Source organism: Hypanus sabinus, chromosome 12 (genome assembly GCF_030144855.1).
Source record: "Hypanus sabinus isolate sHypSab1 chromosome 12, sHypSab1.hap1, whole genome shotgun sequence".
Taxonomy (NCBI): Eukaryota; Metazoa; Chordata; class Chondrichthyes; order Myliobatiformes; family Dasyatidae; genus Hypanus; species Hypanus sabinus.
In genome coordinates, this window is record NC_082717.1 from 32,524,221 (window position 1) to 32,668,399 (window position 144,179).

General features: G+C 40.8%; 1 long non-coding RNA gene across 2 annotated transcripts; it reads right to left on the reverse strand.

The window, feature by feature from the left end:
* Nucleotides 1-27,897: 27,897 nt before the first annotated feature.
* LOC132402469 (uncharacterized) lies at nucleotides 27,898-71,819 on the reverse strand. 2 transcript variants are annotated; one of them, XR_009514911.1, is made up of 6 exons: nucleotides 71,508-71,819; nucleotides 56,727-56,807; nucleotides 53,545-53,622; nucleotides 32,580-32,645; nucleotides 29,041-29,204; nucleotides 27,898-28,437 (listed from the first exon to the last, which is right to left on the reverse strand). It is a non-coding gene; the product is annotated as an uncharacterized LOC132402469 (long non-coding RNA). The 2 variants fall into 2 exon arrangements; XR_009514912.1 differs by lacking the exon at nucleotides 56,727-56,807.
* Between the last annotated feature and the right edge of the window lie 72,360 nt (nucleotides 71,820-144,179).

Below are 144,179 nucleotides of genomic sequence, written 5' to 3' on the forward strand. Positions count from 1 at the left end.
GGATGGCCTTGCTGATGAAAATTACAACAGCAGCCAGGTCAGTGGCACCTTGATGGCTTTGTTGCACAGTAGGGTAGGTTAAGGACCAGGCCAGCAATTCCATTGGAGACACTTCAGACAGGGGGCACAGAAAGGTGTGTTTGGTGCCATGAGTTGGACACCAGAATGGCGTATTGTCTCTCTGGTGCCAAGATCAAGTATTTTTCTGGACAAGCACAGGACATTCTGAAAAGGCAAGGTGAGCTGCTACAGTCCATAGTAATACTCATAGCGAAGGCTGGGTGTCCTGCAAAGAGGATTCAGAGAGTTGGCAGTAAATTAGAAAGCAGGTCCTCTAGGTTGTAATTCCTGTGCCACCCATTAGTGAGACAAGAAACAGCAAAATACTACAATTAAAACTATGTTCTTGTGCCCTATAACCTTAGGTTGTATTTAAACTAGTGGCACCAACATCCTGCAGGGATGACCAGAGCTCTACAGCAACAAAGTTGCACTCATATCTCGGTGAACTCAATTAGCCCGAAAAGATTTACGATTTTTCCGAAGTGTATGGATAACTCTATTAAATTGAGCAGTGAATTAATCTAAGGGGAAACTGAAATTGCCAAGCGGTATTCTTCCTTTCCTTAGCACCAAACAATCTGAGGAAAGGAATTGTCTATGTTTCAGGTTGAAACAGCAGTCCAGTGGCAGAGTTTTGACCAAACATTGACAATGCATTTCCTCCCCAAGTGCTGCTTGATTCAATAAGTTCTTCCAACAAATTGTTAATGGCTCTAAATTCCAGCACCTTCAACCTTTGGTGTCTCCATTTTTCCTTTCCTTATCACTCAGCGTGCTGTTGAAAGGTTCAGGTTGAAATGTGCATTTAAAAAGTTGAACAGAAGTTTTGAATTATGCTTGCATCAACTTCATTTCAGTTTGACATCACTGTTAAACTGAGTGAATGCATCAATGAATCAATGAATATACAGTATCTGGGACACTATTTCTTATCTTCCTCTGGAGGCCAACAGCAATTGGAGTGCTCTATCAATCAGTGCTGTGGATTCAGTTACTACAATCTGTATTAATGGCTTAGATGAAAGGAACAAATGGAACACATCCAAGTATGCTGATGATACAAAGCTACATGGGAATGAAAACTGTGAGGAGCCTGCAGAGTGTCTGTAAAGATAAATAGACAGGTTAAGTGAAGGCAGCACTACAAAGTGAGAAAAGTTAAATTTATTCACTTTGTTAGAATAGGAAACAGATTATTTTTAATAACAGTGAAATGTTCAAATATAGTGGATCATAGGGATCTGGATGTCTTTGAAATGGAATGCGAGAACGTAATGTGCAGGTACAAGTGACTGCAAAGTAAAGATTACATTGATCTTCATTGGGAGGGATGGGGATAGTGGATGTAGTTTATTACAGGACACTGGTGAACCTATTGAATGGCACTGCTCTGACTTCTAATCCTCATTTTATTTCAGTCTGCAGTGGTGTAAATCACGTTGCAAACATTCCGGTCTTTCTCCAAAACTCTGCAGAATGGTTGAAAAGTAGTTGATATTCTCTTGGATCATTTCCTATTCCTTCAGACAATTGAGCTAAAATTAAGTGCATAATTTAGACCATATGATATAGGAGCAGAATTAAGCCATTTGGACTATCAAGTCTGCTCCGCCCCTCAATCATGGCTGATCATTTTCTATTTCCCTCTTCATCCCTGCTCACTGACCTTTTCTCAGTAACCTTTGATGCCATGGCCAATCAAGAACCTATCAATCCGCACCTTAACTACACCCAGCAACCTGGCCTCCACAGCTGCCTGTGGTAACAAATGCCACAAGTTCATCACCTTCTGGTTAAAGAAATTTCTCCACATCTCTGTTTTAACTGAATGGCCCACTATCCAGAGGCTGTGCCCTCTTGTCCTAGATTCTCCCACCATGAGAAACATCCTTTCCATATTTACTCTGTCTAGGCCTTTCAAAAGGTTTCAATAAGTTTCCCTCTCATCCATCTAAATTCCAGCAAGTACGGACCCTGAGTCATCAAATGTTCCTCATATGATAACCTTTCATTCCTAGAATCATCCTTGTGAACCTCCTCTGAACCCTCTCCAATGCCAGCACATCTTTTCTTAGATAAGGAGCCCAGAACTGATCACAATACTCAAGGTGAGGCCTCAGCAGTGCTTTATAAACCTTCAGTAACACATCCCCACTCTTATATTCTATTCCTCACCACCGCCTCAACCTGCAAATTAACATTTCAGGTGTTCTGCACAAAGCTTCCCAATTTTCTTTGCACCTTAGATTTTTGGATTTTTTTCCTATTTAGAAAATAGATTGTACATTTATTTCCACCAAAGTGCAAGACTATGCATTTTCCAACATTGTATTTCATTGGCCGCTTTCTTGCCCATTCTTCTAATCTGTCTAAGTCCTTCTGCAGCCTTTCTGTTTCCTCAGCGCTACCTGCCCCTCCACCAATCTTTGTAACATCTGCAAACATGGCCAAAAAAGCCACCTATTCTATCATCCAAATCATTTATATACAGCATAATAAAAGGTGCCAACACCAACCCCTAAGGAACACCACTAGTCACTGGCAGCCAACTAGAAAAGGATCTGTTTATTCCCACTCGCTGCGTCCTACCAACCAGCCAATGCTCTACTCATGCCAATAACTTTCCTGTAAAACCATGGGCTCTTAACTTGGTAAGCAGCCTCATGTGTGGTACCTCGTCAAAGGCCTTCTGAACTTCCAAATATACAACATCAACTGCATCCCCCTTTATCTATCCTACTTGTAATTTCCTCAAAAAATTCCAACAGGTTCATCAGGCTAGGATTTCCCTTAAGGAAACCAAGCTGACTTTGTCCTATCTTGCCCTGGGTCATAAACTACTCCATAGCCTCAACCTTAAAAATTGACTTCAACTTCTTCCCAATCATTGACGTCAGGCTAACTGGTCTATAATTTCCTTTCTGCTGCTTTCCTCCTTTCTTAAAGAGTGGGTGTGACATTTGCAATTTTACAGTCCTCCAGAACCATGTTCAATGATTCTTGAAAGATCATTACTAATGCCTCCAAAATATCTACTGCTGTCTCTTTCAGAACCCTAGGGTGCAATTCATCTGGTCCTGGTGACTTATGTACCTTAGGTCTTTCAGCTTTTTGAGCACCTTCTCCCTTGTAATAGTAACTGCACTCACTTCTCTTCCCTCACACCCTTCAATATCTGGCACACTGCTAGTGTCATCCACAGTGAAGACTGATGCAAAATACGCATTTAGTTCATCTGCCATCTCCTTGACCTCCATTATGATTTCTCCAGCCTCATTTTATAATGGTCCTATATCCACTCTCATCTCTCTTTTATTTTATAATGTACATGGAAAAAGTTTTCTGTCCATCTTGTTATTGTTTGCTAGCTTGCTTCTATATTTCATCTTTTCCGTTCAAATGATTCTTTTAGTAGTTTTCCATAGGGGTTCAGAAACTTCCAATTTACGTTCCAACTGTTCTGTCATACCACTGAAAGTTCCTTTACTCCAGTGAAATACCGCTATATTCAACGTTACTTTCTCCCTATCACATTTTAATTTGAACTCAGTCATATTGTGATCACTGTTTCCTAAAGATTCATTTTCCTTAAGCTTCTTAATCACTTCCACTTCATTACATAACACCCAATCCAGTATAGCTGATCCCCTAGCAGGCTCGATGACCAACAGCTCTAAAAAGCCATCTCAATGGCATTCAACAAACTCACTCTCTTGAGATCCATTACCAACCTGATTTTCCCAATCTACCTGCATGATAAAATCTCCCATGACTATGGGAACGTTGCCTATTTGACTTGCCTTTTCTATTTGCTGTTGTAATCTGTAGTCCACATCCCAGATATTGTTTGCAGGTCTGAATATAACTGCCATCATGGTCCTTTTACCTTTGCAGTTTCTTAACTCAACCCACAAGGATTCAACGTCTTTCAATCCTATGTCACATCTTTTTAATGATTTGATGCAATTCTTTACCAGAAGAAGAACATGACCTCCTCTGGCTACCTTCCTATCCCACTAATATAATGTGGGATTGGACATTCAGCTCTCAACTACAACCATCCTTTAGCCACGATTTAGTGAAGGCCGCAACATTATACCTGAGAATCCGTAAACGTGCAACAAGATCATCCACCTTATTTTTTATACTTCCTGCATTGAGATATAACACTTAGTGTACTCTATTTGTAACCCTTTTTGATTCTGCATTCCTAATGCACTGATACTCACCCTGCTGGCTGAAATTTTGTCCTATCATCTACCTGCCCTTCCTGAAAGTCTGACTGCATACTCCCTTTGCCTTTTTTAAACCATCCATCCTGTCCTGTGTTCCCTCCCTCCAGTTCTCACTCCTCTGCCAAATTAGTTTGAACCCTCTCAACAATTCTAACGAACCTGTCCACAGGTTTGCCCCCCTACCATTCAGGTGCAACCTGTCCCTTTTGTACAGGTCATATCTCCCCTAGAAGAAATCCCTATGATATAAGAACTTTTAACCCGGCCTCCTGCATCAGCTTCTCAGCCATGCATATAATACCACCTCCTGAGTTGTCAAAAATGGTACGCTTAATGAATGGTATTTGTAATCAGTAGGACAATACAGCTTTCAAATTCCATGAGCAAACACGAGGAATTCTGCAGATGCTGGAAATTCAAACAACACACACAAAATGCTGGTGGAACACAGCAGGCAAGGCAGCATCCATAGGGAGAAGCACTTCCAAATTCCATATTAAGATTTACTTTGTGTATCAGATATCCTGAATCATATGGAATAACTTCCTGTTGCTTTACATTGATTTTGATTTGGTGTATAAAACAGCTTTCCATTGATGGAATTACACTTAGTTTAAGAATAACATATTTTTAAATGGAATATATTTTTCAAATTGAATTGAATTGTGATCTAGCAATTTGCATCTTTTTTTTGTCTCAAATGTTCTCTGAGAATATGTAACAGTAGATAATTGTTATTCAAAAATACATACTTTTCAGTACAGTGTCAAATTAGAAATCACCTAGCACAAATATCAAACATGTCATTTTCAGAAGAGAAAACTATTGACATTGATTGGAACTTGAGTCTTTCTGTTGCTACAGGCCTGAGAAACAATATCTGTCAGAACCAATAATAGACAGCAAATAAAATTTTGGATTATCTGAAAATCTTGGTAGATGTACATTTCCAGATCACATTATTCACTCCAGCTTTGGTAAATGTTAATGGGATCCACAAAGCCTCAAAATTTGATTCTGCATCAAGGATTTGAGCAGAGATTCAGATATTCTTGGGCACTGGTTCAGTCAATTTAAGCATAAGTAATTTTCAGTGATGGTATAAATAATGGAGAAAAATATTTCTGCATGCAAATGAATGGAGACTTTATGGGAATACATATAACACATTGTTATGGAATGTAATGAAGAATAACTATAAATTTAGTCTTGTTAATAACTTTTGCACTCATCCTGTCTTCCTTCCACGCTTCAGCATCAACTCAAGCTTTGGACTATTCTGGATTTGAGATTGAGTATTTTGGGTTCTGTATTTCTTTTGTTTGTGTATAGTGCTTCACCTCCTGAAATCTGCATTGTATCCAACCTTGATACATGGTAATGGTTGAGAACTTCAACAACTGGACTTGATTCATCTACAGCAGAAGTTATTTGATCTGCATGAATACCATTTCTGCCACCAAATTCAACTAATTGTCTCTTGGTTCTTCAAATATCTACTCTAATTGCTATCTCTCAGTTCTTTGATCTAAACTTGACTGGAGAACTAAAAGAAGGGGCCTGCTTAATTTTCTTTGAACAGTCTTCTTTCTGATAATTGTCAAAGTGAAGTTATTGACAGTTACTTCTTTTCAAGTCAAGAACCCAATTTGTTTGAATAATGCACCAGCATGTTCTTAATCTTCGGTAATTATGTGGATGTATACTTCATGTTTTAGGAGGAGGCAAGAAATTGGCTGAGCAATATTTCATGCTTAGATTTTAATAAATCTGTAATATTTGCTCTTTGAAGGATTTCTTAAATATTCCAACTGATACCTTGGTTGCCCTATTTCAAACTGGATGGCCTGAGGGAATAGAAATTTTAAAATAAACAGTAGATGCTGAATATCTGAAAGAAAGCAAAAAGCTAGAAGCATTTAGTAGGTCAGGATGAGAAACAAAAACAGAGTTAATGTTTCAACCTGAAACATTAAATGTGTTTTTCTTTTGTTCGACGCTGCCTGACGTATTGAGTACTCCCAGCATATTTCTGTTTCTATTCATGAAGGAACATGTGTATGTTTGATAGTATTCCCTTTCATAAAGCTTGTGAACAAAGCAGATTGAAAATGAAGGCCATGATCAGAAACAACTCATGTTGATCTCAACTCTTCAATTGTATGTTCATCAATTGCACATGAACACATGTACCTTAATTCAGTTCAACTGAATGAGTTATAATCAGTCCTCAATGAGTTATGACAATATGCTCCACATCTATCTCACATTTTTTCTGGAGAAATGGTATAACGGTCTGTGCACAGTCACAAGATCTGGAAGGACTTCCATATATGCTACACATTTCTTTTTGACAATGTCCATCTTCAAATCATTGTACTCTATTTCATGTTGCAAAAATGTGCATTTGCTTTACTCTAGCTAACCCTATGTATAAATGGAGATGAAGAATACTTATTGATAATGCATTGCTTTGGACTTCTAGATTCTCTCTCATGCTCTTTGCTTTTGGACAGTCTTTCTCAAATCTCTCAACTCATGGGGCATCTCCCTGGCTGCCAGTCTGTTGTTGAGGTCTCATTTGTGACACTATTTTTGTCACCATGCCACCCCTCACTTTCCATTTTATTCCTCTTGAGGCATTACTTTCTTGCTGTGCCTGGAAATTTAATTGTGTAACTTTGCTTTGTTTTCAGTGTTATGCAATTGAAAATCTATGTAATGTGGAATGGAGGCACAAAAGTCTGAAATCTGGAGCAAAAGCTAACTGTTGTCAGAATTCAATGGTTGAAGCAACATTTATTTTTAGTTGATAACCTGCTGTAGAGTGAAATTTGATTGCAATCATATTTAGCTATTTTATGGTATTCCAGAAATTCATCTGGACTGGCTCATGGATTAGTTATCAGCAGCTCAGCATGGAATGATACCATTCCTTTCTGGAGCATTGCAGGGAAACCATGATCATCTTGACTTCACCTCCCAATCCAGTCCATACCCTCTTCTCATTAGTACCATCAGGGAGGAGGTTCAGGAGCCTGAAGAGTCACGCTCAGTATTTTAAGAATGGCTTCTTCCCCTCCACTATCAGATTTCTGGACCCATTGTTCTCATTTTGCACTGCTTCATTTTTCATTCATTTATAATTTGTAGTCATTTATTTCACATCTTACAAAATAACAAATTTCATAACATATGTTTACGATAATAAACCTAATTCTGATTCTTATTCTGATTCTGCTAGGCTTGCTGTGGACAATCTGATCTGCTTGAAGCTGCATTCTTTCAGGAACATCAGCTTATACGGGAGAGTGAGGAGATAATTGGTCAGAGTTACAGGGAAGTAGACACCCGGAAGTTGCAGGAGGCAAGTAGCTGTGTGATTGTCAAGAGAAATGGAAACATGCAAAGGCAGTTAGTGCAGAGCACTGCTGTGACCATTCACCTCAAAAGTAAGTATACTGTTTAGATACTTCTGTGGGAAATGACCTCCAGGGAATGCTACAGAGAGCAAGTTACTGCACTAAGCATGGGTCCATGGTGCAGAAGGTAAAGAGGGAGAAGAGGGGAGTGGTAGTTATCATGGACTCAATTGTCAGAGGAACAGACAGGAGAATCTGTGGACGTGAACAGGATGGCTTGTTACCTCCCAGGTGACAGGGTCAGGGAAATCTCAGATCATGTCCACAGCATTTTAGAGAGGGAGGGAGAGCAGCCTGATGTCTTGATACATATTGCTACTGATGACATAGGAAGGAAAAGTGATGAGAGAATTTAGAGAGCTAGGCAGAAAGCTGAGAAGCAGAACCTCCAGGATAGTAATTTCTGGATTGCTACTTGTACCACATGCCAGTGAGGGTAGAAACAGGATGATTTGGCCAACTAACGTGTGGCTGAGAAGCTGGTGCAGGGGGCAGGGCTTCATTTTTCTTGGATCGTTGGGATCTCTTCTAGGGGAGGTATGACCAATACAAAAGTGATGGGTTGCACCTGAACCCGAGGGGAACCAATATTCTTGCAAGCAGGTTTGTTAGAGCTGTAGGGAGGGTTGAAACAAATTTGGCAGAAAGTGGGAACCGGAATGAAGGGACTCAGGATAGGATGGATGGTAAAAAAAACAAAGATAATGTGCAGTCAGACTGTCAGGAAGGCAAGCAGATGATAGGACAAAATTGCAGCCAGCAGGGCGAGTATCAATGCATTAGGGATGCAAAAACAAAACGTGTAGCAAAAACAGCACTCAAAGTGTTCTACCTCAATGCATAAGGAATAAGGTGGATGATCTTGTACATTTACTAATTGTCGGGCACGATATTGTGAGCATCACTGAATTATGGCTAAAGGAATGTTGTAGCTGGGAGTTGAATGTCCAAAGTTACATGTTTTATTGGAGGGATAGGAAGGTAGGCAGAGGGGATGATGTGTTCCTGCTGGTAAAGAATGGCATCAAATCAGAAGAAGGATGTGACATAGGATTGGAAGATGTTAAGTCCTTGTGGGTTGAGTTAATAAAGCGTAAGGGTAAAAGGACCCTGTCAGTAGTTATATACAGGCCACCCAACAGTAGCTGGGATGAGGACCATAGTCTACAACAGGAAATAGAAAAGCAAGTCAAAAGGAAATGTTATGATAGTCATGTGAGATTTTAACATACATAACGATTGGGAGAACTAGGTTAGTAATGGATCTCAAGAGAGTGAGTCTGGTGAATGTCAATGAGATGGTTTTTTAGAGCAGTTTCTCATTGAGCCTACTAGGAATCAGCTATACTGGATTGGGTGTTATGTAATGAACTGAAGGTGATTAGGGGGCTTAAGGTAAAAGAACCTTTAGGAAATGGTGATCACAACATGATTGAGTTCAGCTTGGAATTTGATAGGGAGAAAGTACAGTCAGACAGAGTGGTCAGCAGCGTTTGGGCTCCACAGGGAACTGTCCTGTCTCCCTTTCTCTTCACCATCTACAGCTCGGACTTCAACTACAACACAGAGTCTTGCCATCTTCAGAAGTTTTCTGATGACTCTGCCATAGTTGGATGCATCAGCAAGGGAGATGAGGCTGAGTACAGGGCGACGGTGGGAAACTTTGTCACATGGTGAGAGCAGAATCATCTGCAGCTTAATGTGAAAAAGACTAAGGAGCTGGTGGTGGACCTGAGGAGGGCTAAGGCACCGGTGACCCCTGTTTCCATCCAAGGGGTCAGTGTGGACATAGTGGAGGATTACAAATACCTGGGGATACAAATGGACAATAAACTGGACTGGTCAAAGAACACTGAGGGTCAGAGCCGCCTCTATTTCCTGAGGAGACTGAGGTCCTTTAACATCTGCCAGATGATGCTGAGGACGTTCTATGAGGCTGTGGTAGTCGGTGCTATCATGTTTGCTGTTGTGTGCTGGGGCAGTAGGCTGAGGGTAGCAGACACCAACAGAATCAACAAACTCATTCATAAGGCCAGTGATGTTGTGGTGGTGGAATTGGACTCTCTGATGGTGGTGTCTGAAAAGAGGATGCTGTCCAAGTTGCATGCCATCTTGGACAATGTCTCCCATCCACTCCATAATGTACTGGTTAGGCACAGGAGTACATTCAGCCAGAGACTCATTCCACCGAGATGTAACACTGAGCATCATAGGAAGTCATTCCTACCTGTGGCCGTCAAACTTTACAACTCCTCCCTCGGAGTGTCAGTCACCCTGAGCCAATAGGATGGTCCTGGTCTTATTTCCACTTGGCATGATTAACTTATTATTATTTAATTATTTATGGTTTTATATTGCTATGTTTCTTTACTATTCTTGGTTGGTGCGGCTGGAACGAATCCCAATTTCCCTCGAGATCAATAAAGTATGTATGTCTGTCTGTCTGACTGTAAAGTCTGATGTAGCGGTATTTTAGTGGAATAAAAGAAATTACTGTGATATGAGAGAGGAGTTGGTCAAACTAAATTGGAAGGAGTTGATGGCATGGATGAGCAGCAATGGTATGAGTTTCTGGGAAAAAATGAGGAAGGTGCGGGATAGATGTATTCCATAAACAAAGAAATACTCAAATGGCAAAACAGTACAAGGGATATCAAAGCTTATGAAAAAACAAAAGAGGGGACATACAACAACGCAAAAAAGTTTAAAAACCTACAGAGCAACTAAAAGAATCATTAGAGGAAAAAGATGAAATATGAAAGCAAGCTAGCAAACAATATCAAAGTGGACAGTGAAAGCTTTTTCAAGTACATAAAAAAGAAAAGAGAGATGAGAGTCGATATAAGACTGCTAGAAAATGAGGCTGAAGAAATAATAACAAAGGAAAAGAAGATAGCAGAGGCGCAGTACCAATGGTCAAGCATGACCGACGGAGGCCACACACACTGATAAAGGGGATGCAGTGGATGTTATATATTTGGCCTTTCAGAAGGCCTTTGACAAGATACCACACATGAGGCTGCTTACCAAGTTAAGAGCCAATGATATTGCAGGTAAGTTACTAGCATGGCCAAAACATGGGCTGAATGGCAGGAGGCAGCAAGTGGGAATAAAAGGGTCCTTTTCTGGTTGGCTGGCAGTGATTAGTGGTGTTGTGCATGGGTTGGTGTTGGGACAACTTTTTTATGCTGTATATCAATGATTTGGATGATAAAATAGACGGCTTTGTTGCAGATGATACAAAGATTGGTGGAGGGGCAGATAGTGCTGAGGAAACAGCTTAGACAGATTAGTTGGAATGACAAGAAAGTGGCCAATGAAACACAATGTTGGAAAATTCACAGTTACGCACTTCAGTAGTAGAAGTAAATGTGCAGACTATTTTCTAACTGAGCAGAAAATCCAAAACTGTAAGATGCAAAGGGACTTGGGAGTCCTTGTGCAGAACACCTGAAAGGTTAACTTGCAGGTTGAGTCAGTGGTGAGGAAGGCAAATGCAATCTTAACATACAGTTTAAGAGGTCTTGAATACAAGAGCAGGGATGTGATGCTGAGGTCTTATAAGGTACTGGCAAAGCCGCACCTTGAGCATTGTGAATAGCTTTGGGTTTTTCATCTAAGAAAAGATGTTCTGGCATTGGAGAGAGTACAGCGGCGGTTCACAAGGATGATTCTAGGAATGAAAGGGTGGTCATACGAGGAATGTTTGATGGCACTGGGTCTGTATTCACAGGAATTTAGAAGGATGAGGGGGATCTCATTGAAACCTTTCGAATGTTGAAAGGCCTAGACAGAGTAGATGTGGAAATGATTTTGCCCATGGTGGGGCAGACTAGGACCAAAGGGCACAACCTCAGGATAGACGGGCATCCATTTAAAACAGAGATGCAGAGAAATTTATTTAGCCAGAGGGTGGTGAATTTGTGAAATTTGTTAACACAGGCAACTGTTGAGGCCAGGTCTTTGGGTGTACTTAAGGCAGAGATTGGTAGGTTCTTGACTGGACTCAGCATCAAAAGATATGAGGAGAGAACCATGGAATGGGGTCAAGGAGGGGGAAAAATCAGCCATGATTGAATTGTGGAGAAGACTTGATGGGCCAAATGGCCTAATTCTGTCCTATGGTCTTATAAGCCTATAACTTAACTTTTTTTCTTCAGCATTCTCTCCTCCACACCATTCTAGGTAGCATTATCTCTATGGCACTTCAAGCCTAAATGTCCAACCCTATGATATACTACCGAGCAACCTTTTGCATCCAATCCCAGCCTTCCAACCCCTCAATTATCCCTCACTCCCAGTATCACCTATTTCCACCAACAAGCAACTCATCTTATATCCAATACCAATTTCCTTGTGGGCAGTTTTGCTAGAACTGTTGGTGAGTGTTTAACCTCAGTTGACAGGGTGATGGGAACTGAGTGATAGGGCTGAGGATAGGGCAGTTGGTATACAAGTTGATGCAGTGTGTAGTGAGACTGTGAGGAAGGACAGACAGATAATAGGGCAAAATTGCTGTCAATGGGCTGAGCTGAATTGTAACATGGTGGGAAAATCAAAAACAATGTGATGAATGCAGAACTGAAAATATTATATTTGAATGCACATAGGATACAATTATGGTAGATGATCTTGTACCACCATTTGTAGCAGAGATTGGGAGGTAAGGCATCAGTGATCTGTGGCTAAAAGAACATCATAGTTGAGAGCTTAGCATCCAAGGGTACACGTCATATCAAAAGTACAGGACAAGGTGGAGGGTGTGGGGTGGCTCTGTTGGTAAAAATCAAATCAAATCCTTAGAAAGAGATGACATAGGATCTTTGGTGTTGAATCCATGTAGGTGAAAAACGCAAGGGTACAAAGACACTGATGTGAGTTATGTACAGGCTTCCAGGATGTCGAATATAAATTTCAATGGAAACAAAAGGCATGTAAAAAGGGAAATGTTTTGGTAGTCCTGGAGGATTTCAATATGCAGCTAGATTGGGAAAACTTCTTGTTAAGATGGCACCAGCGTACAATGGTTCCTCATGCGACATCTTCCAGATAGTCAATCATTTCAATTTTTCTCTGTTTTCTGCTTACTCTTTTTACCTGGATTTTGGTTTTGAAACTTTTGGAGCCTGTGACTGTTGTTCGATTGAGTGAGCTAGCGCTCTGCTGTCCCCAAGAAAACTCCGGGAGAGAAATGCAAGCACGAGCTACCATGAGGAGAAGCTCAGAGACAAGACGAGGAGCCATGATTGACTACATTTCTCGCCGATTAAAGCGTCATGGAAGTTTGAAGCATCAAGGCAAATGTGGAAGTGAGTGAACAATTCTTGGAGATTCCCGCTCAAGCCACCTCTCTTGGAGGAACCGCTGGTTCATGTCACCGCCCTCAGAGAGGCCACTGGTTCAAGTCACTTCCCTTGGAGAGGCCATTGGGTCCTGATGCTCTCAGAGACATTATTGAAATTCTGAGATTTATGGATTGGACGGTAGTTCATATTGTCCTCTCATTGTTCTATTTATTTTTAATATTCTCGCCCATTCTTTCTTGTTGCCGATGGTATGCTATGGCACTTGGGGGATTGATATTCTGATCTGTTAGTTTTTGTGCAAGGGAGGGGTTGGAGGGTTTTGGGGCTTGTGAGTATGTGTTTCTTTTTCTTTTAACATGGGGGAGAACTACAACTAGAGAGCAAGGCATCTACTACTATGGTTTTCTGTGTTTTATGGCTTTCTGGAGAAGACAAATCTCAGAGTTGTATTCTTCATACATTCTTTGATAATAGAGTGAACCTTGAAAATCAGGTTGGTGCTGGATCCCAATAGAGGAAATTTGTAGAATGCCTATGAGCTGGCTTTTTGGATCCACTCATGGTTGTGCCCGCTAGGGGAATGACAATTCTGCATTGAGTGTTCTGTAATGAATGAGACTGCATTAGCGTTTTATGGTTACAGAACCCTTAGGAGGTAGTGATCTTAATATAATAGAATTCACCCTGCAGTTTGGGAGAGAGAAGATACAATGAGATGTGTCAGTATTATAGTGAAGAAAAGTGAATTACAGAGCCATAAGAGAGGAGCTGGCCAAATTTAATTGGAAGCGGACACTAGCAAGGATGATGGCAGAACAGCACAGCAGGAGATTCTGGGGTCAATTTGGAAGGGAACAGGTTGGTACATCACAAACATGAAGAATAGGAGGCAACTGTCACTGACGAGGGAAGTCAAAGGCAGCATAAAAGCAATAGAGAGGGCATATAAAATAGCAAAAAACAGAGGGAAAGAGGACTGGAAAGCTTTTAAAAACAAATGGAGGGTAATAAAAAAAAGGAGAGAAAAGTTGAAATATGAAAGTAAGCTAGTCAATAATATCAAAAAGGACACCAAAATTATTTTCAGATATATACAAATCAGAGAGGGGAGAGTGGATTTGAGCCACTGAAAAATGATGTTAGAGAGGTAATAATGAGGGACAAAGATATTGCAGATAAACTTATTAAATATTTTGTTTCAGTCTTTACTATGGAAGACAGCAGCAATATGCCAGAAATTTGAAAGTATCAGGGGGCAGAAGTGAGCGTAATTGCTATTACTAATGAGAATGTGAAAGGGAAGTTGAAAGGTAGATAAATCATCTATATCAGATGGACTACATCCTAGGGTTTTGAAAGGGATAACTGAAGGGATTGTGAGGCATTAGTAATAATCTTTCAAGAATCACTAGATTATGAAAAGATTCCAGAGGACTGTAAAATTGAAAATGTCACTCGACTCTTTAAGAAGGGAAGGAAGCAGAAAAGGAAATTAGAGGCTAGTTAGCCTGACTTCCGTGGTTGGGGAAGATGTTGCAGACCAATATTAGCAATGAGGTTTTGGGGTGCTTGGAGGTGAAATATAAAGTAAGCCAGTGTTAGCATTCTATAGATTTCTTAAGGAGAAATCTTGCTTGACAAATCTGTTGGAATTCTTTGAGGAAGTAACAGGTAGGAAAGACAAAGAAGAGTCAGTAATGCTGTTACTTGGATTTTCTGAAGGCCTTTGGCAAACTGCTGCACATGAGACTACTTCACAAGATGAGAGCCTATGGCATTACAGAAAAGATACTCGCTTGAATAGAAGATTGGCTCACTGGCGGGAGACAATGTGTCAGAATAAACGAGGCCTATTCTGGTTGACTAGTGGAGTTCCGCAGGGGTCGGTATGGGACTGCTTCATTTCACATTATATATCAACAATTTGGATAAAGGAATTGATGGGTTGTGCCCAGGTTTGAAGATGATACAAAGACAGGTTGAGGGGCAAGTGGTGTTGAGGAAGCAGGGAGTCTGCCCATGGACTTCGACAGATTAGGAGAATGGGCAAGGAAGAGACAGGTGGAATATAGTGTAGTGAAGTGTATAGTCATGTACTTTGGTAGAAGGAATAAAGGTGAAGACCATTTCCTAAATGAGGAGAAAATTCAAAACTCATTGCTGCAAAGGAAGAACTTGTGTAGGATTTCCTAAAAGTTTACCTGCAGCTTGAGTCAGTGGTAAGAAAGGCAGATGCAATGTTAGCATCAATTCTGGGAGGACTGGAATATAAAAACAAAGATGTAATACTAAGGCTTTATACAGCATCGGTCAGACCGCATGAAGTATTGAGACTACTTCTGGGCCCATTATCTAAGAAAAGATCTGTTGGCATAAGAGAGAATCCAGAGGTCGTGGCACACATTGGTACCAATGACATAGGTAAGAAAAGGGAAGAGGTCCTGAAAAAAGACTACAGGGAGTTAGGAAGGAAGTTGAGAAGCAGGACTGCAAAGGTTGTAATCTCGGGATTACTACCTTTGACGTCCTGGAGAATAGGAATAGTATGAGGTGGAAAACAGGAATAGTATGAGATAGAGGATAAATGTGTGGCTGAGGGATTGGGGCATGGGGCAGGGATACAGATTTCTGGATCATTGGGACCTCTTTTGGGGCAGGTGTGACCTGTACAAAAAAAGGATGGGTTGCACTTGAATCCCAATATCCTGGTGGGGAGGTTTGCTAAGGCTACTGGGGAGAGTTTAAACTAGAGTTGTTGGGGGGTGGGAACTGAACTGACGAGACTGGGGAAGAGGAGGTTGTCTCACAAATAGAGAAAGCTTGTAGACAGTGCGAGAGGGAGGATAAGCGGGTGATAGAGAAGGGGCGCGCTCAGACTGAAGGCCTGAGATGCGTCTATTTTAATGCAAGGAGTGTTGTGAACAAAGCGGATGAGCTTAGTGGCCATTACGGAGACTTGGATGGCTCAGGGACAAGACAGGTTACTTCAAGTGCCGGGTTTTAGATGTTTTAGAAAGGACAGGGAGGGAGGCAAAAGAGATGGGGGCGTGGCACTGTTGATCAGAGGTAATGTTATGACTGCAGAAAAGATGGATGCCATTGGGGGATTGTCTACGGAGTTTCTGTGGGTGGAGGTTAGGAACAGGAAGCTGTCAATAACTTTAGAACCATAGAACATTACAGCACAGAAACAGGCCTTTTGGCCCTTCTTGGCTGTGCTGAACCCCTTTTCTGCCTAGTCCCACTGACCTGCACCTGGCCCATATCCCCCCATACACCTCTCATCCATGTACCTGTCCAAGTTTTTCTTAAATGTTAAAAGTGAGCCTGCATTTACCACTTCATCTGGCAGCTCATTCCACACTCCCACCACTCTCTGTGTGAAGAAGCCCCTCCCCAATGTTCCCTTTAAACTTTTCCCCCTTCACACTAAACTCATGTCCTCTGGTTTTTTTCTCCCCTAGCCTCAGTGGAAAAAGCCTGCTTGCATTCACTCTATCTATACCCATCATAATTTTATATACCTCTATTAAATCCCCCCTCATTCTTCTACACTCCAGGGAATAAAGTCCTAACCTATTCAACCTTTCTCTGTAACTCAGTTTCTCATGTCCCGGCAACATCCTTGTAAACCTTCTCTGCACTCTTTCAACCTTATTAATATCCTCCCTGGGTGTTTTTAATAGGCCACCCAATAGTAACAGGACATCGAGGAGCAGATAGGGAAACAGATCCTGGAAAGGTGTAATAATAACAGTTGTCGTGATGGAAGATTTTAATTTCCCAAATAACGATTGGCATCTCCTTAGAGCAAGGGGTTTAGATGCGGTGGAGTTTGTTAGGAGTGTTCAAGAAGGTTTCTTGACACAACATGTAGATAAGCCTACAAGAAGAGAGGCTCCACTTCATTTGGTATTGGGAAATGAACCTGATCAGGTGTCAGATCTCTCAGTGGGAGAGCATTTTGGAGATAGTGGTCATAATTCTATCTCCTTTACAATAGCATTGGCGAGGGATAGGAACAGAAAAATTAGAAAAGTGTTTAATTGGAGTAAGGGGAATTATGAGGTTATCAGGCAGGAAATTGGAGGCTTAAATTGGAAACAACATATTCTCAGAGAAAAGTCGGATGAATTGTGGCAAATATCCAGGGAATATTTGTGCAGAGTTCTGGATAGGTACGTTCCAATGAGACAGGGATGTTATGGTAGGGTACAGGAACCATGGTGCACAAAGGCTGTAATAAATCTAGTCAAGAAGAAAAGAATAACTTACAAAAAGTTCAGAGATCTAGATAATGCTAGAGATCTTGAAGATTATAAGGGTACCAGGAAGGAGCTTAAAAAGGAAATTAGGAGAGACAGAAGGGGCTATGAGAAGGCCTTGATGGGCAGAATTAAGGAAAACCCCAAGGCATTCTACAAGTATGTGAAGAGTGTTACATCCGTAGACCCCTCCTTTGTGAGAATCGCCAGATCACTGTTGGGTTGAGTCAAAAGGGGGGCCCAAGACATGAGGGGGAGACTTGCAGGATGTCACGTTTCTCCCCCCCCCCCCCCCCCCCCACATAGCGATGTAAAGCTACGGGACATGGCCATTGTCTCTTGGAGACAGATTTGTGGATTGAGATGCTCTGCTACGTGAATGCCCTCGGGCAAAGTGGGCTGGTTGAGGGAGAGATTGTATCACCCCCAACCTGATTGACATCTATGACCCTGCGAGTTAGAATAAAAGAGGGGCTGTAGGAACAACCCCTCAGACGCACCAGAAGTAACGTTAAGCCACCATGTAACAGCAGACGGTCATCAGAAACCAAGCCACGTGCGTTCAATTCCGTGGCTGGAATTGGTGGCTGAAACCACGGAAAACGGCTTTTTAGCTAACAATGGGGAAACCCGCTCCCCTGACTGAACGGATTGGCATCATAAAAGACTTGGGCAAGTTTAAACTCCTCCCTCTCTTAAACCCAAACCGCTGCAGCCTGTACGAGCTAATGACTTTTATATTTCCATCGGACAATACATTATCCCCTAGACAACGATAGAGTTACATTTTATGGGTTATGATCATACCTGTGCTTTAGATTCGGTATTGACGATGTACATTATCTGTATGTTTGCATTAATCTTATTTTTGTGCCCCTTTATCAATAAATACTTTTAAAAATAGTACCATCAGACTTCAACGGACCTCTCTATCTTTGCTGGTAAGTGATCCAGTTACTGGAATTTCATAACAAGAGCAAGAGGATAAGACATAAGAGAATAGGACCTATCAAGTGTGACAGTGGGAAACTGTGTATGGCACCGGAGGAAATAGCAGAGGTACTTAATGAATACTTTACTTCAGTATTCACTATGGAAAAGGATCTTGGTGATTGTAGTGATGACTTGCAGCAGACTGAAAAGCTTGAACATGTAGATATTAATAAAGAGGATGTGCTGGAGAAGTTGGATAAGTCACCAGGACTGGTCGAAATGTACCCCAGGCTACTGTGGGAGGCGAGGGAGAAGATTGCTGAGCCTCTGGTGATAATCTTTGCTTCATCAATGGGGACAGGAGAGGTTCCGGATGATTGGAGGGTTGCAGATGTTGTTCCTTTATTCAAGAAAGGAAGTAGAGATAGCCCAGGAAATTATAGACAAGTGAGTCTTACCTCAGTGGTTGGTAAGTTGATGGAGAAGATCCTGAGAGGCAGGACTTATGAACATTTGGAGAGGTATAATATGATTAGGAGTAGTCAGCATGGCTTCGTCAAGGGCAGGTCGTGCCTTAAGAGCCTGATTGAATTTTTTGAGGATGTGACTAAACGCGTTGATGAAGGAAGAGCAGTAGATGTAGTGTATATGGATTTCAGCAAGGCATTTGATAAGGTACTCTATGCAAGGCTTATGGAGAAAGTAAGGAGGCATGGGATCCAAGCGGATATTGCTTTGTGGATCGAGAACTGGCTTGCCCACAGAAGGCAAAGTGTGGTTGTAGATTGGTCATATTCTGCATGGAGGTCGGTCACCAGTGGAGTGCTTCAGGGATCTGTTCTGGGACCCTTACTCTTTGTGATTCTCATAAATGATCTAAATAAGGAAGTGGACGGATGGGTTAGTTAGTTTGCTGATGACACAAAATTGGAGCTGTTGTAGATAGTGTTGTGGGCTGTTAGAGGTTACAGCGGGACATTAATATGATGCTAAACTGGGCTGAGAAGTGGCAGTTGGAGTTCAACCCAGATAACTGTGAAGTGATTCATTTTGGTAGGTGAAATATGATGGCAGAATATAGCATTAATGGTTAGACTCTTGGCATTGTGGAGGATCTGAGGCATCTTGGGGTCCGAGTCCATAGGACACTCAAGGCTGCTGCGCAGGTTGACTCTGTGGTTAAGAAGGCATACGGTGTATTGGCCTTCATCAATCGTGGAATTGAGTTTAGGAGCCAAGAGGTAATGTTGCAGCTATATAGGACCCTGGTCAGACCCCACTTGGAGTACTGTGCTCAGTTCTGGTTGCCTCACTACAGGAAGGATGTAGAAGCCATAGAAAGGGCACAGAGGAGATTTGGAAGAATGTTGTCTGGATTGGGGAGCATGACTTATGAGAATGGGTTGAGTGAACTCTGCCTTTTCTCCTTGGAATGATGATGAGAGGTGACCTGATAGGGGTTTATAAGATGATGAGAGGCATTGATCATGTGGATAGTCAGAGGCTTTTTCCCGGGGCTGAAATGCTGCCACAAGAGGACACAGGTTTAAGGTGCTGGGGAGCAGGTACAGAGGAGATGTCAGGGGTAAGTTTTTTACTCAGAGAGTGGTGAGTGTGTGGAATGGGCTGCCGGCAACAGTGGTGGAAACGGATACAATAGGGTCTTTTAAGATGTTTTTAGATAGGTACATGAGGCTTAGTAAAATAGAGGGCTATAGGTAAGCCTAGTAATTTCTGAGGTAGAGACACGTTCCGCATAACTTTGCGGGCCGAAGGGCCTGTGTTGTGATGTAGGTTTTCTATGTTTCTAGAACCAGATGTGGTTCATGCAAATTGTTCTAGGTATGAAAGGGTTAACTTATGAGACACATTTGATACCTCTGTGCCTGTACTTGGTGGAGTTCAGAAAAATGAGGAGGGGGATCTCATTGAAACCTATTGAACATCAAAAGGGCTACGGTGAATGTGGAGAGGATGTTTCCTCTAGCAGGCAGGTCTAGGACTAGAGGGCACAGCCTCAGAGTAGAGGGATGCCCATTTAGAACAGGAATGAGAAGGAGCTTCTTTAGCTAGAGGGTGGTGAATCTGTGGAGTTCATTGCCCACATATATCTGTGGAGGCCAATTCATTGAGCATGTTTAAAGGAAATATTGATAGGTTCCTAATTAGATAGGGCATGAATGGTTAACGGGGAGAAAGTAGGAACATGGTTTGAGAGGGAAAATAAATCAGCCATGACGAGATGGCAGAGCAGACTCGATAGGCTGGGTGGCCTAATTCTGCCCCTCTGTCTCATGGTCTGACTCATGAATATCCAATACTCTGGTGGTATCCATGGCTTTCTCCCTTTGTTTCATCTCACAGCCATCCATCCACTTATGCCCGAATACCTTGAACTTCTGAAGATGACAGAAACATGCATTGGAAGTTTGACAATTGACTCTGTTGGTGTCACACATACCATAAGTAATGCCTCTGAAGACACAATAGAATTTCAATGCATCTGCTCAAACTGAGATCTACCAGGTCAAAATTTATCTGTACTAAGGGAGGCATCATATATTTTACTGATTTCATCAGGCCTATGGCTGTATTTCTTTTATTAAGAGGGTGTCCCATTTCAAGGTTGGGCTAAGTTAATCTGGTTCAGCCCAGCTTGCCAGGCATGTAACTTAAATCTTTTTCTTCCAGACATCTCTGGTAAGGAGATTCCCATTGAGAAATCCATTGATAGCAATAAACAATTTACATTATGTCACTAAGCTTAAGTTACAAGTAAGAAAAAAAAAACAAAGAAAGCAAATTGCAAATACCTGAAATACAGTTGCCTTTAAACTATCACTCTTGTTTGTTTTATTGCTTTTGCTGCCATATGATACAAGGTGCCTTTTGCATTTGGGAATTCTTTCTCTCAGATGTCATGAGCTCCAAATGTTGGCAATGCTTTGGACAACCAATAAACAAAGAACACAGATTAAAGTGAAAAGTTTGCCACAAAGCTGAAGCTAGTATTCCCACCACTGCTGATACAGTTTAACAAAAATACACTGTGATGCAAACTGGTAGTTTGGTAGAACATCCACCCATCCTTACCTTGTAGCCAATATAGTAGGAATTAGGTGGCATAGATAATGAAAAATAATCAGCCTTGCTCATTATGAACACACGTTCTTGTCATAATAGAGATGAAAATGGATGCTGTCTGTAAAATTCTTTCATGCTTTGTTCTTCAATGCCCTTTCAGCAAAAAACATTGTTTATTGTTTCATTTATCAATTAGTTCCTAAAAGAGACTAAAATCCTAGCTAAAATTCCCATCTCCACAGACATTCCCATTCAGACTTCCTTCGACATTATGCTCTGGACTATTGGAGAACTACCCTGAAAGGGATTAAGGAAGGATTTTGGATAGCACAGACACAAACTTATTTGTTTCAGATTTGTGGTGCACCATCCAGAATGTTCATCAAGAACCAGCATTGGCAACATCTTTGGGAATACCATTGGTCGGGATTGACTTATTGACCGAATGTGATAATTATACACAAGGAGAGATAGTGGGCAGCTGCAAAAAGAAATTCTGAACAAAATTTCCTGAATAACTTTCTGCTATTTTACTTTACAGATATGTATATGTGGGTACACTGGATGATCCCATCATTTCTGCTTTTAGATTTGGTACAATTTATTATTTATGTTTTGAACAGTGTGCATAAAGAAAAAAAAAGATAAAAGGTTCTTTTTACACTCTAATTCTTCTGCTCTTTAAGTTTTTCCCATTATACTTTGTCTTTCCTGTTTGGTCATCTCACTTCCCCAAAATAAAAAAAAATAGTCTGGACTAAGTTACCAAAAGATTCTTTGAAGTTTTGGAGTGAACCATAAATAAAGTAGACACCTTTGGGAGCTAGTCTTGCAGTGTACAAGCATTTTGGAGTCTGCTTGATTTATGGCTGTCTGCATCTCATTTTCCACCAAACTATAATTCTTCCCAGCAATAATAAATAAATTATAATTTTCCCCACTTAATTTAGATTATTTCAGCTTCTTTAAAGGGATCTTGCATAAAATATGAAAAACACATGTATAGGTACAGCCAAGGTACACCATCAAGCATGGTCTTAAATCTACTACCAAACAATTCTGTTTTGAGTAATTGCCACAAAAGCTCATAAAGAAATTTCAGATTTGGTTGTAAAGTTTGATAACATCATGACAAATGTACCATTTCATGGCTTGAAAGAATGGAAATGTCAGTGGAGATATAAAGTTGAGTTATTGTTTCCAGTTTCAAAAGAACAGCAACAAGTACAAAAAAGCAATACGTGCTCTTTGTCCTTTCTTCCCCCCTTAGACACCTGCAGTCTTCTAATGTTTCACTGAGTCCTGCAAAATAAATGTGTAGCTTCAATCTCTTAATCCATGCGGCTCCAGAGACCACTGTTACATGAGAACTTAAACTGATGATGCTGGGCGTCGCAGGGGCAGCTTAATCTTTTTTAATTCAAATCAACAGAGTCCCATGTGGCGCTAGGATGATACTCTATATGCTGCAATCAGACTGACCTAGACTTCTTGTGCTCTAAATGATTAATGAAACTGCCTCCTAGTTTGTTTCTATGGTGATCTGAAACTTGACACTGCTCAGGAATCTGCCATTCACCCTGAATGAATCAAGACGGAGGTAGACGGGGACACGACTGCATGGGTCTTACAGTACATTCTGGATTATTAATGCTTCAGTGAGACAGCCTTTGAAATGAAAGGTCTTTAAGATGATTTGAGCTATGCAATATTTTAAACTACAAAGAATCCTTTCTGACAAAATCCTGTACGATGCTCCATGCAAAAGAGCTACTGTAGGTCATGCATTCGACCTCACTTTTTTACATTCGCCTTTTTACAGAGAAAGTAAAGAAGGAAAATGCACCAGTATGTAATGTAAGGTTTGGATCAATCAGTGTGATGTACTGGCAAGTGTCTAAAATCATGGAAAATGACCTGGCTTAAAGGGCGACATTTAATGGAACTGTTAGAATGACAGTGACAGATAAAATGGTGTTTAACTTCCATATCAAATTTCCATCTTATTAGTTCTATTTCTCAACAGATTCTGTTTTTTTTCTGTACGTAAAAGAAATAATGTATATCATTTTCTGTTCTTTTAAGTGCAACTTACAAAGAAATTTGAACTTTTACCCTAATTGAAACAAGATCAGTTATTATGGTTTGTGTCTGCTCTTCTGAATGTCTGAATGTGGGTAGCAGTTTTTTTTAAATTTGGGAATGTGTACTACTATTATGAATAAAAGCTGTACCAGATTCAAACATCCCACAAATTGTTGATGTCAAATCTATTATGTAGCAACAAATTGCAAAAAGCCACCAATGACTGTAGATAGCTTGAAATTTAGCATCACATAATTACTTTGAACATGTGTTCAGATTAGTAAAACACTATGTGTTAGATCTTTCACTCCCAAATAACTTGTTATCGCAATCAAGTGAAAGTACGAATGTTGTTGAATGATATTGTATTCAAAGTCAAACCGAAATTAAAAACCATGTTCAATTAAATGCTAAACCAACATCTGTATCTAGTATCTTGCCAGTGATGCTTGATGCAGTCTAACAGTTCTGGATAAAACCATACAATGCTAAAAGAATAAGAATTTTGATTTTTTAATGTTTGCATTAAAGACCAGGGTTTGTAATTTACCTTACTAACTTGCAATAGCATTATTTTTAATCAGCTTTACATACTCTTATCCTGTAATAGTGAAAAGCTCATGAAGTTTGCAAATGTCAGAATCAATGTGGACCACAGTTTTAGTGTTACTGACTCATTATATGAATCCCTACTTTTGAAGTTACTCCTGAGGGTAGTCCATAAAATGTTAAATATGGTCAATTGTATTAGGAGCAGCAGTGCCCATAAATATTTGTTTTAGATAAAGAAGCAGCTGCTTATGCAGCCAGCCCATTAAAAATCATTTTAACAAACTCCATCCATTATGGCTGCTTGGTAGCAATAGTCTAGGTCAATGTAATTGGAAACTGGGTTTTTGCCCAACATAGAAGTGAAGTATGTGAGTAAATAATTTTGTTCTTGAATTAGCTCCATCAACCATCATCTCGATGCCACAATTAACCAAATTCTAAAACCAGCCAGATAAATGTAGCAGCTGCAATTGATGCTGGTAATTAGCTTGCAGACATTTCATCACCAGTCAAGGTGACATTCTCAGTGTGTGTCGTAGCTGCAAGTTGCGGTGATTGACTCATTCATTGATAGGGATGCCACAGTAGCAAAGTGGCTGGCATGACACTATTACAGCTCGGAGTGTCACAGAGTTCAGAGTTCAATTCGGGTGCAGTCTGTCAGGAGTTTGTGCGTTCCCCCCCCATGACTATGTGGGTTTCCTCTGTGTGACATAACCATTAGTGGGTTAATTGGTCATTGTAATTAGTCCTTTGATTAGGCTAGTGTTAAGAGTGTGGGTTGCTGGGCAGCACAGCTCACTGGGCTGGAAAGGCCCATTCCACACTCTATCTCTAAATAAGTAAAAGCTTCACACTTCTTCACCATGTGCATAAGTTATGTCAAGAGAGCTGTGGTTTATTCATCATTCACTTACCTCAGTATAGCATCATCAAAGTCATTCAGAACCTCAGTGCAAAAGATTTGTGAATGGGCATCTTTGACTGAATTTGCATGCGTAAGAAGCAGAAATCATGAATTTACATCCAATATTATACTTTAATCACAACCTCAGGAGTCTTCTGCATCAGAAGTGAGTGACCTGTACTGATAACACTATGCCTGCATATCGTAAAATGGAGGCAAATCAATGACTCACATAATTGCAAAAGTTGACATGCGATTTGGGCCAAAGCATTTATAAGCACTTTCCAGCACTTTCTGCTTCTACTTTTGAATTCTTGCCCAGTTGTGAAATCAGGTATCCCATTTCTTCCAAAATGATTTTGAAATTTGTGTTTAGTAAGAACTTACTAGATGTAATTTTTAGTTTGACACCTTTTCATAATGGTTCAATATCTAAGATTTATGGTATGTTACTGGAGACAAGGAATGTTCCTTCAGACAAAATTAAGAATCTCTGGGAACAAGATTTACAGACATCAATATCTGAGGAAACGTGGAATGAAAATTTTAAACTGGTTAATACTTCATTGCTATGTGCTTGTCATTCCCTCACACAATTTAAGGTGGTACATAGAACTCATATGACAGGATAAGCTATCTTGTTTTTATTTGTATATATCTCCCTACGGTGACTTATGGAATAATAGGGAAGCTTCTTTAATCCATATGTTTTGGACTTGTCCGAATCTTGAAAAATATTGGAAGGAAGTTTTTCAAACTTTTTCCTTACTTTTTAAAGTCAATTTTAAGCCTAACCCTCTGATGGCCCCATTTGGTATTGACGCAGGACAAGATATTAAGTTGAAGGCATCTGATTTACATATTTTGGCCTTTAGCTCTCTTATAGCTAGGAGGACGCTTTTGTTTAAATGGAAAGATATTCTTCCTCCTACTGATGCTGAGTGGTTATGTGATGTTGTGTCATGTTTAGATTTAGAGAAGATTCATTATTCAATTTCTGAATCTCGTTAAGACTTTCAAACATTGTGGGGACCTTTACTGAATTATTTTCAAAACCTTCAATTCATTGTTTAAATTCAGATGTTGGCTATTTGTTAATTTTTATTATATGAGAAGGTACTTTACTTTCTTTTCTCCTTAATGAACAACTTCGGTCTTGGTAGGGAGTTAGATTTTTTGTAATAAATTAGTACAGTTCAATATAACTATTGATTAATTTATATGAATATGGGGTAATGTAATTGTTATTATGAACAGATATAATGTAACTGGTAGTTTTATAAAAATCTTTTTTGACCTTTTATATAAACCGTCTTGTACTCTGTCTTCTATGTAGAAACTAATAAAAATATTGGAAAAGGGGTGGACACCCAGAAAAAGATTTTGAGTCTCAGCCAGAAATGTCAACTGTTTATTCCCCTCCATTGATGTTACCTGACTTGTATTCCTCCAACATTTTATGTGTGTTACCCTGGATTTCCAGCACCTGCGGAATCTCATATTTATGATTTGCACTCTCAATAGCTGAGAAAGCTCCTGGCACAGAAACCAAACCCATAGCAGAAACAGAAGTCAATAGGGTGATGATGAAAGTATAATGCATGCTTCCTTTCATAGGTGAGAACAAAGAATAAAAGAATAAAACATTAATTTACAGCTTTACAAAACAGTGATTAGATTGTAATTGGAGTATTGTGTAAAGTTCAGATAGCCACACTTCAGGATGGATGTGATTGCACAAGAGAGTTGAGACGGGATTAATTAGGATGTTACTTGAAATGGATGACTTTAAGCTTTGGGAAGAAATTGGATAAAGTGGACTTACTTTCCCTGAGGCATAGGGAGCCTACCGGGAGACTTAATATGAATATACATGATTATGGAAGCACAGATAAGGAAGATGTTCAAGATGATTTAGATGAAGGGATTAAAAGTAACATTAGCAAATTTACAGATGACGTAAAGCTGGGCAGTGGTGTGAAATATGAGGAGGATGTTAGGAGAATGCAGGGTGACTTGGACAGGTTGTGTGAGTGGGCAGATGCATGGCAGATGCAGTTTAATGTGGATAACTGTGAGGTTATCCACTTTGGTGGCAAGAGCAGGAAGGCAGATTACTATCTGAATGGTGTCAAGTTAGGAAAAGGGGAAGTACAACGAGATCTAGGTGTCCTTGTTCATCAAAGTAAGCATGCAGGCACAGCAGGCAGTGAATAAAGCTAATGGCATGTTGGCCTTCATAACAAGGGGAGTTGAGAAAAGGAGCAAAGAGGTCCTTCTGCAGCTGTACAGGGCCCTGGTGAGACCACACCTGGAGTATTGTGTTCAGTTTTGATCTCCAGATTTGAGGAAGGACATTCTTGCTATTGAGGGAGTGCAGCGTAGGTTCATGAGGTTAATTCCCGGGATGTCGGGACAGTCATATGTTGAAAGATTGGAGCAACTGGGCTTGTATACACTGGAATTTGGAAGGATGAGAGGGGATCTGATTGAAACATATAAGATTATTAAGAGATTGGACACATTAGAGGCAGGAAAAATGTTCCCGATGTTGGGGGGGGAGTCCAGAACCGGAGGCCACAGTTTAAGAATAAGGGGTAGGCCATTTAAAACAGAGATCAGGAAAAACTTTTTCACCCAGAGTTGTGGATCTATGGAATGCTCTGCCTCAGAAGGCAGTGGAGTCCAATTCTCTGAATGCTTTCAAGAAAGAGTTAGATAGAGCACTTAAAGATAGCTGAATCAAGAGCTATGGGGACAAGGCAGGAACGGGGTACTGATTCTGGATGATCAGCAATGATCACATTGAATGGCGGTGCTGGCTCAAAGGGCCAAATGGCCTACTCCTGCACCTATTGTCTATTTTTACCATAATATTGGTAGTAAAAACAGATAGGTAGGGGTATTTTAAAGGGGCTCTAAGAGGCAAGTTTTCTTTCATATAGGGGTGATTAATATCTAGATTGCATTGCTAAAAGTGTTGGTAGAATCAGATACAGTTATCATGTTTAAAAGGCATTTAAGCAGACAGTTAAGTAGGCAAGCCGTAGAAATATACAATCCGAATGCAGCAAATAGTAAATAGTAAAATGGTTTATTATTGTCGTGTACTAAGGTGCAATAGGAAAAAATTTACCTTACATAGTGTTCATACTAATTGATTACAATGTGGTGTAATGCAGGTAAAACAATGACAGAGTGCAGAATAGAGTCTTACAATTACAGAGAGTGCGCAGTGCAAGTCAATAATAAGATACAAGGTCTTAACAAAGTACATTATAAGGTCAAGAGTCCATTTTATCACACCAGGGAACCATTCAATAGCCGCATAACAGTGTGATAGAAATTATCCTAGAGCCTGGAAGGTGGTGGGGGGTGGGGGGTGCGAAGAAAGAACACTGTGTGTGGGTGGGGTCCTCAATTATGTTGGGTGTTTTAACAAGACATCATGAAGTGAACCAGAATCTATGGTAGGATGGCTGGTTTCTGTGATGCACTGAGCTGTGTCCATCATTTTTTGCAGTTTCTTGCAAAGCAGTTGCCAGACCAAGCTGTGATGCATCTAGATAGGATGCTCTCAATTACCTATCAATAAAAAACGAGTGAAGGTCAAAAGGATCATGCCAAATGTTTTTAGCCTCCTAAGGAGGTAAAGGTACTGGTGAGCTTTCTTGGCTATTGCGTCTGCATGATTGATCCAGGACAGACTATATTAACGACTTCACTCCAAGAAACTTGAAGCTCACAATAGACAACACCCAACAGAAACGCGGTGCAGATCAGCATGTCTATGATGGGCCAAAGGGCCCATTTCTGTGCTGCACAACTCTTATCACTGTAATGATGCAAAGGGATCAGGAGCTCCTGAGAAATTAATAATATCCGTAGATCATTGTCTCAACATTGCAGGAATTTCAAGCAACCCCAAGTCACCATGAGCCAGAAACCAACAGGGTCAGTTACCCGTAACCCTACTGTTAATCTAATTAATCAGCAGTTCTATCCAACACTTACAAGATTAACATACATGAACAGATTTAGTATCATTCTTTTATAACCACATGCATCTTGCATTTTATACACACTTGCTGCTATTTAACTGAGCTTGTGTACTTCACAGAGTTGTTTTTTTTCATATAAATTAACTTCAATAACACTTTAGTGGAGGAAGATTCAATTTTCCCCTACCTTTAGTATTGATGAAAAAGGCTTGATGTGAATTACTGAGTTTAAAAGCAGAAGGTGCTTTCAGTCTTCTGAATTAATGCTGTTCTTTAATGAAGGTAATCTATTACATATTCATCTTCAAAGTATGTAAGAAATTTGCATTGCCATTCACAGCAGATGTTGACCTTTGGATTCACAATCACAAACAGAAAAACATAAAACCTCTATGATATTTACTTGCTAGTTTACAATAGCTTCATATTCAAAAGAGACTCAAATTATACAGTTTTTATCTAATTTAAAAATTTTTTAATTTAAATTTGAGTTTGTTTTAATTTCCCTTCATGGACTCTGCATTTTTAACTCCACACCCAAGACTACTTTTTAACTTCATTTCTGGTCTCTTCACACACCCATTTTCAGCTGGTTGACCCTTAATGGATGTGCCATGTACCAGTGAGGGTAGAAGCAGGATAATCTGGCAGATTATGTGAGGCTGAGAAGCTGGTGAAGGGGGCTGGGCTTCAGGTTCTTGAATCACTGGTATCTTATCGGTGGGGGGGGGGGGGGGTGACCTGTACAAAAGGGATGGTTTGCACCTGAACCTGAGGGGGGCCCATATTCTCATGGGCAGGTTTGTTGGAGCTGTTGGGGAGGGTTTAAGCTAATAAGACTGGGAGATAAGACTGGAGTGAAGGGACTCAGGAGAAATCGGATGGCAAAAAAGCAAAGATAGTGTGCAGTCAGGAATAGCAGTCAGATGATAGGATAAAATTGCAGCCAGCAGGGTGAGTATCAATGCATTAGGGATTCCAAATCAAAAAGGGTAGCGAATACAGGACTCAAAGTGTTATATCTCAATGTACAGAGTATAAAAAATAAGGTGGATGATCTTGTTGCACTTTTACAGTTTGTCGGGTATGATGTTGTGGTCATCACTGAATCGTGGCTGAAGGATGGTTGTACTTGGGAGTTGAATGTCCAAGGGTACTTATTGTATTGGAGGGAAAAGAAAGTAGACAGAGGGAGTGGTGTGTCTCCATTGGTAAAGAATGGCATCAAATCAGCAGAAAGATGTGACATAGGATTGGAAGATGTTGAATCCCTATTAGTTGAGTTAAGAAACTAAAAGGGTAAAAAGACAGTCATGCTAGGCATATACAGGCCTCCCAACAGTTGCTGGGAGATTACAACAAGAAATAGAAAAGATGTATCAAAAGAGCAATGTTACGACACTTTTGGGAAATTTTAACATGCAGGTAGATTGGGCAAATCAGGTTGGTAATGGATCTCAAGAGAGTGAATTTGTTGAATGCCTATCAGATGGCTTTTTAGAGCAGTTTGTCATTAGGCCTACTAGGAGATCAGCTACACTGCATTGGGTGATATGTAATGAACTGGAAGTAATGAAGGAGCTTCAGGTAATGGAACCCCTAGGAGGCAGTGAATACAAAATGATTGAGTTCAACTTGAAAACTGTTAGTGAGAAAGTAAAGTCTGATGTAGCAGTATTTCAGTGGAGTAAAGAAAATTACAGTGGTATGAGAGAGGAGTTCGCCGAAGTAAATTGGAAGGAGATGCTGGCGGGAATGACAGCAGAGCAGCAATGCTGTGCGTTTCTGGGGAAAACAAGGAAGGTACAGGATAGATGGATTCCAAAAACAAAGAAATACTCAAATGGCAAAATTGTGCAACTGTGGCTGATAAGGGAAGTCAAAGCTAATGTAAAAGCAAAAGAGAGAGCATACAACAAAACAAAAATTAATGGGGAGAGAGAGGATTTGGAAGCTTTTAAAAATCTACAGAAAGCAGCTAATAAAATCATTAGGAAGGAAAAGACAAAATATGAAAGCAAGCTATCAAACAATATCAAGGTGTATAGAAAAAGCTCTTTTCAAGTATATAAAAAATAAAAGAGAGATGAGAGTGGATACAGGACCATTAGAAAATGAGTCCGGAGAAATTGTAACAGGGGACAATGACATGTCCTAAATGAACTAAATGAGTATTTTGCATCAGTCTTTACTGTGGAAGACACTAGCAGTGTATCAGTTGTTGAAGGGTGTGAGGGAAGAGAAGTGAGTGAAGTTGCTATTACAAGCAAGAAAGTGCTCAAAAAGCTGGAAGACCTAAAGGTGCATAAGTCACCCGGACCAGATGAACTGCACCCTTCAAATGTTGAAAGGCCTTGACAGAGTAGCTGTGAAAAGGATGTTTCCTATGGTGGGACAAGAGGGCACAGCCTCAGAATAGAGAGGCGTCTATTTAACACAGAAAAGTGGAGAAATTTCTTTACCCAGAGAGTGGTGAATTTGTGGAGTTGTTACCCCAGGCATCTGTGGAGGCCAGGTTGAGGTGGAGATTGATAGGTTCTTGATTGGCCATGAGGAGAAGACTGGGGAATGGGGCTGAGGAGGGGAATAAAAAAGATCAATCAGTAAGATTGAATGCCAGAGCAGACTCGATGAGCCAAATAGCCTAATTCTGCTCCTATGTCCATGGTCTAAGCTGTACTAATGTGGGATTAAACTCTTCTGTGATTACTGTGAATTTTCTCAGGATATTTTATGATGTGACACATGCTGTAGGAATGAACATAACATAAAAAATAAGAGCAGGAGTGGGTTATCTGGCCTGTTGAGCTTGCTCCACCATTCAATAAGATCATGGCTCATCTGACCAAGGACTTACCTCCACCCACCTGCCTTTCCCCCAGAATTCCCCTACTATGCAAAACTCTATCCAAGCTTCTTATTGTTATTTGTTTGGGTAACAGGTATGATTTTATTGATGTGGGTTTTGATTGGAAAGACCATTAACATAACTTTTGGAAAGTCACACATCTTTTTAGATGTTAATCATTAGAAGTGCTCAGAGCTGAATATCACAAATATTTCTGAAAGAGGTATGTTTTATTGCTCAAGTTTATTGGCTATAATTCAGACAATACAGGGACAATGAAGCAAGGAGGTAAATTGGGAATATTTTCTTATCTATTATTGGTATTGTTAGTGTTTCTTTTAGTTTTCTTTAGGGTTCTAGTTTTTCTGTCATTCATTCTTTAGGGTTTCCTTTTGTTTCATGGATATCTGCGAGAGTAGAAATTTCAGGTTGTATATTGTAGACATCCTCTGATATTAACTGGATCCAATGAACCATTGTCATGTGCGTGGAGATACACAGATGAGTTTCTTTATGCATGCCATTCAAATCGATCACTCCATACCCAATTACAATGAGGCAGCAAAATAAAACAGAATGCAGAAAATGCAATGCAGGTGGACAAATAACAAATAAAGTCCAAGGACCATGGCAAGGTAGAGTGGGATTAAGAATGAGATTTTCAACAGTTCAACTTTGAGTTTACGGGAGATCTGTTAACTCCATCCTAATATGTAAAATTATCTCGAGCTGATAGTATAGCTGATGCAAACTGAGTAAGTCACAGTCCTCATTAACAAAGCAGTTAAATTTAGAAACTTATTTTTCTGCAGAAGTACCAACACATTCTTCTGAAATTTCATGATGATTTTTAATCCATCAAGCATTACACAAAATACCTTTCCTGGAAAAGATGCCTTTAACTGTTTATCCCTGATACTGGTGCAATTACAAGTGGATAGTTCCTGTAAAAATGAGAACAGATTAACATACCAGCCATTTACATCCTCTGAAAAATATTAGATAGTTTCCATTTGAAGTTGTGGGATTCACAGTATTCCACTAAGATGCAAGGCTGCCCATCTTATGTTTAACTACACTTGGGAAATTATGCTGGCAACATAACTTCCTGCCTGCCCACACATTAACTGAGAGCTGGATGATTAATATAGCTAGACCTCATTAAAACCCTATTTATTGACCACCCTGCTGTTCAGAACAGGAAGTTGGCAAGAGGCATCGGAAAATCCTTTGGCATGTAGGCCCCAGCTGACACATGATAGGTGGCAGGATCAACACCCAGCACCATTTCCTGGGAAACCTTCTGATCAGCACACAGACCCAGAAACTCCTTCAGACCTGGTCCCCTTTCCCAACTCTCTCTCTCTCTGTCTTTGATGAGAAAGCCACTGCAGGAGTGTGACCTTATATTTCAAATAAATAGGCTCTGTAAAACAAGGCAAAGCTGAGGATGTGCAAAACTCAAGCAGTTGCATGATTATGTGGGCAGCTTTGGGGAATGATTATAGCGTAGCTCAATTATTGGCCACTAAACCATTGATACAGAGGCAAATTTAAATCCCATTTCTTCACCCTCACCCCCGGTTCATGGCAGCTTATTCAGGTGATTAGTAGTTCTAGAATTTACGGAGCAACCAGTCTTAATATTGGTTAGCTCCAAGGCAAAGTAACGCTGTAAAAGCGATCTGCCTCACTTATGCCTTTCAGATATGAGAAGCTGCCATCCTGATCTGCTCTGGCCTCTACGTGAGTTCAAGGGTCACATATTAGTTGGCCATTGGCTGCCTCTTTGGCTGGATTAAGGACTGTCAATATATGCTGGCATCATTTGCAATGTTTACATCTGTGAATGAATAAATTAAAATAAAATATTGCCACTCTGTATTCAAAATTTTTCCAGCTATCAGGTACAACACAAGTTCTACTTAATTCCTCCGTTATCAGAAAAGGAAAGAGCTTCGTTAACAGCTTGAAATTTCAAAATAGATGTTTACCTTTGGCTGCTGTTCATGCAAATACTTTTAGAAATGGAGAAGGATATCATTAAGTACATCTTAAATAGTATTTTTTAACCATAAAATCGCTTGATGTACAGTTATGTCCCTCTATCTCTAGCTGAAAACCTTGATCATTTCCCTCCATAGATGCTGCCTGACCTGCTAAGTTTTTTGTGTTTTGACTAAGATGATACTGACAACTTTGTAGGTTTTAAGTCTGATCTCAACTTTAGAGTTCTGACATTTGCATTTACACTGCTGCCTCTTATTGTGTGTTTTACTGGATGCCAGATAAGGAGCAGGTTGTTCGGAGTCAGCAGGAATGACTACAGGTGCAGCACCAGTAGGAGATACAAGGAGCAGCAATAGCACAGAACACTGTGGCAAAAAGCCTCTTCCTGTGCAGCGTGTCTCTAAGACATAGACATAGATGAGCACTTACAACCTATGATGAAACTAACAGTGAATTCTAACAGCAATACCATGAAAGATAAGGAATCCACTGTAGATTGTCAAGATGCAAACTAGTAGCAGGTGGATCATGCACCTGACCATATCCTGAATTTGCATCGGCCCCAGTTTCCAGAATATTGTAGCTTGTCATCTGCAGAATGTGTTGTGGCAAATGACAGAGGGGAGTGTTTTTTTCTGACCAGAGGTGTGTGTTCAACAAAGATCAGAGCTGAGACTCTGTAACATTTATTAAAAGTTTGGATGAAAATATAGTAAGTTTGCAGATGACGCATATATTTGTGGAGTTGTGGATAGTGAGGATGGTTGTCAAAAGATCCAGCAAGATGTAAATCATTTTGGATGGAAAAATGGCAGTTGAGTTTAATCAGGACAAGTGTGACGTCAAACTCAAGAAGAAGGTATACAGTTTATAGCAAGAACTTTGAGAGAATTGATGGACAGAGGGATCTCAGAGTAACTCACCAATCTGACATCCACTGTCTGAGCTACCAAATCTACTCACAGCAAAGCAGCTCTGCAGACACCCATGCTTGCCTTTTACAACAAGCATTGCCAACTGTAAAAGCTGGAAATGTGGTAACAAGAAATATTTGTATGTGTCAGAATTACAACAGAAACATGTAAATCTGATTTAATAATCATGAGCATCTTCTTCTGCAACGACAAATCGTTGAACTTCCTGACCCGAGCACTGCGACATGATTCAATCATGTATCTTCTAAGAAATGCAAGTAGACTGCTGTCTATGTAGTCTGACTATGGAGTTTCCTTTGGCCAATTTCTGTAAGTGTTTTTGAAGCCTGTGTGGGGTTAGCAGTGCTATTTCTGTGCACTTGTGCAAGGGCAGGAAGTTTGTCATTGGAAAATAAGACTGTAGGGCCCTAACAAAGACTGGGGTGGACAGTGGGAGAGAAGTGCCTTGAGCTGAATAATCAATAGTCGTACAGATAATTTACTAACACAACCACAGTTTCAAATTTATTTAAATACATGAATTTATGTTCTACACCTCCCCGGTGGGATTCAGTTACGCCACCAAAGACTCTAGCACAAGTTTTACCACGGAGATCATTCTAACTAGTTGCAACACTGTCTGGTATGGGGCCACTGCACAGGATCGGAAAAAAAACTGCGGAGCATTGTAAACTCAGCCAGCTCCATCAGAGGCACTATCCTCACCACTATCAAGGACATTTTCAATTGGCGATTCTTCAAAAAAGAAGGCAGTACCCCTGTCACTCAGCACACGCATTCTTCTCATCAATACTACCAGAGAGGAGGAACAAGAGCCCAAAGGCACACACTTAACATTTTAAGGACGAGCTTCTTTCCTCTGCCACCGGATTTCTGAATGGTCCATGAATCCATGAACACAACCTCACAATTTTTGTTCTTCTTTTGCACTATTTAAGTTTGTATATATGTTTCCAATTATAGTTTATAATGTATTTTATGCATTGCTCTGTAGTGCTGCAATAAAACAGAAAAAAAATCATGACATTTATAAGAAATAAAAAACCTGATTCTGATTCTGTTCTGGAAACATAGAAAACCTACAGCACAATACAGGTCCTTTGGCCCACAAAGCTGTGCCGAACATGTCCTTACCTTAGAAATTACGTAGCTCTCTATTTTTCTGAGGTCCATGTACCTGTCCAGGAGTCTCTATCGTATCTATCTCCACCATCGTTACCAGCAGCCCATTCCACGCACTCACCACTCTCTGCGTTAAAAAAAACTTTCCCCTGACTCCTCCTCTATACCTACCTCCAAGCACCTTAAAACTGCACCCTCTTGTGATAGCCAGTTCAGCCCTGGGAAAAAGCTTCTGACTATCCACACGATCAAAGCCTCTCATCATCTTATACACCTCTATCAGGTCACCTCTCATCCTCCTTCGATCCAAGGAGAAAAGGCTGAGTTCACTCAACCTGTTTTCATACGGCATGCTCCCCAATTCAGGCAACATCATTGCAAATCTCCTCTGCACACTTTCTATGGCTTCCACATCCTTCCTGTACTGTAGTGACCAGAACTGAGCACAGTACTCCAAGTGTGGTCTGACCAGGGTCTTATATACCTGCAACATTACCTCTTGGCTCTTAAACTAAAACCCACAATTGAGGAAGGCCAATGCACCATATGCCTTCTTAACCACAGAGTCAACCTGCGCAGCAGCCTTGAGTGTTCTATGGATTTGGACCCCAAGATCCCTCAGATGTTCCACATTGCCAAGAGTCTTACCATTAATACTATATTCTGCCATCATATTTGACCTACCAAAATGAACCACTTCACACTTATCTGGGTTGAACCCCATCTGCCGCTTCTCAACCCAGTTTTGCATCCTATTCATGCCCCGCTGTAACCTCTGACAGCCCTCCACACTATCCACAAAATCTCCAACCTTTGTGTCATCAGCAAACTTACTAACCCATCCCTCCACTTCCTCATCCAGGTCATTTATAAAAATCACGAAGAGTAGGGGTCTCAGAACAGACCCCTCCCAGAGGCGCACCACCGGTGACTAACCTCCATGCAGAATATGGCTGTCTACAACCACTTTTTGCCTGTGGGCAAGCCAGTTCTGAGTACACAAAGAAATGTTCCCTTGGATCCCATGCCTTCCTATTTTCTCAATAAGCCTTGCATGGGGTACCTTGTCAAATGCCTTGCTGAAATCCATATACACTACATCTGCTGCTCTACCTTCATCAATGTGTTTAGTCACATCCTCAAAAAATTCGATCAGGCTCATAAGGCACGACCTGCCGTTCACAAAGCCGTGCTCACTATTCCTAATTATATTATACGTCTCCAAATGTTCATAAATCCTGCCTCTCAGGATCTTCTCCATCAACATACCACCGAATGAAGTAAGACTCACTGGTCTATAATTTCCTGGGTTACCTCTACTCCCTTTCTTGAATAATGAAACAACATCTGCAACCCTATAATCATCCAGAACTTCTCCCATCCCCATTGGTGATGCAGAGATCATCACCAGAGGCTCAGCAATCTCCTCGCTTGCCTCCCACAGTAGCCTGAGGTACATCTCATCTGGTCCCGGCGACTTATGTGCTTTCCGAAAGCTCCAGCACATCCTCTTTCTTCATATCTACATGCTCAAGCTTTTCAATCCACTGGAAATCATCCAGACAATCACCAAGGTCCTTTTCTATAGTGAATACTGAAGCAAAGTACTCATTAAGTACCTCTGCTATCTCCTCCGATTCCATGCACACTTTTCCACTGTCACACTTGATTGGTCCTATTCTCTCATGTCTTATTCTTTTGCTCTTAACATAATTGTAGAATGCCTTGGGGTTTTCCTTAATCCTGTCTGGCAAGGCCTTCTCATGGCCCCTTCTGTCTCTCCTAATTTCTTTCTTAAGCTCCTTCCTGCTAGCCTTATAATCTTCTAGATTCTATCATTACCTATTTTTTGAACCTTTTGTAAGCTCTTCTTTTCTTCTTGACTAGATTTACAACAGCCTTTGTACACCATGGTTCCTTTACCGTACCATCCTTTCCCTGTCTCATTGCAACATACCTATGCAGAACTCCACACAAATATCCCCTGAACATTTGCTACATTTCTTCTGTACATTTCCCTGAGAATATCTGTTTTCAATTTAAGCTTCGAAATTCCTGCCTGATAGCCTCATATTTCCCCTTATTCCAAATAAATTCTTTCCTAGCCCGTCTATTCCAATCCCTCTCCAATGCTATGTTAAAGGAGATAGAATTGTGATCACTATCTCCAAAATGCTCTCCCACTGAGAGATCTGACACCTGACCAGGTTCATATCCCAACACCAAATCAAGTACAGCCTCTCTTCTTGTAGGCTTATCTACATATTGTGTCAAGAGACATTCTTGAACACACCTAACAAACTCTAGGAGCACCCCATCTTAATGCTAGAAGCATTGTAAGAAAGGTGGATGAGCTTAAAGCGTGGATTGATACCTGGAATTATGATGTTGTAGCTATTAGTGAAACATGGTTGCAGGAAGGGTGTGATTGGCAACTAAATATTCCTGGATTTAGATGCTTCAGGTGTGATAGTGTAGGAGGGGCCAGAGGAGGAGGTGTTGCATTGCTTGTCCGAGAAAATCTTATGGCGGTGCTTTGGAAGGATAGATTAGAGAGCTCCTCTAGGGAGACTATTTGGGTGGAATTGAGGAATGGGAAAGGTGTAGTAACACTGATAGGAGTGTATTATAGGCCACCTAATGGGGAGTGTGAGTTGGAAGAGCAAATGTGTAAGGAGATAGCAGATATTTGTAGTAAACACAAGGTGGTGATTGTGGGAGATTTTAATTTTCCACACGTAGATTGGGAAGCTCATTCTGTAAAAGGGCTGGATGGTTTAGAGTTTGTGAAATGTGTGCAGGATAGTTTGTTGCAACAATACATAGAAGTACCGACTAGAGATGGGGCAGTGTGGATCTCCTGTTAGGGAATGCGATAGGTCAGCTGACAGATGTATGTGTTGGGGAGCACTTCGGGTCCAGTGATCATAATAGCATTAACTTCAATATAATTATGGAGAAGGACAGGACTGGACCTAGAGTTGAGATTTTTGATTGGAGAAAGGTTAACTTTGAGGAGATGCGAAGGGATTTAGAGAGAGTGGATTGGGTCAAGTTGTTTTATGGGAAGGATGTAGTAGAGAAATGGAGGTCATTTAAGGGTGAAATAATGAGGGCACAGAATCTTTATGTTCCTGTTAGGTTGAAAGGAAAGGTTAAAGATTTGAAAGCACCATGGTTTTCAAGGGATATTAGAAACTTGGTTCGGAAAAAGAGGGATGTCTACAATAGATATAGGCAGCATGGAGTAAAGGAATTGCTTGAGGAACATAAAGAATGTAAAAGGAATCTTAAGAAAGAGATTAGAAAAGCTAAAAGAAGATACAAGGTTGGTTTGGCAAATAAGGTGAAAGTAAATCCGAAAGGTTTCTACAGTTATATTAAAAGCAAGAGGATAGTGAGGGATAAAATTGGCCCCTTAGAGAATCAGGGTGGTCAGCTATGTGTGGAGCTGAGGGAGATGGGAGAGATTTTGAATGATTTCTTCTCTTCGGTATTCAGTAAGGAGAAGGATATTGAATTGTGTAAGGTGTGGGAAACAAGTAAGGAAGTTATGGAACCTATGACAATTAAAGAGGTGGAAGTACTGGCCCTTTTAAGAAATTTAAAAGTGGATAAATCTCCGGGTCCTGACAGGATATTCCCCAGGATCTTGAGGGAAGTTTGTGTAGAGATAGCAGGAACTCTGACGGAGATCTTTCAGATGTCATTAGAAACGGGGATTGTGCTGGAGGATTGGCGTATTGCTCATGTGGTTCCATTGTTTAAAAAGGGTTCTAGAAGTAAGCCTAGCAATTATAGACCTGTCAGTTTGACATCAGTGGTGGGTAAATTAATGGAAAGTATTCTTAAAGATAGTATTTATAATTATCTGGATAGACAGGATCTGATTAGGTGTAGCCAGCATGGATTTGTGCGTGGAAGGTCATGTTTGACAAACCTTATTGAACTTTTTGAAGAAGTTACGAGGAATGTTGATGAGGGTAAGGCAATGGATGTAGTCTATGTGGACTTCAGCAAGGCCTTTGACAAAGTTCCACATGGAAGGTTAGTTAAGAAGGTTCAGTCGTTAGGTATTAATGCTGGAGTAATAAAATGGATTCAACAGTGGCTAGATGGGAGATGTCAGAGAGTAGTGGTGGATAATTGTTTATCAGGATGTAGGCCGGTGACTAGCAGGGTGCCTCAGGGACCTGTTTTGGGACCAATGTTGTTTGTAATATACATAAATGATCTGGATGATGGGGTGGTAAATTGGATTAGTAAGTATGCCGATGATACTAAGGTAGGAGGTGTTGTGGATAATGAGGTGGGTTTTCAAAGCTTGCAGGGAGATTTATGCAGGTTAGAAGAATGGGCTGAATGTTGGCAGATGGAGTTTAATGCTGAGAAGTGTGAGGTTCTACATTTTGGCAGGAATAATCCAAATAGAACATACCGGGTAAATGGTAGGGCATTGAGGAATGCAGTGGAACAAAGAGATCTAGGAATGACAGTGCATAGTTCCCTGAAGGTGGAGTCTCATGTAGATAGGGTGGTGAAGAAGGCTTTTGGAACGCTGGCCTTTATAAATCAGAGCATTGAGTACAGAAGTTGGGATGTAATGTTAAAATTGTACAAGGCATTGGTAAGGCCAAATTTGGAATATTGTGTACAGTTCTGGTCACCGAATTATAGGAAAGATATAAATAAATTAGAGAGAGTGCAGAGACGATTTACTAGGATGTTACCTGGGTTTCAGCACTTAAGTTACAGCGAAAGGTTGAACAAGTTAGGTCTCTATTCATTGGAGCGTAGAAGGTTGAGGGGGGATTTGATTGAGGTATTTAAAATTTTGAGAGGGATAGATAGAGTTGACGTAAATAGGCTGTTTCCGTTGAGAATAGGGGAGATTCAAACGAGAGGACATAATTAATGAGAGTTAGGGGGCAAAAGTTTAAGGGAAACACGAAGGGGTATTTCTTTACTCAGAGAGTGATAGCTGTGTGGAATGAACTTCCTGTAGAAGTAGTAGAGGCCAGTTCAGTTGTGTCATTTAAGGTAAAATTGGATAGGTATATGGACAGGAAAGGAGTGGAGGGTTATGGGCTGAGTGCGGGTAGGTGGGACTAGGTGAGACTAAGAGTTCGGCACGGACTAGGAGGGCCAAGATGGCCTGTTTCCGTGCTGTGATTGTTATATGGTTATATATCTAAACCCCTTGCTCTAGGGACATACCAATCAATATTTGGGAAATTAGAATCTCCCACCACAGCAACCCTGTTATTATTACACCTTTCCAGAATCTGTCTCCCTATCTGCTCCACAATGTACCTGTTACTATTGGGTGGTCTATAAAAAAACACCCAGTAGAGTAATTGATCCCTTCCTGTTCCTAACTTCCACCCACAGAGTCTCTGTAGATAATCTCTTCATGTCTTCCTCCTTTCCTGCAGCCGTGACACTATCTCTGATCAACATGCCATGCCCCACCTCTTTTGCCTCCCTCCCTGTCCTTTCTGAAACATTTAAAGCCTAGCACTCAAAGTACCCATTCCTGCCCCTGATGCATCCAAGTCTCTGTAATGGCCACACTATCATAGCTCTAAATACTGATCCACACTCTAAGCTCATCTGCTTTGTTCACAATACTCCTTGTGTTAAAATAGATGCACCTCAAACCATCGGTCTAAGTGTGTCCCTTCTCTATCACCTGTCCATCCTCCCTTTCGCACTGTCTCCATTGTTCTCTATTTGTGTGCTAACTGCCTTTTCCTCTGTCTCTTCAGTTTGGTTCTCACCCCCAAACAATCCTAGTTTAAACTCTCACCAGTAGCCTTAGCAAACCTCCCAAACAGGATATTGGTCCCCTGAAATTCAAGTGCAACCCCTCCTTTTTGTACAGGTAATTTCTGCCCCAAAAGTGGTCCCAATGATCCAGAAATCTGAATCCCTGCCCCTGCTCCAATCCTTCTGCCACACATTTATCCTCCACCTCACTCTATTCCTATACTCACTGTCCTGCTTCTCAACTTCATTCCTAAGTTCCTGTAGTCTGCTTTCAGGACCCCCTCCCTTTTCCTACCTATGTTTTTGGTACCAATATGTACCACAACCTCTGGCTGTTCTCCTTCCCACTTCAAGATATCGTAGACACGATCAAAAACATCCTGGACCCTGGCACCTGGGAGGAAAACTACCATCCGTGCTTCTTTCCTGTGTCCACAGAATTGCCCGTCTGACCCCCTAACTATCGAGTCCCCTATCACTGCTGCCATCCTCTTCCTTTCCCTACCCTTCTGAGTCACAGGACCAGACTCTGTGCCAGAGGCACAGGCATTGTCACTTCCCCTAGGAAGCCATCCCCCCCCTCCCCAACAGAACTCAAACAGGAGTACTTATCGTCAAGGGTTACAGCCACAGGGGCGCTCTCTAGCCTCTGACTCCTGTCCTTCCCTCTCCTGACTGTTACCCACTTGTCTGTCTCCCGAGGCCCCGGTGTGACTATTTGCCTATAGCTCCTCTCTATCACCTCCTCACTTTCCCTGACCAGACAAAGGTCATTGAGCTGCATCTCCAGTTCCTTAACGTGGTCCCTAAGGAGCTGCAGCTCGATGCACCTGGTGCAGCTGTGGCTGTCCATGAGGCAGCGACTCTCCCGAACATCCCACATCTGACACCGAGCTCAGCACACTGGCCTCTCACCCATTCTTCCTGTTTGAATTCTACACAGGCAACTTACCATGCCTTGACCCGTTATCGCCGAAGCCCTGTTGAGCCAAAGCCTTCCTACTCTATCTCCCTCTCCTCTGATGCACGCTCTATAAAGCTGTCTCCTTTTAAACTCCTCTCTCTGTTCTCACTGGCTGACGTCCACACTCCTGCACAGCCATGCCCCGATCAAACCGCTGAAGAAATAACTTCTTGGAAAAGTGTTCTGAGAAACCAGATATTAATATTAACCACCGTACTAAACCCTGATAATGACCTTAGTTATCTCTCACGTCCAAAAAGTCTTTCAGCTAAGTGCTCATGCAGGGTTTCATTCTGAAACATTGACAATTCCTTTCCTCCCTCAGATGCTGCTTGACATGCTGAGATCCTTTGGCAGATTGTTGTTCTGTGCTCCTGCTGCTGATTTTGTGACCCACCACCAGTTGCACTTCTTTGGTTTACAGGCAGCCTTCCACCTTCCATGAAAGGAGAACAGAACTGTAGCCTTTCTCAGAACCTGGCAAAGTACCCATCAATGCAAATCAGCATTAGACTTGTAATTAACTTATGCAGGTTGCCATTATACCATGATTAGGAAATGGTAGATATTACGCTAATGTATTGTTTGCAATAAGAAGCCACAAAGATTACTGCATCCAGCTCTAGTGTATTATTGGTAGCATTTCATCATCTTAAAATTCAAGTCTATGCTTTGTAGCTCCAGAAACCTGAAGCAATAACTAAACAGATACATCAGGTAAACCTAACAAAGATACACCATTGGCCAATAAGGCAGAAGAGACAACAGAACAGCAAATCTTCAGATTATGAAAGTCTGGACACAGAAGGCATACTTCCCAGTACATCCTTACAAACACATAATGCAAAGTGTCAAGGACTAGACTGCAGGTTTAGTTATTGTTGACAGAATTAGTTATGGTTGGTATTCCATTTGAAATAGTGCTTAATGTGGATATGAGATAATAGGTAGAAAGTTACAAGCTGCTCTGATTGGTGACAGAGTGAACAGGATGGTGAGAAAGCAGATGGCACGCTTTGTTGGACAAGGCATTCAGTACAAGTATGAGCTGTTAGAGAAAGTTGTAGAGGCAGGTACAATTAGAATGATTAAAAAACTATTTGTAAAAGGATAGGGAAAGTTTAGAGAGATGTGGGTCAAATGCAGATGGCTGGGACTAGCTCAAGAAGGAACCTTGGTCAGAATGGACAAATTGTGCTGAAAGGCCGGCTCCTGTGCTCTCTAACTCCATAAAGACCAAATGCCTTCCTTCCCACTGGTGAGATCCAAGATTTTGTTCTCCGATTCAGATTTTCTTTTCCTTGTCCATTTGCTAGGGTTAAGAACTGATTCAAATCCACTGAAAATTTAATATTGCATGGCTGCTTGGCTGATAGTTGTTTCTTCCCTGAGGAGAACTTCAGCATCAATTCACTACACAGATAAAATGTTTCTAAAACTTGGAAAAATAACAAGCAAAACCATTCTTATTGGTTGCATCCATTTACATATATTATCCATGGATCATACAGTCATCCAGCACAACCATTCAGTGCCTACCTATACTAATCCCATTTATTACGGATAAAAATATCACCCTCTATTTATGAATGATAGGTATGTTAATACTTATTTGACATTTGTTCCTTATTAGAAAATTAGACTCACTGAGTGATCAGGGAAGTGACAGAGAATTTTCAGGCAAAAAAGACCCTAATGGGTGTTGTCTACAGGCCCCCAAACAGTAGCATGGATATTGGGTGCAAGATGAATAGGGAGTTAACATTGGCATGTGGCAAAGGTAATGTCGCAGTAGTTATGGGGGATTTCAACATGTAGGTGAACTGGGAGAATCAGGTTGGTGCTGTACCCCAGGATAGGGAGTTTGTAGAGTGCCTAAGGGATGCATTCTTGGAACAGCTTGTATGAGAGCAGACCAGGGACAAGGCTATTCTGGATTTGTGTTGTGTAATGAACAGGATTTGATAAGCGAAGTAAAGGAGCCATTAGGAGGTAGTGACCATAATATGATAAGTTTTTATCTGCAATTTGAGAAGGATAAGGGCAGATCGGAGGTGTCAGTGTTGCAGCCATGAGGGAGGAGCTGGCCAAAGTTAAATGGACGGATATCCTAGCAGAAAAGACAGTGGAACAGCAATGGCAGGTGTTCTTGGGAATAATGCACAAGGTGCAAAATCAGTTCATCCCCCGGAGAAGGAAGGATTCAAAGGGGGGAAAGGGGCCACAGTGGTTGACAAAGGAAGTCAGAGATTGCATAGCATTAATAAAAAATAAGTATGACAGAGCTAAGGTGAGTGGGAAGACAGATGATTGGGAAACTTTTAAGGTACAACAGAACTTAACTAAAAAGGCAATACGGGGAGAAAAAGTGAGGTACAAACGCAAGCTAGCCAGGAATATAAAGGAGGATAGCAAAAGCTTTTTTAGTATGTGAAGAGAAAGAAGATAGTTAAGAACAATGTTGGGCCCTTGAAGAATGAATTGGGTGAAATTGTTATGGGAAACAGAGAAATGGCAGAAGAATTTAATAAGTACTTTAGATCTGTCTTCACTAGGGAAGACATAACCAATCTCCCAGATGTATGGATGGGCCAAGGACATAGGGTAACAGAGGAAATGAGACAGATTGACATTAGGAAGGAAACAGTGATGAGTAGACTGATGGGACTGAAGGCTGACAAATCCCCAGGACCAGATGGTCTGCATCCTAGGGTACTAAAGGAGGTGGCTCTGGAAATTGTGGATGCATTGGTAATCATTTTCCAATGTTCCTTAGATTCAGGATCAGTTCCTGAGGATTGGAGAATGGCTAATATTATCCCAATTTTTAAGAAAGGAGGGAGGGAGAAAACAGAGAACTATCGTCCTGTCAGCCTAACATCAGTAGTGGGGAAGATGCTAGAGTCCATTATTAAAGATGAAATAGTTGCATTTCTAGATAGCAGTGATAGGATTGGGCCAAGCCAGCATGGATTTACCAAGGGCAAATCTATTGGATTTTTAATATAATCTATTGGAGTTTTTCGAGGATGTAACCAGGAAGTTAGACAAGGGAGATCCAATGGATGTAGTGTACCTCGATTTTCAGAAGGCATTTGATAATGTCCCACATAGGAGATTGGTGGGTAAAATCAGAGCTCATGGCTTTGGGGGGGAAGATAGAAAACTGGTTGGCAGATAGAAAGCAAAGGGTAGTGGTGAATGGGTGTTTCTCAGAATGGCAGGTGGTGACTAATAGGGTGCCACAGGGCTTGGTATTGGGACCACAGCTGTTTATGATTTACATCAACGATTTAGATGAAGGTATTGAGAATAACATCAGCAAATTTGCTGATGATACTAAGCTGGGTGGCAGTGTGACACGTGATGAGGATGTTAGGAGAATTCAGGGTGACTTGGATAGGCTGGGTGGGTGGGCAGATACTTGGCAGATGACGTTTAATGTGAATAAGTGTGAGGTTATCCACTATGGGAGCAAGAACAGGAAGGCAGATTATCATCTGAACGGTGTAGAGTTAGGTAAGGGAGAAATACAAAGAGATCTAGGAGTCATTGTTCATCAGTCACTGAAGGTGAATGAGCAAGTGCAGCAGGCAGTGAAGAAGGCTAATGGAATGTTGGCCTTTAATACAAAGGGAATTGAGTACAAGAGCAAGGGAATCCTTTTGCATTTGTACAGGGCCCTGGTGAGACCACACCTGGAGTATTGTGTACAGTTTTGGTCTCCAGGGTTAAGGAAGGACATCCTGGCTGTAGAGGAACTGCAGCGTAGATTCACAAGGTTAATTCCTGAGATGTTTGGACTGTCTTACGCAGAGAGGTTAGAGAGACTGGGCTTGTACATGCTGGAATTAAGGAGATTGAGAGGGGATCTGATTGCAACATATAAGATTATTAAGGGATTGGACAAGATAGAGGCAGGAAATATGTTTCAGATGCTGGGAGAGTCCAGTACCAGAGGGCATGGTTTGAAATAAGGGGTAGGTCATTTAGGACAGAGTTAAGGAAAACCTTCTTCTCCCAGAGAGTTGTGGGGGTATGGAATGCCCCATCAGAAGGCAGTGGAGGCCAATTCTCTGGATGTTTTCAAGAAGGAGCTAGATAGGTATCTTATGGATAGGGGAATCAAGGGATATGGGGACAAGGCAGGAACTGGGTATTGATAGTAGATGATCAGCCATGATCTCAGAATGGCGGTGCAGGCTTGAACGGCCGAATGGTCTACTTCTGCACCTATTGTCTATTGTCTATAGACAATATTTACAGAAAGGCTAGTATATTACAAACAAGACTGCTGCGGGAATTACTCCGCTGAGCAATTCACAAAAGTTGTCAGGAAATAATAAACGGACTTTCTCTCTTATTCCACTAGATGTGGTATTAGTCAAGTTAACACACCAACTAGAACTTGTCAAATTTAATGAAGGTTAAATTCATCCAGAAGTGTGTGACTTGTCAAACAGGGCAAACCAAGCAAGAGGTGTCAGAAATATAGGCAGATAAGCTAACAAATGCATCTGTCAACAACCACATCATAAATTTACACAAGAAACAGAACCAGGAGAAGGCCATTCAATCAGATCACAGCTGTGCTTTCAATTCAACACCACTTTCTGATAATAAATACATATCCATTTATTTCCTTAACCTCCAGAAATATACTAATCACTGTCTTAGACATACCTCAGGATAGAGGGGGGCCCTTTCAAAACAGAGATGCAGAGAAATTTCTTTAGCCAAAGGGTGGTAAATTTGTGAATTTTGTTGCCACATGTAGCTGCAGAGGCCAGATTGTTGGGTATATTTAAGGCAGAGATTAATAGGTTCTTGATTGGACATACTGCAGTAGCAAAGATTATGGGGAGAAGAAATTTAGACCATAAGACATAGGAATAGAATTAGGCCACTTTGGCCCAGCGAGATGGCTCGGCCATTCAATCATGGCCAATTTATTATCCCTCTCAATCCCATTTTCATACCTTCTTTGATGTCATAACTAATCAAGAACCTTTCAACTTACATTTTAAATATACTCAAAGACTTGGCCTCCACAGCCATCTTTGGCAATGAATTTCACACATTCACCTGCTGCTGAAAAAAAAACTGGCTAAAAAAAATTCCACCTCATCTCTGTTCTAAAGGGCCGACCCTCTATTCTAAGGCCGTGATCTCTGGTCCCAGACTTCCCAACAATAGGAAATATTCTCTCCATATACATTCTATCTGAGCCTTTCAATATTCAATAGATTTCAATGAGATTCCTGTCCCCCAACCATTCCCCTAAATTCCAGTGAGTATAGACGAGGATCTATCAAACACTCCTCATACATTAACTCTTACATCTTCTCCTACATAAGGGACACAAAACTGCTCACAAAATGCCAAGTACAGTCTGACCAATAGCTTATAAAGCTTTAGAATGATATTCTTGCTCTTATAACCTAGTCATCTTGAAATAAAAACAAACATGACATTTACCTTCCTTAGCATTGACTCGACCTGCACGTTAACCTTTAGGGAATCCTGCACAATTAATCCCAAGTCCCTTTGAGCTTCTGATTCTTTTTTTGAATTTTCTACCCATTTAGAAAATAGTCTACACCTTTAATGCTTCTACCAAAGTGCATGACCATACACTTCCTGACACTGTATTCCATCTGCTACTTCGCCCATTCTCTCAATCAGTCCAAGTCCTTCTGCAGATACCTGCTTCCTCAACACCTTCTTCCCTTCCACCTGTCTTTGTATCATCCATGTATCTATTCAATATTTTTCTTTTATAGTTAGCCCTCTAAATTTGAATTTGTGTTCCTTGGTTCCAGCATTCTAGCCAGTGAGATCATCTTTCCTGAATTTATTTTGTCAATCCTCATAAAAAAATGCGGAGTATTCAATGAAATTACCTTTTGTTCTTCTAAACTCCAGAAAGTATTGATCCAGTTTGTTTACTCTCTCCTCATGGAACCATAAGCCCATCCCAAGAATAAGGCTGGTAAACCTTTGTAACATTTCCTTTATTGCACTCATTAACCACTCAGCTCGATGATTTCATCAACAGGTCATCACCATGGTAACCCTGGACTCAATCTATGAGAAATATTCTTTTTATCCTTTCCATCCTGTTCCATCTTATCCTATTGATCCACTCAGCTAGCACGTTGTCTCAATTAACCTGTACTGACGAAGAAATTTTGATCTGGAAATTTAACTCTCTCTCTCTTTACCAAGAAGTTTCCTGAGCTGTAGGTCCCCATTTTCTCACTCCCTTCTCAATAGTGGAGTTATCTCCCAATGTGCAAGAAACCGTGTATCCATAACCATTTCTTTCATAACCTTGGATACACGCAGTGGCCACTTTATCAATTACCTCCTGTACCTAATAAAGTGGCCACTGAGTGCACCTTCATGGTCATTTGCTACTGAAGCCTATCCACATCAATGCAGGGCATGTTGTGTTTAGAGATGCTCTTCTGCACATCATTGTGTGGTTATTTAAGTTACTGTCTCCTTCCTGTCATTTTGAACCAGTCTGGCTATTCTCATTTGACCTCTCCCATTAACAAGAAGTTTTGCCAAAGAACTGCCATTCACTGGATTTTTTTTTTGTTTCTCACACCATTCTCTGAAAACTGTAGAGGCTGTTATGTGTAAAAATACTAGGAGATCAACAGTTTCTGAGAGACTCAAACCACCCCCTTTGGCAGCAACAATCACTCTGTGGTCAAAGTCACTGAGATCACATTTCTTCTCTGTTCTGAAGTTTGGTTGGAACAACAACTTACGTCTGCATACTTCTATGCATTGAGTTGCTGCTACATGATATTTGCATGAAGGAGCAGGCTTAAGGTGTACTCAATAAAGTGGCCACTGAATGTACATGTTCTCATATTAATTGTTTTTTAATCTAATTACATTTTCCCAATGCAATTTTGGACCAGAAAGAACAGGAGCATGACTTATTACTTGCAAGGCATGAATCTTAATTCCATAGACGAATAAAGAGATCTCAGATTACAAACACATCAATTGCAACAAAGACTCTTGAGGACAGCTGATGAACAACCCAGGAAATGTTTTAAAAATTATGGAAGTTTTCAATGGAATGGATACGGAATGCTCCCATATCTGTGGAAAGCATATGTAGAGGCTATCAAAACCCATGCAGTGGTGAAAATGAGGAACCTTACAACACTAGGAGTAGTTGATGCAAATATTGCAGATGTCTCCAAGGGGAGGCTGAATAACTATTGGAGTGGAAAGGGAATAGAGAGCTTCAGTGACAGGTTTAGGTGAGGAATGACAGGAGGATTCTCAATTCAGCATGGACTGTTTCTAAGCTTAAGACTAAAGTAATCCTATATAACAAATTCTGATAGAACGTCTTAGATACAAACCAATAAGAGTTGGCCTTTCTGATTGTGGTGAACTACATATACCTGTCTGGACACCCCCCCTTGCTGACTGCTCCTGTGGCTCCTCCCACAGACCCCTGTATAAAGGTGATTGAGGTCTGAGCCCGGCCTCTCAGTCTCCAGGATGTAGTATGGTGGTCAACCACTGCTTGTTCTTTCTTCCAGTCAATAAAAGCCGATATCTCACCTTAGGTCTCAGAGTGAGTTATTGATGGTGCATCACTGATCATGCTTGATGCCCTTTTGCTTTGCATCCACATACTTGAAATACAGAGATTTGAAGGAAGAAGCCTGCCAACAGTGCCCTTAAAATATCAATTTACTGGATTTTCTACTTAGGGTTTGGTTTTAAAGGATGAGGCTAACAAAAAGTACAACATCAGTTTCAACAATCCTTCCCTGTAGTACTGAAAAGGAATGCATCATGTTATGCCCATTGATGATAAAGCACTTTCTCCAGACCAGAAATAGACTGGTGCAGAAAGTGAAGGATGATCTGGTTGACTCTGAACGTTGTTGAGGCATTCTCCCGAGGCTACGGCAAAGAACCTCATACATCAAGTCAGTTAATGCTGGGTCACTTGTGCTGACCCCAGAATTTCAATCTTGCATCTATGTGAAACTTTGCAGATACTGTACATACAACTGAGGGATCGAATGAAATATGTGCCAGAGCTATCGCCCCTCTTCTCTTGGTACCCCATGCCTTTTCGTTTGTTGTAAAATTCTCTATACCTAAGTTAGAGGAGTCAAGTGAAGAGCAGCTGATTTGACACAATTTATTCCATCCTTAGATATCACGGGAGATGATATCTGCTGAATTCCTCCAGCATTTGTCATTTTTCATAAAAAATAATGGTATGTGGCAAGATGGTGATTTACTCATAAATAAACAATTCAATATCTTTGGGTGTCTGACTCCTGAACCTTGGATGTAAGTGAGTTCTGCGGACTGATGCAGTAATTTATTGTGTTATAGAATACTCTGATAGATATGCAACAGACACAAAATTCTGGATGAATGCAGCAGGTCAGGTAGCATCTATTTATTCCCCTCCATAGATGCTGCATGACCTGCTGCACTCCTCTGGTATTTTTTGTGTGTGTTGCTCAAGATTTTCGGCTTCTACAGCAATTCATAAGACTATAAAACATCGGAGCAGAAATCAAGTCTGCTCCCCCATTCCATCATGGCTGATCCCGATCCCGCTCAACCCCATACACCTGCCTTCTCGGCATATCCTATGATGCCCTGACTAATCAGCAAACTATCAACTTCCCCTTAAATATACCACAGAATGGCCTCTTCTGCAGTTTGTGACAGAGCATTCCGCAGATTCACTACACTCTGGCTAAAAAAATTCCTCCTTAACTCTGTTCTAGAAAGTTGTCCCTTAATTTTGAGGCTGTGCCCTCTAGTTCTGGACACCCCCACCTGAACAAACATCCTCTCCACATCCACCCTAACTAGTTATTTCAATGAGATCCCAATGCATTCTGCAAAATTCCAGTGAGTACAGGCCCAAAGATATAAAATACTCCTCACACGTTAACCCCTTCATTCCCAGACTCATCCTTGTGAACCTCCTCTGGACTCTCTCCAATGACAACACATCCTTTTTGAGATATGGGGCCCAAAACTGTTGACAATACTCCAAGTGCAGCCTGACTAGTCTTATAAAGGCTGCCCCTTGAGAAACACCACCAGCAGCCAACCAGAAAAGGCCTCTTTTATTCCCATCGCTGCCTCCTGCCTGTCTGCCATTCCTCTATCCATGCCAGTATCTTTTCTGTAATGCCATAGGATTTTATCATTTTAAGCAGCCTCATATGTAGCACCTTATCAAATGCCTTCTGAAAGTCCAAGTAAATGACATCCACTGCCTCTCCTTTGTCCACCCTGCATGTCACTTCCTTGAAGAGCTCTAATAGATCTGTCAGGCAAGATTTCTCTCACAGAAACCATGCTGGCTTTAACTTATTTTATCATTAGTCTCTAAGTATGCCGAAATGTCATCCTTTATAACAGACTCCAACACTTTCCCAACCAAATTATAGGCTAACTGGCCTACAATTTCCTTTCTTTGCCTTCCTCCCTTCTTAAATAGTGGAGTGACATTTGCAATCTTCCAGTCCTCCAAGACTGTGCCAGAATCAGGTGATTCTTGAAGGATCATGACCAATGAATCTGTTATCTCTTCAGCAACCTGTCTCAGGACTCTGGGATGAAGTCCATCTGGTCCAACTGACTTATCCACCTGAATGAAGGGGTTAACATATGAAGAGCATTTGGCAGCTTTGGGCCTGTACTCACTGGAATTTACAAGAATGCGGGGGGTAATGTTGAAAGGACTAGATAGGGTGGATGTGGAGAGGAGTTTTCCTATGGGGCATCCAGAACTAGAGGACAAAGCCTCAAAATTGAGGTGCTATCTTTTAGAACGGAAGTTGGAATTTTTTTAAGGTGGAGAGTATTGAATCTGTGGAATGCTGTGCCACAAACTGCGGTGGAGGCCAGGTCCATGGTGCTATTTAAGTCAAAAGTTGATCATTTCCTGATCAGTCAGGACATCAAAGGATATGGCAAGAAGGCAGGCATATGGGGTTGAGTGGGATCTGGGATCAGCAATGATGGAATAGCACAGCAGACTCAATGGACTGAATGGCCTAATTCAACCCCTATGTCCTATGGTCATATGGTCCAAGACATTTGAGCTTGCCTAGTACTTTTTCCTTTGTAATATCAATGGCACAGTCCTGTTCCCTGACCCTCATGGACCTCTGGCACACGGTAAGTATCTTCCACAGTGAAGACTGATGCAAAGTATCCATTAAGTTCTTGTGCTTTTGACTCTAATCAATATTTTGTTCATACCACAAACTACCTGATTTTGTTAGATGGATGTTTTCCGGGTGAAATTATAATTGCTGACTTCATCCCGTGGGGGTTTGCCAGGGTAGAAGTCTGTCGAGGGCTTCCCTATATGGACTTCCTGAAATGTGATGTGTTACAGTATGTTTGGTATGATTAGACAGGAGGCAAGTTAGCTAGTGTGAATATCGAGATCAGCAGAAAACAAATGTTCTTGTGTTCCAATATTTCAAGCATCAAGATTAGTCGGAAATGAAAAAAAAAATAGTTTAAAAGAGGTATTCACAGAATTATAAAAAGATCCAAAGTTAGAAACAATCTTCCTTAGGTTCATCATTGATGTTCATGTCCATCAGACTGAACAGGCAAAGAATGTTCACTAAACATTGTGAGGAAGTATGTATAAAGATGGCTGCAATGAAGACAAAGGGCATGTCATGGTGCACACTATTCCATTTTGCCATCAAAATATTAATATCTGTAAAAGATAAAACTTGAATAGGTCATAAAACAATACATTTTCTGTTAATTTACACAGAACAGCACAATAATCTAGGGCTTTCAACATAGGCCTGCATACAAGGACTGCATTTACATTTCAACCACCAGAAAAGGTTACATTTGAAATATTTTCTGCAGAGTTCTTTCTTTATTATTTATATATCTAAGCAAAGTCATTATAAAGGTACAAAGCTGTATTCTGATTTAAAAATGTACTTATAGTTTACAGTCTGGCACTTATTAAAACAAGCTACTTACCCACTGCAGCAATGGGAGTATCAATAACACAGAGACTGGCCTTTGAAAGCAAGAGTGACCCGAATCTCACAGCTTGGCCTGTTACAGAAAAAATTGCACTGGTTCACTCAGGTATCAGCTTCAACCCTATGCCTGACTCATAGTTTTACTGCTTTCTTTTACAATGTACACAGCTTAGAAAATGTTTAAAAATATTACAATGATTTAATTTATTTCTAATTATAAATTGGAGTTTGCTATACCACCAACATAAGCACAAACATTAAATATGCATGAGTACAAAAGATACCAATTAAATGTAATGAATTACTATTTATACTAATCAAAATCAAATATATATTTGAATTGCATAGATAGAAACATAGAAAACCTACAGCACAATACAGGCCCTTCAGCCCACAAAGTTGTGCTGAACATGTCCCTACCTTAGAAATTACTAGGCTTACCTATAGCCCTCTATTTCACTAAGTTCTATGTACCTATCTAAAAGCCTCTTAAAAGACCCTATCATATCTGCAAAGACCCTATTGTAACCGCTTCAGATATTTGAAGCCCGTTTTTATCTCTCCTTTTGCACTAAATATACCTTCTCTGTCAGGTTTAAAAACTATTTATTCAGTTAAGTTCAACGTAAAAATTATTGCAGAATAGTAGGGGATGAAAATGGCAGCTTGAAGTCGAAGAGGTATGTAGTATTGAATTAACTTCACCTTTCTGCTATAAAAGAAATCCACAGAATCTCAAACAAGAGAGAATCTGCAGATGGTGGAAATCCAAACAACACACACAAAATGCCAGAGGAACTCAGCAGGCCGGGCAACATCTACGAAAAAGAGTACAGTCGATGTTTCTGGCTGAGGTATCGGCTGTACTGTTTTTCATTGAAGTTGCCTGGCCTGCTGAGTTCCTCCAGCATTTTATGTGTGTTTGCTGAATTTCACCTTTTTATGACTACTTCTTATATGTCCTTGATTTGGTGGTATATTTTTCATCGGTTTTGCTTTTCATTAATTCTATAACCTTCTCCCTCATTATTTCTTTCATGATTTTGGAACATTTTTCAATAGCAATTATTTATCCAGTTATTGGCTGCCTGAATTTCTGTTTCTTTACAAGTTCAATAAAAATAAACTCATATTTCCATTGAGTCATATTATTAATTCTGTTGGTTTCAGTTTATGTTCTATCCCTTTTCATTTTCTTCATGTATCACTACATGCCTATTTAATTTGAGTGGATTATGTGAACTTTGGCGATTCATCCAATATTCTATATCCTATAGAACAAGTACAGCGTGGTGGGTATCACTGAGTCATGGCTGAAGGAAGATTCTGGTAGGGAGCTTAACGTCCAAGGATACTCATTGTATCAAAAGGACAAGCATGTAGGAAGAGGGAGCAGAGTGGCTCTGTTGGTAAAAATGATTAAATCAAATCCTTAGGAAGAGGTAACATAGGATTGGAGGATGTAGAATCCTTGTAGATAGAGTTAAGAAACTGCAAGGGTAAAAGGACCCTGATGAGAGCTATATGCAGGAGTTTCTAAATAGGTGGAGGTGGGGGCAGGTAGTGTTGAAGAAGCAGAGAGTCTACAAAAGGATTTAGACTAGATTGGGAGAATGGGCAATGAAGAGGCAGATTGAATACAGTGTAGGAAAGTGTAGTCATACACTTTGGAAGAAGGAATAAAGACATTGACTATTTTCTGAACGGGGAGAAAATCCAAGACCCAGAGGTGCAAAGGGTCTTGGGAATCCTTGTGTAGGATTACCTAGAAGTTAACCTGTAGGTTGAGTCAATGGTAAGGAAGTAAATGCAGTTAGCATTTATTTTGAGAGGGCTGGAATATAAGAGCAAGGACGTAATGCTGACAGTTTTTAGAGCTTTGGTGTTGTGCTGTGAGCAGTTTTGAGTCACTTTTCTAAGAAACGATGTGGTGGCATCGGAGCCGATCCAGAGGAGGTTCTCGAGAATGATTCGGGAATGAAAGAGTTATCACATGAGAAACGTTTGATGGTTCCTGGCCTGTACTTGCTGGAGTTTGGGAGAATGGGGTGAGGGGGTCTTATAGAAACCTATCGAATATTGAAAGGCCTAGACAAGAGTGGATATGGAGAGGATGTTTCCTATCGTGGGTGAGTCTAGGACCAGAGGGCACAGCTTCAGAATAGAGAAGCATCCATTGAGAACAGAGATTAAGAGGAATTACGTAAACTGGGGGTGGTGATTCTGTGGAATTCATTGCCACAGACAGCTGTGGAGGTCAAGTCACTGAATGTATTTAAAGCAGAGGTTGATAAGTTCTTGATTAGTCAGGGTGTGGAAGGTTATGGGGAGAAGGCAGGAGAATGGGGTTAAGAGGGAAAATGGATCTGCCACAATATAATGGTGGAGCAGATTCGATAGGCTGAATTCTACTCTTGTATCTTATGGTCTTATCTCACTTAACTTGCCTTGTGCACCTCCTTACTTCCACAAAAATACATTTTCCAAAAAAAAAATTCCATTACCAAGCTCCAAAATATGGGTCAACATGGTAGCGTAATGGTTAGCACAATGCTTTTCAGTAACAGTGACCCAGGCTCATTTCCCACTGCAGCCTATAAGGAGTTTGTACATTCTGCCAGTACATTCACCCAGGTTTATCTGGGGGTTCCACTTTCCTCCCATTGTCCAAAGATGTACTGATGGTGGGTTAATTGGTTATTACAAGTTGTCCCGTGATGTGGCTAGGATTAAATCAGGGGATTGTTGGGCAGTGTGGCTCAAAGTATCGGAATGGCCTACTCTGCATCGTGTATCAATAAGTAAATAAATAGATAAATAAAAGATAAATAAGAAAAAAGATATAAAGCTAAAATAAAATAGATATGCTTACTCTATCATTGTGAAAACATCTAATTTTGGATACCATAATGCATATTTATTTATATAGAATGAGGAAAACTGTATTATTTAATTAATAAATAACATAAATCTATTTAACTTAACCACAGTGGATTCCATCTAACTGGAGCACAATGGGACCAGTGCATCTTGGCTCAATTAAGTATCTGCCCCAATTAGCCAAAGTTTCATAGAAGTAATGAAAAGCTATTAAAAAGACAAACTACTGTTTAATTGGGTGACAATTTATGTGTTTAAATGAAATACAGAACAAATTATAACCCTACAAATACCTACCTCTATATTATTATTACTACTGTGTATTAGCTCCTAATAGGTATCGATGGAGGAATTTATTCGCCGTGTTCTTTAGATCAACTGTAAATGAACAAAATCAACGTTGACACCTAGTGCAGATAATGGATTACTTTTAGAACAATGCTTCAGACGCTTGCAACCTCCAAATCTTTATTTTCATTATAACATTCAAGATGATTGTTGATTCTTTCACAATTCCTAACTTGTTGAAGGAGTGAAATCATTTTATTTTCACTCCTGGCCATTTCTGGCATCTCCACGCCTGAATACTTGGAAACCATGGTGAGCGAAACTGTTCAGAATTGTCTTACTGCTTATTTCTCAACAATTATTGGTGATAAAACTTACAACTTTATGAACACAAGCACACACAACTGATGCTATTTAAAAAAACTGGACGCTCTAAGCACTGTGTGGTGCTTAACTGCCATGCAAATTCATGCAACTGACGTTAGTTTAGAAACTATTAAAAAAGTCTGTTGTCACAGTTAAGTGGCTTATTTTTCCAAATAAACAAACCAGATCTTGGCTATTTTCTGTTCTTTAAGAGTTGTCCCAAATAAATAAATGATACACTGATGGTCCAATTAACCAAAATCCACTGTATTTAATTTAACTGCTAATAGGCAAGATGTGTTACATTTTTCTGTAAAAAGACAGAAAAAACCGAAAGATTTTGAATAACATCTGTGGTGTAATAAGGTTACCCATTATATTTTACATCTTGATTGGTCAACAAAGTAGGGATTAATCATAGAACCATAGAACCATAGAAATGTACTAACAGAAATGCTCTCTCTACGCTAACCCCACTTCCATGCATTAGGCCTCTCTATGATCCTCATAATTTTATAAACATCTCTCAGGTCATCCCTCAGCCTCCTGGATGCCAGTGAGAATAAAATTAACATACCCAATCTCTCATAACTCCAGCGCTCCATTTCAATATCCTTCTTAATCTTCTCCATACCCTTGATTGCTACTACTTCATTCCTGATGAGTGGATATTATGAATATATTGTCATAGTGAAGGGTTGTACTTGGGAAGAATGGAAAATAAGGTAAGATGTTTATTTACAAAAAAGAGAAAGCTCTGAAGAAAGGTAGTAAGGTCACGATTAGGTAAAAATATAAATACTTGAAGCAGGGAATGTCCAGACAATAAGGGTGGAGGGAATGGGCATAACATTTGGGAAAACTAATGTGGTACTTTATGTTTCAATTAATTTCCTTTCATAACTAGCATGTTTTCTGTTTAGTGAAATGTTGGTATTACATGTTTAGATTAGTGGCTGTCTTACTAATTGAACCAACCGACAGAATGAAGGGCAGATACACACAGCCCCGAATGTTAGATACACTGCTACTTTACTTAGAGAACAGCATCATACATAGAAAGGGTTGGCAGCAGTGATGCTCTGCAGGGAATCTAACTGTCTGGAATTCTTCATGAATCCTGCCCTTGCTGTTGCTGTTCATCACTCTGCTGGGAACCCACACAAATGCAATAATGAATCACCCATGGTGCAGTGTGGAAAGACTGAGGGATGATGCCCGATAGGCACAGGTGAGTTGTGTGGCCCTCAGTGCAGAGATATGAGACTCAGAACTACACCAGAAAAGTGAATGCAAGGAATAGCAATTTCTTCTATGTATATCAACAGGCCTTCTGGATCCCTTGCCTTCTGAGGAGAGCAGGTTGCTGCCATCTCTACATTTTATCTACCTCTCCCAGAGATTCTTCTATGGTAACAAGTTCAAAGATGGTTACTGATCTTAACTCTTTAAACTTCTACAGATGTGCTGTGAAAGTATATTGATTGACTGTGACACAGCCTGGTATGGAAACTACATTGCTATTGAACAGAAAATATTACAAAAAGTAGTGAATACAGCCCAATCCATCACAGTTAAAGCCCTCCCCACCTTTGAGCGCATCTACATGGAGCATTGTCGCAAAAAAGGAGCATCCATCATCAGGGACCCTCCAGGTCATATTCTCTTCTCACTGCTGCCATCAGGAAGAAGGTTCAGAAACCTAAGAACTATTTCAGAACTAGGTTCAGAACCTAAGAACCATTAGGTTTAGGAACAGGTACTACCCCTCAACCATCAGGTCTTGAACCAAGGGAAATAACTTCACTCAACCTCATACTGAAATTGTCACATAACCTATGGACTGACTTTTAAGGACTCTTCCTCTCACGTTCTTGAAATTTATTGCTTATTTAGTTATTATTAACATTTCTTTTTTTTTGCACTTGCACAGTTTGTGTCTTTTGAACACTAGTTGAATGCCCAAGTTGGTGCTGTTTTAATCATCATTGATTCTATTATGGTTATTATTCTAGTATGGATTTATTGAGTCTGCCTGCAAGAAAATGAATCTCAGGATTATATATGATGACACATATATACTTTAATAATAAAATTACTTTGAATTTTGAACTTTAACACCAAAGAGAAATCCCTGGGTGGAGAAAGCCATGCCAGCAGAGAAGAGAAAAGACAGCAATTTCCATCATATCCAGCAGGAGGTGATAAGGGAAACCTTGGAATCTAAGTGGCTTGTCAACTACTGACTGTTAATTTAAGCCAATATGATGAACAGAAGAGAACTCCACAAACAATTCATTTTTCCAGCAGCTACAAGGTGAGATCTGCTTCATATTTAAACGTCAAAGTTTTCCTTTGCCAAGCCATCAACAACTGACAATACTGTCATGGTTTTAGGCAGAGTGATGATGCCATCATAAGAACTTATGAAATAGGATCAGGATTATACCAAATGGCCCTTTGTTCTGCGAAGCCTTTCACTAAAATTTGGCTAATAGAAGAGTTGAAAATTTAGACAAAGAAATGTCAGGTGGAATTTAATCCAGACAAATGTGATGTGACAAACAAGAAAAACATTTGCATTGCAGGAAATCCAATCAACACACATAAAATGCTGGAGGGACTCAGCAGGCCAGGCAGCATCAATGGAAAAGAGTTCAGTCAATGTTTTGGGCTCAAACCCTTCTGCAGGACTGAGGAAAAAAAAAGATGAGTCAGTGTAAGGAAGTGGGGTGGGGGGAGGGTAGGAAGACCCACAAGGTGATGGGTGAAACCGGGAGGGAGAGCTGAGGTAAAGAGATACAGGGCTGGTGAAGGGGAAATCTGACAGGAGAGGACAGAAGGCTATGGAAGAAAAAAAGGTGAAGGAACACCAGAGGGAGGTGATAAGCTGAGAGAAGGAAGTGGGGAAGGAGAGGTGGGGGGCATTACTGGAAGTTTGAGAAATCATTGTTCATGCCATCAGGTTGGAGGCTACCCCAGACGAAATATAAGGTGTTGCTCCTCCAAGCTGAGTGTGGCGTCAATGTGACAGTGGAGGAGGCCATGGACTGACATCTCGGAATGGGAATGGGAAGTAGAATTAAAATGGGTGGCCACTCAGAGATTTTGCTTTTTCTGGTGGACAGAGAGTAGGGTCTCGAGGAAGTGGTCTCCCAATCCGCATCGGGTCTCACCAATATATTGGACGCCACACCGGGAGCACCGGATATAGTAGATGACCTCAACAGACTGACAGGTATTTGGGGCCCTGAACGGTAGTGAGAGAGGAGGTGGAACACTTGTTCTACTTGCAAGGATAAGTACCAGGAGGGAGATCAGTTTGGAGGGACAGATGGACAAGAGAGTTGTGTAGGGTGTGATTCTGTGGAAAGCAGAAAGTGCGAGGGAGGGGGCGAGGGAGGGCAAGATGTGCTTGCTGGTGTGTTCCTGCTGGAAATGGAGGAAGTAACACATTTGTAGGATGCAGAGGCTGGTGGGTGGTAGGTGAGGGACCCTATCACCTACCTAGGTGGGTGGTAGCAGGATGGGGTGAGGGCGGACATGCACGAAATGAGATGCGGTATTGATGGTGGAAGAAGGAAAGCCCCTTTCTTTGAAGAAGAAGAACATCTCTATGGGTTTCGAATGAAATGCCTCATCCTGAGAGCAGATGTGGTGGAAACAGAGGTATTAAGAGAAAGGGATGGCAATTTTCCAAGTAACAGGATGGGAAGAGGTAACATCCAGGTAGCTGTGAGAATCAGTGGGTTTTTAATAGACATCAGTAGATAAGCTGTCTTCTTAGAAAGAGACAGAGCGATCGAGAAAGGGGAGGGAGGGTGGAAGTTGGAGGCAAAGTTGATGAAGCCAACGAGTTCTGCATGGGTGCAGGAAGTAACACCAATGCAGTTGTCGATGAGGCATAGGAAACGTTGGGGAGTGATACCATTGTAATATGATGCATTCAGGGAGGTAAAATACACAAGGAGAATATGCATTAAGTGGCAGGACACTTAGAGAAATTGTGCACAGAGTTATCTTGCTGTGCAAGTCCATAACTCCCTGAAAGAGGGAATATACACGGACAGTTCGAAGCTGCATTTCATTTATCAACACTGTGCTATAGGAAGGGTGTAAAGAGTTTGGAAAGAGTGCAGAAGAGATTCACTGGCATTTTCCCTGGATTGGAATATATATCTATGAGGAGAGTTTGGACGAACTTGGATCATTTATTCTCAAGCATAAGAGGCTGGGGGGAGACCTGGGAGAAGTATATTATGGCGCTTGAAGGAGGGTCAACAGCTCACCCCAGCTTTCCTAAAGGCCAATGTTCATTGTTTAGCTTAAAAAGCATTCGTGGAATTATGGTGAAATGTTTATTTTTTGTTACATTTTAGATCTGGTTACGCAGTTGTCACTTGTGTGTTTGTTGGGTCATTCTGACTGTAACTGGGGTGTGTAATAATCACTTCTCCCCCACCTGAACGTGACTGGAATGGTTATCATGGAGTGATGGTGCTCTGCCTGTTTTTGTGCTTGCCACAATAAAAACGGCTGTTGAGTTAAACGAGTTTCTTTCCTCTGCCACAATGGACCGAATGCTCACCACGTTGGTGTCAGGAGTGGGATTAGAAATAGATGATGCAATTGAAGAGCTACGATGTTGGACGGTGCACCTTAAAAACCAGGGAATAAGTCTAGGGACTAAGAGGTATGCCTCCCCAAGCCCCTGGACCAGGATCCCAAAGATAGGATGCCAACCCGGAGGGAGAGGGAACCTGGGAACCAAGCATTGTGCCTTCCCAGGGAACCCTGACAGTGCAAGCGTACCCAGGCTCCCCAACCCTGGGGACATGGTGGAGCATATCACCCACCTCCCTCGTAGCCTGCACCGGGAAACCCAAGGTGCTGCCGCCATGGGAGGACCGGCAATGTGACAAGCACAACCAACACTGCCCCAGAAAGAGGAGGACCAACAGGCCCCAGCAAGAAGGTCCACCCTGAAACTCCCCAGATGCAATGGTACCAGTCACCTGGAGCCTTACCTCGCACATCGACCTTAAAGCATGGCACAAGGGGAGGAGCCGTACAGAGACAGTGGTGAACATGTTCTTCTGAGGGCCCTTCTCGACCTAACGCCAGCTGAGCGGTGTGACTACAAGGCCCTTGTAGTGGTGTTTTGGGCAGAGGCCTTTGGAAGGAGCAGTGAAGGATAAACTGGGCAGCAGACAGGGCCGTGTGGGAGAAAGCCTGGGGACATCCGCGGCAGATCTCTGCCACTGTGCTCAGCCTGGCTATCTCCAGTTCCCTCCCGAGGCCCAGAAGGTGCTGCCCTCCATGCCTTGCCTTTGTAACGGCACTGACACTGGAGTGCCTTCGCCAGCACATTCGCGTGGTATTAGCATCACTGCTGGCCAAGGCGCTGGTAGAAGCAGAGAGGGCAGAGCAATTTTATACCCTGAGGCATTCCGGCATGCTGTGAGCCCAGGCATGTGTCACCGAGGCGGAGGAGGATTCTGACGAGGAGGCATTCGTGAGACAGATCCAACCAGTGCCGCAACCGCCCCACTGCATGCCACCGAGTGATCTCTGCTACCAGTGCAGTGAGGCAGCCATTAGCCCATAATGCCTGGCACCAGCGCCACTCCACAGCCCAGCGCAGCCATCGGGAAACACCGAGAGAGTGGTGCCACCCGAGACCTCCAGCATAATCCCTCTGTTGCCGCCTCTCCAGGTGGGCCGTTTCGGTGAAGAGAAAAGCTTATACATGGACTGCGTGGTAGAGGGCATCAGACGCTGGGCGTTGGTGGACCAGGGGTCAATCATCACCATCATTGGTCCCGGTGCTCTCCCCAACACGGACCAGCCATCCTCATCTGGGTGGGCAACAACATTGTTCCAGCTGGCTACGGTCGCCGGCGACTGAGCGCTGATGAGAGGGAAGAGGTAGCCATACATCACAGCGGGGAAAAGCAGTAGAGCATGAAGTGTGGCTAACTGACACCTGTCAGAACGGTATCTTTGGCCTGGACCCACTGTCCCGCTGGGAGGCCTGGGTGGATCTACCGAAGGCAACAGTGTACATTGGCACTAAAGCCATCGCTCTCCAGCAGTATACCCCCAGGATGCGGGCCAGGTGGGCACAGCAACAACCACCACCGGTCTCACTGCGGCCTGCTGCAGTTCAGTGCACCCTACGGAACCGGGGCAAGCGGTGGTGACGATCCTTCAGGTGGCACCCAGTGGAGAGGTAGATCTCCCCATCATTGACCACCAGTAGCTGCGCAGTGGGTAAGGGAATGATCCCGTGCTGGCCCGGGTGCGGGGATGACGGCCAGACTGGGCAGAGGATCCAGGGACCAAGTGACAGTGGTGCTACGCTGGGACTGGCTAGCAACGTATTGGTCCATGGCCACTACCAATCTCCTGAGGCTGAAGGAAGGAAGTGACACTCCGATTGATCTTCCTCTCGCCTCACTAAACAGTGCTTCCCCTGGGGGAGGGGCTAAAGACACCACCAGTACCCCAGGCGGCAACCACCAGCGGGTCCTTCGGATTTTGCTGTGGACAATGGGGTTGTCAGGAATGGCTGACCCCTCAAGAGGGGGCAGTGTGGCACTCTGGGAACACGGTCAACAGCTTGCCCCAGCATTCCTTGCGATCAACGCTACTTATTGCTCTTGTTTAAAATGTGTTTGTGGAGTTCTGGTGAGATGTTCAAGTTCATTATCGTTACATTTTAGCTTTTGGGTTATACAGTGTTTGTTATCACTTTGACTGTAACTCGAGTGTGTAATAAAGACCTTCCCAATTTGCATGCTCTCATGGAGCAATGGTGCTCTGTTATTGTGCTTGTCGTAATAAAACCGGCAGATGAGATAAACAAGCTCTTCTTGTCTGTTCACCATGGATGGAATGCTCGCTGCAATGTAAAATTGTGGGAGACATAGATAGGGAGCATAATCAGAATCATTTTTACCAGGGTGGAAATATCAAATACTGGAGGGCATAGGTTTGAGATGAGAAAGGAAAAGGTTAAAGAAGATTTGTAAAGCAAGTTTAAAAAAAATGCAAATTGGTAGGTGCCTTTCTGACAGTGGTAAAAGCACACAGGTTAGTAATATTTAAGAGGCATTTAGACAGACACTTAAACAGGCAGGGAATAGAGGGATATGGACAATATGCAGAGAGATGGCACCATAGCCAGCACAGACATTGTGGGCTGAAGGGCCTGTCCCTGTCTGTACTGTTCTATGTTCCATGAGAGGAACACAATGGGATCACTCTTTTACATTGCCCACGAGAAGGAGATGACACTTTTGCAAGAGACAGGGTGGGAAGAGGAATAGTCCAGGTAGCTCACCCTGTCTCTTGCAAAAATGCTATCCCCTTCTCACAATTCCTCCGTCTCCACTGCATCTGCTCCTAGGATGAGGCTTTTCTTTCCAGGATGAAGGCGATGTCTTCGGTTTTTAAACAAAGGGGCTTCCCTTCCTCCACCATCAACTCTGCTCTCAAACTCATCTCTCCCATTTCACGCACATCTGCCCTCATCCTATCCACCTGCCACCCCACTCGGGATAGGGTTCCCCTTGTCCTCACCTACCACCCCACCAGCCTCCGGGTCCGACATGTAATTCTCTGTAACTTCCGCCACCTCCAACAGGATCCCACTACCAAACACATCTTTCCCTCCCCACCCTTTCTGCTTTCCACAGGGATCGCTCCCTACGTGACTCCCTTGTCCACTCATCCTCTCCACCCCCCCCCCCCCATCCCTTCCCACCGATCTCCCTCCTGGCACTTGTCCTTGTAAGTGGAACAAGAGCTACACCTGCCCTTACACTTCATTCCTCACCACCATTCAGGGCCCCAGACAGTCCTCCCAGGTGAGGCGACACTTCACCTGTGAGTTGGCTGGTGTGATATACTGTGTCCGGTGCTCCCGGTGTGGCCTTTTATATATTGGTGAGACCCGACGCAGACTGGGACACCATTTCGCTGAACACCTACGCTTGGTCTGCCAGAGAAAGCAAGATCTCCCAGTGGCCACACATTTTAATTCCACGTCCCATTCCCATTCTGTTATGTCTATCCATGGCTTCCTCTATTGTCAAAATGAATCCAAACTCAGGTTGGAGGAACAACACCTTATATTCCCTCTGGGGAGCCTCCAACCTGATGGCATGAACATTGATCTCTCTAACTTCTGTTAAGGCCCCTCCTCCCCTTCTTACACCATCACTGATTAATTTATTTCCCCCCCTTTCTTTTCTCTCTCTGCCAATCACTCTTTGCCTGTTCTCCATCTCCCTCTGGTGCTCCCCTCCCCCTTCCTTTCTCCCTAGGCCTCCCGTCACATGATCCTTTCCATTCTCCAGCCCTGTATCCCTTTTGCCAATCACCTTTTCAGCTCTTAGCTTCACCTCTCCCTCTCCGGTCTTCTCCTATCATTTTGGATTTCCCCCTCCCCCTCCTACTTTCAAATCTCTTACTATCTTTTCTTTCAGTTAGTCCTGACGAAGAGTCTCAGTCCGAAATGTCGACAGTGCTTCTTCCTGGAGATGCTGCCTGGCCTGTTGCGTTCCACCAGCATTTTGTGTGTGGTCAGTGCAAATTTCATTTGCTTTCGTTGACACAGCACCTGGTGGCTCCCCTGCATGATCATCCTCTTCTGTGCCTTTCAATAGCCGCTTATGTATCACTGGCAATATTGCACAATACTGTAATAATGTCGCCAATGTTAGTCCATTTAGCAATATCCTTTTGTCTAATCCAGCTGAAGTAGATCTATTACATTCAGCCAGTTTGCCGAGGAATCCTCACACCATCATTCATTAGTGTCCCGGAAGGAAAAAGTGTTAATTTTCTTGGCAACTAGAAAAATCTAATGTGAGCAGCCAGTTAAGATGTACATGACTGTTATTACCACATGAGATCATTGTAACAGACAGCATAAAGACCGATTCCTATAAAATATCTCCATTGCTTTCATACTTTGCTCATGTTGAATAAATAACTTATAAGAGCAGCCACATGATTTTTGAAGATGATGGTCATCATTGTCAAATGCAATAACACTCCTTTGCGTTCTTCCTTTAGTCTGACTTCTAGAACTTCATCTGAGAGAATGACTCTTATTCCTGTTCATTTTCAGATTACTGGCGCAGTTCCAGTGCACTGCACAACAAGTAATTCTCCACAAACATTGAAAACTTTTTTTTAAGCTGAACTCTTGTTCTTCTGTTCCTTCACCACCGCTGTTGTCATTATTATTCTCAATTGAGAGTACAATTATGATTGGAAGAATGCCGTCTTTCTTCAGTGAGAAGATCTTGGGAAGTCCCAAATGGCCCCTTCCTGCAGTCACCTTGTGAAACCCACCAGTGCATTGCATTAACTCTACACCACTAAGACGATTAACTTCAAAAATCTGCCAATTTGATTTCTACATAAAACACTAATAGTGCCCAAGATTTATTTTGTAGAAATGCCTTTGGATTTTTTGCTTTGTTCAGGAGACAGGGAAGGTAGTGAAAGGTAATAAAAAGACAATTTAATTTTTCCCTTGACAGGTTGCAATCTGAGGAGGTGAAGTGTTTATAAAAATTCTTGAATTCATTCTTTATTTTAGACTGGTGAATTATTATACTTTGTCAATATCCTTGGTTCCCGGGATAACACTACCATTTTCCAATTTTGCCATTAATTGCGTCAGGAATCGCCAAAATCTTTCTCACCATTAAAATAAGGATTCTTTGATCTGTTTCAAGCTATGTTTATCTATAAGTTATGCTGTGAAGTCTTTGGTTCGATTTGTGCCTCTTTTGGTAGGCTGAGGAATGCTGAAATTCCTCTGTTTTTCTGATTTGTTACTTTTCTGATTTTATTTCATTTCCTTGATTCCTCAACAAAGAAACAAAATGTAACATATCTGCATTTGGACCACCATACATCTGGTTATGAAGTAGATGTTCACATTTATTGCAGGGCAGTAATCTGATGGATAGGATTTCCTAACCCATCTGATTTAATTCCTTTGATTTTAATGGAATGAATATCAGCTGGCTTTTATTATGGTTGGTCAATCTGTTCCACTGGATTTCCAGGCATGAAGATAAAAATGCATTCTTATTATTGCACACACCGAGATTGTTCCATATAATTGCTTACTAATATATTACACAAATAAAATTCCGCCAACTGGTTTGTTGTCACAGAGCTGTATCACTGGCAGAATTAATAGCTTAAATAAACAACAGAAGAAAACATTTTGCTGTTTGTTCAGAGGAATATAATTTGTCTATTTACATACTGTAGGCTTCTATAAATCTGTTGGCATAACTTATCCTGATGCATGTTTGCATTTGCCACATCTCATGCACCATTCACTAGTTCAACAGAACTGTTGATCTGTATGAAACTACCACATCATTGAGATCAATCAAGCTTCCCATGATCCTTGTCTGCAACTTAGGCATAATCGTCTTAAAGCCACTTCAGCCAGCCCCTACAGTGGGGTGCATTATTGTCTATAAGGCTTCTGTCATCAATTCCCTGCTCTGATCTCTGTGTTGCTTCCATGAGCTGAGGGTAAACTGCAATGCTCTTTATCCCAGGATCTCTCTGTCTCCAAGGTACTGAAAGGATGGTTGGCAGTTCAAACCAACTCAAAACTACTTCATTAATTAAAAGGAAAACTGACAGCATCAGAGTAGCACTCCTTACTGTGGATTTCTTTCGCAGAGACGGATTGTTACAACATCAACTAATCCTTACAGTGGTACAGCCTTGAACAGCATGACTGTTAACCAGTATCACATACACCTGCACTTATTCAACATCTTTCTCTAGATGTTGCTATTGGAACTTTTGATTTAGTTTGGTATAAACTCCAGTGCTCTCAAGCTGTGCCCCTTTAAAATCCAATTCTGCACAACACGTCAAATCCTAGAGGGCATAGCTTCTAGGTGAAAGGGGGAATATTTAAAGAGGTTAAGGCAGGTGTTTTTTATTGTATACACAGAGAGCGAGAGTGCCTGGAATTCACCAGCAGGGAAGTGATGAAAGGAAATATGAAGGCAATATTTAAGAGGCATTTAATTAGGCACATGAACACCAAGGAGAGAGCAATATGGTGCAATCAAATGGGATTGGTTTGGATCGGTATCATGGTTGGCACTGACTTCTTGGGTTTAAGTACCTATTCCTGTGCTAGGTTCTATGTTCTATTATTGATACAGACATGTGTCAGAAAGACCAGAATTTACGGTGAGGGAGAGAAGTGGGACTATTTGCATTGTCCTTCCATTGAAATTGTATGCAATTGGCGGTTTGAAAGGGCTCCTTCAAAGTTGTCTAATATCCAAAACTATCTAATATTGTACCTATATAAATCATGGTTATTTTGTTTCTAAGTATAGCAGTAATGGCATTCATGTAAATTTGGGCAAAAATCAGGTCACATACTCCCATACACATTTAACATAATGGGAAGTGGTAGTAATTAGTCCTGGGTCATGAGTGTTAACATTCAATATGATGCAATTTAATTCAATGGAAATGAACTTTGGATGCATGGTGCAACGTATATAAGCTATTTCATCACACCGCTGACACATGTAATCAGGACTGAAGTTTTTACCCCTAAATCAGTATTCCACCGGTGGTCTAAAATCATTGGATTATCCAATTATTGTAGGAATGGAATACAATCCAATTAACTTTAATCACTCTTGAATTCAGAGCAACTGCATAAGGTAGTTTTGAAGTATATTTAGACAAAGTCTTAATGGAGACCAGAGACTAATGTCAATAAAATTGCAACCACTTTTTTCTTAAATGTGAGAACATGGTATTCTGACATATATGAAAGCTTCTTGAGCTTGTATGTCATGAGTGGGATTGGGACCTCACTGTGTGAAACACCAGCATATACTCAGTACCAATTAAATGTCCAAGTGGACAATACAAGGAGTACAAAGATTTCTACCCTAGGAAAAATACTCGATCTACTCTGTCTATGCCTCTGATAATTTTAAGTACTTCTCTCAGGTCTCTCCTCAGCTTTTGACAGTTCAGGGGAAAAAAGCCCATGTTTGTCCAACATTTCCTTTGAGCTGAAACTCTTCAATCCAGGCACCAACACAGTGAACCTCTTCTGCACGCACTTCAGAGTCTCCACATCCTTCCAGTACTGTGGTGGGACACAACTCCAAGTGAGGGCTAACCAAATTCTCATACAGTCTCAATGTGAATTTCCACCTTTTATACTCAATCCAAAAGAGGAAGGATGACACATACATCTCTATCACCCTACTCACATGTGTTGTCACTTCTAGGGAGCTATGGGCTGACATCACAATACCCCACCCCCACCCCAATACCAATGCTGTGAAGGTTCCTTTCATTTATTGTATACTCTTTGACCTTGCAAAGTATACACCTCACACTTGTCCAAATTAGACTCCATTCACTGTTTCTCCATATTTCCAACTGATCTATGTCCTACGAAACCCTTCCTCACTGATCCACAAATATATCAATTGTTCTGTTGCCTGAAAGCTTACTAATCAGCTCATCTACATTTCACAAACTGCAGAAATCACAGCACTGAACCTTGCTGAACGCCATTGGCTACAGAACTCTGGACAAAATAGCACCCCCCTACCACTGGCCTCTTGACTTCTACAGCAAGCCAGTTTTGAATCAAGTCTGCCAGATCTCCATGTACTATAATCTTTTGGATTCGCCTACCATGAGGGATTTGGTTTAAATGGTTTTCAAAAGCCCATGATTGTAGACCCTACCCACTGCCATCAATAACTTCCATTATGGCCTTAATGAACTTGATCAAGTTTGTAAGGCATTATTTCCTGGCACAAAGCCATGGTGCTGATCCCTAATTAGTCCATGCTTTCCAGATGTCAGTAAATCCTATCCCTAAGAATCTTCTCCAATAGTTTCACTGATATGAGGCTTACTGGCATATAACTCACTTGTTTATCCCTATGGCCTTTGATACATCAAGGAACGATGTTGGCTATTCTTCAGTCTGCTGGGACTTCACCTGTGGTTAAACTGAATACCAAGATCTCCATCAGTGCCCCAGCTATCTCTTCTCTTGCCCCTCTCCATAACATGTGATCCCTTTGAACTAATGTCCTTTTTGAACGCATCTACCACAACCATCACCATTCAAATGTTTCCTTCTGTCACTTTTGGATCTTTTGCCATTCCTTTTCAATTTTTGCACCCTAGTTCCTAGATTCTCCACCAACCTGAACTATCTGTATGTGTACACATTTGCAATCTATGAGACCTTGCATTCTTCTGTCTCCAGGATTTTAACCCTAGCTTTTCCAGTCTATCCACAATTCAAGCAACTTTATCCTAAAATCATTTTAACAAAATATCTTCTGATCCCTGCTGATGGAAGGCTTTAGTGTTTGAGAAAACAGGTGTAAGGATGGTGGCTGGAGATGTATGTGTTTTTGCCAGTTTCAGTGCAGGCAGCTCATTATATTCAGACTGCCTGATCATTTACATGATCCCTGTGACCATGGCAGGTCATGATAATATTCACTGGCTTATTGTCTCAGCAGTGGACCCAATTTCATGAGTGAGTAATACCAGTTTAACCTGATTGCTATAACCAAAGGGAACCTCTTAAAGGAGTAGGTGCGCTGTATCTGCAATAAGCACAAAAACACTCTATAGCTGACATTGAAGAGATTTAGTAGAAACATTCACCAACTCTGGACTAAAGTCCTTGATGCTTGCAGTGTAGAAGAGGAGAGAGTCCTGACTCTCATGGTATCTAGAAAGTCCCCCAGACACAATCACAGAAGACAATGGGAGGACATAGACACAAGCATAGATTTCAGTGAGGATACCCTTACCCTTGGAAACTGCCCTGCCATCGAAACTTAGGTAGGAGAGTTTCTTGCTGAACTCCTCGAAGTTCAAAACAAATTTATTATCAAAGTATGTACTGTATATGTCCCAAATACTTCCGAGATTCATTTTCTTGCAGGCATTTGCAATAGGACAAAGAAATACAATAGAGCAGTGAAAAACTACACACAAAGACCTTGTAAAAGACAAACTGTGCACATATGAATACCACCACTACTGATGATGGTGATGTCTGTCTCAAAAGACAATGTGTACAGCGGCACTGGAGTGTCCTCTTCAGGACATGAGCCTAGGCGGGAGGTATGGATATCCCAGTCATCAAGATAACCCTCTCGGCCTCACCAGTGTAGTCCAAAGGAAAGCAAAGCAATACGTTTGGTACGAGCTTGGTTGCAGGAGTTGTTGGAAGGATGATCAGTGATGTCCAACCACCTTAGGGGATCCACTCTGGATTCTCTGCTTGGGTTTACCACCTGTAGCCTTCATCTCTCCTGAGGCTGCCAACAAGGCAGTGAGGCTACTTACCCACATCTGGGGATCTGGTTCACGAGCACTAGGGCCTGTCCACACACCGGTGGGCCTGGGTGCTATGGCTGCAGGGGCCAGACCTCCTCCCCATCCTCAGTAGTTCAGCCGGGTTCTGAAAGGTGTCCAGTTTTGCATGTGTCGCCAGTGAGGAGGCACTGCATGAGGCCTGCTGTTGGAGAGCCTATGATCTGGAAGGGAGGGACATGTGTATTCAGCTCTCCTTTTCACAAGACTGATAGTTGGTGGCAGAAGCTGAAAGTGAAAGTGACAAGTTTAACCCACTACACTACCACACTGGACGCATCACACCAACTACTTGACACACCACCACCACTAATAATGATAATAAGTAAGTAAGTAAATAACACTGAGAAAATGAGTGGTAGAGTCCTTGAAATGAGTCCATAGGTTGTGTTCAATGATTAGCTCAGTGCTGAGGTGAGTAAAGTTATCCATGTTGGTTCTGGAATCTGATGGTTGAAGGTTAATAACTCCCTGAATGGACGGTCTCTGGCTGAGAGGCCTTTTTACTCCTCTCATCTCTTCTTCACCTATCAAAATGACTTGTTCTGCAACATTCTGTTCCCTCAACAGGTAAAGCCCACTCCCTGGGGAGTGTCTGGCAATGAACCATGTCTGGGAGCATCTTGTTTGTAAAGAAGTCCGAGGTTAAGACTACATCCTTCAGCACCTGATATCACTCACTGTAGACTTTAACAACCCTGAAGAAAGCTATAAATCTGGATGGAATCATAGCAACAGTCAGTAGAAATCAGTCGGCAGCTAACTTGCAAGCAGTTAATGATTCCTTTAAATAGCTCTGCTGGGAATTTGGAGGTGGGTGGCAGACAGATCTTCCAACAGGTCAATGCTAGTCCTGAGCAAAGTGAAGAGAGGGTATGTGCTGAAGCAGGAGCCCTGGCATCAAATCAGTCTGATGGATGTCATCAACTGGTGGCCAGCGTGGCCCATATTACAGGAATGCAGTCAAACTTTCATTACTGTATTGAAATCAATTCAACACCCTTGGGCCCAAACAACAGGCCTTGCCAAATGAAATTTGCTGCCATAATCTTTCACTGCTATGTTCTTCATACTATTTCAATTTGCAACGAAATATATTAAATCACTCACTGAAAGTAACACAAATGAAAGCAACACCACTGTCACATGCATTAATAGGCATATATTTATTATCTGCAGAATTAGGAAACATCCAAAGACACTTTCTGCATATGTTTAACTTTGGTTTTATGTGTGAACAGCTGCACAGTAATATGGTAGAGAGCTGTCAGCAATAATACCTTTACCACTTAGGAGTGAATCAGTGTGTTAATTATTCATCTGACAGTTGAAATCTGAGACTGCTATCATCAGCATTGATGGCGGTGTAAGGTTGCCAAGGAGAAATATGTTACTGGTGCCATTTTAAAGACTTAGCATCATGTTACCATGGATAGCAAAGGCAAATGCAGGCTCAGGTTGGTTAGAGCTGCATTTACTGAATGGAAAAGATGGAAAATATACCAGCAATAATGTAGGAAATAACTATAAATATTGACTGCAATTTCATATTAAGTTTTCAGGTATACAGTATTTTATTCTGACTGAATTTCTTACTGAGGTGAAGACACTTCTTATATTGGTTTTCCTACCAGTACTCACATTGAACTGAAGTCCATTCACGTTTCTGTCCTTGTTGGACTATTTCCATTGGAGTAACTATGAGCAGATGAAGGTGGCAAAAACTGAAAAGAGCAAACAGTCATATAAGAATTTTTAAAGCACTCCTTGTCCGAAATATCCCTGTCTCTCCAAATGAAAGACCCTCATTTCAAAGTGGGTTAACTAGCCGTGCTTTTGGATTCTCTGGGGTCTGAGTGGAACAGGAAAATGTACAAGAAGCTTTCACTATGGATCAACTGAATAGGAATTGGAATTGTTTTATAATTATCATGTATCAATGATAGTGAAAAACTGTCTTGCACACTGCTTGTATAGATCAGATCATAGGATTACAAAGAGAGTGTTTGACACATGGGCCTTCATAAATTAAAGTATTGAGTAGACGAGTTGGGATGTTATGTTAAGGTTGTACAAGGCATTGGTGAGGCTTAATTTGGAATATTGTGTGTGGTTCTGCTCATTTACCTACAGGAAAGATATCAATAAGGTTGAAACAGTATCAAGAAAATTTACAGGGAGGTTGATGGGATTTCAGAACACGAATTGTAGGGAAAGGTTGATTAAGTTAGGACTTTATTCCCTAGAGCGTGGGAGAATGACGGGTGACTTGACAGAGGTATACAAAATTATGAGATGGCAGATGCAAGCAGGCTTTTGCACCCAGTTTGGATGAGACAACAACTAGAGGTCATAGATGAAGGGTGAAAGGTGAAATTCTTAAGAGGAACCTGAAGGGGTTTTTATTCACTCAGAAGGGGTGCAAGTGTGGAATGAGCTGTCAGGGAGTGGTGGACAACTGTTCAGGAGGAACTCAAAATATAATCTCTAGGGAGAAAGACGTCTTTAGTAATTTAAGAATTGACCATGGGGAGATCAGTAATTAGAGAACTCTTCCAAGTGAGAGAAAATTATAGTGGACATTTATAGCTCTACAAAAGCAAACCAAAAAACTACGTATATTTAAAATCAGGAAAAGAAACAGAAAAGAATGCAAATCACCAATATGTCAATCAGCATCTATAAAGACCGTATTTATAGTCAAAGGCCTATAAAAACACAAGAAAATTGCAGCTGAAGTAGGCTGCTTGACCCCTCAAGCCTGCCTTTTGTCTTCTGAACACCAAAGTATTTAGATCTAATATCTTTTGCAGATTGTGCATCCCTCTCAATTCTCGATTCTCTTCTAGACTGCTTAAAATGCAAATATATTCTTTCTTCAATAGGATAATCAAAAGAGTGCGCAAATGCTCCAGCAATGGCCTCACCAGTACCCTATACAATTGTAACACTTCTTCTCCTGCAATAAAGACCAATGTGTTATTGTTTCCCAAATCACTTTGGGTAAAAAGCTACCCGAGTTGCAAATTTTCATATATAGAGTAGCAAGTAGAGATTTGGTGATGGATTTTATGACATTTGAAACATTTAGACAGGTACATGGATAGGAAATGCAGGCAAATAGGACTAGCTCAAGTGGACACTTGGTCAGCATGGTCAAGGTTGGCCAAAGGGCTTGATTCAGTGCAGCGTAACCCTGTGACTCTCTGACACTCACTCAAATTCTCCACATCCACCTGCAGACTCCTAAATTCCTATCCTCAGGACTAAGAGATACTTTGTTTTCTGTTTTCACTTTAATTCTAGACATTCTTTCCCTCGCTGTAATATGAGATGCAATGGCATGCAGATATCAACATGCAAAATGGTGTTTTGACAATATGATTTGTGATGCACACCAATGTTAGAAGTGTGAATAGTACCCAGAAAGTAAATTAAAAAGCAAAATACTACGAGAAAGTGAAAATAAAAACAGAAACTGATGGAAATGCTTGTCAGATCAAGCAACTTCCATGGCAAGGGAAATAAAGTTCTTAAAAAGGAAAAGTTAGAAATGAATCAAGTTTGGAATTTCATGGAAGGGGCTGAGAGGATAACAAGGAAGATCTGCAAGAGGGCAGAGATAGGAAGAGGCTGAATGACGCAGGTAGTGGTGGTGCTGACTGACAAAGACGACAAATGAAACATGAAATACCAGAAGCGAAGAGAGATGATTGATTGTTGTTTTATTACTATTGTCACATACACTGAGGTATAATGAAAAGCTTATCTTGATACAGATCAATTCATTAAATAGTGCTTTGAGGTGTTACAATGTAAAATAACAGACGCAGAATGAAGTGTAACTTTCTACAGAGAAAGTGCATTGTAGGTAAAAAGTAAGAAGCAACATCACAACAATGTAGATTGTGAGGTCAAGAGTCCAATGTATTGTCTTATGGAACCATTTATTAAACTATAACAGTGGGGCAGAACTATGTAAATGCTGGAATGTGAAAATACAAGACTGGAATGGATGATTATCTGAAATTGTTGCCTTTAGTATTGAGTCCTGATGGTTGTAAATATTTAGTTTTCTGACATTGCAACTCTTCTATTGAGATTTTAAAATATTGTTTTTCAGGCTTTTTATTTTGCACTTGATGATGATAGTATTGGCATTGATAGTGAAGGCGGGGCGAAGTTAAGATGGTGCTAAACGGCAACTCCTTTGCTTGCATCTTTGGAAACAGCTTTATTTCTACCTTTGATATCTCTTTCTTTCTTCTTCAGGGTGTGGGGGGTTCTTTTGAAGACCTTGACCTGCCGTTACACTCTGATGCTGGTTCTTTACGGGAATGGGACATGTTGTCAGGGCCTCACAAGCTTTGATATTCCATGGACGCGACCTGGAGGGTTCTGGGATTTCGTGGCTCTGGGGATGTGCTCATTCTAGGCCAGTGCCCCTGACTGAGCCATTGCCGGAGAATACGGAACATTGGGGGCAGCGGGTTAGCTACCAGGGGTTGTGTGTCCAGAGAGCTGTGCCCTTTCATAGAAACATAAAAAACATAGAAAATAGGTGATTTTCATTCAGCCTTTCAAGCCTGCACCACCATTCAGTATGATCATGGCTGATCATCCAACTCAGAACCCTGTAACTGCTTTCTCTCCATACCCCCTGATCCCTTTAGCCACAAGGGCCATATCTAACTTCCTCTTGAATATAGCCAATGAACCGGCCTCAACTGTTTCCTGTGGCAGAGAATTCCACAGATTCACCACTCTCTGTGTGAAGAAGTTTAACCTCATCTCGGTCCTAAAAGGCTTCCCCTTTATCCTTAAACTGTGACCCCTCATTCTGGACTTCCCCAACATCGGAAACAATCTTCCTGGATCTAGCCTGTCCAATCCCTTTAGAATTTTATATGTTTCAATAAGATCCCCCCTCAATCTTCTAAATTCCAGTGAGTATAAGCCTAGTCGATCCAGTCTTTCTTCATATGAAAGTCCTGCCATCCCAGAAATCAATCTGGTGAACCTTCTTTGTACTCCGTCTATGGCAAGAATTCTTTCCTCAGATTAGGGGACCAAAACAGCATACAATACTCTAGGTGCGGTACTCTAGGTACTTCCGGTGCTGACTCTCCGGACGTAGAGCTCAGGAAAAGCAACGCAACAGACTTTTTACATCATAAATCAACAAGTTGTTTGTTATATCTCCCCTCTTGCTGTGAAACAGGGGACACCTCTTTTTCCCTTATTGGGGGAGAGAGAGAGATTATGTTGAATTATCCGGTGAATGCGTGGTATTTGGGGTACTGCAAGTCTGTGCCTTTATTGTTGCTTTGCTGCACACGAATGCTTGGTGGAGGGTGTTGTTGCTTTTTTGCTGGTGGGGAGGTGGTCGTTGCCTTGCTGTTGGTTGTGCCTGGGAGGGGAGCTGTTTGAAGATCTAATGTTTTAACTGTCATTCATTCTTTGGACGCACGTCTGTTTTTGTAGATGTCTGTGAAGAAAAAGAATTTCAGGATGTATACTGTATACACTTCTCTGACATTAAATGCACCTATTGATCATTCCTAATTGGACTGAGAATTAAGAAATACCACTTTGCTGGACCTGAAATTACATAAAGACCAGACAGATGTTCTTCCTAAAGGACATGAATGAAACAAACAGGCTTTTCACAATCTGGCAATTTCATTGCTATAATTGTTGATCCATTATCTCTAAAGATGTCATCAGCTGAATATAAGTTCTCCAAATGACAAAGCAGAATTTGAACTCATATTGCTAAATTTATGGCACAGGCCTCTGGATACCAGCCCAGTGACAAACACAATACCACTTCATTCTGTGTACAGAACAGCATCAAAACTTGACAGATATACGCTTATAGACCTTAAGACATAGGAACAGAATTAGGCCAAATGGCCCATTGAGTCTGCTCCAGCATTTCACATGACTGATCCATTTCTCCCTCAGCCCAAATCTACTGCTTTCTTCACATACTCCTTCATTCCCTAACTAAGCCTAACTAATCAAGAATTTATCAACTGCCTTAAATATATCCAATGACTTGGCCTTCACCCTGCCTGTGGTAACAAATTCCACAGATTCACCACTCTCTGGCTAAAGAAATTCCTCTTCATCTTCATTCTAAATGGACGGTCCTTTATTCTGAGGATGCCCTTTGTTCTTAGACCATAGGACCACCATAGGAAACATTCTCTCCACATCCATTCTAACTCAACGTTTCAACATTTGTTAGGTTTCAATGAGATCATCCCTCATTTTTCTGAGTTTCAGTGAATAGAGACCTAGAGCCATCAAACACTCCTCATATGACAAACCTTTCAATCCAGGTACCTTTTTGGTGAACCTTCTTTGAACTCTCTTCATTTTCACCACATTCTTTCTGAGATAAGGGGTGAAAAACTGCTCACAACACTTAGCAGTGCCTTATAAAGCCACAAGATTACATGTTTGCATTTAGGTTAGTCCTCTTGAAATAGATGTTAACATTGCATTTTCCTTCTTCAGCACTGAAGCAACCTGCAAATTAACCTTCAAGGAATGAGGATGCCCAAGTCCCTTTGTACCCCAGATTTTTGAAATTTCACTCCATTGTGTCTACACTTTTATTTTTTTCGACCAAAGTTCATGACGATGTACTTCCCGACACTGTAATCCATCTGCAACTTCTTTGCCCATTCTCCTAATCTGTGTAAATCTCTGCCTATCCTGTTTGGTATTTCTTCCAGGAATTTCAACAGATTTGCAGGCAACATTTTCCCTAAGGAAATCTTTCCTTAATGACTACAGCCTAGTTATCACATAACTCCCAAGTACTCCAAATCCACATCCTTAATAGTCGACTCCCACATCTTCCCAACCACTGAGATTAAACTATTTTATAATTTAATTTCCTCTGCCTCTCTCCCTTCATGAAGAGTGGAGTGACAGTTGTAAACTTCCAGTCCTCCAGCACCATCCCAGAACCCACTGATTCTTAAAAAACCATTACCATGCCTCCACAAACTCTTCAGCCATTTCCTTCAGAACTTTGAGGTGTGGACCATCTGGTCCAGGTGACTTATCTACCTTCAGACCTTTCAGTTTCCCAAGCACCTCCTCCCTCGTAATGAAAACTTCTCATACTTCTGCCTCCTGACACTATTTAACTCCTGGCATACTGTTAGCATCTTCCACAATGAAGACTGATGCAAAATACTTATTCAGTTCATCCACCATTTCCTTGTCCTCCATCACCACCTCTCCATGATCATTTTCCAGCAGTCCAATATCTACTCTTGCCTCCCTTTTTCATTTTATATAATTGAAGAAACTTTTTGTTTCCCCTTTAATATTATTGGCTTGCTTACCTTCCAAGTTTTCCTTCTTTATGACATGTTTAATTGTTTTCTGTTGGTTTTTAAAAGCTTTCCAATTCTCTAGCTTTCCACCAATTTTTGCTCTAATAAGATGTATCTATCTTATGGCTTCGAAATTGCTCCCAGAAATTCCGGCCATTGTTGCTCCTCCGTCATCCCTGCTAGTGTCCCCTTCCAATCAATTTTGGCCAGGGTCTCTCATACCTCTGCAATGCTCCTTACTCTACTGTAATACTGATACATCTGACTTAGGTTCTCCTTCACAAATTGCAAGGTGAGTTCTATCATACTATGATCACTTACCCCCAAGTGTTCCTTTACTTTAAGCTCACTAATCAATTCCGGTTCATTTCACAACAGCTAGTCCAAAATAGCTGATCCCCAAGTGGGTTCAACCATGAGCTGTTCTAAAAATCCATCTTGTAGGCATTCTACAAATTCTCCCTCTTGGGATCCAGCACCAATTTGATTTCAATAGGTACATTTGATGTCACAGAAATGTATACATCTTGAAATTCTTTTTCTTCGCAAACATCCATGAGAACAGAAGAGGGCCCCAAAGAATGAATGGCAGTTAAATGTTAGAACCCCAAAGGGGAATAAAAACAAAGATATCAAAGATGGAAGTAAAGATGCTTCCAAAGATGCAAGAAAAGGAGCTGCCATTTAGCGCCATCATCATTTTCCCAATCCCCCGAATATTGAAATCCCTCATGACTGTTGTATCATTGCCCTTTTGACATTCATTTTCTATCTCCCATTTTAATTTGTAGACCACATCTTCACTGCAGTTTGGTAGCCTGTAAATAACTCACATCAGGGTCTTTTAACCCTGCAGCTTTTTAGTTCTACCCACAATGATTCTGCATCTTCTGACCCTGTCACCTCTTTCTAATGACTTGATTTATTTTTTTGCTAACACAGCCATCCTACCCCCTCGGCCTACCTTGGGCATCAAGCTCCCAGCTATAATCTTCTTCCAGCCGCAAATCAGTGATGCCCACGTAATACTTGCCAATCTGTAACTGTGCTACAAGTTAATCTACCTTATTCTGTATACTGCATGCATTCAAATATAACACCTTCTGTCCTGAATACATCACCCTTTTCAATTTTTTTCCCCTTTTACATTGCATCTTCTCCTGTTCACTGCAATTTTGCCCAATCATTAACCTCTCCTTGCAAGTAGTCTCATTATACACTGCCCGTTGTAAACTAACTACCCTATCACTCTGGTTCCCATTCCCCTGCCAAATTATCTTAAACCCCCTAAACAGCTCTAGCAAACCTGACAACAAGTATATCGGTTCCCATCAGGTTCAGGTGTAACCCCTCCCTTTTGTACAGTTCGTACCTTCGCCAAAAGACATCCAAATAAGCCAGAACCCCTCCCTCTGCACCAGTTCCTTAGCCACGCATTCATCTGCTGAATCATCCGATTCTTACCCTCACTGGTGCGAATCTGGAGATCCCATTTTTCAGCTTTCTAACTAGCTCCCTAAAATCTCTCCTCAGGACCTCCTCACTTTGTCTATCTATGTCACTGATGCCAACATGCACCAAGATTTCTGGCTGCTCACCCTCCTCCTTCAGAATGCCATGGAGCCAAACTGACCCTGGCACCTGGGAGGCAACATATCATCTGGGTGTCTCTATTGCGTCAACCAAATTCCATCTCTATTTCTCCAACTATGGAACTGCCTATCATTACTGCAGACCTCTTCACCTCTCTTCTCATCTGAGCTCCAGCAAAAGACTCAGTGTCACAGACCCGGTTGCTACAGCTCCACACCCTGTAGGTCGTCCGCTCAACAATATCCAAACTGGTGTACTTATTATTACAATCTTGCAGTCTAGGGGTGACTACCTCCATGTAGCTCTAATCTATCACTTCCTCAGTCTCCCCCAAGAGCCAAAGGTCATTAAAAGGAAACTGGGGTTCTCCCAGGATTCCCACATCTCATACACAGAACAGAACACAGCCCCAGAGCCATTTTCCCTGCACTAACTGTAATGTAACCAACTAGGAATCAAAAATAAAGAGCAAGAAGAAACTTAATGGATACTGATCTTGCCCAAGCCTGATCTCACCGAAGCCTGATGAGCGAAAGCCACTCCAACACTGGCCCACTCACATAATGGCCACTCTGCTTAACCCTGCCTTATTTTTATTTGCCCTTTCTAATGAATCCCACCAACTGGTCGGGCACAGTCCAAATCCGAAAACTACTGCTAAGCACTGCCTTTTTTAAACTTCAGCCTGGACCTAAATTAACTCCCTGCTCCTCCTTGTGCTCCCACTCCCTGAATGGCCACAATCCAACTCCAAAAACTGCTGCAAAGTGCTGCTTTTTAAACTTCAACCATGGACATAAATGAAATAGCTGTTCCTTCTCATGCTCCCACTCACTGGGTGCAGTCCAACTCCCTGAACATGTAAAACCAGTTGGGTTCCAAGATGTAATTTATTACAGCAGATCTAAGGGGAAAGCTTATCAATATACTGATAGCAAATTGGAAGGAGTTTGTAAGGTACTGCATTCGGATATTATTAACTAGATTCCAGACAGTCTTTATGGTGTGTTAACGCATGGCTGTAGTGAACTCCAGTGTCTTCCCTTGCATTATTCTATATTTCCTTGATGAGGACATGTTAAAGAGAGAGGAAATAAAAGGTAGACTTCTACCACATCAGAACAGCAGGAAGCATGAAATCCTGTGAAAGAGGGAAAAGGAAAGAGAAAGCATTGAAATAATTCATCTTGCCATCCACCTCCCCCCACTCTTCAACCAATTTAATGGTGAAACCACAGAACAGTGGAAATCATTTGCATTAATGGAATTTTAAGAAGATCTTTTTAACTCATGCCAAGCCAGCTTATACCTATTTTTAACATGCATTCTCAGTTCAAAACTAGTTCTGGACTAGGCAATTGCAATTATGTTAGCTATTATCCGTGTTAATTTTGAACGCCCCTTCCATCACTCTGAACGTAGTTCTCCAAGCCAATAACTTTGCCTCATTTATGGCATTCCTTGATTCCAGAAAAAGATACTCCTTGATTCATTGGAACCATACAGGAAAAGAGTAAGAACATGGTAAAAGTCATTTTTAAATGTTTGTAATTATTGGATTTTAAAGCAGCGGTAATTGTGAAATCACTTAAGCTTGTTGTTAATGATAATATGGTATTACTTTTCATTCTAAAAAAAAACATAGATCGTGCAACTGGAATTTTAAACTGTGGCCCATCTGGGGGAAAGACTCAGAGAGGCACCTCTGTGAAGAAAAATTGAATATTTAATCAGCTCAGTCCTTCGCTTAGACAGAGATTGTTTTATCCTCTCACTAATGATATTCAGTCTGGAACTACCAAAGGAAATTGTCCACAAATGGAAGAATTGCCTTTGGGTTAATGATGTGTGTAGTCTGGATGAAATATGAAGTCGTCGGACTTCTTCATTCCTGACACTAGACAAAGCATTGTGGCCTCTGGTGTTTCTGAGTCTTATTATAACCTAATAAAGCTCCACTGTTTGCTTTCGTTCTTAAACCCCAGCAAAACTGGCCAGTTTCCTTACCCTTTTATACATGTGCTTGATAAAATTTTAAACGTGCCATGCAAAAAACCAACAACCTAAAGTCAAAAGACCATGGCAACTCCCATATTATTCTTTAACTAGTTCTGCTTTTTGCCTGAAACTAATGGTTGAGTAGTGTTAATCACTACCATTGCATAGTGGTTAAGTTACTAAACCAACAGCCAATCATAGTTCCAGGGAGAAGAATTTAAGACCCATGTACTAGCAGTAGAAAATAAATTAAAGTAATTAAACATAGCCTAGGTATAAAATGTAAGTTTTACTAACAATTATTGTAAAAATTCATTCAAATTCATTATAGTCTTCTGTGAAGGAAAACTTGTCTCCTTACCTACCCTGGCCTGTTTGTGACTCCACACTATTGTAGTTAGCTCTTCACTGCTTCCTCAGTACAGGGACAATTAAGCAGAATGGCACAGTTCATCAAGTCACTGCTTCACAGTGCTCGGTTCCCGAGTTCAATTCCATTTGCAGCCTGCATGCAGTTTGCATACTCTTCTTATGACCGCACGAGCTTCCTCTGAGTGCTCTGCTTTCCTCTACGTCCCAAAAGATGTGCTGGCTTATAGGCCGATTGGGCACTTCAAAGTGTCCTTACATGTAGCTGAGTAGTAGAATCTGGAGAGAGTTGAAGAGAATGTCAGAAGAATTAAAATATTTTGAATAAAATATGGAGGTAATGCAGGATTGTTGTGAATGGGTGGTTGCTGGTTGGTGCCAATGCTGAAAGCTGAAGGACCTGTTTCTATGCTGTATCTTTCAGTAATCTCTCGGTGATTGGTATTATCAGTATTACCATTCCATATCCCCTAAATCTGTAAATCTAAAAATGAAACATTTCTTCAGAACAAATGAATGAGTAAACAGCAGAAAATACAAGTTTTCTTGTAACTTAGTGCGTCACACACAGACACATCATTCATTTCTCATCTCTGATTTGCTAATTGTACTTGAGAAGGTAGTAGAGAGCTGCCTCCTAGAATAGCAGCAGTCCTGTTGGTGAAAGTACTCTCAGTGCTGTTGGGGGTGGCGGGGTGGGGGAGGTCCGGGATTTCATCCCAGCCTTGATAAAGTCAGAATGGTGTTCAGTTTGGCAATTTGGTGGGATCCAGTAGGTGCTGGCATTTACATGCACCTGCTGTCCCTTTTCTTCTGGCTGGTAAATATTTGAGCACCCTTGCTCTGTCTCCAACCATTTTTATTCCACTCCTCATTCCAATTCTGACAAGTTGGTCCATGGCTTTCTTTACTGCCACAATGAAGCCACTCTCAGGCTGGAGGACCAACACCTCATATTCTGTCTGATTAGCCTCCAACCTGACAGCATAATATTGATTTCTCTAAGTTCTGTTGATTTCTAATCCCGCCTTTCCCCACTTATCATTTTTCTACTTCTCACCTGCTTAATGCTTCCCTCTGGTGCCTCTCCTCCTTCCGCTTCTCCCATGGTCCACTCCTCTCCTATCAGATTATTTCTTCTACAGCTCTTTACCTTTTCCATCCATCCCCTCACAGATTCCCATCAACCTACATTCCCCTTCTCTTGCCTCACCTATCAGCTCCACCCTTACCTTCTTATTCTGCTTTCTTTCTCTTTCCTTTCAAGTTCTGATGAAGGGTCTTGGCCCACAATATCAGCTATTTATTCCTCTCCATAGATGCTGCCTGACCAGCTGAATTCCACTAGTATATTGGCCCTCTTTAAGCTTCATTGCATGTGATCTATTGAGGTCAGAAAGTCCCGAGTGCAGCAGGCACTGCTCCATTAACACTAGTGATTTTACACATTGTGCTTAAAAGCCTCTTTAGGCACAATAAGTTGCTTATCTGAGGTTAGTAACTGGTGATCTTTTTCACTTATTCCTAAATTGATATGAGTATGAAATGAAGACTTGGCTATTTGAAATAAACTTACCTGACAGCAATTAATTTTAAATGGATACCATTGATTGCAGTTGAATACCATTAGCCCATTAATTTGGTTGCTGAGAAAATAGTAGGACTCTATCTTGGGATAACAGTGAGGTGGTGATTGCTATTCTGCATGGACGGTGCAATATCAAAGTGATCTCATAATTCTATTATACAACAGTCACTTGATGAGGCAAAGTCTCAAGTTCCTGGAGTAAATGTTACCCACTGCAAAGTTCTCAACAGACCAGAGAAAATGGCCTGGATTTCCTTTGCGGTTATCCTGTGGTTCCATAAAGAACCGGCACCCAGCTGCAGTGCATGAAAAGCACATTCTGGACTGGAGGCCTGATACAGGTACATCTAACTTCTCACTTGCCCCTGGGTTTAGCAAAACAATCCAGGGACTTTCTGTATTTTACTGAGGTAAGTGATCATATTCATTTTGGACCTTGGTAGTCACGAATGATGGACTATTTAAATTTGGAGATGATTGTCAGACCAAAATTGAAGTGGAATTATGGCACTTGCAACATCAGGGTAAGGAGAGCCTGTGGATGGACTTTGAAACAAGTAGAATAATTTTATATTTGATTTTTTTTTTGTATTGGACAGCAAAATGTTTGCAAGCAAACTGAGAGGGATGAATAAAACAGGGGATAGAGTACAGATCTGGATGGCTCGAGTATATAGAGGACAGGAAAATGTTGCCATGGACAAGATAATAATAATTTTAAAAAATGGAAGTGTGGAAGGAATTTCAAGCAGCTCTGGATGAGTTAAGGCGGGGATAAAGATGGTTAACATTATAGATTTGGGAATGGATGGTCTTAGCAATTGAGCAGCGCTCTGGTTTATCGAAGGTCAACTACAAGATCGAGATGACAAACAGACTGGTACAATTACTGATTCAAGAGTTCTTAATTTTGAAATAATTCATCCGATGATGTACCAGGCACAAACCATTAGTACTATATTGAAATATAATAGGGGGTCAGTGTAGTTCTGAAATAAATATAGAACAGTTAGTCATTTTTAGTCTAGATTTTTGCTTCTCTACGTACTGCCAGTTTCACATAGAAAATTTAACTTCATCCAATTAAATAAAAATGCTAAATAATAAAAAAAACTTTAATTAATGATCAGCAGGAGCTTGTACAGAGTCAATTTAGTCTTTTTTTTACTTGTCAACTGTGATATCTAGAGTTATCTCATGTCTATGTATCTCAGATTTAGCCTTCAATGGCCTGTCAATGTTGTCCTGTTTATGCAGAGCACTTTCCCCCCCACAAGAAATATACAATATTGCTATGTATGCTGGTAAAACGTTTGAATGCATTTAATGTAAGCCTGACATTTGGTGATCTAGATCTTCAGAACTTGTTCATCACTTATGTTTGCACACAATATAAATTTTGGAAGGTTCCCATCAGAAATGTCTTATTTAGACTAATTCAAATTGAGTGTAACCTGCATTGGGACAGATTTGCAAAGTAGCATTGACAGTTCCTTGGAACCTTGTGGCTAAACTGACAGTATATTTGGAACTCTACTATTTGAATACGCATATTTAATATTTAACTTCGCTATGTAGACTTTGGGCTGGCTGGTGGTGTCGTGGCATCAGCACTGGACTGCAAGGCAGATGGTCTTGAGTTCAAACCCAGCTTGGTCCCAACCTGGGCAGCAGCAGTATCTGCACAGAAGGTAGGCCTGGCAATCTTCTTCCATATCTTGCCATGAAAACCCTATGGTCCATAAGGTCATGAAGAGATGGACTCGACTAAATGACTGAACAACAACAACGTGGTTAACTTACTTCCTCAGACAGAAATAACATTCAGAGGAGATACAAGTGCAGGTTGGCGCAATAATTATTTACAGCTCCGGAGACCCACTTTTGATCATGGTCACTGGTGGAGTTATCACTTTCTCCCAGTAGGTACATGGATTTCCCTGAGTATGGGAACATAGAACACTAAATTGTAAATTGGTTTATTGTCTCAGGTACCAAGGTATAATGAAAATCTTGTCTTGCATAGAGATCAACTTATTACAACATTGCAGTGAGGTAGTACGAAGTAAAACAATAACAGAGTGCAAGATAAAGTGCTACATTTACAGAGAAAATGCTGTGCAAGAGGACAATAAGATGCAAAATCATAACAGTGTAGATTGTGAGATTAAGAGTCTATCTTATCGTGCTAGGAGACTGTTCAATAGTCTTATAACTGTTGTCCTTGGGCCTTCAAGGCTTTGTATTTTCTGCTCGATGGGAGGAGGGGGAGAAGAAAATACGTCTGGGTTGGGGTCTTTGATTATGATGGCTGCTTTACTGAGAAAACAAGGAGTGCAGACCAAGTCCATGAAGGGAAGTTGGATTCTGTGATGTGCTGAGCTGTGTCCATAACTGTCTGCAGTTCCTTGTGGTCCTGGGCAACGCAGTTACCATACCAAGCTGTTATGCATCTGGGTGGGATGGTTTCTATGGAGCACCAATAAAAATTAATGAGGATCAAAGGGATCATGTCAAATTTCTTTAGTCTCCTGAGGAAGTAAAGGTGTTGATGATTTCTCATGACTATGCTATGTATGTCACTGAATCAGGACAGACTACTGGAAAAGTTTGCTCCAAGGAACTTGCGGCTCTCAACCCTCTTAACCACAGCAACACTGATGCAAACAGGAGCAGATAAACACAACCCCGCCCACTGCCACTTCCCCATCAATGTCAGGTCTTTTGTTAACATTGACCGAAAAAGGTCGTTACGATGACACCAAGCCTCTATCTCCTTCCTGTACTCGGACTCATTGTTGTTTGAGATTGTTGTATGGCCAACGACAGTGGTTTCACCTGCAAACTTCTAGATGGAATTAGAGCAGAGTCTGGCTACACAGTTAGAGTGTACATGGAGTAATGTAGCGGACAGAGGATGTAGGCTTGTGGGGCAGAATACAGCAGTAATAAAGCTTCTCCATATCCCATTGAGGTGTCTGTAGTTTAATTGGAACTAATTATCTCGATTGTAGATGAATTGCAAAAAAAAAAAATCAAAAGGGGATTGATGAGCTTATGAGAGACAATTTGCTGCACAACATCAGGAGAGGGGCATGAATTTACTTGGGCATAGACCTGAATGTCCAAATGGCCTGCATGTGAAAAAAGATTAAGACTACTGTATTGCATCAATTGTCCCACTATTGCTTCCTTTCTTCCTCCTTTTATCTGTCCATGAGCCCAAGTTTAACATACGTTAAAAATTAAAATCTCGTAAAGGGTATACATACATTTCCACAAAATTATTCAGTCTTCACCAACCATAAGCCTTGGATGAACCTTGGATCTCCTTAATCTGATGAGGTCCAGACCAGTGGCATTCAGGTCTGCCAACCAAGTTAAATACAAGAGGTCCAGGTACAATCTCTGTAAAGTCATCTCATGTGCAAACTGGTGATTTTGGACCAAACTTGAACTACTGAAGGATGCACAATATCTGTGGCATGGCCTGAATGCTATCATCTCTACAAGGTGAAATGAAGTGGCATTGGTGACAGCAAGGATTCACTCTCAGAGGAGCTCAACACCTTTTATGCTCGCTCGAACTGTCAAACTGTGGAGGTTCCTTCACGAGCTCCCCCAGGCCCTGATGACCCTGTGATTTCAGTGACTGAGGATGATGAGAGAGCATCCTTCAGGAGGGTGGACCCACGGATAGCATCTGGCCCAGATGGGGTACCTTGCCAAATACTGAAGACCCGTGCTGATCAGCTGGCTGGAGTGTTCACTGATACCTTTACCTTTCACTTCACCAACATCAAGGCTTCAATTATATTGATGCCTAAGAAGAATGCCTCAATGATTATCTTGCAGTAATCTGTAACGAAGTGCTCTGAGAAGTTAGTGATGAAACATATCAACTCCTGCCTGAGAAGTGACTTGGATCCACTTCAATTTGCCTCCTGTCACAACAGGTCAACAGCAGATGCCATTTCATTGGATCTCCACTCAATCCGGAACATCAGAACAGCCGACTCATATACATCAGGTTGCTTGATGCTCTTTGTTGACTAGAGCTTGGCCTTCGATATTGTCATCCCTTCAAAGCTAATCAATAAGCTTCATCCTAGGTCTCAATACTTTATTGTGCAATTGGATCCTTGATTTCCACACTTGCCGACCCCAATCAGTTCACATTAGCAACAACATCTCCTCCACAATCTCCATCCGCAAAGTGCACCACAAAGCCTGTGTGCTTAGCCCCCTGCTCTACTCACTTCATAATTATGACTGAGAGGTTAAGTGCAGCTCTAAATGCCATATTTAAGTTTGCCGGTGACACCATTGTCATTGGCTGAATCAATGGTGGTGAATGAATCAGAACATAGAGGGGAGATTGAAAACCTAGCTGATAGCAACCTCTCCCCCAACGTCAGCAAGACCAAGGAAATGATTATTGACTTCAGGAGGAAGTAACCAGAGATTCATGAGCCAGTCCTCTCTGGGGGATCGGAGGTAGAGAGGGTCAGCAACTTAAATTCCTTGTTGTTATCATTTCAAAGGATCGGTCCTGGATTCAGGGCACAAGTGCCTTTAGGAAGAAAGCACAGCAGTACCTTTACTTCCTTAGAAATTTGCAAAGATTCAGCATGTCATCTGAACTTTAACAAGTTTCTATAGATGTATGATGGAAATTTATTGACTGGTTGCATCATGGCCTGGTATGGAAACACAAATGCTCTTGTATGGGGAAAAATAGCTACAAAAAGTAGTGGGTATGGCCCGGTCCAACATGGGCAAAGCCTTCTCCAGCACCGAACACATTTACACAGAACATTCTCACAGGCAAGCAGTATCCGTCATCAAGGATCCCCACCAATCAGGCCATGCTCTCCTCTCACTGCTGCCATCAGGAAGAATTTACTGAGTCTCAGGACCTGCACCACAAGGTTCAGAAACAGTCAATACCCATCAAACATCAGGCTCTTGAACCAGAGGGGATAACTTCACTTGGCTCATCACTGAACTGCTCGCATTACCTCTGGACTCACTTTCAATGACTCTTCATCTCATGTTGTCGATATTTATTGTTTATTTATTACTATTATTTGCACAGCTTGTTGTCCTTTGTGCATTGGCTGTCGTCCATACTGTTGGGTGTGGTCTTTTATTGATTCTATTGTGTTTCTTGTACTTACTGTGAATCCCCGCAAGAAATTGAATCTCAGGGTTGTATGTGCTGACATATATGTACTTCGGGAGTACATTCAGATTGGAAGGTTGTGACTAGTGGTGTTCCACAAGGATCTGTTCTGGGACCTCTACATTTTGTGATTTTTATTAACGACATGGATGAGGGGGTAGAAGGGTGGGCTGGCAAGTTTGCAGATGACACAAAGTTTGGTGGTGTTGTAGGTAGTGTAGAGGATTGTCGAAGATTGCAGAGAGACATTGATAGGATGCAGAAGTGGGGTGAGAAGTGGCAGATGGAGTTCAACCTGGAGAAGTGTGAGGTGGTACACTTTGGAAAGACAAGCTCCAAGGCAGAGTACAAAGTAAATGGCAGGATACTTGGTAGTGTGGAGGAGCAGAGGGATCTGGGGGTACATGTCCACAGATCCCTGAAAGTTGCCTCACAGGTAGATAGGGTAGTTAAGAAAGCTTATGGGGTGTTAGCTTTCATAAGTCAAGGGACAGTTTAAGAGACGCGATGTAATGATGCAGCTCTATAAAACTCTAGTTAGGCCACACTTAGAGTACTGTGTCCAGTTCTGGTTGCCTCACTATAGGAAGGATGTGGAAGCATTGGAAAGGGTACAGAGGAGATTTACCAGGATACTGCCTGGTTTAGAGAGTATGGATTATTGAGTTAGGGCTTTACTCTTTGGAGAGAAGGAGGATGAGAGGAGACATGATAGAGGTGTATAAGATATTAAGAGGAATAGACAGAGTGGACAGCCAGTGCCTCTTCCCCAGGGCACCACTGCTCAGTACAAGAGGACATGGTTTTATGTTAAGGGGAGGGAAGTTCAAGGGGAACATTAGAGGAAGGTTTTTCACTCAGAGAGTGGTTGGTGCATGGAATGCCCTGCCTGAGTCAGTGGTGGAGGCAGATACACTAATGAAATTTAAGAGACTACTAGACAGGTATATGGAGGAATTTAAGGTGGGGGGTTATATGGGAGGCAGGGTTTGAGGGTCGGCACAACATTGTGGGCCAAAGGGCCTGTAATGTGCTGTACTATTCTATGTTCTATGTTAATATATTTACTTTGAACTTTGAAGGTTCTCCCAGAACATGGTGGAATATCAAGTACATTGCCTTTGGGTACCAGTGACATTATATTGAAAAATGACCAGCTAAGTGTGAATTTGAAAAATTCAAGAAGATGGTAATCTCACACATGAGAAATTCTGTAGATGCTGGAAATCCAAAGCACAACACACAAAATGCTGGAGGAACTCAGCAGGTCAGGCAGTATTAACGGAAATGAATAAACAGTTGACTTTGCAGGCCGAAATGCTTCTTCAGATGGTAATTATCATATTTTTTATTTAAATAAAATTTGAGGAAGAGGAGCATGTGGAGGAACATGAAGCAAGCCTGACGCATGTTCTTTCCAGTGTATAACTTTTAAAATAGGATAAAAAGGGCAGACATGCTTTCCATAACTGAAAAAAATAAAGCCTAACCCTGAAGAAAAACAGAGGAAAGCAGTCCATTACCGGATTTCTCAGCTGCACACTTCCTCTTAGAATTTTTTTTAATATCATGACCAGGCAAAAATTCAGCAATATGTTATCTACTGCATTCTGTTAATTTTCCCAAAGAATGCAACAATTTGAGGTTTGACTGCTGACGTGCCTATTGGGTGTACTGCAAATAGCATCTGGCAACAGTTGTACTAACTGGAACATGACACTCAAAAAACCTGTTGTACAAAATGCAAGAGGAAGAATGAAATATAATAAAAACAGTGATTCGATTAACTATAAAGACATACCAGTTTAGATGCCGGTCTGTTTTTTGCAGTATGAGGATGAGCTGATGCAACACCAAGCTGAGTGATAATGCTGGTGGTGATTTCTTACATTATAGGGGAGTGTAGCCATGTATCATCATACTTTGCATGACTGTTTTTGAGTGGGTGGTAAAAGCACAGATACAGAATGAAATATTTCAAATAGCTTGTCAATTTAAATCTAACCTACATTTTTAAAAACAAGCAAAATTAGATGATGTTTAGGATGCCAAATCAATCTACACCAAGCCTGTGGGGAGTTCTGTGATTCCTTGCTGATTGCATTTGAGACTCTAGACTTGAAACCTCTGCCTTTTCCCTTTATATTCACATTAACCAGCAAATTAGTTGCAGAAATTCGACAGACAAAGCACAAGGGCTGAGCTCCCCATATATAAAGTGTGTATTTGAAGAAAACTCCAGTTAAACAAACCTGAGAAAACAACTTAGGGATGTATAGGTATGGACTGTCCTTGGTTCACAACCCTCAACAATATCCATGCCTGTGTTTACTTTCTCATAACCTCAACTTCTATGAGGCAGAGCAGTATACAAACAGTGACTAAATTTCAGGGAATCAATCCTGAAACCCCACCCAAAGACCAAATGGATGGTTTTTGACAGAGTATTGCTGCTAAGGACCTTGTTAATTGATCTTAACCTTTTAAATTTTTATATTGAATTTGACATATATGGGTAAGCAGACCATTTTTTTCCTCCTTCTGCACCTTTTCCTGTTTTGTTTCTGTCTCTAATTGTTTATATTCAAAGAAATTATTATGCTTAGAGTAGGTGGATTCATCAGCCTACACAGAGTCAAGAAGTTTGGCTCACCACCACCTTCTGAATGAAGAGCAATAAGTGCTGGGCTTGCTGGAAATGCCCACATTGGGAAAAAAAATGTTGGAAAAATCATGTGGGACGGTGTGTGGAATCCAACGGAACTAGAGTGGAGGAGGTACAATTCACTGTAGACCATAACTCAGGAAAAATATCTTTCAAAAATTTGTATAATAACATTTAATGAAAAAATAATTATTTGACCTATGTCGATGAATTGATGTTATTAAAAGAAGTCAGGAGTACACCATGGGAATCAAACTCTGGCTCAAGCCAGAAAGAGTAAATGTTCAGCTGGTCAGGAAACAACAATGGAAAGAGAAATAGAGTTAATATATCAAGTCAAAAGCCCTTTGCCATTTCTCTTTCCACAAATTCTGTCTGACCAGTGGAATATATTCAGTTTCCAGCATTGTAATTTTTTGTTTCACATTTAACTGTATTTTTGATTCACTTACAACTACATCTCTTTCCTCACCAAACAATCCTTCTCAAGACCTGGAAGGCTGAACTTATTGGTGGAATGATCCTGGGAATGAAAGGCTTAACATATGTGAAATATTTGATGGCTCTGGGCCTGTACTTGATAGAGCTCAGAAGAATGAGGTGGGGACCTTGTTGAAAACTGACAGGCCTATGGAGAGTTGATGTGGAAAGGATCTTTCTTTAAGTAGGAGAGTATAAGAGCTAATGCACAGGCTCAGAATAAACAGATGTCCCTTTAAAACTAAGATTAGGAGGAATTTCTTGAGGCAAAATGTAGTAAATCTGTTGAATTTATTGCCACAGATGGCTGTGCAAACCAAGTCACTGGGTGTGTTTAAGCCAGAGATTGATAGGTTCTTGACTGGTAAAGAGGTTAAGGGTTACAGGGAGAAAGCAGGAGAATGGGTTGAAAAGAGAATGGCCTGGGTGGTGAGGATCTTTGGTGATGGATGCTGCTTTTCTATTGCAATTTTTCATGTAGAAGTGCTCAGTGTTTGGGAGGGAATATCCATGATGTACAAGGCCAAATCTACTACCTTTTGTAGAATTTTCCACTCAAAGGCATTGGTGTTCACATATAAGGCCATAATGCAACCAGTCAACGCACTTCCCATTGCACATCCATAGAAGTTTGCTAAGCTTTTTGATGACATACTGTACCTTCACCGACTCCCGAGGAAGCAGAGGTGCTGTTGTGCTTTCTTCACAATAGTATTTATATGATGGGTCCAGGACAGGTCCTCTGAGATAGTGACACCCAGGAATTTGAAGTTACTGACCCTCTCCACCTCTGATCAGTACTGGCTCATGGACCTCTGGTTTTCCTCTTCTGAAGTCTCCAAACAGTTCCTTCGTCTTCTTGACATTGAGTGACAGGTTGTTGTTATTACGTCACTTAGCCAAGTGTTCAATCTCCCTCAGGTATGCTGATTCATCACCCCCTTTGATACAGCTCACAACAGAGGTGTCATCAGTAAACTTGTATATGGTATTGGAACTATACTTGGGCACACAGTCATAAGTGTAAAGCGAGTAGAGCGTGGGGTGAAGTGCACATCCCTGCAGTGCTCCTGTGCTGATGGAGATTGTGGAGGAAATGTTTTTGCCAATCCAAACTGACTGGGGTCTACAAGTGAGGAAATTGTACAAGGAGTATTGAGGCCCAGGTGGGAGTTTTTCTGATTAGTTTAGAGGGGATGATGGTGTTAAAAGCCAAGCTGTAATTGTTAAAGAGCATCTTGATGTATGCACCTTTGCTGTCCAGATGTTCCAGTGTTCTGTGAAGAGCCAATGAGATGACACCTGCTGTAGACCTGTTGCTTCTGCAGACAAATTGCAGTTCTGTGGGCAAAAACGCCTTGTTAATGAGAGAGGTCAGATGAGAATGGCCAGAGTGATTCAAGCTGATATGACGGTCAACTTAAATAACCCTATGTTACAACAGTGGTGTGCAGAAAAGCATCTCTGAATGCACAACATGTTAAGCCTTGAAGTGGATGGGCTACAATAGCAGAAGACCACAACATACAGAAATACACTTAGAACCACATTATTAGGCATACCCTGTACCTAATGAAGTGTCCTTTGAGTGTATTTTCTCAAAGAAACATTGCAGACATAATGCAAGTTGATGTGCTAGGTCACTGCAAGTTGAATACATATATCAAACAATGTGCAATGTGTGGTTGCATTACACTTCCTGGATTCTGGATTCTGTATGTATGGCACTAGAAGTAACTAATCTGCTAAAGCAAACTGTGCAGAGGAAATATCTTTCAGTGTGCAAAGATATTCAGAACTTGTTTGCCACTGAACTTGGCAGAGATGCAACCTTGAACAAGAACATAAATTTGTAAGAAATAAGGAAAGAAGTAGGCTTAAAGTAAATTTTATTTTCAAAGTACATACAGGTCACCTTATACAACCCTAGATTCATTTTCTTGTGGGAATATTCATTAATTCTATAGAATAGTAACCGTAGCAGAATCAATGAAAGACTGCCTCACTAGAATGTTCACCCACAGTGTCGAAGATAGCAAACGGTGCAAATACAAAAAGAAGAAATAGTAAAAATAAATAAATATGCAACAAATATCAAAAACACAGGATGAAGAGCCCTTGAAAGTTAGATGATTGATTATGGCTCTTTGGCCCTTGAGCCTGCTGCACAAGGTTATGGCTGAATTTCTATCTCAACCCTATTTTTCTGCCCATTGAGGATAGATAGTTAAAGTGTTTCTTTCTCCATGGTAAGGGCATCAAGGTGAAAGGAATGAGCTTTAAAGGGGATAAGGGGAAATCTTTTTATTACAGAGAATGGCTGATCTCTGGAAACCTGGAGGAGGTAATGGAACCTGATACAATCACTGTGCTTCAGACACATTTAGACCGGCATTTGAATTGCAAAGGCATTGAATGATTCAGACTAACATGGTTCAGCAGGAATGTAAAGGACTGAAGTGCCGTATCTTGTTCTAAATAACCCTCCATCTGCATGACTCTGAAGATGCTGCCTGACCTGCTGAGCATTCTCAGGTTATTTTATTATGCAATATTACAGAGTGTATTAGTTCCCTTTATTGAACAAAGTCCTTGGGAATGATGGAATTTCATGCTGAGAGGGTTGGGTTTCAAACTTAAAGGAAGTTAAATGTTATTTGAGGTAAATTGGCAAATCAGCCTGAAAAATAAAAAAAAGAGCAGCTAGACAATGGGAAACAGTTAAGGAAGGAATAGTTCATTGATCATAATGTGTTACCTTGAAAAATAAGTGAGAGTGCATCATAGTTAGTCAGGAGAAATTATCAACAGGTAAAACATAGCAGATGTGTTAAACAAACACATTGTTTAAACCCAAGTTGGTGTGGTCTTTCGTTGATTCTATTATGCTTATTATGCTATTTTGTATTTATTGAGTATGCCCACAAGAAAATGCATCTCAGTGCTGAATATGGTGACACATACATGCATTGATAATAAATTTACTCCGAACTTACACATTAGAAGACACCATGAACATATTACAAAATTGAAGGGATGAGAAAGTTAGAATAACTAATATTAGTAAAGGAATAGCAATGGATAAATTACTAAAATGAGGTGTGATAAATCCCCATCATTTGCAACCCACAGTTTTTGTTGTAAGTGATGAATGCAGAGAAAGTAGGTGCATTGACTTTGGTATTCCAGAATTCCCTAGATACTTCTTTACTCAGCCCCAGAAGGATGTGAATGCTCAGCTGTTGAGCCATTCAGAATAGTATTGATAAGGGTATCAACGTATTTGGGAATGGGACTGGAAAATGTATGTGAGATAGTATAACAGCCAATAATGGTACAACAGGGCCAAACAGCCAAATGTGTTTTCCACTTCCATTTTTAATGAATTTTCAGCCTGCTTTCAAGCTATTGTGCCAATTTCTAGATTGCTCAGTCTGCTATCCTTACTGATGAACCACCATCCTCTCTAAAATACTGTACCCTCATTTCTAGACCTACAGCTTTCCCTGCCTCTGTGCTGGGCACCATCCAATTGCAACCCAGAATTACAATTTGTATCTTCCATTTTCTTTTTAAATAGATAAGCTTCGTTTTGCTGGGTTTATGCTCATTGGAATCCAGGAGTGACATTATAGAAGTTTATAAAATTATGAGGGGGATAGATGGTCAGAATCTTTTCTCCCCCCAGGACAGGGAAACACAGAACTAGAGGGCATGAGTTTAAGGTAAGTAGGGGGAAATTTAAAGGAGTTCCAAACTTTTCACACAAAGGATAGTGAATATCTGGAATGAATTGTCAGAGACATAGTGAAGGCAGATGTAATTGCAATGTTTTAAGGGCATTTGGACAAGATCTTAGATGGAAGGGCACAGAAGGAGTTCCCAACCTTTTTTTTTTAATGCCAATCAGCCTTACCATTAACCGAGGGGGTCTGTGGACCCCAGGTTGGGAGCCCCTAGAGCCGGGGTTCCCAACCCTTTTTATGGCACGGAGCCCTATCATTAACCAAGTGGGCCGTGTGGACCCCAGGGTGCAAACCCCTGGCCTAGAGGGATGCAAGCATGTTGTGGACAATTGGGGTTGGCATAAATAGCTAAGATATTAGTTAGCTGTGACACAGTGGACCAAAAGAGCCTGTCTCCTTGCGGTATGCTTCTGTGATTCTATAAAACAATTAATACTTTTAATGTATAACTAATAAAAACAGGAATGCAGATTCCTGATCTTCTGGGGAAAGGCAATAACTGCAGATCAAACGTCAAATAAGGATCTAAGTTTACTTTCATTGACCTCATAAGATACCATTACTTGAGGTGGGGAAACTGTTAAATAGAAACTCAATGCAGTTTGGCACCAATAACTCTTATTTTAAAATGTTAGGAGGAATATTTAGCTAACTGAATTAAAGTAGAACAAATTTACAATTCAAATATTAAAATTTAAAAATAAATTCATATGGAGAGCAAACAAAGTGCATGTAATAAGGGTGTAACACTGTACAGTAGTTATAAAATATTTTAATATTTGAAAAGCATGCTTTTAGTTTTTGATACAGATTAATGCCTTGGGAAATCATCTAACGTTTTAATAAAGCGAACACATGCTGCCTTTCAAAATATTTCAGAACAGAACTTGGAACAGATTAGCGCACTGTAATTGCTAAACAAGCATTTCCTTGCCAGAGGCTTGCGCATTGCAACAATGATCCTTTGTCATCACTTGTATACATTTCATAAACAAGTATCTGATTCCCATTTTTAACAAGGTATTCAATTGTGTATCATATGCGATTTCTTGACTTACTATAAAGCAGAAGTCAACAGGTAGTAGCAAGTTTCATATTGGTATAAAAATCTATTATGGAACTCAAAAGCAACACCCAATCCTTTCTGTGGATTATGGTACGATCTCTCACACAGCCTCAAGTAATGGTATCACATGAGGTAAATGACTAAAATCAAAATCAGATCCTTATTTGTCACTTGGATTCTACAGTTACTGACTTTCTACCAGAAGTAATCTAAATCTAAGGTGTGCTTGTACATCACCTCCAGTATAAACAGGTACCTTCATTCACATTGAATTACCACGTTTTAAGGATTAAAAGAATCTACATAGTTACTGCCTCAGACCTGCTGCTGCAAAAAAAGCTATGTACTGAATTCCTTCTCAAGACTCAAGTTCCTTTAGAAGTCATTTCTACACAGTACGTTTCCATCCAAGACTAGTCCGAGTGATAAATATCTCTGAGCCAGATACAGTACATTGTGAGGAAGCCATTCTGGCATTCCTCTCATCTTGTGATTAACTTAATACTATGCAATTGAGCCAAGACCACAGGTCAAGATGTTTAAAATGTTTGAGACAACAGGCAGAAAACTTACAGAATCCAGCAAATGTATTTCCTCAGAATTTTTTAAAATATATTTTGGCACTTTTTGACATATTTACTCTTGTTTTGCCTTCAAATGGTAGCAGGATGGATAATTTGAAAAACTGAGGTCAATAATGTGGTAACTCACCTGTCTGAAATTGGATTCTACCTGTCAATCTGGTCACCAATGTGTTTTTGTGTTTAGCATTAAACTTCAGATCAGAGATCGCAAAAAAACCCATGAAAGGGGTTGAAAGCAAATGCATCAGAGTGTCTGATGCTTAGAAAGAAGTTTTAAAACTCAACCCTCATGGTTCCCAAAAGGATCACACAAAATTAAGCACAGCTGTGAAGGAACAGAGAAGGGTGTTTATTCTTAGGGCACAGTCCCATGCAGTTAGATTACATCAGCACAGTTAATGGCTTTGAGGAGAGAAGCTGCTCCAGTTAGTGAGGGAATAGAAGGGAGGCTATCCATGTGGGAGGATGACCCTCTTGAGTGCCCATCAGGTTGGAAGAGGCAACTAGATTCACCGCACAGGCAATACCCAACAATGTGGAAACTGTGGAACAGTAATCTCCTGTTCACAAAAGCAGGACAAGCCCGATCTAACCAATTATTGACAATTTATTGTTGCATACTCCACAATATCTCACTCAGAGAAGTTGCGAATATCACGCATTTCACAACAATGTGTAGTTACTCGTCTGCTATTGAACAAGTGTGGGATGTATGTCCATTAGGAAAGATTGCTCACTCCAGCAGAACATATGTTTACAAATCAATTTGGGCAATGCCATGTCATTCTGGTGATTATAAATGATAACAAGGAGAAACCGATTCCCCTCTTGGAATCCGTCTCCCCTGCATTTTCGGATCCTATAAGTCTGTGGCCTCCTCCATTCCGATAACCACCAGGAACTGAGAATGCATTGGTGACCAGATTGACACTGTCCACCAGAAAGCTGACTCATCATAGCACTCTTGGTCTTGGAGAAAGATGTTTACAAATTCTTCAGAAACACAAGTCAGAGTTGAGTTTACTGTCACGTGCAGAAATATGGTGAGGTATACTGTATGTTACAGTGAAAAACTTGCTTTCAACAGTATCACAGGCTTGTACTGTTGATACAGACAACACAGAGAATTATTCAAGCAGGGAAGGGAGAGACAAATAAACACCATGGAAAAACAAGAGCAAGTGCAATAAAAAAGCATACTTAGCGATGAGTCCATGGTAGAACAAGTGGTGATAAGTAGTGTTCCATTGTTGAGATAGGGCTAGGGTTATGCAGTTTGGTATTTGAACCTGGTGGGTGATGTTTGAGTCATTGACACACACTTGGGCTGTGTGCCGCTGTGATAGGAACCAGCTGCTCTGCATTAATGATATGGTCATCTAAATTTTCAAGATACAGTGGAAGTTTTGTTTTGCATACTGTTTATACATTTCAAGTAATTACACCGTGCATTGAGTTAGAATAAGGTAAACCAATAACAATGCAGAATAAAGGGTAAAAGCTACTGAAAAAGTTCAGTGCAGGTAGATGATAAAATGCAAGATTATAATGAGGTAGGTTGTCCCATTACATCTTCATGACTTTACCCATCCCGCTACCAAGTTTGGGTGCATCCTCCACGTGGCTGGCTACATTGGGACGCCATGGTGGCATAATGGCTAGTGTAACAATATTACAGCTTGGGGCATTCTGGAGTTCAGAGTTCAGATCTGGCTCTGTTCTGTAAGCAGTATCTTTAAGTCCTCTCTGTGGAAAGCATGGGGGTTTTGTTGGGGTCCCTCGGTTTCCACATAGTCCAAATCTGTACCAGGTAGGTTGGTTGGTCTTTGTAAATTATCTCATGAATAGGTTAGGGTTAAGTCAGGGTTGCTGGGGCAGCACTGTTCAAAGGGATGGAAGGCCTACTCTGCGCTGTATGGCTAAATAAATTGCCACAGGGCTTGGTGTGAAGGCAATCTGTAATGGAATGAATCCTATGAAAGCAGCCATTGTGTGGGGCTGGGCTCTCAGTGCAATAGATGCGGAGTTCAGGCTGCATCCTCGAATTGAGTTGAGGTTTTTGTCATGTGCACAGGTACAACGAACCCCTACTAGCAGCAGCATCACAGGCCCATTGCATTAGATAAACAGCATTCACAAGAAAAACATAAATTAAACATAATTTTTCAAAAAAAAGAAACACAATTTGAACAAAACAAAGTCTAATTTAGTACAAGCAACACACACAAAATGCTGGTGGAACGCAGCAGGTCAGGCAGCATCTATAGGGAGAAGCGTTGTCGATGTTTTGGGCCGAGACCCTTTGTCAGGACTAACTAAAAGATAGTAAGAGATTTGAAAGTAGGAGGGGGAGGGGAAAATGTAAAATGATAGGAGAAGACCAGAAGGAGGTGGGGTGAAACTAAGAGCTGGAATGTTGATTGGCAAAAGGGATACAGAGCTAGAGAAGGGAGAGGATCATGGGATGGGAGGCCTAGGGAGAAAGAAAGGGGGAGGGGAGCACCAGAGGGAGATGGAGAACAGGCAGAGTGATGGGCAGAGAGAGAGAAAAAAAAGGCAGAGGGGAGAAAAAACCTAAATATATCAGGGATGGGGTAAGAAGGGGAGGAGGGGCATTAATGGAAGTTGGAGAAGTCAATGTTCATGCCATCAGTTTGGAGGCTACCCAGCCAGTATATAAGGTGTTGTTCCTCCAACCTGAGTGTGGCTTCATCTTGACAGTAGAGGAGGCCATGGATAGACATAACAGAATGAGAATGGGATGTGGAATTAAAATGTGTGGCCACTGGGAGATCCTGCTTTCTCTGGCGGACAGAGCGTAGGTGTTCAGCGAAACGGTCTCCCAGTCTGCGTTGGGTCTCACCAATATATAAAAGGCCACTCCGGGAGCACCGGACGCAGTATACCACACCAGCCGACTCACAGGTGAAGTGTCACCTCACCTGGAGGGACTGTCTGGGGCCCTGAATGGTGGTGAGGGAGGAAGTGTAAGGGCAGGTGTAGCACTTGTTCCGCTTACAAGGATAAGTGCCAGGAGGGAGATCGATGGGAAGGGATGGGGGGGATGAGTGGACAAGGGAGTCACGTAGGGAGCGATCCCTGTGGAAAGCAGAAGGGGGGGGAGGGAAAGATGTGCTTGGTAGTGGGATCCCGTTGGAGGTGGCGGAAGTTACGGAGAATTATACGTTGGACCTGGAGGCTGGTGGGGTGGTAGGTGAGGACAAGGGGAACCCTATCCCGAGTGGGGTGGTGGGCGGATGGGGTGAGGGCAGATGTGCGGGAAATGGGAGAGATGTGTTTGTACACGGTGATCAGATGGGTCATTGCATAGCTAAATTGTAGTGCTGATTAGGGTTTTGCTGGTTGGCTCAGTAACTGAATGGTTGAAGGTCTTTTGAATCTGCTGGTGCTGATTTCAGGCTCCATTGCAGGTGACTGGTAACATCTTCTCTGTGTGTTGACTGGCATCCTGTATCTAGAGGTCTCATTATTTATTTGACTGCTCCCCAGTTTTAAGTTTTCTTCACTATAAAATGCTTCAAGAGCTGAGCAGGACTGTCAATCAAAGAAAGTGAAAAACAGCAACAGCACCCACCACATCCAGCAGGAGGCGATGGGAAGGCACTCCATCAAACACACGGAGTACATGCCTTCAGAGTCAGGATCACAATCTGGTTTATCATCACTGGCTTATATGAGGTGAAATTTGTTGTTTTGTGGCAGAAGTATTGTGGAAAGACATAAAAAGAAAGACAAATTACAAATTAAATAAAAAATGCAAAGAAGAAGGAGAAATGAGGTAGTGCTCACAGGTTCATGGACTGTTCAGAGATGTGTTGGCAGGGTGGAAGAAGCTGCTTCTAAAATGTGGACTGTGGGTGTACTGTATGACCAGGGAATCATTTTTGCATCGACCACTGCAGCTAATTGGGTGCTTTTGGCTATCAAGTAATTAGACGGTTGGCTTGAAGCACTAACATGCTGACTTGTCTTTCCAGTTGGCAATATGTGCAACATCGGGGATGTGTTTCAGATATTGTTGCTGAGGAAGTAAGGTGGTAGCCTCCCATCCTCATATACGCTAGAGAAATGAAACCAGAGTTGTAATGATTGCAGATGGTAGATGCAGAACACAAGTCAGTGATCTGGAGGGGGTATATGAGGTCCTCCCATTGGCATTAAATTACAAAGATAAAGAGTGAAAAATGAAGGAAATAATGAGTTCAGAAGTCTGATGGTGGAGGTGAAAAAAGCTGTTTCTAAAACATTGAATGTGAGTCTTCATGCTCCTGTACTACCTCTCAGATGGTAGTAACAAGAAGAGGACATGTCTTCGATGGCGACAGTCCTTAGTACTTGATGCTGCCTTCTTATAGCACCACCTACTGAAGAAGTCTTCAGTGTGGAGAGGGTTGTGCCAGGCTAAATCTACACTGCGATCCTGTGACCATGCTGCTTAGCCTGGCCTGTGCACGTCAGCCCTCGCAGGCAATCATTCCAGATTGCGTCAGTGATGATTTCACTTGCACGATCGATTCCAGGACCAGTGTGCCTGAGAAGCATGAGCAAAGTGGCGTGCCAGATTGAAGTACCAACTACACATTGCTCATCTCTGGAAGTTTCCTTCATGTATGGAACTGAAATGAGAGGAATAGTTGAGGGAGATTTAGTCCACAGTGATTTGCAGGCAAGTTTGACACTTCCTTGATCCCATATAGTTGTGAGTTAAGTGAAATGAGGTTATGTCATACTTCCCCACTGATAATACTGAGACTTCAGTTTCTCCCCATTATGAAGTGACCTATTGAATGTTAGCTGAAATGACACACACTTGAGGTCTCATGATCGATTTCCCTTTGCTGAATGATTGTGGACATTATTGTTTTGAAATGTTAGTTCTTCAACCCTTCTCTCATTACATATCAATCTGATCAAAATATTGTGATGTGCAACAGAGTAAGTTGGTTTATCATTGTTACATGAACCGAGGTAAAATGATGCATTCTCAGCCTGAACTGTTAACTCTGTTTCTCTGTCCACAGGTGCAGCCTGGGCTGTGGGGTGTTTCTGCTGTTCTCTGTCTCTGCTTCAGATTTCCAGTATCCGTAGTTTTGTGATTTTCATGTTGTGTGTCACTCTCAGCTGTACCAGCAATGATGATGTCAGTGTCACATTGATAATTCAAGTTCAAGTTCAACTTTACTGGCATTCAACCATATGCATGTACAGCATACTGCCAAATGAAATATTTCTCCAGACCAACACAGCAGATATAGCTTGCACACACACACACACACACCACACTAAGTAATATTACCACAAATAAGTTAACAAATATTAAATTAAAGCCCCCAAGATTGACATTTAGCATAAACAATATAACACTACCGTCACTTCATATGTGATGAGACCTGGGTGATGGCAGGGAGTTCATCACTCTCACAGCCTGGAGGGAGGAAACTGTTTCCTATTCTAACTGTCCTTGTCCTAATCGTCGTGGGTCAAAGAGATTGTTGAACAGATGGGAGGGATCCTTGACAATGCTCAGGTCCCTGTGAACATAGCGCTCCTGATAAATATCTTGAAGTGTGGAAACGAAACCCTGATGATCCTCTCAGCCAAAATTCCCTCCAAATTTTTTTCAGCTACTGAGACAAACCATTGTTCTGAGTATGAACTTCCTACACGGCCTGAAAACTGCACAGCACTTTATATTAACATTATATAATAAAACATTCCAGCTGGGCAGCATCAAAGGCCAAGTGTACAGGAGCATTTCAGCTCAGCTTAGAAGGGACAGTGCTCTTAGCAGTCCTTGCAATCCTTTGCAGGCTCCTGGATTAGAAGCCTTGCAATTCCTTGTAGCATCTTGTGGTCAGGTATCTTACAATTCATGATGACAAGTTGTTAAAAGGCCAAGTGCTGGGTGGGGCAGGTGGATGGGTAGGGTATTGGTCCACGTGGGTTGAAAATACCAGAGAAGGAAGGAAGGGTCATGGTTTGGGTGAAAATTGGGATGAAATAAGGTTGGAAGCAGAGACAGCAGAAAAGGAGTTTGACTACAGTCTACTGAGGAGAAGCAGGTCCTGTACACTGATTGCTATCTGGCAGCATCTCCCTACACAGCTCAGCTTGGAGGTGAGGCCAGTGATTGTGGGCAAGAATATCAGCTGTGAACTTTCATCATCAATATCTACCTCCACGTTCTTGCTGCCCTTCCCCTGGGATAGGTTATTTTCCACAATTTGTTTGCAAGTTTAAAAGCATGCAGCACAGAACACTCAAACTCCAACTCCTGCTGCACCTACACTGAGGATTGATGAGGAAACGGAATCTCATTTTGAAAAGACCAGTGGTGTTTTTCATGACAATCCTGATAATTGTACAGTATTCATTGTAACTGCCCATCTTGTGTGGTTAAAGAGACGAGAATTGGAAGAAGCTATATAAATAGTAGGCAGTCTTTGCACCAGGAAGATAGTGCTTCTGATGAAATTCTTTGGCTCCTTCAGGATGAGACAGTCATGGGGCTCCCAGGCAACATGATACATAGCAATCAAGAAGTTATTCTCATAATCCATGAATAGCTAGACATTTATGTAATGAAGACTCTGATGGCATTTAGTTATGGATTCATAAACAAAGACCTTTGGGTGCATGAGTAGAGTCAATGATGAGAAGCCAGAAATGCGGACGATTCTCAGTGCTCTAGATTCATTTTTGTCCTCACCAAAATCAAGAGAAGTCCAACCCCTTCCTTTGTGCAATGAGAACTTCAGTGACCTCTCTGAGGTGGCAAGACAGTCCCTGAAGACTCTAAGAGGAGGGTCTTTGCAGGTCAATAGATCTTTAGATTCTGCCCCAACATATCTGATACCTATGCTGAAGCCTCTGAGTAATTAATTAATGGCAGCAGTCATAATTCTGAGCCATACATTAATTACATAAGCACTTCACAGTTACTTGTATCAGCAAGTACTCAGTTAGTTAGTGAATATATAATGGATGTTTTTATGGCATTTAACTGTTAAGCTACTTATGTAATGGATGTGTCTGTAGTGACACTGCTGGCAGAGCACCATTACACAGATCTCTCAAAATACAGGAGTCCAGGGACCTGGGGGAGGAGTCCAAAGGCACATTTATCTTCAAAGAACTTTCTCCTAGAGCCCTCATGCAGCACTGGAAGCCCACTGAGGCTCTCCACCAGCAAAAGAATGATTTCTTCTGTTTAACTGTTTGAATATTTCCACTCAGCCCTTTAAGGTTCTCCAGTACCAACAGAGCTGGGCTTCCACATCTTTTGAGGCTCCCTTCTTTGTGCTCCAACTTACATCTGCGTGGGCTTAAATTTGCATTGCATAATCCTAGACTCTCAACACCAGGAAAACGTTAACAGCACAAACATAAATTGTGATTGGGAGAGTCTGATCAAGTTTGGCTCATTTGGTCCAATCTCATCAGGAAGTAATTGATAAAGGGATTTTCTCTGGATTTAACTGATTTTGTTTCACACTGTGCTGAAAAACATCAGTTCTATCCAATACATGGTAATGTTTCCCTCATAGTCATGTCAATGATTAAAGAAATATGAAAACATTTTTAAATAGACTATGGTGGCACTTGACCCAGACTATAAACTAAGCAGTACTGTATATATTACACAGAGAAACATCTGACCAAAACAACTGAGATGTCAAGAGCAAAATGTCTGTCGTAAGTAAACTCACAAAAAACATTGTGTAGGACAGTGCCATCCATGAATTGTTGAAGTGCTACCACGTAAATCTCTGAAAATGGCCCATGAGCTAATCAAACAGCAAATGATTAAGTCCCCTCAAGCATATGGCATCCCAATATCAAATGCCTCACAGCAGTGGAACTGTGTGAGTGGCATTGGATGAATTCAACAGTAGATTAATTTCAACAATGCTGTAAATCATGGACTGTCATTACATTAGAATGTGGATGAATCAATTCCTCTGAAAGATTCTTTCTACATTAGTTCACTTACTGATGATAAATATATAAAGTATCCAACAAAGGACCATATCTGAACTTTATTTGAAACTCCCTTGAATTCTACTAGAGCTGGCTGCAGAGGTAGCAGATGCAAGCAACAAGCACAAAATGCTGGAGAACTCAGTAGGCCTAGAGCCTGAAATGTCGACTGTGCTGTTCTCCATGGATGCTGCCTGGCCTGCTGAGTTTCTCCAGCATTTTATGTGCATTGCTTGGATTTCCAGCACCTGCAGATTTTCTCTTGTTTGAGGTAGGAAATGCATTGCTTTTCTTTATCTAGAGACATCTTCAGGTGAGAATAATAGTGAAATGGGGGCATTTATTATTAAGCATATCATTGCAAAGATATTATTTGGCTAATTCATGATGGACTGATGAGAAGGAAGTAGTATTTGAAAACACTATTGAATCCTTTTGACCATATAAATAGCCAAATGTATAATGGGGTGTCAGAGGATGTTGGATTTTTGGCTATTGTGTTGGAGACAATCAAGCAGGACAACTTCTCAGACAAATTACATACACAACGTTTTCATGCACTATTTGGGTTCATGGGATTAGGATTCATGATACTAAAGATAACAGCAAAACACACAGAAATGGTGAAGGATCTCAGTAGGTCAGGCAGCATCTATGGAGGGAAATGATCAGTCAATATTTCAGGCCAAATCACTTCATCATGAATGGAGACAGAATAAGGGTGGGAGGGGGTAAAGGGCATAAGTTGGTGGTAAATCCAAGCGAGAGGGGGAAGATGGGCAGGTGAGGGATGGGGAAGTGGAAATGATGTCAGAAGTTGAGAGGTGAGGATACAAAGAGCTAAAAAAATTGAAGTTGAGAGGAAAGGCCAATGAAGCATAAAATAAAGGAAAAGAGGTGGGGAGCCAGAGGGAGAATGGAGTGTATAATAGGCAGGTCATGAGGACAGTGGAGGGGAAAGTGAAGGAATAATGGAAAGAGAGGGAGAAAAGAAATCAAAAGGGGCAGGGGGAACAGAAGGGAATGTTACTGTAAGTTAGAGAAATCAATGTTGATGCTGTCATGTTGGAGACTATCAAGCAGAACAACATCTCATATGTATTCTGTCCTGCCATTCACCTATTACCCACCAGTTCACGCTTCTCCCACACCTCCCACCCTTTTATTCTAGTTTCTGCCATCTTCAACCCATGCGTTATGAAACGTCTTGGTCCAAAACATCAGCTGACAATTTCCCTCCATGGATGCTGCCTAACCTGCTGAGTTTGACCAGGATTTTTTTTTTGTGTATGTTACGCCATTCCAGAATTTTCAGTTTTTCTTGTCTTTCCAAAGATAACTGGCAATTGATAAGGGAAGAAAATGTAATACATCGGAATAAATTGAATTATGTTCCAATTTAATGATAATGTAATACTTGATCAGAAAGTAACCCAAGAAGAAGGGGCAATGATATTGCTAAGGGTTGAAATATTTGGGCAAGAAAATTACTTGTATTTTGTCTGAGAAAATGTCTAACTATCTGCTTTAGCTGGAATTGCTCTGAACGGCGTGATGCCAGTAAATGTTGGTGGTCAGTGGAATTTGTGTGTTCTTGTTCCTGAATTTATGTACATTAAATAATTAGAAAGGCAAATCATAAGTCAACCTTCAAAGGACCTGGAGTACAAGGTAAGGAAGTCCTATTGGAAATACTTTGGGATTCTTGATACCACATGTGGAAATTTGCATTCAGTTTGTTCTCCTTACCTGAAGCATGAAGCACTTACTTCAGAAAACAGGCAACAAAAGTTCACCAGCTTAAATGCAGAGATGTGATGGCCAATCAATGAGGTATAATTGTAATGAAATAGATCTTTATCTATGCTAGTACCTAACCAGTCAATGCAGATAAGTGGTCCACAAGGTGTGAAGATTCAAGCATAAGAAGATGGGAAATATTATACATTTTCTGCTTTGTTCATGCTCCCTTCATTTAAATCTAAAATTCCAGGTATCCCAGCGAGGTTGTTACCAATCGGCTAAGAATTTATCAGATGCAGATAAGGATAAATCATTCTGTTCTTTATGTGACATGGCCGAGTAATGCTTAAATTTATGCACAGCAGTGTGCCCTGGAGCACAACTGGTGTCAAACCCTTGGTGTTGACTTGCACGTGTTCTGTGCTATTCTATTGAAAATTCTATTAACACTGGAGCTATTACGTTTGCAGACAATGATTTATAGTTTTCTCAGACATTTGCAACTTGAGAAGGTTTACTGGATTTTAATACTTTAACTATTTACTGTTGGAGATGTGATACAGCCACACTCCCATTCTTGATGAGTGTCACATAAAGAGGGGAGACACATAACCTGATCCAGGCCAGCGATGGAATGTCTTTGTTTTTCTATTCCATCAGCAAAATGTATTCAAAACCATGCGTATGAGCCTAGAAGCCTTGCAATAACTTAGAAATTCCCTTTCCTTATCAAATGAGGTACTATCATCAGAGCACTAATGTCTTTGTGGGAAGGTTTGTGACTGTGGCGGGGGGGAGGGGGTTAATCTAGGGTTGCAAGGCGATGGGAACCAAAGTGCCAGAGCAGATAGTGGAGTTGTGTGGAGAAACATGTTTAAAAGCTACATACAAAGTTCGGTATCAAAATGTTGAGCATGGTGGGACTGATGTTCTGAGTTGAGTATATTTCAATGCAAGTAGGAAAAGTGGATGAGCTTAGGGCATGGAACAGCATGTGGAATTATGACATTGTAGCTATTAGTGAGACCTGGTGGTGGGACATTGTGTAGGACTGGCAGTTTGATGTTCCAGGGTTCCATTGTTTTAGACATAGTGGAGCGAGAGGAAGTAAAGGGGGAAGGAAGGCATTACTAGTCAGGGGAAATGTCACAGGACAGTGGAGAGCTCATCTACTGAGGCTAAATAGTGAAACTAAGGAAAAAGAAAGGTTTGATCATGTTAATGGGATTATATTATAATCCATCCAATAGTCTGTGGAATTTAGAGGAGCAAATTTGCAGAGACTTCACAGATTACTGCAATGATTGTGATAGTAGGTGATTTTAACTTTACACTTACTTTTTGGAACTCCCATACTATAAAAAGGGCTGGATGGTATAGAGTTTGTTAAATGTGTTCAGGAAAGTTTCCTTAATCAGTACATAGGAGTCGTAACTAGAGAGAGTGCAATACTAGATCTCCTATTAGGGAATGAGACAGGGCAGGTGACAGAAGTTTGTGCAGGAGAGTACTTTGTGATAGGAGAGTACATCTAGGGATCATAATACCATTAGTTTCAAGATAATTATGGAAAAGGATAGGTCTGGTCCTTGAGATGAGGTTCTCAATTGGAGAAAGGCCAATTTTGATGGCATCAGAAAGGATTAGACAAGTGTGGACTGGGTCAGGTTGTTTTCTGGCAAAGGTGTATTTGCTAATTGGGTGTCTTTCAAAAGTGAAATTTTGGGAGTACAGAGTTTGTATGATCGTGTCAGAATAAAAGGTGAGGATAACAGATTTAGGGAACCTTGGTAATCAGGACATATTGAGGCTCTGGTTAAGAAAAAGAAGGAGGTGCATAGCAGGTACCGGCAGGAAGGAGCAAATGAGGTACTTGAGGAGGGATTGGTGCTGGGTCCATTGTTGTTTGTCATCCATATCAACAATATGAATGATAAAGTAGGAAATTAGAGCAGTAAATACACAGATTGGGGATACAGAGGACAGTGGGGGAGGCCATCAAAGCTTGCAGCAGGATCTGGGCTATCTAGAAAAATTTGTGGAATATGGCAGATGGATTTAATAGAAACATAGAAAACCTACAGCATAATACACGCCCTTCAGCCTACAAAATTGTGCTGAACATGTCCTTACCTGAGAAATAGCCCTCTATTTTTCTGCGCTCCATATACCAGTCCAGGAGTCTCTTAAAAGACCCTATCGTATCCGTCTCCACCACTGTCGCCGGCAGCCCATTCCACACACTCACCCTCCTCTGCGTAAAATACTTACCCTTGATATCTCCCCTGTACTTACTTCCACACGAGAGGTGCCCTGGGAAAAAGCTTCTGTCTATCCACACGATCAATGCGTCTCATCATCTTACACACCTCTATCAAGTCACCTCTCATCCTCCATTGCTCCAGGGAGAAGAGGCCGAGTTCACTCAACCTATTCTCATAAGGGATGCTCCCCAATCCTGGCAACATCGTGGTAAAACTCCTCTGCACCTTTTCTATGGTTTCCACATCCTTCCTATAGTGAGGCAACCAGAACTGAGCACAGTACTCCAAGTGGGGTCTGACCAGGGTCTTATATAGCTGCAACATTACCTTTTGACTCTTAAGCTCAGTCCCATGATTGATGAAGGGCAATGCCTCCTTATGCCTCCTTAAGGAGTAAGGAGTATGCCTCCTTAACCGCAGAGTCAATCTGCACAGCAGCTTTCAGTGATCTATAGATTCAGACCCCAAGATCCCTCTGATCCTCCACACTGCCAAGAGTTTTACCATTAATAAAACTATTCTGCCATCACATTTGACCTAATTTTAATGCAGAAAAACATGAGGTTTTGCACTTTAGGTGGACAAACCAGGTGGAAGTTACACGGTAAATGGAAGGACACTGAGGAGCGTGGTAGAACAGAGGGATCTGGGAATACAGGTTCATAATTATTTGAACGTGGCACATTGGCCTTCATAAATCAATACAGGAGTTGGGGTGTTATGTTGCAGTTGTATAAGACATTGTTGAGGCCTAATTTGGAGAATAGTGTACAGTTTTGATTACTTACCTATGGGAAAGATGTAAATAAGATTGAAAGAGTGCAGAGAAATTTTTTAGGGACTTGAGGACCTGAGTTATAGGGAGAGGTTGAAGAGATTAGGACTTTATTCCTTAGAGCTTTGCAGAATGAGGAGAGAATTGTTAGTGGTACACACAATCATGAGGGTAAATGCGAACATACTTTTTACACTGAGGTTGGGTGAGACTAGAATTAGAAGTCCTGAGTTAAGGGTGAAAGGTGAAATGTTTAAGAGGAACATGAGGGGAAGCTTCTTTACTCAGAGGTTAGTTGGAGTGTGGAATGAGTGCCCTCAGAATTGGTGAATGCCTGTTCGTGTTCAATATTTAAGAGAAATTTGAATAGTTACATGGATGTTAGAGATATGGAAGGCTATGGTCTGGGTGCAGGTCAATGGGACTAGATGTGTTAATGGTTCAGCATTAAGTAGGGCTGAAGGGCCTGTTTTTTTTTTTGGTTCTGTAGTGTTCTATGACTTTATGCCAAAGTTTTTCTGATTTATTAAGCTGAGATGCAGACTGAATGCCAAATGATTCCCTAAAGAAAAATCTTCATATCCTGCACAGGATCGACTTTGTTCTCCATATATATTTAAATGTATTAGAAATTTGCAATGGAGTGTTTGTCAGGGTGTGACATGCAACAAAAAACAAACAATGTTGAACAATTATAAACAATAATTAATTGTGTAAATAAGAATTAAGGAAGGATATGGAGTAAAATGTACAATAATAAATTCCAGCATGTAGTTATAATGTAAACAATGTTACAAAAGGGATATAACTGAATTTCAGAAGTAGAAGTTAATGTGTGAAGTTTACCTCTCACTTTCATGGTGTATAGATGACTCCTTGTTATTTTTCCTGTACCACTGTCTGATTCCAGTTCACACTTCTGTTTTGTGCCATACATGGCACGCTCTGCTCTGCTGGCCACTACACCTGGAAATAAAAAACATCTCCTTCACTTAAGTTCCGTGACACAGCTCCACCTTGAGTGTTACCTCTATCAGATAATTTTCAGCTTTGCTTCTACTACAGATTTCACTTTATCTAAAAGAGGCGTTCCCCCCTTGCAGCATTTCCTGTTGTTAGGCTCCTAAATCATATTAGGTAACTAGATGAATTTTGTATTCAGCAATTTTTTAATACAAGATGATATGGGTTACTGATTAGTCTCTATTCAACCATAATTCATATGTAGGGAGCTTAGTTAATGAATAAAAAGTTTATTTTTTAATACTGCAAGATCAATCTAAAATATAATGGGAATTCGACAAAGAGCTGAGGATTGATTGCTTTTTCACAGGTTAAGATGAATGACATTCTCTGCTGTGGCAAATGTCAGTTTGGTGTGTTGATGTTTCTTTACTGTTGTTGCAGGGGTAGAAGGCTTGGGCCTGGTGCAAGACAATTTTTGTCATGCCAAAATATTCCTCCTTCTTTATGATGAGGATACATATACATTACATATTTATCATATACTTAAAACTTTTATGATAAGTGTATCAGCATGTTTGTCACAAGATTAAGCTGTATTGTTTACATGGGTCAAGAATGGACTATAAGAGTTTCTTTGAAATCTGTAAAGTAAGACTTACACAAAGAGATGTACTTTATCTGAATGTATATACTGACTCACACGGATTTCTTCTTATCAATATCAGACTTAAGATAAATACATTGAAAATTATGAAACGTCTCTGGGGCTTCTTTTTGTGTCCCGTTAGACTGACACTATATTTCTCTGCCGATCCAGGTGGGGTTCCTGAACACCTCAGATAGAAAATGCTTCCTTAACTCATACCAGACTATTTTATCCCTCCCTCTCCCATTCAGTTTATGACAACATTCCTTACCTAATGCATCACTTCTGTCCCATCTCTCACTCATTCATTAACATTTCCATTTATATTCTGTTCATTTCCTCCCATTCACTTTGCCTTTCTAGTATTCCTCTCACCACAACTGTGATTTGAATTTCAGTCACTACAAACTGTGGGTGAAAAATTCTGGCCTTGCAAGTATTCCCATGCAAAACTGAGACTCCTGCCAATAGCAGAAATGAGTGGATTGGAAAAAGGAACAAAAATGTCTCAATTGCTGCTCAGTGGTTTTGTGGAGGCTTTTGTTTTTTGTACCAATATTTATAGCACATTACAATTACTACATTTTACTTTCTTCTGAAGAGTATGTGAGAACTGTTCTTAGTCCAGAAGAAGACTTACATTCTCAAGGATTGACTCTCCTGCTGCAATCTATGTTATTCATCCACTGCTGTTCAAAAAGTCACCTATTATGGAGGAAGAAGAGCAGATTCAGGAGACAGTACAGCAGAACTGGAAAATGAGTACATAAAGCATAAGTAATGGGCATTTTACATAGAGCATTTCATCACCTCTTGACATCCTGAATGCTTTACAGCCAATGATGTGCAGTTACTAATATACAGTATTACAGGAAACACAAGGAACAAATTGTGCAAAGAGAGCTCCTACATAAGGCAAAGGGAGAACTGGCAGGTTATCTATTATTTTTATTGATAGTGATTGAAAGATAAATATTGGTCAGCAGAAGGATCATCTCCTCCGTTCTTTGTTGGAGTGCTTTGGGATTTTCTTGATGTTAATCTGAGATCTCAGTTTAACATCTTACCTGAAAGTTGCTGTGCCGAACCATGCAAAATGCTCTCAATTTTATACAAGACCATTAAACTAATTTCCAAGAGGCATATAACTGTAGATGTTGGGAAGAAAATTAGGAAATATTAGAGATACACAGAAGATAGAAACAAAATAACCCAACAGATGGAATTATGGGATATTGGAATGGCAGATTTTATGAACTTTTTGATCATGAAACTGGTCAAATTATCTTCAACAATATTGTAGACATCACTGTATCCTTGAGTCTCAAAGCTCTCTTCTACTGCCATTCTACATAATGTTGTGCTATCATAATTGTTCCTGGTAGAATATACAACTTGTCATTTAGACAGTCAGATGAACAGCTATGCAATAAATAGACCCAAACCACATGCAGGCACTGGGGATTAGTTCGATTGACATCATGTTTTGTGCACACTTGGTGAGACAAAGGGTCTGCTCCTGGGCTGTCCTGTTTTCTGTTGTACGTTCTAAGTCCAATTTCATCACTGAAATTCCGTTGTCACTCCTTTTAAAGACCATTTTAAAAACGATTTCTTAGTATTCTTTACGTGCACTCTACCATTCCTAATTCTAGATAATCTCTCACAAAGGTTTGAATAAATCAAGGCTGTTAATTACCATTCCAGAGTTATTTAAAGGAAGAAATAAAGCAAATTACAAAAAATTATTTGTTTACACTGGGTGTAATTTGAATAAAAGTTTCAACAATCTCATATTGTTTTGCTTGGAATACAATTTGAATGCAAACACTAAAATCTGTGTTAAATAGTGACCAAAATGAAACAAGCCAATAAAAACAGTACCGATGGCTCAATTTTAAGTATCATGATCTTTACCTTATTGAAGGAGAAATGATCAATATTTTACATCCTAAAGTAGCAGACAGCAAAACTCAGTTACAAAACAGATCAAGATCAATTTGAATGGCATTAATGGATATAGGTGGGAAAAATTTTCTTAAATGGCTTACCTTGTGATTCAACCATGACAAATGTAAAGCACATTGCTAATCCTATTGGAATTGGAATTAACTTATTGTTCATATGAATCAAATCATTACACAGTGCATTAAGGATCAACAAAGAAAAACAATAATATTAAGCAGAATAAAGTGTAACAGCCATGGAGAAAGAGAAGTGCAGATAAACGATAAGGTGGAAGATCATAATGTGGTGGATGCTGAGGTCAGAAGTCTATCTTTTGTAGAAGAGAAACATTCAACAGCCTTCTAACAGCATAGTAGAAGCTGTCCCTGAGCCAAATGATGAATCTGTCTGGGCTGAGCTATGTCTGTAAGTCTCTGTAGAGTAGTTGCCATACCAAGCTGTTATCTATCCATATAGCATGCTTTCCATGGTGGATTGATAAAAATAGGTAAGGGTTAACAGGGACAAGTATCTTTCACTATGGATAGGGCATTTACATGGTAGGACCAGGAAAGGCTATTGGAGATATTCACTCCCAGGAACTTGACCTCGTAACCTCATTGTCATTGATGTATACGGGAGCATGAGCACCATCCCCCTTCCTGAAATGGATATTAACTTTTCATATATTCCTCGAAGTTCATTGCATTTTCCTAGAATTGTTGGTTATGCTTACTTGGCACGATCCACTAACACAAATAGCTCAGTCAACCAGATCTGTGGACAAAATTTCAAACTGTGTATAATACAAAGCTATAGAATATCGGGCCACCTAAAGAAATTGGCATTTTGTAAGGTTGCTGACAGCACCTCTTGTAAGAAGATGTGCTTCCCTATTTTGTGCTTCAAGAATTCTGGGCTTGCAGTCTTTGACAGGTATGATCCTCTGATCCAGTGAAGGACCTGCTAAAGCTGTCACAAAAGTGCTCATCAGGGATACCTGACAGTTAATGGTAAGAGTGAAATGCCACCAGCAGTGGTTGGCACACAATGCCAAGGCTGATAAAGGATACTCTCACGTTGTAAAGTCCAGGATAGGTGTTGTTGTCTATCATTTATTGTTATGAATAGCCTATAGTTGGTCAGAATAAGTCATGCAGTTATTGTTCCATTAATTCAGTGTCTATAAAACATATTCAAACCCCTGGAAGTCTTTATGTTTTATTGCTTTACAACATTGAATCACAGTCGATTTAATTTGGCTTTTTAGACACTGATCAAAAAGAAGGACTGTTTTGCATCAAAGTGGAAACAAATCTTTATAAGGTGATCTAAATAAATAACAAATATAAAACACAAAATAATTGATTGCATAAATATTCACCCCCTTTAATATTACACACCAAATCATCACTGGTGCAGCCAATTGGCTTTAGAAGTCACATAATTAGTTAAATGGAGAGCTGTTTTTGGAGTCTAAGTATTTTAGTTCATTGTAGTAAAAATACACCTGTATGTGGAAGGGACAACTGCTGTTGAGGTAGTATCCTGGCAAAAACTACATCATGAAGACAAAAGAACACTCCAATCAACTCCACAAAGAGGTTATTGAAAAGCCCAAGTCAGGAGTGTATACTAGAACATTTCCAAGTCACTGAATACCCCTTGGAGTACAGTTAAGTCCACGATGATGAAATAGAAAGAATATGGTACAGCTATAAATCTGCCTAGAGCAGGCCGTCCTCAAAAACTGAGTGACTATGCAAGGAGACTAGTGAGGGAGGCCACCAAGAAACCTATGACAACTCTGGAGGAATTACAAGCATCAGTGGTTGAGATGGGAGAGACTGTGCATACAACAACTAACACAAAATGCACTGCAGACACTGGGGTCAACAACTGTTGTCTGTGTGCTTCACCATTCATAGCTTTATGGGAGAATGGCAAAGAGAAAGCCACTGTTGAAAAAATATCACATGAAATCTCTGCTAGAGTTTGCCAGAAGACAAGTGGGAGAATCCGAAGTCAGCTGGAAGAAGGTTCAATAATCTGATGAAACCAAAATTGAGCTTTTTGGCCATCAGTCTAAACACTATGTTTGGTGTAAGCCGAACACCGCACATCATCAAAAACACCATCCCTACTGTGAAGCGTGGTGGTGGCTGCATCATGCTATGAAGATGCTTCACTGCAGCAGACCCTGGAAGGCTTGTGGGTAAAGAAGAGGGTAAAATTATCGCAGCAAAATATAGGGAAATCCTGCAGGAAAACCTGATGCAGACAGCAAGAGAACTTTAACTTGGAAGAATTTTTTGTCCAGATAATGACCCAAGCCTAAAGCCAAAGCTATAGGTAATGGCTTAAAAACACGAAAGTTAATGTCCTGGAATGGCCAAGTCAGAGTCAAATCCAACTGAGAATTTGTAGTTGGACTTGTAAAGGGCTGTTCACTCACGATTCCCATGCAATCTGACAGAGCTTGCGCAGTTTGTAAAGAAGAATGGGGAAAAATTGCAGTGTCCAGATGTGCAAAGCTGATAGAAACCTATCCACACAGACTCAAGTTGACTTGAAGGTGGGGAAAACTTATGCAATCAATATCTTGTTGTTTTACATTAGTAATTAATTTAGATCACTTTGTAGAGATCTGTTTTCACTTTGACACTAAAGAGCTTTTTCTGTTGGAAAAAAGCCAAATTAAAACCACTGTGATTCAATGTAGTAGAACAATGAAACACAAAAATTTCCAAGGGAGATGAATACTTTTGATAGGCACTGTAAAACAATTTAGGTAGTACTAGACTTCATCCAGTCACTCCATTTTAAAGGGTAAACAATTTAGTAATTTGATGTTTTGTTTAATACAATGACAATGTCTGATAACAATAACCCAGATGTTCAAACTCCTAAGAAACAGGGTAGAAGAAAACTGAATTTTGTCTATTTTCTATGTATACTAGTCAGGGGTCACAATGGTTGAAGGTGTGCAGATTATCTCTCTACCTCTCTATATAACAGATCGGTCAATTTGGAGAAATAATGGTCCCTCACCCCTTTTATTTTAAACTTGGGTTTAGAAAGTACAACCTCTACTTAATGACCTAATTCTTCGGCATCAAGATAGCTAATTTTTACAATGAGGTTCTCTATACATTTCCATTTGATCCAGTCTGATTTCTACAGGAACTAGTTCCTGTGATTTTTTTCCCCTTGTTAGATATATTATGTGTACTGACAATTTCAGGACAGTCTTTCATTAAGAATGATGGTAGGATGATGAGCAGATTTGCTTATTTATTCTATACTGGCAATTTGTTCATACCATGAGGAAGCCAGGAAATTACTCAGTGCTAAAAAGTATCTGGAGATAGATGCCACTGATCTTTATCTTTTCCAGCTATTATGTGCTCTCACTTCCAAAAGGATATATGGTGTGTTAAACTGATCCTTTGCAATGCAGGTTATAGCGTGATGAGTACATATGTAAACATTAGTTGACACTGATGAAGGCAGGCAAAGAACTTCAAGTGCTAGTGTACTCCTGAAAACACCTTGTGTATTACAGCAGTGCACTAAAAGCAATCCTGATGGATAAAAAAATAACAATTTCCTTTGCCAGTCTAAACCTTGAGCAAGGGAATCCATTTTATCCGGTTGTTTTAAAACACCTTAGAAACAATCTATAGAGATTCCTGTGAATCTTGTAGTACTTTGTTGTTAATAATAACATTATTTTTGTTAGCTGTCATCTGTCAGGTCAAGGGGTTGGTGAGTGGCTACCATTAATCAGGAAATGTTTTGGTTACGAAGATATACAACTATCTTCTTAAGTTTATGGAAGATGGGATAAACCTTTCACTATTTACAAAGAGAAAAACAAAATGGAAGGAAATGAGAGAATGGTACAAAAGTTTAAAAGCTCTGCTTTAGTTATAGAAATTTTAAATATATGACAATGTGATTAAATTTTTGGGTCTCTTTTTCCTCCCACTATAAATTGGATAAATTGTTAAATAATGGTAATACATCAACATATCAATAAAGGCTTCAAAGATTTAATTATGAATGCCAATAACATCTTCAAAGATTTATTTATTGATTTTACATCGTGATAATGATCTATATTTTATGCTCTAACAGAATATAAATCCATCAGCTTCTTGTTTAGTTGAAATAAGTGCTTTTCAAGACAAAAATAGGATACACACACTTTAGGTAACCTCAACAAAACCATATGTGTATCTAGAATAAGTTTTCTATTCCATACTTTCTTAAATTTGTATTTGCTTAATAGAGTCAATTTAAAAACATCAATCATATACTGCCCTTTCCTGAAATAGATTTTGGTGTGAGATACAACATGGAATACAAATCTTAGTTATGCAATCTACTAGTGCTGGTATTGGTATTGGTTTATTAATAGTGTTGTTTTATTACCATGTGTCAGATGTACCAAGGTACAGTGAAAAGTTTGTCTTGCATACTGCTTGTACAAATCAAATCATTACACAGTGCACTGAGCTAGAATAAGGTAAAACAATAACAATGCAGTAAAATGCAGTAAATGATAAAAATGCAAGATTATGACAAGTTAAATAGTCCCATTACGTCTCCATGACTTGACCCATCCTGCCACCTGGTTTGGGTGCATCTTCCACGTGGCTGGCAGCATTGGAATGTCACGGCGGTGTTGTGGTTAGCACGGCGCTATTACAGCTCAGGGCATTCGAGGCCTCGGAGTTCAATTTCAGCACTGTTCTGTAAAAAAGTCTCTGTGCATCCTCCCCTTGCAATGTATGTGTTGTCCCTGGGTCCTCCAGCTTTGTCCAAGCGCCGGAAGGGACTAGTCCATGCTGTATGACTAAATGAATAAATAGAAATAATGTGGAAGATATACTGGATGCAATGTTCATTATTTAATGAACTACTAAATGGACATTGAACCCATGAACATTACCCCACTCTTATTATTTCTGTTTTTTTCACTGTTCTTTATTATTTATTATACATATATACTGACTGTAATTGATTTAATTATGCATATTCAATATCATCAAGTATTGCACTAAGTATTGCTGCTGCTAAGTTAACAAGTTTCACAATATACACAGTGATAATCTGATTCTGATTCTGACTAACTTCATCAGTGTCACATCATCTAACAATCATTGAACTTGGTAGCTAACACGAGATCCTTGGCTGCAGTATTATGCCAGCAGTATGAAAATCAGCCAGCTCATTCATAAATTTCAAAGAAGCAATTGAATTTATATAGCCCTCAGAAAATTGTCACAGTTATCCACTTTCACACAACTCCTAGCCAGAAAAGACAATAGCCATATCTGGGAAAACGAAGCCAGCTGTAAACAGAAAAAGGCAGTGGAAGAAATTCCTTTCAAATCAAGAATTAGACAGCCTTCATGTTTGATATTATCCATAAAATAATTTGTTCTTTAGTCAATCATTTATACAACTTGTACAATTCAACATGCAAGTATTTAAACTCCAACATCTCTTTTGAATAATCAAATTGGATATGAAATATTTCATCACAGGTTGAATCACTTTGTTTAATAAAGTGAATTTTTTGTCGATATATTCTCCTTGGCAAACATTCTGATATGTTCTTTGATGGCCTGTGGGATGAAATTATAAAAAATGATGCAGGAAAATCAAGTAGCAGCAATTGCAGCAAGTCAAAATGAAACTTCGACTCCTCTCTTGTTAAGTGAGTACCTTGTATATACTTCAGAAAATCTCGCCATTATTGATGAACTCTCTTCCTGTCAGCATTCACTCATATTTCTGTGGTTTCTTAAATTTTTTTCAGAAGTTGTGACATTAGTACATTTTATGACTTCCCGTGCTTTTAACCACTGTTCAAGTGTAGTACAGTATTTTGATGAATAAGCTACCAGTGATATTTTAAAAAATATACTTAAAAATGTATATGTAAGTCTCTGGACCTGCTGCTTTGGAAGGCATTATGTGGAAATACTGTAAATTTATTTAGATGTGTAATCCCTTGGTTTAGGATTTCTACTGCTATGCTGTAGCTATTTCATTTCAGCAGTTTTCTGCAAAAGCAGTGTGTGCTGCTGGTAAAATGTTTTGGTTTCAGCCAGAGATGAGATGCCACGTTGCTCAACTTAGTAATGTTGTGTCAGACAATCAGGATGGTGGGATTGGACGAAAGTTCTAGAGAGAGAGGGGTGGAGAGAGTTTTGTAACAGAGTATAGTCCCGTTTGGGGTCTTTTGGCAGGAGCTGTGGAGCGGGACAGAAGGGAAGATGCTGCAGCATGCCATCAGAAGGAGAGCTCCCGTTGCGCAAAGTGCTTTGTGCAGATGAATGGCTCCAAAAAGGAAGGGTTAGTACTCCTGAGGGAGAGCAAGTTTGTCCAAGATAGACTTCTAGGGCAGTTCAGAATACGGCGTGTGCTTTTTCAGAGATCGTAGGTCCAACATGTGAGTAAGAGACAACTGCAGTATGAGCTCCAACGTCCTGTGCACATTAGATTGGTTTTACTGTAATGGGCCCTTTTACTTTCTTTTTCTTTTCTCTTTGTTATTAACCGTTTGATAAAGTTGAAATTTGTAAATATACTTTCTTTATAAATTTTATACAGTCTACAATCTGTGGTTTCTTACTGACCAGCAATTGCACTTACACAGCATTTAGTCAAAACAAGGCTTTTTTTAAATTAGAATATCACAAGGTTCTTGTTTGGTTGTGCCCCAGATCATACTAACCTAAGACATATATAGTTGACGAAAGGTGGCCTTCTCATGAGGCTGTTAGCAAAGTCTGCTGATGAGCCGAGTTTGTATACCAACCCAGTGGGACAGTTACAAACACAAAGCAGTTGCAAATGACTTTCCTGACTTCTCTTATTCCTCTGACTTAGAACGCCTGATGATTAAATATAGACCATTCTACTTGCCTCAGGAGTTCTCATCTGTGATTGCGACCACCAGTGGCCGATTATAAGCAAGCACTCACAGAACAACATGATGTCGTCTGCAGGCAAGAAACAGCTCACCCTGATGCGGTTCAAATTATGTTGGCAACTTTAACCGGGCCTGTTCGAAAAAAACCCTGCCCAATGATCACCAGCACATATTCTGTTGCACAAGAGGTCCCAACACACTGGACCACTGCTATACTGCAATAAGGAATGCCTGGTGTTCCTTTCCGCAGCTGTATTTTGGCAAATCGGATCATTTTGCTATACTCCTATTTCCTGCATACAGACAGAGCCTGCAGTAGGAAAGGCCAGGCTCCAGAGATCAAGACAACTAAGAGATGCTCACAGGAAGCCCAGGAACAGTTACAGAATTGCCTTGAGTCAGTGGACTGGGCCATGTTCAAGAACTTATCTGAGGATGTGAATGACAACATTGGGGTTGTAACAGACTTTATTAAAACAGCTGTAGCTAAGTGTGTCCCTACAAAATCATTCTGGGGTTACTCCAATCAGAAGCCCTCGATGAACCATGAAATCTGGAATTTGCCGAATGCCAGATCAGAGGCATTCAAGACCGGAGATCAAGAATGCTGCAAGATATGATCTCTGGAAAGCCATCTTGAGGGTGAAATGGAAATTCTGGACTAGACTGAAATCAACGAGGGATGCCCAACAGCTGTGGCAGGGTTTGAGTGCCATAACCTCCTACAAAGTTAAATCTTACAATGTAAGGGACAGCAGAGCTTCATTTCCAGATAAGCTCAATGCCCTCTATGCTCGATTTGACCACCAGAACAAGGAGGAAGCATTGTGCACCCCCATGGCTCCTGATGGCCTCCGTATCTGAAGATGATGAGCAGGCTGGCAGGTGTGCTCAGAGATATCTTCAACCTCTCACTCCAGCAGAATGTGGTACCCAGGCTTTAATCATACTGGTGCCCAAGAAGAGTGTGGTAAACAGCCTCAATGACCATCACCCAGTGGCACTTACATCCACAGTGATGCAGTGTTTTGAGTTGTCTACTGAAGCAATAGGTCTACCACAGATGTCATCTCATTGGCTCTTCAAAGAGCCCTGGAAAACCTGGCCAGCAATGAAGCATACCCCCTCAAAACTAATCAGTAAACCCCAAGACCTGGGCATTAATACTTCTTGTGCAATAGCATTTTGGATTTCCTCACTTGTAGACCCCAGTCAGTTTGGATTGGCAAAAAGCATTTCCTCCACAATCTCCATCAGCACAGGAGCACAGCAGGAATGTGTACTTAGTTCCCTGCTCTACTTGTTTTGCACCTATGACTGTGTGGCTAAGTACAGCTCCAAAACCATATACATTTGCTGACAACATCATTGTTATGGGCTGTATCAATGGTAGTGATGCATCAACATACAGGAGGGAGACTGAAAATTTGAATGAGTGATGTAATAACAACAACCCCTCACTCATTGTCAATAAGACCAAGGAACTGATTGTCGACCTCAAGAGACGAAAACCGGAGGTCCATGAGCCAGTCTTCATCAGAAGGTCAGAGCTGGAGAGCATCAGTTACATTAAATTCCTGGGTGTCATTATCTCAGAGGACCTGTCCTGGACCCAATGTGTAAATATAATTGCAAAGAAAGCACGACAGTGCTTCCTCTTCCTTAGGAGTGTGCGGAGATTCAGCATGTCAGCAAAAACCTTGACAAACTTGTATAGATGTGTGTTGAAAAGTGTGCTGACTGGCTGCATTCCGGCCTGATATGAGACCACCAATGCCTTTGAGCAGGAAATCCTACAAAGGTAGTGAATTCGGTCCAGTACATCAGGGTAGTGAATTCGGTCCAGTACATCATGGCTAAAGCCCAACCAACCATTAAGCACATCTACAGGAAACACTATCATGGAAAAGCAGCATCTCTCATCAAAGATTCCCACCACCCAGGCCATGCACTTTTCTCACTGCTGCCATCAGGTAGAAGGTACCAGTGCCTCAGGAATCAAACCACTGGGTTCATGAACAGTTACTACCCTTCAAACATTAGGATCTTGAACCTAAGGGGATAACTACACTCATACTATTTCTATGTTCCCACAAGCGATGGTCTCACTTTAAGGACTCTATATCTTGTTACTTCATGCTCTTTCATTTCATTTTATTTCATACTTGTTATTTATTGCTATTTATTTATATTTGCATTTGTATTGTTAGCTGTTCACTGATCCTGTTAACAGTTACAGTTCTGTAGATTTCAAAGGCTTCAAAGGTCCATTTAATGTCAGAGAATATGCACCCTGAAATGCTGTTTCTTTGCAACCTTCCACAAAAACAGAGGAGTGACCCCAAAGAATAAACGACAGTTAAATGTTAGAACCCCAAAGTCCCTCAGCTCCCCTCCCTCCTGTGCGTAAGCGGCAGCAAGCAACGATCCCCCCACCTCCCATCAGCAAAAAAAAGCATCGGCACCCGCCACTGAGCACTCAAGTGTGAGCAAAGCAATATCAAGGACGACTTGTTCACTCGGTAGTTCGACATACCACGGGCTCTCTGTCTCCCTAATAAGGAGACATTTCACAGCAACAGGGGAGACATAACAAACAACTCACTGGTTGACAATGTTAAAAGTCCATTGCGTTTCTTTTTCCGAGCTCTGTACCCAAAGGTCTTGGGTCTCTGGGCACGCGGTCTTAGATCTTCCATCTCCCACGACACACCAATCACCTGCCCGAACACCGACCTTCGAGCCACCCATCTCCAGAGCCACAAGATCTCGGCTTTCCGAAGGCAGGCTGAGCTCTTAGGCCGAGGCCTTGGCGTGCCGAATAACGGCCAGTCGTGAAACCCCGAGAGCGGGTCCCATGCCCGCAAAGAACCGTATTCAGCATGTGACTCCTGGGCAGGGTCTTCAAAAGAACCCTGAAAGGAAAAAACAGAGATATTAAAGATGGAAATAGAGCTGTTTCTGAAGATGCAAGCAAAGGAGTCGCCGTTAGGTGCCATTAATCCTTCTAAGCTAAGTATGCTCGCAGGAAGAATCTCAGGGTTGTATGTGGTGACATGTATGTACTCTGATAATAAATTTTACTTTGAACTTCGTTATTTGTGGAATTCTTTTCCTGTCACTTGATAATGAATTACTATTTTGGACTTGTAAAGCAGCAATAATGGATGGAAGATACCTGAAGTAAAAATGTAAAACACCGAAGATGCACAAATCCATCAATATCAAAACAGGAAAGGCAGAGAGCATTAAACTGGCTTTCTTCCTTCAGAAAGGAATTGCACCTTAATATTTTCTGTACTTATATACAGTATTTTTATATCAAATCATTTATTTAGTTCATCAATCCTAATTGATGAAGTGGTACCAATTTGTAAACTAAATATTCTAATACATATAAAATTATCCTGTATAGTCATTTAGTGTTAGTTTTACTGCTGTTACCACTACAACATCCTACTACAGTAATAATGTACCTGAGTTCATCGAATCTTCTATGCTAATTGCTTTTATAGAGTTTTTCATTATTTCAGCATAGCTTAGAAGATAATCAATTGGGCTGACTGTAAAATTATATCTTTTTGTAACACTACATGATCATCTAATAAAATGTGCATTTGAAAAGCTTTTAAATTCCATTTATCAGTTTTGGAATTAATCATTTATAGCTTAACAGTTTCAATATTTGTAATAAGATAATTACATACATAATAGCAATGTAATTATTTTATCACAAATATTGAAAATGCCAGAAAATGCATGATTGATTTTTAAAATAAAATTTGCATCTAAAATGTAGAATGCAAAACTCTGTTGACACTTCACAGTATTGTAAAATATTTCTTGATCTAAGCCACAGAAGCATAGATGATTGAACATTTGAGAGTCAGCTCAACTTAAAGCACGAAGGATAAGTTGGGAGCCAAATATATTTAGGCAAGTGATTCTGGAGTTTAGGGCCATTTCTAATAATAATCATCATACTTGGGGATGATCAAGTGATCAGAATTGGAGAAACCTGAGTGAGTGTTTTAAAGTATCGGCAGAAATGGGTGTGATTACGGAATTTAGGAGTAGGATAGTCTGTAAAGCAGCTTAAGAATTTTAAAATTGATTAATCAGAAGTCATTTAATACAGAGATAATCAGCAAGAAGTACTTGACGTTACTCAGGACATGAGTAACAGAGTTTAAAATTCCTCTAGATTACTGAGGGAAAAATGGTGAATCACTGCAAAGAATATATTGGAAAAGTCATACCTAAAGGTAACACAAATATGGATAGGACTTGGACAACTCTTACACTCTAGCAGCACATTATCGATCCACTATATTGGTTAAAAATAGTAGTGTGGAGATGGTTACTTGCGTAGCTTTTATGGTTTATGGTTTAGTCAGTACTTAATTGGATTCAACTTATGTGAGAATCCCTTCTAGTTCAAACAGACATTGTTTCCCTCATTTGTTTGGCTAAGCAGTGAGGCTCATACTCTTTATTAAGCTCAAAGTTTATTATTAAAGCACATATCTGCCACTGTATACTATCCTGCCATTCATCGTCTTGTGGGCATTCTGTCTCGGTGCACTCCTGGAGGACTGGACCCAGGTGCAGAGGAACAGCAGGATCCCCAGAAGAGACGGAAACAAGAGGTTGGATATTGGAATGAGAACCTCGAAGGAGTGACTGAACAACACCAGGAGGCAGTTCATCCTCTCCAACGCAATGACCCCACTCAGGCACTGAATGGGAGACCTCTTTAAATAATCACAGGATGCAGGAAACCTGTGCCAGCCACAATTAAATAGACAAGATTAAACCGAAAGCACAAGGGCTTAACAATTCCAGTTACGATATCAGTTAGTAAATACGGGTACTCAAGGACCTTAGAAGCTCACCGCTCTGTGGCAAGCCACAGGGCTCATGCCACATTCACAACAAATACAAAGAAACAGAACAGAGTTCATGAAAAGCTACACACAAGGATGGACAAAAAAACAACGTGCAAATGCCAAAACATTGTGCAAACACAGAATGAAAAACAAAATAATAATAATAATAATAATAATAATAATAATAGATAAATAAATAAATAATAAATAATAAATAATGTTGAGAACAGGAGTTGTAGAATCCTTGAAAATGAGCCCAAAGCTTAAAGAATCAGTTGTGACCTCATTTAGGGTGAGTGAAGTTATCCACTCTGGTTCAGTAGCTTCATGGTTGAGGTAATAACTGAGCATAAATCTGGTGGTTTTGGACCTAAGGGTCCTGTACTTCCTTCCCGATGGCAGCAGCACGAAGAGAGCATGACCTGGGAAGCTGGGGTCCTTGATGGACACTGCTTCCTGCGGCAGCACTCCTTGTAGATGTGCTCCATCATAGACTGGGTAAATCCAGCTATTTTCTTCTGTAGGCTTTTCTGTTCAAGAACATTTGTATTTCCATACCAGATTGTGACACCACCTATCAGTAGGAGTGCTGCACTTATAGAAGTTCGTCAAAGTTTTAGGTGACATACCAAATCTTCACAAAATTCTAAGAAAATAGAGGCACTGCCCTGGCTTCTTTGTAACAGCACTTATATGTTGGACCCAAGACAGATCCTTTGGAAAAGATAACACCAAGGAACTTAAAGTTACTGACCCTCTCCACCTCTAAACCCCTGGTGAGGACTGGCTCACGGATCTCTGGTTTTTCCTCCTGCAGTCAATTATCAGCTCATTGGTTTACTGACATTTGGTTTTAAGGGCTTCTCCTGCTGGCTTCACTGCTCCATTTGCTCATCCTGCTCTTCAGGCTCTGCCTGATATCTCTCAGGCCCCAGATCTGCTTATTGCTCTTCCCAATGCACCTGCTGTTACTTTGGTCAGCATCTAGCACACAATGAAGTCTCTTCACTTCATTTACATACATTGCCAGTGTCCCCAGAGTGATGCAGACAACAGGTTCTGTTAGTGTTTCAAGACCATTAAAGTATCTCACAGCAATTTTGCTCCTTCATGGCTCTCACTGAAAATGTTTAGTGGTGGACTGGCTATGATGGTAGCACAGCAATTCTGTTGTTAGCGTAGCAGTGCAGGCCAGGCCAACATTCAGTATGACAGCAAATCTTAGCAAATCTTGAACTTCATTAGAGAAGATCACGTAGAAGATGGTGCCACAGAATCCTTTCTGAATACACTTTTTGCTGAGAGTCCTGTCTTTACATTTTACCCAAAGGTCCCCATGCTCCCTGAGTGGCTAACCAGTTAAGGAGTGCTTCAGGAAGAGTAACTACTGATATGCATCTAAATGCAATGGCAAATATTTTCATTTATTTCTAGTATATTCTAAATACTTTGTAAGGTATCTGATCTGCCTGCAGTTATCTTTGAAGCTACCTAGATTCGTCTCCCGTTGTTATGTTCCTTTAGGGAGTGGGGGAGAAAAAACAAACTATATGTTTCTCTTTGGCTTCTCTTGGACACGGGTTTCCTAAAGCCAAGAAGCTGGGTTCTCTGTGGACACATAACCTCATGGAACACAATTAGTTAATGCATGTAGCCACAGAACTTTGGTAGATTGAAAACTCAACACCTAACTTTGCATTGATCAAAGCAGATCAATGCCTGTGATTTCAAAAACATTTAAAATTAATTAAAAGTGAAATAAACTATTGCTAAACAAAAAGTAAGGTCAAAGAAAAAAGAAGTACACTGTTAAATAATTTAAATATTAAATTATACGTAAAACGTACATTTATGTAATTCATCTTATTCTTGCCTTTTAACTAACAATTCAGCTGAATGACCTCACGGCCTCTGTTCCAGATCTATCCTGGTCCAGTTTCTGAGGATGGAATAGCTGGAAATGACAACGTTTTCTGGTCCGCAGCTGAAATCCATGAGCACTGCTGGCATTTACCAGCAAGGTCCCAGCCTATATGTGAAACAAACTTACAGTATCGTGTTCTGTTCTGGGCTCTTCATTATAGAAAACATATGGCGGCTTTAGAGAAGGTGCAGAGGAGATTTACCAGGATATTGCCTGGATTAGAGAGCATGTCTTATGAGGAAAGTTTAAGTAAAGGAGAATGAGAGGAGACTTGATAGAGGGGTGTAAGATGAAAGGAGTAGTCACTCAGTACCTTTATTCCCAGGGTGGCAATGGTTAATATGAAAGGGCATAATTACAATGTTATTGGAGGAAAGTATAGGGGAGATGTCAGAGGTGGGATATTTATACTGAGAGTAGTACGTCTGTGTGTGGAGTGCATTACCGGGGTGGTGATAAACATCAATACTTTAGGGATATTTAAGAGAATCTTAGCTAGGCACTTGTGTGAAAGTAAAATAGAGAGCTACTGTATGCAGGAGATAAGCATTAGATTGAACTCGGTTAAAAGGGCGACACAACATTGTGCGTTGAAGGCCCTGTACTGTTCTACATTCTCTATTCTACACTTCACTATTTGTTGTCACCTTGGCCTTGTTATTCATAATTCTGACTACCTTGGTCCTGTCCTACCCTCCCAACTCAACTCTCTCGGCTGGGAGCTGCTGCGGAAACACATTTGAATGTGTTTTATTTTTTTTAATGCATAGAATGTGTTTTCTGTGCAAGGGCTGATTTATTATATATGATGCTCTCATGTACATTAGAAAATGACAACTGGGGTCCACATACAAAGTGTTCATGACTGTAAGACCATAAGACAGAGGAGCAGAATTAGGGAACTTGGCCCATTGAGTCCATTCTGCCATTCAATCATAGCTGATCCTTTTTACCCCTCCTCGGTTCCACTACCCGGCCTTCTCCCCATTATCTTTGATGCCATGGCCAATCAAGAAACTATTGTTGACTGCTCGTTTCCATGGATGCTGCCCGACCTGCTGAGTTCCTCCAGCTTGTTGTACGTGTTGTTGTGAAGAAACTATCAATCTCTGCCCTAAATACACCCAACAACCTGGCCCCCACAGCTGCCTGTGGTAACAAATTCATAAATAAATTTTTCTGCATTTCTGTTTTAAATGGATGTCCCTTTATCCTAAGGTTGGGCTTTCTTGTCCTAGACTCCTTAACCATGGGAAACATCCTTTCCACATCTGCTCTGTCTAGGCCTTTCGACATTCGAAAGGTCAATGAGATCCCCCTCATCCTTCTGAATTCCAGTGAGTACATCATATAATAACCTTTTAATATAATAACCTTTTCATTGCCAGAATCATCCTAGTGAACTTCCTCTGAACCCTTTCCAATGCAGGCACATATTTTCTTAGATGACATGCACAAAACTGTTCACAATATTCAAGGTGAGGCCTCACCAGTACCTTGTAAACCCTCAGCACCACATCCCTGTTCTTATATTCTAGACCCCTTCAAATGAATGTTAACATTGTATTTCATGTGCCACATTCTTACCCATTCTCCTAATCTGTCTTAGTTCTTCTGCAGGCGACCTGTTTTCTCAACACTACCTGCCCCTCCACCAATCTTGAGATCATATGCAAACTTGGCAACAAAGCCAACTACTCCATCATCTAAATCATTGGTATGCAGCTAAAAAGAAGTGGCCCCAATGCCAACCCCAGTGGAACACCACAGCCAACCAGAAAAGGATCCTTTTATTCTCACTCTTTGCCTCCTATCAATCAGCCAATGCCCTAATGATGCCAGTAACTTTCCTATAATACCACGGCTCTTAACTTGGTAAGCAGCCTTGTGTATGGTACCTTGTCAAAGGCCTTCTGAAAGTCCAAATATAGAACATCCACTGCAACCCCTTCACCTATCCTACTTGTAATCTCCACAAAGAATTTCAATAGGTTTGTCAGGCAAAATTTTCCCTTAAGGAAACCATGTTGACTTTGTACTATATTGTCTTGTATCACTCTATACCTCATCCTTAACAATTGACTGCAACATCTTCCCAACCACTGAGGTCCAATGATTTTGAAAGATCATTACTAATGCCTGCACACTCTCTAACGCTACCTCTATCAGAACCCCATGGTGCAGTTCATCTGGTCCAGGTGACTTATGTACCCTTAGGTCTTTCAGCTTTTTGAACACCTTCTCCCTTGTAATAGTAACTGCACTCACTTCTCTTCCCTCACATCTTTCAACACTTGGCACCCTGCTAGTGTCTTCCACAGTATAGACTGATGCAAAATACTCATTTAGTTCATCTGCCATCTCCTTGGCCCTGTTATAATTTCTGCAGCCTAATTTTCTAGCAGTCCTATATCCACTCTTGTCTCTCTTTTACTTTTTGTATACTTGAAAAGCTTTTACTGTAGACTTTGATATTATTTGCTAGCTTGCTTTCATATTTCATTTTTTCTCTCCTTTTGATTCTTTTAGCTGCTCTCTGTAGGTTTTTAAAAGCTTCCTGATCCTCTATCTTCCCTCTAATTTTTGCTTTGCTGTATGCCCTCTCTTTTACTTTTAGATTAGCTTTCACTTCCCTTGCCAGCCACAGTTGTACTATTTTGCCATTTGAGTGTTTCTTCATTTTTGGAATATATCTATCCTCTACCTTCCTCATTTTCCCCAGAAACTCAAGGCATTGCTGCTTTGCTGTCATCCCTGCCAGCATCTCCTTTCAATTTACTCTGTCCATCTCCTCTCTCATGCCACTGTAATTTCCTTCACTCCACTGAAATACAGCTATGTCAGACTTTACTTTGTCACTATCAAACGAGTAAGTCATGCAGACACTTCAACTTACCTCTTGAGAAGTGGTGCAAATACTAGGGTTCAAAGTCTACACTGTGTTCTTCCTGATTTATTCATGTATATTTATGTTTCTGGTGCTGAAGATATGCCCTATCTCTTCTGGGTGTCAATTGATTCTGCAGGGATTTTGTCACAGACCTTTTGATTTCTGCTGATCTTCCTCCCACCACTCTAATAACAAGAAGATACGTTGGGGCAATTCTTGAGTTCCCCTTGAGAACTCTGACCTTCATACACATTTAAATGTCTGAGTGGAACTTACATCATTCAGAAATATGTCTGAACATTTTGTAAGCCTCCAATCTTTTGTACTAAACTGGGATGATTGACACCTTAGGGAGTTGATTACATTGTCTGTAGGACAAACTATTTCTGAAACCAAGAAATGAACAAAGGCAACATTTCTCTTGAACCCAGTTGGGTAATATGGGGACCTCAGGCAAAACAGCTGTGGGTTAGAGGAATATGATGTAACTTGATTGGTAGCAACCTTTCCTTTGGGTCAGATGTTTCTCTGTTCAGATCCACTCAAACATGAAAATCTGACGGATGCTCCAGCGGTTTACTGAGTAAGTGCAACATTCTTTTAGATACCTACTCTTAAATGTAATCTCAAGATTCGATGGCACTACGAAGTACAAGGTTATTATCAAAGTATATATATATATATATATATGTATGTGTCGCCATGACTTTAACATCCCTCTGTTGGTCATCTGAAATATTTAAATACCCCTTTGGGAACATATTTCCATCTGCATGGGGGTAATGAACATTTTTATTAACTGACAAATGGATTCCTGAAAAAATGAAAGTGGATTCAAGTGTATAAGAAAAGCAGCTGTTTGTAGATTACAAGATTAAATTTCTATCCAGGAGGGCTTTGTTTTAATACGGGCTTTGCAGTTCCTGGATCTGCTTCCAGCTGACTGGATGCAGCTTGCTAAATTCAGGAGACGGTCTTTTGCATGACAGTTTGTGAACCTAGAGAATCCAGCCAACCAAATATACACTAATGGTGAATTAATGGACTTGTCAGAGCAAGCTGGCGCTTCAATTCACTGGGGAACCAATGACAGATTTATGCTGTATGTTCCAGCTACTCTCTGGAGATGGATATGGCAGATCCAATCATTGCCAAGATTGGCCTCAGTTTCATTCTGGGCTCCCTCGAGAGACATCAACACTATCAATTGCACTACAGGTAGAAAGAAAATTGATGTGTACCCTACAAAGCAAACAATTTCTTCACTTTCTTAAATCATGGCAAATGAGCATTTTCTCCAAATTGTCAGGGTGTAAATGACTCCACAAAATATGCCCCATGAACAATAGTAGAGGCATCATGAATTGCAACAGCATTTCCCCCCACTCAACCAAAGTGTAGATATTCTGTGATCAACTGCACGGAGGAGGGGTCTAAGCTGCTTAGAAAAGGGCAAATATTGTTTTCCTAAGGAAGGGTGCAGCTGAGAATAGAGGTAGTGAACATTTTTTTTCAAATGTGGAGTACTCTTGCTATCCTGGATCCACAGTTACCTTAGTGAAGGGGCTGAGTGTCAGTTGGGATCAGATTGCGTTCTGTGAGCTGAATGCAGATCTTGCTTTACATGGATACTTCTAAGATCTAAATGCATCAGAATCAGAATCAGGTTTATTATCACTGACACATATGTTGTGAAAGTTCTTGTTTTATGGCAGCAGTACAGTGCAAGGACTGATATTGAGATCTTTGATCTACAGAGGCACTCAAACCGTGGTTCTGCACAGCGATGTATTCCAGTTCTTAGAACTTGTCGATCGGCCACTTTTCAATAAGTCCAGAATCAGTTCGAGGTCGGGTGCCTTTGGGGTATGGCCTAGCGCAGCCCTGAGGACATGAATTCTTGCCAGTGTCATGAGATGAAGTGCAGTGGGAGCAGAACGTTGACGACGGTGAGAGCAGCTGTCAGAGGGCTCTCCATTCCGAGATCGATCACTCCCTCCCTCTCTCGACGGAGAGGGAGTTTTTTGATGATTCTTGAGTCAGGGAACTCAAGATAAAAAGCAATGCTTCAGACTGATTGTAAGAGCGGAATAGTGACTGTTGTCTCTCCTCTCGCTGTGGAAGGAGCAATATCTGTCTCTCCCTTGTTACCGAGAGAGAGCCAGTGCAATGCTGAAGGGTTGGACTGAACAGTTAAGTTTTTGATGTACTGTGGACTATGGTCTCTCTTTGGGGGCTTTGCTGTTGCTTGCATGGTGGGTGGTGGGAATGCTGATGCTTTCTGCTGGAATAAGTGTTGGGAGGGTTGATGTTACTTGCTGCAGCTTGAGCGTGGGGGGGGTAGGGGACTATGGAGTTCTTACGTTTTTTCTGTCATCATTCTTTGGGGTTTTTCTTCTGTTTTGAGGATGTCTGTGGTGAGTAGGAATTTCACCTTTTATATTGTATACATTCTCTGATATTAAGTGGAACCATTGAACCATTGAAATAGAAATTACTGTGTTATGAATGTAAATAACTAATAAGTGCAAAAAATAATGATCATGGATTCATGGACTGTTCAGAAATCTGACAGCGGAAGGGAAGAAGCTGTTTCTAAAATATTGAATGTGGTATATGGAGTGGCCAGGGATGCATTGTTGCATTAATCACTGCTGTAAATTAGGCGCAGTGAGCCATCAACTGATCAGAGGCTAGGAGTTCTAACGTGCTGACTGGTCTTTCCAGTCAGCACATGTGCAATGCCAGCGATGGGTTTGAGATATTGTTGCTGGGGATGTAAGGTGGTAACTTCCCATGCACTGATCTAAGGAAAAGAAACCAGGATTCTCGAAATATGATGATACGTAATGATTGCAGTTAGTGGATGATCCAACAACTTGATGAGCTGGAAAGGGTACACGAGGTCACTGCCATTTTCTCTGACCATGCCACCAGCAAAGAAATTCCTGACAGCAAAAGATATCACAATGTCACAATGTTACAATGTATGGTATTTCTGTTTTTGCACATTTTTAAACAATCTATTCAATTTACTTGTTTATTTATTATTATGTTTTAATTTATTTATTATTACTATTTTTTCTGTCACTGCTAGATTGTGCATTTCATTGAACTGCTGCTGCTAAGTTAACAAATTTCACGTCACGTGCCGATGATAATAAACCTGATTCTGATTCTGATTCAGGGAGAGAACAGAGCATTATAGCCATACGTGAAGAGAGAAAGGCAATGCCAATAATAGGACTGGAGGTAAGCCTAGCTCATGGGTAAGGTGAAGATTTTGATGGCACATTTTAATTCATTGCTGCCGCACATTTTTGTGATGTACACTAGCAAATGTACCAATAAGGGCAAGTTTGGAAAATGGCATTGATGGTTGTGACACAACTGTGATCCAGAGAGAAGCATGAAATGCAGGCCACAAGTAAGCCTACTGGCATTTTAATAGTGGAGTTGTCTTTAGGCTGAGTCACATACATTGTACAAGCATCTCTGGTGGGGAATCTGTAGGTCTTGTTAATGCCAAAGTCAGGAAGATTGAAAGTCATGTAGGTGGAAATGGAAGGAGGCCTTGTAGCAGTTATTATGGAAGCTACCCACCCTAACTGGTCTGTTCATGGTCGCTAAGTGTTTCTATTGCTATTGGAGAGGGTACATTAAGGGTCTGTTTGTAAAGCTGGTCATCCTCATTTCCCATGTGTGCATGAGGGCGAAGTTCCAATGGAGTATCATTCATGAAATAAAATCTGAGCGTTATGAGGTAGAGTAGGGCATGTAGTGTAATTTAATGTACAGCTGCTGAAGGAGCTAACAACAATAAGCTGGTAGCCTTCATATCAATTGAAGAGACAGTAGTATTTTTTTTTGCATCGTCACTGCTACAAACCAATAAATTATGGAATTATTATCTGAAGCACTTGCTGCTAAGACAAAATAAACAGATGTTAAGCTCCTATTGACACAAATATAGATTTTGCTACAGGGTCAGTATGCCCATGCAGGAGGGCTGTGCAAAAGTTTCAGCACTCGTATACATTATGATGCACGTTCCAGCTGATTACTGTCTCATTATGGTCATATTTAACACCCTTATTTTTGTTCTAGTCTTGTCGATACTTCACCAAATGCACAGGAATGTTTATACTCTTTGCTTACCTTCATCGTTGTCCAGAAAGAGGACTACTGTTTTGCCAGACGCTGTGAGGAGCTGTTTGTACGTGTTATTCAGCTATTGCTTTCAGCTGCAGTGTTGGCATTTAACTTTCACTTTGAGAGTTTTTGTAAACAGCCTTGTTGGCCTAGCATTTATTGTTTTCCTTTTCCTTTAAATTCTCCCACTTATTAAAGTCAGTGAACTGTTGACCCACTTGGGCCATATCTAAACATTTTAACACCTTTTTTTGGAGGAACTTCAGCTCACTATTGGTTGGGGTCATAGACAGATGGGTCCAGTTTCCTGTCATGGTTACGAAGCAGAACAATATATCTGGGATCACATGCATCAATTTGAACCAATGGGCATTAACATAGAACAAATTGGACAATGATGAGATCCAGGTACTATTATCTGGTGCCCCAACCCTGCCCAAGAAGGACACTAGCTGGAGAGGCTCCAGAAATCTTGAGCTCACAGATACCGTCACACTTTTATACCAAGGGGAAGATACAGAATCAGAAATTAGTTGCCACTGTTCCACTGTCTGGGAAGAGGACCATCACAGGGAATCTGTCCACAAAATAAATGCAGTAATCATGGTCCAGCTGGCAAAGCACTGGCACTGGTCATGTGGTATCTAAGGTGAGCCCATCTTTTGCTAAATACATGGGTTTGGCCTTCAGTCAAGAGTCCAGAGAAGAAGGAGACTTGGTTCAGTTGAAGCTCTTGTTTGATTTATTATTATTGTCACATGTACCAAGATACAATGAAAATCTTGCAAAAAGTTTGCACCCACAAAAGGTCACTGAAAGATTCAATAACCCAGAGCTCTCTTAAATACTGTATACCATTTTGGTAGGAGAATCTGTCCAGGTCTTAGAAAAGGACATCATCGTCTGTAATACAGTGGCTGTGCTTGGAGCTGCTAAGTAGTATGAATCTGGCTCATATTGAGCTGAATGCCCTTAGGAAGAGTTATGTTCCTGTGTGCAGCTAAGTTAAAGAGCCTGAAGATCCCAGGCACAGTGTCACCTCAGGTCTGGATGTTGCATTGCCACCTCAGTACACTATGGTTTAAGTGCACAGGCTGAGAACCACAGTGGCTCAGTGGGAAGGTCAGAAGCAAACACTTGTGTTTATTTATTTATTTGAAGATGGATACATACATGCAGAATAGCCCTTCTGGCCCGTTGAGACACACCACCAGGAACCCATCCATTTAACCCTAGCCTATTCACGGGAAAATCTACAATGGCCAATTAGCCTAATAACCAGTACGTCTTTCGACTTTGGGAGGAATCTGGAGCACCAGAGGAAATCTACACATTGCATGGGTAGGATGCACAAACTCCTTAAAGAGGACGTGGAACTAAACTCTAAACTCCAACACCCTGAGCTGTAATAGTGTTACACTAACCACTGTGACCACCCTGTCATGTTGATAGGATAAGCAGAGAAAAGAAGAAGAATTTCAGAGTCGTATACTTTAACAATAAATGAACCTTTGAAACGAGAATGTCCAGTGCTCATGGAGAGCCACAGTGGGAGTCATGATCAGAAGAAGAAAATGGGAAGCATAAAAAAGAGATATTATTGGATTTATGAACTGTGGAACATCTTGAAAAGTATAATTACAAATTCTCCATCAATCAGTGGGATATTGATCTATATTTAGATCAATAATGTTGAGAAATATATCTCGTTTATTCACTACATATAATTAAAGATTATGACGTGAAAATTGTTACATGCAAAGGGTACTGTAGAAGCCATCTATTATGTTTATTGGTGTCAAGAGAACATACTGTTGAGCTGTTAAGTCTAGTTTATATAGTGGCGGTGTAGTGGAGAAGATTACAAAAGAAATGTTCAGCCAGATTTAAAGCTGTAGACTATGTACATACATATTTTATAAAAAATACATCAGTTTTTATGTTTTTGCACTTTGGTAGCAAGAATACTATGGATGATTGTTATATGACTGTCTATACAGCAATAATTGTAAATGACATATGCAGAATAACTGATCCAATACTGAAAGCTTGTCTGCTATTGCTAAATCTCAGCCTGCATGCTCTGCTTATCCAACTATAATCACTTCTGCAGCCAATTAACAATCTACAAAGTTAAAGGCTATTTGCTCATCTCATATATTGTCTACATGAGGGACTGAACAAGAAAAATACCCTCAGTTGCCACTTTACTAGGTACACCTGTATGCCTGCTCATTAATGCAAATATCTAAATCAGCCAATCATACGGCTGCATAAAAGCATGCAGACATGGTCAAGAGATTTAGTTGTTATTCAGACCAAACATCAGAAAGGGGAAGAAATGTGCTCCAAGTGACGTTTACTGTGAAATGATTGTTAGTGCCAGATGGGGTGATTAGAGCATCTCAGAAACAGCTGATCGCCTGAGATTTTTACGTACCACAGTCTCTGGAGCTTACAAAGGATAGTGTGAAAAGGAAAAAAAATCCAGTGACTAGCAATTCTGTGGATGAAAACATCTTAAACATCTTGTTAATGAGAGATGTCAGAGGAAAACGGCCAGACTGGATCAAGCTGACAGGAAGGTGACAGTTTCCTAAATAAGCACATATTACCATTACTACAGTGGTGTGCAGAACAGCACCTCTGACAGCTGCAAAGGACCATGAACCTACATTCAGTGCCCACTTTACCAGGAACAGTAAGTAGCCACTGAGTGAATACTTGCTGTAGTTAAAATCATTCTAAAACAAAAACACCTGCACTCAGTCTCAGCTAACAACACACAGAAATCTGTATTTTGGGTATATTAGAAATAAAGGGAAAAATCATTACTGTGAAAATAGTTGCAAAGTGGAACAGATTCAGTCTTCCAACTAGCCTGCTATTCTCAGTTTAGTAACAGCCAAGCTCATTATTAATATTCATTCAGAGTTTCAGTGGCAATTTGATCACCTGCGTTGTACTTTTGAATACTTGCAGCATTTGACAGTGTTTACCTGCTTGAAAGAAAAGCAGAGACTTGTCACTTGTGAAATGCAATAGCTGACACTCCATCACACACTACGTTATCCAGCGAGACCATCCTCACTTGGGCCTGATTGGCTGAACATTACATATCCAAAAACACAGGTATTAGTAATGACAAGTAGCACACACAAATCATGTTTAACTCAGTAGAAACATTGCAATGTTCCTTAGAGGAATATTAACAAAAATACATCATAAAATGAGTTTCATTTAAAGTGAATGAACATTATGATCATCAGTGTATTGAAATCTTAATATACTGCATAACATTGAACAATTAATATATTTATATAGCTTCACTGAATTGCATATAGTGAAGCAACTGTAAAGGGAGTTGGATGAGTTGGTACTAACTGAGTAAATAACAAGAAATACAAATTTTGAGTAGTTCACATTCATGTATTTGACTTTTTTTAGTAAACAAGCAAGCCCTTTTAACCTGAAATAGCACCGACTGAAAAGCACCTGACAAGGTTGTGGCAGAAAACTGAGTCATATTTACACATCAGTGGAATTACCTTTTGAGTAATGCATCTGCTTGGCTTGTTTAATCTCATCAGAAATAGACTCTGCTCCGATTGACAACCATCTTGTTATGTGTTGTTAAGATGAATAATTTGTCAGTCCCTGAGTGACTAAAGCTGCCCATGCACAAAGACATAAGAGGATTGGTAAAGACGTGTCTCAAGTTTCATTTTAGCCTTGCATGCCTCAGCCTGTGTCCCTCTTGCCCTGCGTGTGGAAGATGAGAAACACTCAACTTCACTTTGCGATTGACTGTTGAATGGACTTAGCCATATAGCTTTATCAGAGAGTCCAGGACCAATTTAGCACCCTGTCAAGAACATAAACATGTTTGTTCAGGAATTATGTCAATAAAGAAATGAAGAATTTGTTCCCCCTTGTGGACTGATTCTTTTATTTTGTTCTTGCTCTTGACACTGTCTGGATATAAGGTGAATTGTCAATCTTCTTCAAAAAACTAGAAAGTTTTAGTAATGACAATATAAAAAAAGAGTTTTATAAGTTAAGTTACATTAAGAAAGTGCAGTAATGAGCAGCATGACAGAGCTTTCGAAATGTTTTGGAATAAGTACAATTGAACAAGCTTCCACTCCTTTAATTCACTTACCATGTGTTAAGATTCTGATGTCAGCATTGAACACCATACAAAATGTCCAGTGGCCGAAGTACCTTTGACCTAGGTGGGAATAGAGGATAGATGGGAGAATCAAATTGCAAAGCATTCTTTCCCACTTTTAAACACTTGACTCAAGAGGAGCATTGACACCTGTCTGTGAATGGCATTTTAATTCAAGAGACCGAAGCTACTACAAAATGGCATAGATTTTGCCACAAAGTGCTAGTGGTTCTGGCATTTAGTTACTGGCCGAGTTCTGCCAGAAACTGCATTGCAATATTTGACTATTAGTTTGGTGGACTCAAAACAATGCAGCACCAGTGCTGGAAGTTGTTGAGATTCCCCTGCACACCCTCTCTCTGAACCTGCAGCAGATTAAGGTGGGTTCAATGGCAATTCTAAATTTAGGAGGAGCGCAGAATGGAAATTAAAAGATATGTAACTTATTTTAATCATTTGTATTTAATCTTTTAATGTTTTAATAATTGTAATGTGTTTCAAATGCCATTTGTTGATTGTATTTTGCTTGCTTAAATACATTCATTTCAAGATTTTTTTCATTTACCCATTTCTTTTTTTAACAGCATTTAAACATTTCAGACATTCATAACTATTGACAAACATTGGCAGATTTAATAGGTGGTTGCATTGGGAATAGGGCTTTGCCCTCTATAAAAGGTTTTGACAGGCAAAACTTGTCCTGGTGCATCATGTCACTCAATTACATTGTTCGCAGATTTAAACTTGTCAGTTGCATAACAGGCCTTGTGAGGAAGTAGATCTACAAGCAAATGCTGGTATAAATGAAGGACTCTTCTCCAAATGGCAAACAAGCCGAAGATCTTTTGTATTGTATGCAATGCTCTTGCAGTAGTCTCAACAAATACTCAATGCAGCTTAAGCATAACATCCCCATCTTCATATAAAATTCCCCTTGCAATAAATAATAACACTTAGTTAGCTCTCCTGCTTACTTGTATCTGCACACTAGACTTCTGTCAATCATGCACTTGAACACACAGAACTTCACTCAAAGCTCTGCAGCCTCTCTCTATTTAGAATAATATGTCCCGTTTTTGCTGTTAAGAAAAAGATATTTTCACATTTTCCCAAATAATGCTCCATGTACTTTACCCATCCAATAATCTATCCATTTTCAGCCTCCTTATAGCCTGTTCATTGTATATTTTTCTGTATATTTTTAGTACCTTTATTCAAGTCATTTATGTGAATTGTAAAATGCTGATTTCCCAGCACTAGTGAATATAACACTGTAGAACCTTGCATCATAATCTTAATACCTTTGACTACCAAAATTATTCAATCCTGGATTTAAAACTATTTATGCAATTTGTCAATATGTCCTTAATTTTAACCATTCTTTGCATGTAGAATTACTTCTGAACTTCCTTCTTGATAGGCCTGGCTCTAATTTTTAGACATTTTCACCTTGTATTCTCCAACAAGAATCTACCTTACCCCAGATACTCCAACAAGCATCCATCTTACCTGTTTTCCACAATGATTTGAAATTTTCAATAAAATGAACTCTAAGCTGTGTGAAGCGTCAGGAACAGTGAATCCGGTTTCAGCAATCTCTCCTTATAATGTAACAGACTTCCATCCCAGCAAGGATAATACTTCCTTCCTAAAATGTGGTGCCTATAATTGTTTGTAGTATTCCGAGAGTGCAGCTAACTTCTATTCCCTTGAATCTAGTCCCTGAGACAGAAAGAGCAGCATTCCATTAATCTTTTGGGTTATACTCCATTCTTATGTCACAATCTTAATCTATACACATGGGCAGAAGTTTCTTAGAACCTGTAATGCTCCTGGTGTTCAGTATTTAGAAAGTGCTTCTCTCTTCCCTCTTTGGATCTAAACTTTTAGGTAACATTTGCCTTCTCTGAAACCCACTCACAACAGTTTTGTCTATTTACGTATCTGTTGGAAACTAACAGTACCGTCTACATAGCTTAATGTTCGACTTATTTCCGTAACTCTCACAAACATATATCTGTGGCTTTCTGTTCCATCATTCAAGTCATTTATAAACAAGGTGAATGGTACAGCCCCATGAAAATAACAGTGCAATAACAACAGGGTTGTTGTGACGGGAGATTTTAATTTCCCCAATATTGATTGGCATCTCCTAAGAGCAGGGGGTTTAGATGGGGTGGAGTTTATTAGGTATGTTCAGGAAGTTTTCCTGACACAATATGTAGATAAGCCTACAAGAGGAGAGGCTGTACTTGATCTGGTATTGGGAAATGAACCTGGTCAGGTGTCAGGTCTCTCAGTGGGAGAGCATTTTGGAGATAGTGATCATAATTCTATCTCCTTTACAATAGCATTGGAGAGGGATAGGAACAGACAAGTTAGGGAAGCATTTAATTGGAGTAAGGGGAAATATGAAGCTATCACTCAGGAACATGGAAGCATAAATTGGGAACAGATGTTCTCAGGAAAATGTATAGCAGAAATGCGGCACATGTTCAGAGGATATTTGTGTGGCATTCTGCTTAGGTATGTTCCAATGAGACAGGGAAAGGATGGTAGGGTACAGGAACTATGGTGTACAAAGACTGTTGAAAATCTAGTCAAGAAGAAAAGAAAAGCTTACGAAAGTTTAAAAAAACTCGGTAATCATAGAGATCTAGAAAATTAAAAGGCTAGCAGGAAGGAGCTTAAGAATGAATTTAGGAGAGCCAGAAGGGGACATGAGAAGGCCTTGGCGAGAAGGATTAAAGAAAACCTCAAGGCATTCTACAAGTATGTGAAGAGCAAGAGAATAATACGTGAGAGAAGAGGACCAATGAAGTGTGACATGGAAAAGTGTGTATCGAACTGCAGGAGATAGCAGAGGTACTTAATGAATACTTAGCTTCAGTATTAACTATGGAAAAGGACCTTAGTGATTGTAGGGATGACTGGCAGTAGACTGAAAAGCTTCAGCATATAGATATTAAGAAAGAGGATGTGCTGGAGCTTTTGGAAATCATCTAGTTGGATAAGTCACCGGGACCAGACGAAATGTACCCCAGGCTACTGTGGGAGGTGAGGGAGGAGATTGCTGAGCCTCTGGCAATTATCTTTGCATCATCAATGAGGACAGGAGATGTTCCAGAGCATTGGAAGGTTGTGGATGTTTTTCCATTATTCAAGAAAGGGAATAGAGATAGCCCAGGAAATTATAGACCAGTGAGTCTTACTTCAGTGGTGTATAAGTTGATAGAGAAGATCCTGAGAGGCAGGATTTATGAACATTTGAAGAGGCATAATATGATTAGGAATAGTCAGGTAAAATGTTTTGCAAGTCATAAATCATAAGCAAGCAATTACTAAAAGTTTTATTGCTAAACTAGATCATATATGACTAGACTGTATATTGAGCATCTCCGAAACTTGATAAACAAATGAGTGGTACTTAAGATGGAATACTATAATGGCATAATATGATTTGGAGTAGTCAGCATGGCTTTGTAAAGGGAAGGTCATGCCTTACGAGCCTGATTGAATTCTTTGAGGATGTGACTAAACACATTGATGAAAGAGCAGGAGATATAGTGTATATGGATTTTAGCAAGGCATTTGATAAGGTACCCCATGCAAGGCTTACTGAGAAAGTAAGGAGGCATGGGATCCAAGGGGATATTGCTTTGTGGATCCAGAATTGGCTTATCCACAGAAGGCAAAGATTAGTTGTAGACGGCTCATATTCTGCATGGAGTTTGTTGACCAATAGTGTGTCTCAGTGATCTGTTCTTCTGGACCCCTTCTCTTCATGATTTTTATAAATGACCTGGACGAGGAAGTGGAGGGATGGGCTAATACATTTTCTGATGATACAAAGGTTGGGATGTGTTGTGTATCAGAGGTTACATTGGGCCATCGATAGGCTGCAAAAATGGGCTGAGAAGTGGCAGATGGAGTTCAACCCAGATACGTGTGAGGTGGTTCATTTTGGTAGGTCAAATACCAAAATTTTGGTAGGCAGAATATAATATTAATGGTAAGACTCTTGGCAGTGTGGAGGATCACAGGGATCTTGGGGTCCGAGACTACAGGACAATCAAAGGTGCTGTATGGGTTGACTCTGTGGTTAAGAAGGCATACGGTGCATTGGCCTTCATCAATCGTGGGAATGAGTTCAAACGCTGAGTGGTAATTTTATAGCTGTATAGGACCCTGGTCAGACCCCACTCAGTTCTGGTCATCTCACTACAGGAAGGATGTGGTAAAAGGTGCAGAAGAGATTTACAAGGATGTTGCCTGGATTGGGGAGCATATCTTATGAGAATAGTTTGAGTGAACTTGGCCTTTTCTCTTTGGAGCGACGGAGGATAAGAGGTGACCTGATAGATGTGTATAAGATGATGAGAGACAGTGATCGTGTGGATAGTCAGAGGCTTTTTCCCAGGGCTGAAATGGCTAACACAAGGGGGCACAGTTTTAAGGTGCTTGGAAGTAGGTCGAGAGGAGATTTCAGGGGTAAGTTTTCTACGTAGAGAGTGGTGAGTGCAGGAATGGGCTGCCAGCGACTGTGGCGGAGGCGAATACAATAGAGTCTTTTAAGAGACACCTGAATAGGTACATGGAGCTTAGAACAATTGAGGGCTATGGGTAACGTAGAAAGAGGGCTAAGGTAAGGACATGTTCAGCACAGCTTTGTGGGGCCTGTATTGTGCTGTAGGTT